Source organism: Trichomycterus rosablanca, chromosome 25 (assembly GCF_030014385.1).
Source record: "Trichomycterus rosablanca isolate fTriRos1 chromosome 25, fTriRos1.hap1, whole genome shotgun sequence".
NCBI lineage: Eukaryota > Metazoa > Chordata > Actinopteri > Siluriformes > Trichomycteridae > Trichomycterus > Trichomycterus rosablanca.
In genome coordinates, this window is record NC_086012.1 from 15,271,318 (window position 1) to 15,395,796 (window position 124,479).

Sequence of the window (124,479 nt, forward strand, 5' to 3'; positions counted from 1 at the left end):
CACTCACTCACTCACACTCACTCTCTCACTCACTCTCTCACTCACACTCACTCTCTCACTCACTCACTCTCTCACTCACTCACTCTCTCACTCACTCACTCACTCTCTCACTTACTTTCTCACTCACTCTCTCAATCTCTCTCACTCTCACTCACTCTCACTTACTCACTTACGCCTCACTCTCTCACTTACTCACTCACTCTCCTCTTTTTTGCACACCATCTCTCTCTCTCTCTCTCTCTCTCTCTCTCTCTCTCTCTCTCTCTCTCTCTCTCTCAGAATAGTAACAGATAATAAGTAGTACTGTTGTAATGAATATGTCCAAAAATACTGCACATACACACGCTTGCCTACTGTTTAGTATATGTGAGTGATAAATGTGGCATACAGATCACACTTAGAGTCTATAACTTTTCGATTATTTGGCTGAGATGCAGGTATTGGAAATTAAGGTACTAAAGTGTGCCAGTATAACTAGTTATCCCCATAATGTTACGTATTTTGTCATTTTAGTGTAGGTGAATGTACGTTTACATTATCTTAAACAACTTAATTAAGGTGACATCTTGTTCTTAAAGGCACTTTATTCGTAACATTGGTGGTATAACCACAAGCAAATGTTTAGTTTCTCCTGGATGTGTGGAATATTATGTAGTTTATGAGTCTTTTATCACAAAGGCTTAGGTGTTTTGTGTGAGGAGATTTGTATGAGCTGATTTCGTAGCCCATAGCTCTGAAAGCCAGCAGTTCACTAGCTATGCTATTATTTACATTCCTTACTGTCCAGCAACTTTTAAACTTTAAACTTGGAAATTAACAACAAACCAAGTCCATCAGAGTAATAAAGAGCTTAATATAATGTGATAATTCTGCTAAAAATAACTATGACTAACATGACTAAGCAGTGGTCCAGCATCACTGCCAAGTGGTTTCCTATGGGCATGCGCACTAGAGAGGTTGCAGATATTAGTGCTGAACATTTTGCAAACAGTAGGGATAATTACTTATGATTATTTTAATGAATGAATACAGCTGAAAATGCGAACGTAAAATCTTAACGTAAAATGTTACAATATATAAACAATAACGCATTAGGGTGTAACGAAAACTAAAGTAAAAATATTGATTTACTTAAATGAAACGATTAGATGCACTTGCTGCAATTACAGTCTAACCACAGGAAGAAACCAAGAAAAAAATAGGACATTTTGTATTGGTCACACAATGTCTGTTTATTAATTAAATGTATTTTTATTTCTGTATACAAATAAGTTAAAAACATCTTTTTAAAGAAGACTGAACATATATTAGACAAACTGGTTTTCCCACGGCACTGATATAGAGAGCATGTGATTTATTCATCTTTGTTTCAGTTCTATAGAATATATGAATAAAAGCTGATGTAAATAGACCGGCGGTAATGGGCGGTGAGAGCGCCGGGCCTGGGAAAAGGGGGCGGGGCCAGACTGAGTCGCGCACAGCGTATTCACATGCTAATGCGAAACAGCGCGCTGTTGAACTTGATGTTGACTTCTTTCTTCTTTCTTTGGGGGGCTAATGTGTGTGGTTTTTTCCCTCGGTCTCTTTTTTTTAAAGGATTTTTTTTCCAACGGGGTAAAACAGATTAAAGCAGTGCTGATGTTTTTCTAGAGCCTTTTAAATGAATAAATACATACAACATCATACATAAAACATAATACATACTAAAATAATCGACTACATGTATACCCTATGTACTTTATGTAGTGTATTTTATGACGTATATAGCATTATTTTGCATCAGCCTTATAATGAAATATCTTTTTGGTGCTCGCAAAACTGCGCCTTTATAAAACTATTATGAGTGTTATGTTTTATCCTGTTTCCCTAAAGGCCTCACACATTTACATATGTGTAAAGGAAAACACGTGATGTTGCATGTAAACCGTATTATCAGTATGTGAAAATATTAGTGCATTTATTAACACGTTCTAAAAAAAAAACGACGAGTTACCAACAAGCAAATACAAAAGCATCAAATTTAAACCCAATTACAATGTACAATTATTCTTACATTTAAGCTCATACTGGGCGAGTTAAATTTAAATCTACGACGCTGAACATGTTAAATACTGAAAATTACACAAGAGTTTCAGCACCGAGGACAGGGACAGAGACTCATTCAGCACTTCAGTACTAAACTCATCACCGTTCAGCTTTAATAATGCAACACATGAAAAAGGGAACCAACTGCTCCTTAACATTTAAAATTAATACAAACTTTTTTTTAAATAAAATGATTGGGTTGGGCTGGGTGATGTCTTAACATCCATTGATTATTATTATTCATAATAATAACAATAATAATAGTAATAATAATAATAATAATAATCAGTATTTTACCAGGAAAGTATTGGTTGAACATATGCTCCCTTTAGATTATACATGTGTGTGTTATGAATATAATAGTGATAAACTTGAAATAGGCTAAATTAACTAACTAAATAAATGAAATAACTAAATGTGCATTAAAATATATAAATAAAAAATACAGTGAAAATGGAGAAATAAAATAAAAATCTAAATAAGAAATAACATTTTATATATATATATATATATATATATATATATATATATATAAAATGTTATTTCTTATTTAGATTTTTATATATATATATATATATATATATATATATATATATATATATATATATATATATAAACACATTATTTGTTTTTTTTGTTTATTATTTAAGTTCCAATCACAGTACGTTGTCTAAAACAACGAGTACGTTGTCTAAAAATCATTTCATTTTAATTCATTTGAAAAAAAGAAAGAAATAATAATAATAATAATAATAAGTTAGATTTATATAGCATACTCAAGAAAGAAAGAAAGAAAGAAAGAAAGAAAGAAAGAAAGAAAGAAAGAAAGAAAGAAAGAAAGAAAGAAAGAAAGAAAGAAAGAAAGAAAAAAAAAAAGGGAAATATAATCGAAAACGGGATTCCCTATTTAATAAATCGTATTCTAAAAACACGGTTTAGGTTATTTTTGGAAAACATAAAACGCATTGTGGTGTTAACATGTAAATACAGCACATAAAACATGAGAAAATATGACAAAAACACGTGTACAGAGGCCTTTATGTGCTTGTTTTGATGCTTTTCAGGCCCGCTGGTTGAATCACGCTGCATTTACAGCGAAATTTTCCCTGATTTAATAATATTGTGTTTAATATAAAAGCGCGGTACAATAACAAACCTGTACACACCAGTTACTGTGGGTTTAAACGTCTATATGTCGGGAAAGTGACGGCAACAAAATACATGGCATGTACTAGCTGGTTCTGTGTGCCACCCCTGCCGTGTGTTTAATGTGGTACATCCCGTACTGTAAATCATAAGCATGAAGCCGCGGAGGAGTCCATTATGAGAGGACTGTATGCATGTGATGTGATGTGATGTGATGTGATGTAATGTGGTGTTTCTTTGTTGAGTTGTTTAATAAAAAATGAAGAAGAATAAGAGTCTTCATAGTACAACAGAATGCATAAAAGCATGTGTATGTGTATCTTCAGATAGAGTATTATTTCTAAGGTGACCAGAATTAAATGTTTTCTACCCATTCAGTATTAGTAATGCAACGAGATACAGCAAATGAATGAATTAATTGTATTTATTTATTTCTTGATAATATTTAAGGTGTTAAAAAATGTGGTAATATAATCTAAACCATAGTACTGTAGCTATAGGAATATTTAACCCATCGTTGCAGGTGTTGAGTCAACTATAGAGTTATTATTTATTTAATTATTTATTTATGGCATTTTCAGATAGCTGGTTTACTCATAGCTGGTAAAATAATGAACCCAGGAAAATTCTTATCATCCACATAGATTAGCACTGCACAGAATACCCGAAATGTGTTGTAAATAAATATGAATTTAGTTATAACATTTAGTTACTGTTTAGGTGCTACCTGACATTTTTAAATAAAAAAATTATAATTACTATGAGCAGTGCTATAATCAGCTTTGTGGAATAAAACCCAGCATCAGAGGTAGCAGATGTAAAGCCTGCATGGTGTTTTTAGGCAAGGAGAACACACCATACTATACATTAAAATATCACAAGATGTGTTGCCCTTATTTAGACACGTGAATGTTAAGGAAATAACACACTACTGATTTGGAAGTGTATCTATTCTAATATTTTTTATTTACCATTTAAAGTATGATGCATATTTGTAGGCACATTTGTTACTTAAATTTGATTTGCATTTATTAGACTGGCATGGTGTAGTTCGGACTCTTGGAACCAGTGTTAATTTATTCTAATGTGAAAAACTGTGCTTTGTTGAGTGTGTGTGTGTGTGTGTGTGTGTGTGTGTGAGTGTGTGTGTGTGAGAGAGAGAGAGAGAGAGAGAGAGAGAGAGAGAGAGAGAGAGAATGGGGCGGGGACACGGCTGCTGAGGGTTGGTGAGGGTGCACTCGCTCCAGTTACTACATTCAATCACCCGACCCTGAAGCTCTGGATGTGTATCTGTGAATGTGCACTTTTATTTAGCAGCAAACCAACTGTTTGTTTGTTCATTTTTTGTTTGTTTGGTTGCTTGGGTTTTTTTCTTAAAGACGATAATATATGTCTGGCTATATGGATCAGTGGATGTGCGCAAATGGAACTGGCGCAAAACTGCGTAAGTACTGATCAAACCGTTTGTGTTAAGATGCTGAAGTGTGAGTCATTGATGGATAAATTAAATACAAATCATCTGAACCTGCAATTTATCTTATATATAAATGTATAAATTACAGGACAATATACTCAACTTTGTCTTACTGCGTTTGTGGATTCTGCGTTTAAATATTCTGCCGAATTCGTGCCCGACCCGTGTAGTCAGTAGTTAGGTATTATTTTGAAGCATACGGCAGGGTTGTCGCCCTGTTTCCTTTAGCAAGATGACAAACCGACATTTCTTAGTTCTGCCCTCGCCATATGGTACGAGTGGCTTGGTGGTTGTTTGTGTACCTGGCAGGAACCTCGCTGTGCCCACTGCAGCCTTTATGAGTTCCTTATCAGATTCATGACTATACAATATTTACCATTTATTTATATGTAATATTAGGCCTATAGTCTTGTTGGCATATATGGCAAATATTAGCCACGTGTGTGTGTGTGTGTGTGTGTGTGTGTGTGTGTGTGTGTGTGTGTGTGTGTGTGTGTGTGTGTGTGTTATTCAGTGTGTGCCCTGCGTTTTTTATTTTTTAAAACATGTATATTTTTTTCACTTATTATTTGATTTGATTATTTTTAGAGTGATGGGGCATCAGCTTAGCACACCCACTATAGTGAAATTCACTGATGTATTAAAGCTACAAATGATCTGATTTGTTTGTAAATCAGATGTTAACAAATTAGAGATAAAGAGTGTAATAGATGCAGCTTTAGGTTCTAACTTTGCGTTGATTTTGCAAATTTTGCGTTAAAATTTCATGCTCTTGTAACCCTAATCCAAACAAATCTACAGGGTTTATTTTGAAGTGGGATTTTTTTATAGTTAGTGCTACGTTTTATTTTCGTTTTTTACATTTAAGCTTTTTTTTTCTAGGCAACTTACAATTGTGTCCGAATCCAATTTAAGACATTGAAGGTTGAGATCCTTGCTTAAGGGCCCAACGGTTGCAACTTGGTAATGGTGGGACCTTCACTTATAGTTCACTAGTTCAGTAGCTTTACCAGTTTATTCTATTATGGCAACCTGATGTGCCAACTGCACACGAGTTCTGCAACCGTTTTTGTTATACAGGCCTTTGTAGATTATTTCTTTTGTATTTCTATAATAAATTTACCTTATTAATCTGGTGTTTCTAGCAGATACGCACTCGTGTATGTATGTATGTGTGCGTATAGGATTTACTTTATTGTTCTTTACATTTAAAAATATAGATATATTAGGGCAATGTGTGCCTCTGTAGTGTACAAACTTTGCGCCCGCGCGCGCGCGCGTGTGTATGTGTGTCGTTTGGTCATGGGTTGTGTGTGTGTGTGTGTGTGTGTGTGTGTGTGTGTGTGTGTGTGTTTGTGCTCAATTCGTGCCCGAATTTTGTAGTCGGTAGCTACCAAAATTTGAGATAGTTATATATAGTACAAATATAGAGATATACAGTATTTTATCTCACATTATGTATTTTAAAAGTCTGCAAATACACACTACTGTGTTCGCGCCTGTGTTGTGCTTTAAAGTTTCTATTTTACAGCTATTGTACAACATGTATTTTTAGGTCTATATTAAAAAAATTAATAAGAATACTTTAGTGCTTTACCTTTTGCACAATAACCAAACAGTTCCCACGTTAGTTCTTAGTTCTGTTCCCGCGTTAAGGACCGAGTACCCAGAGCAAAGATCATGATGTACCTACTGCAGGCTTAAAAAAAGAGTCTCACAATCGCATCCTGTAAATTATTCTTTTATATAATGTAGGAGAATTTGTATATTTGGCACACATTCATGGACGTATCTATACACACATGGGCGTATCTATGTCTGTATGGATGGATGTGACAAATACATGTTTGCAATACTGATTGACAATAAGACGAATAAGACACAATGCATTGTGTTTATATTTTCCTAATGTATTTGGAGTAAACTTAGATAAAGTGGAACACTTTTACTCTTTACAGTTTCCTATTTAATGGATTTGCTACAATAATATATTTTATTCCTGGGAACATTACGTACCTTTGTAAATTAGTTAAATGTAGTACAACACTTTTTGGCCTTATTTGATAGGATTGACAATAAAATATAGTCTCAGTGATACTTTACATAAATTTTACAGTCTACTGTAAATGTAGTAACTCTACTGAGTTAATGTAGTAATACTGGAATAATTATCTGTAGATGTACATGCTAATGTAAATACAAACACATGTATACAAGCTTATTTATTCATTTATTAGGATTTTAACGTCATGTTTTACACACTTTGATTACATTACAAGATTCATCAGTTCACTAGTTCAATGTCAAACACAGTCATGGACAATTTTGAATCTCCAATTCACCTCACCTGCACGTCTTTAGACTGTGGGAGGAAACCGGAGCTTCCGAAGGAAACCGACAACTCGGGGGAGAACATGCAAACTCCACACAGAAAGGATTTTAGTAAACGAAATCATTGCACCCTAAAACTGTTTGAGTGTGTATGGATGAGTCTTCACACACACTCGCCTGCACCAGCAAGTGCAATGGCACCATGTGACCACGAAGGTGGGCGTCCTGGAGAGCACGGCGGCCCCTTTAAGACGCACGGGTTAGTTTCTCTCTTTGGTTATCTAGCTGTATGAGTTTATGAAATATCATAAAGCTAGAGAACCGAATGTAGCAACTAATTCCACCTACTTCGAGATCCTGGACCAGTGGACCGCCTGGGCGCACAGTATGAGGTTTCAGGGGCGCCGAAAGCCTGCGCGGTTTCCCCATGCCTGATAACGTGCTCGATAGAGAACAGGACGTTCTGCTTTTATGATATGTGTGTGTATTGTTGTTAGTATAGATGTGTTGAACATGCATGGTGTAAGGTCTGTTTAGTAAACGAGGTTGGCACAGGTTTGAGCAGGATGCTTGATTTAAACGCGGGTATGTGTGTGGGTGACTGAGGGTGCATGCTGAATGCATGGAAGATGAGGTGCGTTGGTGCATGGCTGATCATGGTCCTGTACATACAGGTTGGGTTTGATAGATTATGCTTGGTTTTTGTTTAAGAATCGATCTTTTTGTGTGGTGTTGACTCACTTACGTGGTTAGATGGTCGCATGTGCACGGGAGCACCTGATTGGTCCGAGCTTGTCAGTCACGTGGGGTTTGGAGAGCAGCGCGCAGTGTTGATATGAAGGACGAGTCGAAGCTGACAGGGAACAAAATTAGGCAAATTTACAGTTTAGTGCTGAAAGAACAGCGACCCAGAGCACAGAGTATTAAAACCCTACTGAACCCTCAGTGTGTGGTACAGTGACGCAGCTGGAAGAGTGGGTGCCGCAAGGCACCATGGATCCTGGAGACTTGGATTAGGATCTAATACACACACCTTAAAATTATGTACTTAATTATTTACTTAGTTAAGGTATTGGACTAGTAGTCAAAAGGTTGCTGGTTCAAGCCCCACCACTGCGAGGTTGCCACTGTTGGGCCCCTGAGCAAGGCCTCAAATCGCGTTCAGTCATAATTGTGAGTCACTTTGGATAAAAGTATCTGTTAAATGCTGAAAATTACTTAGAGAAAGATTTATCATAAGCACATACAATTGTGTAAGCAGTAGAGAGTTAAGGGCCCTGCTTAACGCTTCACAGAATCAGCATTTGTACAACCTTTCAAGCATGTCAACTTCTGCATCATAATATACTCATTTATAACATTTAGTAATTCTAGACATGGACATGGCTTATCTCTGAGTGCAAATTTTGACCCAAATCAACCAAAAGCACATGTGTTATCCATCTCTGGTGAATTAAAGAAGCTACACAGTAAGCTTCTGATAAAGCTGTGAGATTTGTTGGGCTTGTATTAAGTTAGAATTTGACTTCTATGCAGCCTTATTATGAAACCAAATTTATACTAAACTTATTTGTTATATATACTGTATATGACTTATGATAATGATCGTAGCTGTGATTCTCTTAGCTTTAAAACATTGACATGTAATGATTAGTTTTAATAATATAAATGATATATTTATTTGCATTATACATATTTTTTTTTATAAATCAGTAATACCTTAATCTGTCTCTGAGAAGCAGAGGAAACGTTTTAATATATAAGAAATGTTATACTAAAAACAGAAAAACCAAAATATCCAAAATATGTTGAAAGGACTTATTGCTGTTCTTATGTCATCAATAATAATGTTTTGTTTTTTTTTGTATCTTTGACTTTAGTTTTACTGGCAAGTGGAGTATGATCTTCCATCACCAGGCCCCTTGTTTGTTCATTTCTCAGCAGTAAGAACAGCCTATACAAGGTAAACATTACATCACATCCACAGATTTATATGTACAAGATGAGGTCTGTGGATAGCCTGCTGCTATGATAAACAGCAACATCAGTACACAATAACACAATATATTTTCAGTATTAAGCACATTGAGAATAAATACTGCAAAACCTAAGTTCATTACAAATAAGAAAAGAATTTAAACATGCAATAGCAATGTAGTTAGCCTGTGCTAGAGGGTGGAGAACCAAATATTCAATCAGTATTGTTTTTGTAATTCAATACACATTAAGTTCATAAATCTATTAGACATACTCAGACATTATTGCACCAAACCTGATGTATTAGAAAGCACGAATGAAAACATGTTCAAAAAACTAAACAGATTGCAATACTTTTAAAATGTTCTTTGGACAGACAAAACAAAAACAGAATCATATTTTGCAGACTAAAAGGTGCATAAATGATCCAGAAACATAATGAATACAGTGAAGTATGGAGGTGGAAGAATCATGATATAAATATGAATATGGCTATACTGGAATGAATTAAACCTTTGTAATAAATTAAAAAGTCAAATTTCAGACTTGAACTTGGAGTATTTAAGAACATGAAGATTTTTTGTAAATGAATAAAACTAAACCAAGTGGTTTGAAAAATGACAGGTACAGTTCACCATATGGGATTATACCATGACAATCATAACGGCCTTACCTATGTCCTTTTTCATATGAATAAAAAATGAGCTTATTAATTTTTATATTTATTTATTAACAAGACAATGTTATCCAACACCCATACTGCCCAGTATAAAATAGTGACAGCTTGAATGGGTTGCACCACTTTCAGCAGCAGTAACTGATACTACACGCTTTCTACTATTTTTATCAGATGCATGTACAAAACTAACTCAGACACACGGTTAGATTATCGGGCACAAACTGCTGCTCAGGTCTCATCACAACCTCCATCTACCTCCATCTCTTTTGGGTGCAAGTCAAGACTTTGACTAGGACCAGTTTAAACTTCAGTGTTTTTTCTTTATTAACCTTTCAAATGTGTAGTTGTTTAGTCCTGCTGCATGAACACAGTTATGCTTTATGGACAGATGACTGTAGATTTTAATAATGTGTATCACTTAATGAAGCAAAGCACCCCCACACAACGATCACCACATTTAACTGCTGCTATATAATAATGAAATCCTACTTTAACAGATGGTTCAGATTTAACTGACCTGTTCATACAGACTAATGACTTTCTTTTTGTGTTTAATTGGTTGTTATCTCTTGTGTGGAAACAATGTGTAAAGTTCCTCCAGTGCACATAATGACAAACAGATGACAGCAGTTATTACTGTGAGCTGAATCAGAACAGAACGAACATTTTCTCTTTCTAGCAAAACATGTTTATGAGCAAAGTGCAAAGCTTATAAGTACACACATCATTAAATCACCATGATCAGCTGTTGTACCCCAGTTTAAGTTTAGCTTGATATTATGCAATAAAGCTGTGATTTAACAAGACTGAAGGCAGTATATGTTTATATGTTTGTAGGCTTGTGATTTACAAACGGGATAAACAATACTCATAAATCTTTATTGGTTTTGAATGAATAGCTTTTAAATTGTTGTGTGTTGTGAATATTCAGAATATAAACCAATGTCCCCTTGTTGTGGTTTTATATGAGGTGTAAATATACATGTAAACCTTCATGCTTTAAGTTTAAACAGGCATTTAAATTATTCGAGTGGGTGGGACTCAGTGAGCTCAGTGACAAGCTGATTTACATTATGGTCTCAGCATTGTCTTGTACTAGGAAACAAAACTGAACTTGGTTTGAACTTGGTCTGGACACACATTACAAGATCCTACAATTCCCACAATTCATTCTGTTTATTTTTATTTCAGTGTGTGAAAAACTATCAAAGTAAAATAGGCTTCCAGAAGTCAGGTTTCAGACTTTACGAATAGTAAATGGAGCTAAATTAAAACCACAATAAAACATGGGTGTCGTGTAGAGGAAAAATAGAGGATTTGAGGTGTGGAGTTGTTTCAGGCCTAGCCGGAGAATGCTCGCCTCTTTAACATTTTTATGTAAACTAGAGCTTGAATAATGAGACGTATTTATGAAGGCTGATGAGCGAGTGAGGGGGGGCTTTTTTGAAAGGGAGCAGACTGGAGGCTGAATGAAAAGAGGGGGTGAAGGACAGGGGGGAAAGCCGGGAGATGGGGGGCCAGGGTGCATTTGGGCCTCTGCTGGTGGGGTGCAGCAAGGGAGGCAGCTGTGAAAAGAGTAGAGCCCTTTTTCCCACGCCCAGTGAGACGCGAAACAGTCGCACAGCCTGTAAGGGTCACATCACAATTCTAATATATACAGTGTATCACAAAAGTGAGTACACCCCTCACATTTCTGCAAATATTTCATTATATCTTTTCATGGGACAACACTATAGACATGAAACTTGGATATAACTTAGAGTAGTCAGTGTACAGCTTGTATAGCAGTGTAGATTTACTGTCTTCTGAAAATAACTCAACACACAGCCATTAATGTCTAAATGGCTGGCAACATAAGTGAGTACACCCCACAGTGAACATGTCCAAATTGTGCCCAAAGTGTCAATATTTTGTGTGACCACCATTATTATCACTGCCTTAACCCTCCTGGGCATGGAATTCACCAGAGCTGCACAGGTTGCTACTGGAATCCTCTTCCACTCCTCCATGATGACATCACAGAGCTGGTGGATGTTAGACACCTTGAACTCCTCCACCTTCCACTTGAGGATGCGCCACAGGTGCTCAATTGGGTTTAGTCCATCACCTTTACCTTCAGCTTCCTCAGCAAGGCAGTTGTCATCTTGGAGGTTGTGTTTGGGGTCGTTATCCTGTTGGAAAACTGCCATGAGGCCCAGTTTTCGAAGGGAGGGGATCATGCTCTGTTTCAGAATGTCACAGTTTATGTTGGAATTCATGTTTCCCTCAATGAACTGCAGCTCCCCAGTGCCAGCAACACTCATGCAGCCCAAGACCATGATGCTACCACCACCATGCTTGACTGTAGGCAAGATACAGTTGTCTTGGTACTTCTCACCAGGGCGCCGCCACACATGCTGGACACCATCTGAGCCAAACAAGTTTATCTTGGTCTCGTCAGACCACAGGACATTCCAGTAATCCATGTTCTTGGACTGCTTGTCCTCAGCAAACTGTTTGCGGGCTTTCTTGTGCGTCAGCTTCCTTCTGGGATGACGACCATGCAGACCGAGTTGATGCAGTGTGCGGCGTATGGTCTGAGCACTGACAGGCTGACCTCCCACGTCTTCAACCTCTGCAGCAATGCTGGCAGCACTCATGTGTCTATTTTTTAAAGCCAATCTCTGGATATGACGCCGAACACGTGGACTCAACTTCTTTGGTCGACCCTGGCGAAGCCTGTTCCGAGTGGAACCTGTCCTGGAAAACCGCAGTATGACCTTGGCCACCATGCTGTAGCTCAGTTTCAGGGTGTTAGCAATCTTCTTATAGCCCAGGCCATCTTTGTGGGGAGCAACAATTCTATTTCTCACATCCTCAGAGAGTTCTTTGCCAAGAGGTGCCATGTTGAATATCCAGTATCCAGTATGAGAGAATTGTACCCAAAACACCAAATTTAACAGCCCTGCTCCCCATTTACACCTGGGACCTTGACACATGACACCAGGGAGGGACAACGACACATTTGGGCACAATTTGGACATGTTCACTGTGGGGTGTACTCACTTATGTTGCCAGCTATTTAGACATTAATGGCTGTGTGTTGAGTTATTTTCAGAAGACAGTAAATCTACACTGCTATACAAGCTGTACACTGACTACTCTAAGTTATATCCAAGTTTCATGTCTATAGTGTTGTCCCATGAAAAGATATAATGAAATATTTGCAGAAATGTGAGGGGTGTACTCACTTTTGTGATACACTGTACATGGAGCCAGAAAGAATATGGAAGCAAATTAACAAGCTGTCTGAGAGTGAGACGTTCACTGACTGACACCTGCATCTCTACACCTAACATTAAGATTTTATGTGCTGCTTCCCCAGGTGTGTGTAAGTAAGTTAATATGTTTGTGTGTTGTTACCTGAAAATAATTGGGTTGTTTGTGGGTAAGGACAGGCCCATTGCAGCCCCAGTACACATTTAATCCCAAGTAAATTTCAATGTTTTAATAAATCAACATTTATAGCAGAATCACATTTACAAACATTTTGTATTATTGCAATTCCACATCTGACACTAAATCTAGTTGTTTTTGTGCCTGCAGTGCCCCTTAAACCTTTGTAAGTATATAACCCACTGCATGATTAAGACAAAGACAAGAAAGATTACCGAGACTGTTTCCTTAAAATACTTGGGGTTAGCAAGCTGGATCCATGGTGCAGTTTTATATATGTTTATTATACAACAATCACCAGAAATTTACATTTTTAGCATTTAGCAGATGCTTTTATCCTAAGCGAATTACAGTACTGTGACAGTATATTGTCTAAACAATTAAGGAGCCAACAGTGGCAACCTGGCGGTGGTGGGGCTTGAACCAGCAACCTTTTGGTTACTAGTCCAGTACCTTAACCACTAGGCTACAACTGCCCTGTGACTTGTTTAGAGTTAGGGACATGGATCCTGAGGACCTGGGTGTGATCCTTGTTTCTGGTCACTGAGATTATTCACATGTTTTCTCCATGTCCTACCAAAACATGCAGTGGCTTGACTTGATACTCAAAGGTGATTCTTGATGTGTGAGCAATTGTATGAGTGTGTGGTGCTCTGGTAGATTGGTGCCCTGTCCCGGACCTTGTGCTCAGTATTTTAGGTGGTACCTGACTCATTGTGAGTCTGACCAGGATGATTATTGTTTTAAATGTATTTTAAAATTCTACACAGTCCTTTATATTCTACATCCTAGAGTAAAAGTGATCATATGTGATGGTAATTACTTTATTTCTTCAGATCTTCAGAACTTATTGATCAAAATCACACATTGTAATTTACTTACTTTAATGATCATTTGCTAAAACTTAAGCAACAATCTTGTGTGTAAGAATGTTTTCAATCAGGCTGAACTATAGCTACACTTGGCCTTGTACATGGTCTGTGTCTCAGTCAGTCCATGTCCATCTCAATGAGTAAAAAGGGCAAAGGGCGACCTGAAAGGGGGGGGGGGGGGGGCAGTCTAAAGAACAGTTCAACTCAGTCTGACATAAAGGAGGGGGGGTCTGTTAGTAAAACACATAGCAACTTAGCTGGAATGCTTTTCTGCGGAGCAACATTCAATACGATCTGTGATCTATGTCCATCATGTGTTCCCAATAGAGGGTGTGTGAATGCTGAGGAGAGATGGGGGTTGGTTATAAGGGCTGTATTCTTAGATCTTTAAAAGTGAAAGAGATAAAGGAATATCATTAGCAAGTTAGCAGTGGGGTTAGCTTCAGACTAACAGGAATAATGAGTCCATTCAATTCTACACCAGATTCCTGCAAGTTAAAAGTGAAATATTTAGGGGCTGTATTTGTATTTTAAATATATTTAATATCTCTCTGTATTAACACACTTAACAACACTAGTTCTATTTTTTTCTTAAACTATTTTTTCCTACTACTATGTCTACTAAATTATTAGCATTATTATTACATCAGTGATGATCAGTACCAGATTATTATCTGTCTAAAGTCTTTTTGCATTAGGGATATACTGTACTGTATCCGCAGCTGTAGAAAACATCTGTAAGTTCCTCTCAGTCTTTATTTGTCACTTTTTTGCTTTGTTCTGCTGTGCTGCTGAATTACAAGTACAAACCCCAATGCTTTCTGTCATAGGTGTGTTATAAATGTGCTGGTGAAAGCGTAAAAAGCATCTCTATTCTCCCTGATTCACAACGCTTGCGTATTAGCATAATGCAGTCGTCAATAGCACTAAAGCAAGACCTGGGCCAGCACCAGCACTCTGAGCTTTTCACCATGTTTCCCCCTCTAAAACTCGCCCGCAGCCGTGTCACGCTCAATTAGCTCCCCCATGCCTTGTTTACCCTTCTTCATGTTCCTGAAAAACTCAAAGACACAAGCTTGTCCTTTGAGTTAATTCGAGCCAGCGTGGTGCGTCTGCTTCATTCTACCTCCTCTCTGCTTTTCTTACTTTTCCCATGAATTGGAATGGAAATAAAGAAATAAAGAACTGCTTCTAATTAGTTCACTGTGAGAATGTGTATTAAGAATCAGTGCGAGCTTTGTGCGAGGATGTATAGAAAGGTAGCAGCAGCGAGCGGATCGAGCGAACAGCTTCTCGTGTGAATGGCTCTTCTCTTTAGGCTTTAGAAAGAAAATGAGGTGGAGAGGGGATACTCGTAACCATTTCACAAGAGCAGGTGATTCTCGTGCTTCGGAAGCTTTTGTCTGCACGACGCTAGACAAACAACGCCGGTGGAAATAGATTTGTTTCTTTTTAAGGATTGTTCTGATACATTAGCTAAAAAAACCTGCAGTGCTATATTGAGGAGGTTTCTTTGGCTTGCTGTCTCTTAACTAACTGAATGTTTTACATAAAACATCTAAATGGACAGATTTATTTATTTAGATGTATTAGCTTTTAAAAGAGCCCTCTGAGATTAGTAGGGTTTCTGTGGATTTTATAATGTTTTTTTTGTTCAGGTGGGCCATGCTTTACTGTTAATATCAGTCAACACAAACGTGTTTCAAATACCAATACCAGATTACTTCATAATAAGTAATACATTGTGCAACCTTCACAAATGCAGAAAATGTGCTTACTCATAAAAATTAAGATGCAATAAAATAAATGCTTACAGTATGTGGATCTTTAATTGCATTAACACATGGCATGATCATAATAATAGCTACATATTAAGATTAATCATAAAGAAAAGTAGCCTAGAGCAGTGTGTACATTGCAATTTTTATTCCTATAGTGAATAGTGCAGAATAAAGCATTTTACTGTTTGTCAGAAAAAGGTCTGTATTTAAAAAGAGCCTAACAGTCAATAAATAATTCACTCAACATAGTCTAAAATGGTTTTGAATTATTGTTAATACTGTGAGACATTAACAATAGCTAAAAGAATAAGTGGTAAAATGTATGCAAAAGGTCCAAAAATTAATAAATCAACACGTAGCAGCAGTTCAGGAGTAACCCTTCCTAACAAAAGTGTTGTGGCTTGTTCCAATACCACCTAAACCTGGTCAGAAGATGCAAAAAATTGGCTTAAAAATACCAAGTGATTAAAACCAAGAGCAACTGATTCCAACCAGAAGGTCTCGCCTGGATATAATAAAAACCACCCAACCACTGCTTTAAAGGTATACAATACAAATGATAAAAATAAATATTTTCCATGTAATTAGTGTAAAATACTACACTAGGTCCCGTCAGTGTATTTGTGCTCTCAGTGTTGGAGGTCTGAGGTGTTACGCTGTGGTTCGGGTGAGTGAGGAACATTGCAGCAGCTGCTGCTGGCTCTAAACATTCAGCTGTACACAGCCTCTCCTAATCAATACTGTGTGTGGTAAAGCTCACAGTGAACCTCAGTCTACCAGCCCATTACCACAGAGAGAAGAAAAACAGAGGATTAAACAAATCTGACTAATCTGTTTACCTGTCCAGTGGCTATTTCTGATACCATTAACATGCTTCTGTTATAATGTTTGATAGCATCACGACAATGTATCATAATTAAATGGCAAATATTCAAGCAACATACAGTATATGTAGCACTCATCCTCAGCCTGCACTACATGGACATATACGTATGTGTATCTTGATGAACATCCCATTCCATAACCATGGATATATTACTTAGTCCTTCCTTATTACCATCAAATATGATTTGTGTGTATGTGTGTGTTTGGAATTCTGTGCCCATTTGGTCAAAAGAGCATTTGCTCTTGGACTGGCTCAGTGGGCTTAAGATCAGGGCTCTGCACATAGTGTAAGTGATACATTACCACTGATAGTGTAATCATAACATTGGTAGTGCACTAACAAGATGTACTGTTTAGTACAGTAGCATGTGGATTGGGATGCAGCCTGAAATTTGAATTTTTAGCCACTGCTGGTTTTTAAGCTTTGGCTTCAGGAGGCATTGGTTGGTTGGAACATTTAAACTGTGCTTGGTCCTTTGTTTCTATTCACCTTCAAACCAAAATCTATCAAAGGTTTATCCAGACTTTTAATAGTGTTAGAAATATATCTGACCACACATGACTACTTTGCACAAGACTGTACATTAAGATTAATTGACTTATGCATTTGGTTTTTCCCAAGAGATGGTGGGCTCTTGTCAAAAACACTTCCATGATGTAGCTATAACCAAAGTGATGAATAATGGAGACTCAGATAGTGGCTGGAAACTGGAAAAAGGGTTAAAAAGACTTATGTGCATATATATTTTTAATCTTTTCATGTAAAAATACAGGCCAGCAGCTGGTGGAGTTGGTGGTGTTGCATAACAGCATGGATTTCTAGAACTTAATTCCTTGCTTTTGGTCAGGGCTCGCTCAATTGACCTCAGTTACTACACTGGACACACTACCCCCTGACCAGAATGAAATATTTAGTAAAAATACAAAGATAACTACATATATTTTTTGTTTATTAGGCCAAAGCGTGTAGCCAATATGCTAATATAAATCATGCACAGACATCCATTATTTCTTTGTTTATTCATTCCTTTCGGTCTCTCTCTCTCTCTCTCTCTCTCTCACTTTTACTCTCGCTCTCCTCCTGAGGTAAGTTCCACCTCCGGCTGGGTATGAAAGATGTGGAGGAAAGGAGGGGAGGTTTCCATGGTGACAAATTGTCAGAGTTAACCATAGGGGAAACAAATAAAGAGCAGTTAGGGTGGATGGCTGTGTGTGCATGTTTGAAACAAGGAAGAGTAAATGTGAGCACTGGGACCAGGTCACCACCTCTGATGTGCCTACGTTGTTCATCTCGACTGATTCTGAAATGTTAATGCGGTCGCGGCTTCCTACATTTATAAACACAACAACGAAGGGGGCAAACGTACCTCATGCCATAAAGCATTTCTTACTTAAACTCTTGAACCTTTAGGGTTTTTAACCTTATCATTTATACCATGATCTCCCGCTACTGTGCCTCTCTCTTGTCGTCTCGCCATCTCTGTGTTTCTCACTGCATCCTGTAGATGCTATCAGAGATGGATGTCTCACACTAGTCACTCATTTCATTTTAGTTTTGGATTAAACATAGAGACAAAAGGACCAGCAGGACTCCCGTGATTCACACCTCGTCCCTTCTTCCTCGCTTCTTCTTAATTCCTTATCCTCTAATGCTGAAAACTTTGTACTACTTTGACTCTCTTGCATCTCAGGGCCTCCCAGTGTTCATCTTGCCATCCATCCTCACAAAATAAAATAACCAAACCAAGGCCTCAACTATCAGTGGGGTGAGATGTCAGTTAGGCACCATTGTTCCACAAGGACGGGGAGTTAACACCCATGTCTGAGCCCCATGAATGGAGTTATTGTATCGAAAAAACCAGAGCGGCCCCCATTTACCCCCAAACTTTTGCATTCTCCTACATACTGCATGCAAAGTACTGAGAAATAGTAAATGCATACGATATGTATGGGTGACCATAAACAATAATAGCACATTTTCCTGTACAAAAAGAATCTATTTATTTCATTGAAATTATAATTAATGTCAAGGGGCAGTTACATTCTAAATCTCAGTGGTGGTGTGCTAGCATAATAAGTTATAATCCTCTGCTCCACCCAAACTCATACTATGTTATATTGATCTAAATCATATTTATATAGAAATAGCTCAGTGTTAAGGGCTTCAGGCTATCACATGGAGGATTAGGGATTCAAATCCCAGGCCCACCAAGCAGCCACTATCAGGACCTTAAACAGGCCTTCAACTCTCTTGGCTCCAGGGGAGCTGTAGTGTGTTTGACCCCAGCATTCACAACAACAAAGCCATTTTTCTTCTAATACAGTGTACACATTATAGTTTAGCTATGATTTAATCAATATATGTTCTGTAGTCAGGACTTCTATGTCCAGTGTGTTTGCTTATAATATTATAAAACATTGTAATGAGTGGGATCTGCATATTAAAAAGTAAAGGAATTGGTGCCATTTCCGTCCCCAGGACATTATATGTATAAATGTATATGAAAATTAACCTTAACCTTGCAATGCATTTTTTTTTCGTTAGGAAAGTGTCCTGCACATTGATCTAATTGCAAATTCAGGCTATATATTTTAAAACATTCATAAAAAAAACTTTATAAGATTGAAAAAAATAGTACTTTTTCATGTCTGACACGACACTTTACAATGAAATATAAGGAGTAAAATCTTTCAGAAATGCTTTTCCCCCCTGTATGTTTGATAATATTGTAACTCTGAGAAAATTAATCTCAACATACATTCCTGTTACCTACATTTTTATTTTATTTTATTTTTTATTTAATTTAATTAAATTTTTTATTTTATTTATTTATTTTGTTTTATTTTATTTATTTTTTTAAATAAAATAAATCCCTGAATTGTGCTTAGTGTTAAACTCCATGCTGCTATATTTTATGTATCTACAAATTCTAGGTTAAAAACTCAGTGCTGTTACTCAGATACAACCATCTTCCACGGAGATTGACCAAAACACATCCTGAGTAGTTAAGTGTGTGAGTTAATAGATTCTGTGTTGAACAAAGATAAAAAATGAAGTTTAATTTCATCAAAATTAACACAAGTGGCACCCATTCGGTGGAATGGCCCATATTTAAGCTCATTACATTATTAATATGAAGAAATTAAGCTCCTCAATAACAATGAACACGGCAGTGATTATTCACCGAAGGGTCTAGTCTGTATTTCAAATATTTTGAATGCTTTAAGCACTTGTTGCATTTTATTTTGCTTGGATAGAAACATAAAGGCGGTGGGAATTATAGAAAGCAACTTTTAGGAGATTATTGTTGCTGTTTGCTTGATTGTCAAGTCAGATGTTTGTTCATCCAGCTATCATTTAGTAATTTGGTCCATCTGTCAGTTCATCTATGATTATGATGGGTTTCGGTATCATTATACAAACAGTAATACGTCCTGGACAAGGCACCAGTCCATAGCAGGACATCACACATTCACTTATTTATTCACATTCACTCATACTTAGGGACACTTGAAAGTAGCCAGTTTACCCACTGGTGTGTGTGTTTACTTTAAAAGGACAATAACTGTAGCTAGAGAGGTAAATGTGGTGACAGGTTTAGGAGACTAAAGAGGGCTCACCAAAATGTCTGTAGTTTATTTTTAAAATGGTTTAGAGTAACCTGAATATTTCTTTAGTTTATCCTGTGTATACATTCTACTTGATTGTAAATGTAGTTACACATTAGCTAATGTGCATAAAGCACTCAAAGGTGAATAAAAAAGATTTCTGTATTTATATTTTTGCTTTCTGTGTGATTATGCAGAGAAAGAATGAAAAGAGGGAGAGAGTCAGAGGTCGGCACAAAGGATGGATGAAAATGATCACAAACTCAGACAGTGATTGCCAGAGGCGCTCCTCCTTCTCTACAAGTCCATCGCTGGGAGAGGTGGTGGTGCGCGGAGGCCAGCCAGAGCGAAGCATCATGGGCTTGAGAGGAACGCAGAACTGCGCTCAGTCTACAACACCTCCAGAGGACTGAGTTCGCTGAGAAATCAATAGAGGAAAAGACAGACTGATGGTGGATCGCCCGGCCTCGCCTCGAACCTGGAGGCCGAATGACCTCACATACATAACAGCACATGAAGATGTACAGTTATTCCACGCTCACATACACGAATCCTGCTGAATCCTGACTCCCACATGTGTGTTTGTGTGTGAGCTTTACCTCAGGGGCATGTTATTCAGGAGCAGCCTGTACAGTTCAAACCATTATTTTTTTCCTGAACATCAAAGATCGTGAAATATCCTTTCCTCCTCTCGCACCACAACGGGACCTTCATCCCTGACACCTTCTACATCCAGATAGTTGCAATATGTCTGTACAATTTGGCAAGGCTTAAAAGGGAAACAGCTGGATCGTGTCTTATCAGGCACTAGAGACTCCAGATTGACGACCACCAAGAACAACAACCATCACAAAGACAGCAACGAAACAAGCTGTGATTTCTGTATATGAACTGAAGTGCAGGACTCCACAAACACTTGATAAGAAGAAAAATGACAAACGCATGGAGCAGAACACAAGAACGGAACTTCAGCACAGGTGAGTCTGTTCAGTATATCACTTTTATGTATACACTAAAATCACACACCACACGCAGTACGGCTCCATCGCTGGTAGGTGAAAAGAAGAGGCTAATATCTTTTCAGAGGGGACAGGTGCCAAGTTGTAGCCTAGCGTTTAAGGTACTGGACTAGTAATCAGAAGGTTGCTGGTTCAAGCCCCACTACTGCCAGGTTGCCACTGTTGGGCCCTTGAGCAAGGTCCTTAACCCTTAACTGCTTAGACTGTATACTGTAAGTCGCTTTGTATAAAAGCATCTGCTAAATACCAAAAATGTAAATCTATTTAGGCCAGTGTGGGGGTGGTGCATGCAGCAAGGGAAACAGAATTGGGAAATGGAAATGACTAGCTTGAGAAGAGGGAAAATTGAAACACTAAATCTAAAATATGCATGCTGTCTGAAAACCTAGTGAGATGCCTTGCTGCCTACTGCCTACCTGGGCAGCTGCCTCAGTAGAGAGGATTCTAATAAGACATTGGCTTATAAAGCAGATTATTCAGACACACTACTTAGTTTTAGCTTACTAAGCTAACACAGTTAGCCTCAGGCCATTCAGACCAATGGGCTGAGGTGGAACAACCCGCTAGCATGCCAGCTAACGTCTCCCTCCATGTACCAAAAACTGTCCCCGACGAGCCTGAATTAAAGCAATAAGCCACGAGAGGCCGTGCATTACTGTGATTTTAGCACAGGGATGACGTTCACAGGGAAAACTTCTTTCCCCGTGCTAAAATCATAGCAGTAATGCACGGTCTCGAGTGGCTTATTGCTTTTATAAAACGGCGGTCAACATAAAATATAATAAATACAACAATGTTTAATTCATAAATGTATTTATTGTGTATAAACTTACAATAAAGCATTCTTCCGCGACGCAAAATAGTTCGATTAACAGTGTTGCTAGGCAACATGAGGGCGAAAATAACATTAATTTTTTTCTATTCAGTGGCGTATTAATATGCAATGATGTGAGGTGGTCAGAGGTGTGCGTTTATCGGGGATTTTACAACGGCTTCGAACGCGGCTCAGCCAATCAGATTTTAGGACCGGAACTATCCGTTTTATAAGTGCAAATAAACAACACTTGTATAATGATACCTTTATATAAATTTAAACTTAATGAGAATTTGTTTACATTTGAAAAGAACTCTTGGTTGCTCCTTATTCGTCCACCATGTTTGTAATTTTTTGTGAGAAAAGTTGTGCCGCACTGAATGCTGGGAGCTCTAAGGAAGCATCAGACGCTCCCTCGTTATTCAGTCAGATTATCACTCAGAATCACTGAGTAAGGCACCTCAGTAGGAGCATTTTAAGGCATCTAAGAATGTAGACATGCCCTCTTCTCAGGAGCGTAGGATGGCGTAACAGACGCCGTGTGTTACATCTGTTACAGCAGCTCCTAACATGCTAACTGCTGAATATCTGATGTACTGCAAAAGCCCCTTTGTTAAATAAACACCATGTTTTCATGGCGCTTGTGCCAGTTTGCCCTGCTTGTGTCCTATTGTTGGCAGCAGAAGCATCTGGCTGGCACAGACACAGACAAAATGGCCGTCGCTAATGCCGACCTACCGTTTTCCTCCAAAAATGGCGGTGCCTTTTTACCGTTTGCCATCTGCGTGACCGTTAGCCGTATGCAAATGCGACCTAATTGCATTTGCATACCCTTCAATTCATCGCCTGGGCAGGAGAACGTTGCTAATTGTTTCAGAACATGAAGGCTAAAGATGCAAATCACTCGACGGGGGCATGTTGAGAATAGAACGCCGCCTTGGCGCCTCTGCCCTCCCTTTTTCTGCTCCCTCTTTTTGTTTCCTTTACTCGTATGCTGTGTATTAGGGGTATTTTATTGCCGTCTGTAGGACAGGGCGCAGGCCTGACGCTGCCATATGGGCTGTGCGGGTTGGCACCACGTCTCCGTTGACGACCGGCCCCTCACATGCAAATCGCTCACTGTAAAGACAAGGCAAGGGCAGACAGCCCCTAATTACCTCATCGCCATGCGCGCGGCTGGTTGGATTTGCTCAGCGAGTGTGTCGTCGGATCCATCTGTGTGAGTGGCGTGCCCATTGTGGGGAACATGTGCCATGCGGCTGAGGGTTTGTTTCGCCGCAGACCTCCTATTGTTAGGACAGATCTGTGCCATCATGTGGCCGCCATAAATTATTTATAATGCCATTGATGCCAGCAATGGCATCTGCTGTATGTAATTAATGGCGTGCAGATATACAGTGAGTGATCTGCTGCTTTTTGGGGAGTCACGCTTGGGCAATCGCCAGATTTGTTAGGGATTGCTAGCTTGGGCTTCTGTCTATCATTCTTAACATAGTTTTTAAAAATTCATCACTCAACAACACAAACAATCAAAAACAGTGCAGTAAAAGTTAAGGAAGTAAAAAAAAATACCCTTATTTATTATTATATAATTTTACTTAAAAGTACATATTTTAAAATGGATAATAAAGTTTCTCCAAAAAAAGCTGTTGCCAATTTAACTGAAATTACAATAAATAAGGTTAAATTAGGACTTTTTATAAATAAGGACTATAAACTAATTTTTGTATAAAATAATTATAATAAATAAGGACTTTTTGCAGACTGAACTGAGAGGCAAGTAGCGAGTTATGGCACATTAATTTAGTTTTCCATGTATTTTTCAGTACGGGGCAGTAATAGCTCAGTGGTTAAGTTACTGAACTGGCAATCAGAAGGTTGGTGGTTTATGCCCCACCACCGACAAGTTGCCACTGTTGGACTCCTGAGCAAGGCACTTAACCCTTCATTGCTTAAATAGTATTAGGTCATAGTTGTAAGTCACTTTGGATAAAAGCGTGCCGCAAATGTAATGTAATATTCATGGCTGGGTCATCAATTTGTGATCACATACAATTTATAGCCAAAAGTATTTGGACATCTGACCATGAGCTTGTTGGACATCCGATTTCAAAAACAAATTGCTATTAAAATAGAGTGACTTCTATGTGAAGGCTGTTTAAGGGTAAAAAAACAAATACATTTTTTTAAAGTAATGTCTTATTAAGAATACAGTGAGGTATTTCTTCAAAAGAATTTTTAAAAACAATATCACTGTTCTACATAGTCGTTTTCCGATGCATTTTTCCCAGCTTTGTACCAATGTTTTAATGCCATCAGCACAAAATAATTTTGGTTGAGCGTGTAGCCACTGATGCAGCGCTGCTTTTTACATCATCATCACATGAAAATTTTCTTCCTCTTAAAGTTTCTTTGAGCGTCCAAAAAGGTGAAAATCAGATGGAGCTAAATCTGGACTATAAGCATCTCTCAGTCTCTCAGACACGACCGATTACTACTCCTTCCGCCCTCACCGCTTATAACCACAATATAAAAGTGGTTATAAGATTCCTCGTAAGTAAAAAAAAAAAAGGTAAAATAAAAATATATATCATATATATGTCAGAGAAAGAGTCTAATTCTGTTGTACAAAAACAGAACCCATGCACATAAAGTACTCCATCCTCTATAATTCCAACATCTAACAGATTTGAGGTTGTAAATAGAATCATCTGAGCTCTTTTACTTAATTCAAGTCAACACTCGTGCTCTAGATTGCAGAATCATTTCCTCTGTGTCTAATTCTAACATGAAAGTTATATATTTAGATCAAGAGCTGTCGGAAAATCTAGGGCATCTATTTTATTTTGGCCCACCCGACATTACAGCATTAGTTCTAAATCACTAAATTGAGATGACATCTAATGTGGACATCAAACAATACATGAGATTAAAGCAAACTTTCAGACCTCCCATCACATCGTACACTCGCAGTGCTGCCTGATAATATAATGTTTTGCTTTTCTTTTTCTTTCAATAAGCAGGAGCACAAATATATCATGGTGCATTACATACATACACATTTAATCACAGTTTAAAGCAGCTAGTCCACCTTCTGCATGTTTTAGAGAAGGGAGGAAAGCAAAGTGACTGGAGGAGAACCACACAGATGCAGGGAAAACATGCTAAACTCCTAACAAGCCAAAAGACAGTTTAGTGTGAAGTGAGGTCCAAATTTGCCTCAGAATCTAAGTGTTGCTGGATTAGGACACTGCCTGTTTTACCAGTAACAGCACCAGTAACTCCAAAACGACAAACTAATGCTAATACTGGAATAAATGGCAATTATTTTGACCACAGTTTAACTCCACGCACCCTCGCATTAATTTAATATTTACACTAACAATGAAATCATAGATGCCCATACTCCTTAAAGTAACTGCCTATTTTCCATTAACTGCATGATGGATAAAAACATCACCCATGAATTGCCAAATCTTGCCGCTTGTATTATCAGTTTGTAGCTTTTACTAGGCATTTAGAATTAAGTTCACATTACAATGTTAGCTAGAACAGGACGACTTCAGAAGCATTAGACTTTGCATGCTCTCCCTGTGTCTGCATGGTTCTCCCCCGGGAGCTCCGGTTTCCTCCCACAGTCCAAACACATGCAATGTGTGTGTGTGTGTGTCTGCCCCATGATGAACTGGCAGCCTATCCGGGTGTCCTACTTTTCACCCAATGAATCAGACCCACAGCAAGAGAGTCCTAGGTTTGATTCCCAGGTGGAGCGGTCCGGGTCCTTTCTGTGTGGAGTTTGCATGTTCTCCCCGTGTCTGTGTGGGTTTCCTCTGGGAGCTCCGCAGTTTCCTCCCAAAGACGTGCAAGTGAGGTGAATTGGAGATACAAAATTGTGCAGGACTGTGTTTGAGATTGAACTTGTGAACTGGTGAATCTTGTTTTACCAGTAATTACCTGTTCTGTCATGAATGTAACCAAACTGTGTAAAACATGACGTTAAAATACTAAAAAAAACACCAGTCCTTATAAAGAAACATACCATGGCTTTGGTTTGGGAAGCTTTTTGGGTATAATTATATATTCTGGATATATCACCCACCCCAGCAAGCTTGATTTGTCTATTTTAAATAAACGATCCTCACATTCTACGACTTAAACTTAATATGTATATTTAAATATACATCATGATTTGGCCAGCCTTTCATGCGAACATCAAGTGCATTCTCACTGAACCATCTTTGTTTCGGGTAGCATGGCGGCTGTATATAGTCCAGGCAGGGTTTGTATGAGGCGAGGGGCACGGTAAAGAGGTACAGACACACAACAGTGTTAAAATGGAGCTCCCGCATCGCTCGTCTGCGCCGACTGTCTTTGTGTGTGAATATGGGGTGGGTTTGCACTTGAACACGGGGGTTTGTGGGGTACGTCGCTGGGGGATGGGGGTGCTCTGAAGGATCTGTCTGGTCGGACAGAAGGAAACCCATTAAATTGCTTAAGTCTGGGTGTGCGTTTGCGTTCAGGGTGGGGTTTAGAGGAAGAGAATGGTGTCTGGAGTGGTGTTGTGAGAACCTGATTTACATATTCAGCCTCCATATGTCACGTCGACGGCCCCCTTCCATCTCGAATAATAACGCCGCTGAATAAACTCCATCCATCATTTCACGATCAACAAGCGCCAGGGCTCAAGAAGAATGTGGGGATCCCCTCCTGGAAAGCAACATGAGGAGATGTTTCTGAGAGCTCGAATGGTAAAGGGTGGCGCTAACGTAACAAAGCCAGCGTTTCTGTTTCTGCACACCGAGCAAAGCGACGGAAGGTTTTACCCGCAGCCAATCGGTTTGGGGTAGGAACAGGAAGCCAAGCAGAGCAGCAGAGTTTACCCTTTATGCACCAGGAGTGATTCAGTGCCATGTTGGCTATGATGGAGTGGAGATTTGGAGAGGAAAATTTAGCAGCACATACAGGGTGGATAAAACGACAAGGCATGTTAGCTTGGTTGTTACACTGTATAGTGAGATCTTACAATGATTTTAAAATCATACCAGTTCAGATCCGCAGCTCAAAAATACAGTATTATTGCACTGTTAGGAGCAGGCACTGTTTAGTCATATTTATATTATATATAATAACATAAATGAGCCTGTTATTAAAATATCCAAAGTACCTTCAGTGCCTGGTTGTGTTTTATTCCCACTAGGCACCTATTCTATACTAGGCATGTTAGGGTTGGTTGTTCTCATGTATTTAGAGGTCACCACAGCATATCTGGTCTTCATACCAGACTTTTATCCAGGCTTGGGATCAGCACTATGAGCGCACTGACAAGTGCATCTTCCAATAGCTAGGCTGTTTCTCCCAAAAAACCCCGGACGTTGGCTAATAATGTCCCTGCAGATGCCCTTCTGACTGATAATGATCCTACATCCTTGTGTACAAGAATGATGTGTCAGGATATCAGGGGTGGGTTTGAGGGCATCAGAAAGATCTGTAACTTTTGCATCCGAGTCAGTGAGACTGGAGAGACACCAGGCTGTCAAAAAGTTGCTTAGAGGAACAGTTCCAAAATAAAACCTAGGTGAAGTAAAGCTACTGAAAATATCAGACAATAAGAGCACATGTTGCTGTGAAAAAAATCGCTTCAAGCATCCCATTGTTTCTGAATAAACACTCATTGTTTTTGTTAGCGGTAGTTTCTGCCTCAATCAAGCCGGAACAATGTCTGTCATTCATCTTTTTGAAAGTGCCATGACATCATGGTAAGAAAAATGGTGCAACGACGGGCACAGAACTCCACACCAGACACAAAAGACACAGGGTGTCAATCATGGAACTGCTGTGACACAGGGAGGCCCGGTAACAAATTATGCCAGCCAGTAACCATGGGAAATGTTTGGACTATACGTCTGCTTTTCTATATTGTACCACCCTGCAGTGGTGCTGGTGGAGAATCTGAGACGAGGGGTCCCTCGGCCTCTCGCTCTGTCTGGCCGAGGCTTCATAAAAGAAGTGTGAACTTAGACAAATACAGCCTGCGACTCATGATTAATCAGCTCAGCTCATTTACATTCAGTCCCAGACAGACAGGGCCTGGGCTGTCCGTATAGACGAGAACCCCCCACCCCTTGACCTTGACCCTTGGAGTCTTTCTTCACCTGCTGCAGAGGCATTCAGAGAGCTGTAGGAGGTTCATGCACTTTCGGAGGGTTCCCACAGCCCGATCAGGCCCCTCAAAAGCTCAGACGAAGAATGTTCTCATACTTAATATTTATGTCAGGAGTTTTCCAGACTGCTATTGTCTGGGTCTGTTAGTCTACCAGCCCCCAGCACCAAATTAATATGGTTAACTTAGACAAATACAATGAACTGGCAGTTTGATGGAGTGTAATTGTGCAGCAGAGGAGTAGCAAGAAGGGTCTGGGTTCAATTCCCTGCCATGTGTGGAGTTTTTATGTTGTCCACATGGGTTTCCAGGTTCATGCTACAAGTCCAAAACATGCAGCCAGGCCAACTGGAGCTACTAAATCTCACTTAAAATATCAGAATTCCCTGTGTAGTCCACTTTACATTGAACTACTGGGGTAATTGGAAGTCACCTGATGTGTTTTCTGTCTGTATGCTACAGATATTTACATTTACGTTTTCAGCATTTAGCAAACGCCTTTATCCAAAGCGACTTACAATTGAGACGCTATACACTGCAAGCAACTGAGTGTTAAGGGCTTTGCTTAGAGGCCCAACTGTGGCAACCTGGCAGAAGTGGGGCTTGAACCAGTGACATTCCAGTTACTAGTCCTGTAATATATGGGCAGATATGAAGGATAAAGATTTACATTTATATTTTCAGCATTTAGTAGATGCCTTTATCCAAAGCGACTTACAGTACTGTGACAGCACACTGCCTAAGCAACTAAGGGTTATGGACCTTGCTTGAAGACCCAACAGTGACAATGGCAGTGCTGGAGTTCGAACCAGTGACCTTTTTATTACCAATCCAGTACCTTAACCACTAGGCTAAAACTGCCCCGATCAGGCTGAACGATACCACTCGTTTCCTATAAGATCCAAATGAAGCAGCAAATAAATGAGTTCCCAGTCCAGAAATAATCCACGCTGCTGTTAATCCGTGAATGGACCCTTAACTGTAAATGCACTCGATATTAAACAGCATGGCTGCCATTACCCCTTTAAGAGGAGAGGCCATTACCTCACTCAACATGTGCTGAGGAAGGACGGGCATGAATGGGGCGAGAGGTCCGCTTGAACCCTCTGGTTTAGATTCCTTTATACCTGACACTTTAAGCTTCATTTACTCAGCAGAAAAAAAAGATTCCTCCCCCCACTAACACAGCCTGAATAGATCAGTCCGGACCTGCTCCGAACCCCCTTTCTGTGCTCCGCCCGCCCCCTCGGTAGGTTAAATCGTCTCGGCTCTGGGTGAAATCAAGCTTAGAAATGACACTTTTGTGTACCTCTCACTTTCTTCCCCTCTTTAAACTTCTCCCCCTGCGCTCCCCCCCTACTGCTTAAAACCTTATCGCCATGTCAACAAAATGTCCGCTCGGCTGGGGCGCCACGAAAGCGTGGACGGTTTAACCTCCTACCTCCTGTCAGTCATTCCATCTTCATCTCACTTCCTCTTGTTTTATAGGCTACAACTATGTTCATAAAATCTGGTTCAGTTTAATTAGGATTTAACTGGATTTAGTTGAATCCAAAAGTATGTGGACACCCTCATGATTATTTAGTTTAAGTGTTTAAATTTCATCCCCATTGAGGAACACTGATTGAGAGTCTTGTCAAACGTCAGAGACTGACCTCACTATATTACATTTTAAATAAGTACAAATAAGTACAAGTTCCCACAGATGTGATCCAAAACACTTTGGAAAAACTGGAAGCTGTTATAGCTGCAAGAATGTGACAGAACTGGTATATAGAAGCCAGACGTGGCACAGTTTTTACACAGGATGCTGGCGCGACCCAGTCCGGGCTTGGGACCAGTACTGAGAGAACCCTGACAAGTGCACCTCCCAATGGCTAGGCTGTTTCGCCCATCTCACCCCCTCATCCCAGACTTGGACAATAGCCAATCATGTCCACGCAGACGCCAGACATCCATGCAGACGCCAGAGTATTTTCCTGCACTGATGGGCAAAATATACAGAGACTAAACAATTTTCTTCTGTTTAACACAACATCTCTGTGGCTAAAGGCATCATGCCAGAATTCTTGTTTTTCTTGAATTTCCGTCCTCTACCCTACATAGACACACACCGTACTCAGCGCTCCATTGTCCCGTTCACCGTATTAGCCCTGTGGGTCTCATTTAGTGGTTTAAAAGCGGGATAATGAAAAGATGTGTGAAAACGCTCTATTAAAGCCGAGCTTCAGATCACAGAGAGCTCTCATTATAGGCGCACAGGAAAGAGGACGAGCAGAGAGTTCAAAGCGTGGCCTCTTTACATCGTCTCTGGGGCTTGGTACGGTCCTGCTCTGGATTGGTTTGCCTGCATGCTAAGATGGTCACCATCAGCAGAATCACTACAGTCTACTTTGCAGTATTTTTAGACCATGTACCACCCCTGAGCAAAAACAAAACCTCTTTGGTCCTCCCATATAAACAGTAGACTTACATATGCAGTAATCACTTTCATTCAAAAATGAGACTAAGCTATTTCACTAGCACACCGGTGCTGGGATTCTGAACACCCCGGCTCAAATCTCGGCTCTGCTACCGGTTCACTGGGCACCATCTACCAGGCACAATCGGCAATGCCTGCAGCAGACAAAATTGGCCACCGAGTCTGCTTGGGGGAAAAGGCTGAACCTTTTGGGTGGGGTTTTCAAAAACTGTGCAAAATGACGTTAGCCTCCCATGCTGGAAGTGGCATGGAGCAGGCAAATATACCCTCCTCGAACATTTATATGTTAAATCCCAGGTTTAGATAAATTGCTTTCCAGTCTTCAGTGTTACCCAATTTTTGATGCTAGCTAACTCTAGTGTGTAGTTTTGTTATTACAAATAAGAAGTGCTTTTGGTGCTCGGGTTTAGCAGTAGTAAATTATCTAACCAACTAGTCCTGGGATTCAGGGTTTGAATCCCCAGCGGTGCTATCAGCAGGTCGGGTGTTTTTTTTGTAGTAGATCTTAGTAAATAAGAAACTGTTAACTTAATTTTAAGGTAGTAGTTAAGTTATAGCCAAAGCGCAAGGGCAGCCTAAATTCTGTCTATACATTTGTCATTTATATATACACATCTGCAAACAGTGAGCCAGAATAAATGTGACTACAGCACAACCTTCTCGCCTCAAACGAGCTAAATGTGATGCTTTACACTAGTCATGCCTCAGGTTGGCTTTTTTTCAAGTGCGTCCTCAAATCCTCTGCAGCGAGTGTTAGCTTTGTTTAAGCAACGTTTCGGGAAGAAAAGATTTCTTCAATGTAACAGACAGGCGGTGACCCCTAGCCCCATCTCTCCACGGGTTCCTGGTTCCCACAGGCCTGGCCGCTGTGCCTGTCCTCCTGCACTCATTCACGGCTCAGTCACGGCCTCTTAAAGCTGCCCGCGGTCCACGGTTCAGCCGAGGCGTGATCCGATGACATGGATTTTTAATGAGAGCCTACGTCTTTGTTGGAAAGACACAATAACCGGTAGAGGAGGGGTTTGGGAATAAACCAGAACCCTCCCACACAAACACATTCAACTTTCTCTCTTACTTTGTCCTTTTTTCAAGCGATTTCCCTCTTTTTTAGCTTAGCTGTGACTAGGATGGGGGAACACGCAGAATCCAGGAATAGAAAAGGTCCTCTGTTCAGTTCTTGCACATGTGTGGTTCTCTTAGTTAGCATGATAATGTCATCAAGGAATCCGCCGCTCACAATGCTAAGATCAGAATCTACGATGCGCTCATTAGATTTAGCATTCGCTATACCACATGTGCAAACTGCTTAGTGACCGTAGCACCATTTAAATGTGATCCGCAGTCAGTCTAGACATTTCATCCAACATCCAGTCAGTTCATAATTAAACCCTGGTTCAGACAGCCATCCTCCCCCATCACCCACCCAGATTTGTTCTCACACTTGTACCCAGACTTCTCCTAAATTCATGTCACCCCCATACACACTCAGACACTCAGTAGACACCCTTCTGTCTCCCCTCTTACGTTATAGTGCTGACCAGACACCCCTTAACCACCACCACATACCCCCCCTTCCTTAATTGAGAATATATTGCAATATGGCGCCCCACTTCTGTCTGGTGTGGTCCTAAATCAACATTTAAGTACGCTTGGTTTCCCACATATAAATATCTATATAACTTAATGTTCACATCTTATTGAGGTGATATAAATGCAGAGAGAAATGAAGACAGTTCTAAAGCCCCCATGTAAGAGGCCAGGAGCACTGATCATAACTGTCTAACTGTCAAATCTGAGGGAAGGAGAATCTCTTGCTTCAAATGTTACATTGATTATTTATCATGTTTACATTTTTGGCATTTAGCAGACACTTTTATCCAAAGAGACTTACAGTACTGGGAAAGTATATTGTCTAAGCAATTGAGAGTTAAGGGTCTTGCTCAAGGGCCCAACTGTTCCATTACTAGTCCAGTACCTTAGCCACTAGGCAAATACTAAACACACATCACATCCTGAACAAAATCTGTAAGAAGCTTTTGAGATGACATGATATTTCTCTGGACATGTTAGAAACAAATATATTACAACATGTGCTATGTATATGAAACAGTGAATAAAATTTTAATAAAATCTAATACAGTGCTAGATCTTTCGTCTTTAGATAAAATTTATTCTGCTCTATTTTCATCTTTGGATACACAAAGCCAATAAAACAGAAAAATGGCACATATGTGGCTGAAGCGACCGAAGTGTGTGTGAAGGTCTGCGTCTGGTTTGATCGTCCCAGAGGCCATGTTAGTTTTCTCCCAAAGGATTTTGTCCCCAAAACACACACACCATCCGGAACAAGAGGTCACATTGCACAGCCAGACAGCATGTGTGTGTGTGTGTGTGTGTGTGTGTGTAGGGACCAGACAGTCTGAGCACTGACCTGTGTCTGACCACAGTCTCAGAGGTCACCAGTCTGCAGTGGGTGCACGTGTGTCAGTCCTGCGTGCGAGTGCAGACTCGGACCTTTATTTTGGGAGGTTCACTTCAGTTCCACAGTCCCCCTCCTGGCGTCTTAAATGCAGTTTGGTAAACAGAAGAGAGGAACTAGGGGAGACCTGGTGCATCCTGCTCAGTGTTTTAGACTCCTCAGATCATATTTATATTCCATTCATAGTAGAAATGCTAATTTTTTATATAAACTTCATATTTACAGATCATAATGAGATTGTGCAATAATTTGTAATGTGGTAGCAAAGCTCTAAAGCGTAGTGATGATCAGATGATAACTCTTCATCAACATCAGATGGATGTTTAATTAAATCCTTGACTAACAAACATGATGTAACATAAATGGAAATCATCACAACTCAAATAAACAACGTAATATTCAGAAAATATATTCTAATTTATTCTACTTATGTTTTGAATCGTATTAACACTATGCTGCAATAATAAGGTGTCTGAAGCTATCTGTAATCATTTATTTATTTTTTATTTTTTATGTAGTACTGTATAGTTTTAAACATTATTGAGCATGAGTGCAAGTGACTTGAGAATTTAATTTAACTGCAATTTTATTTTATTGTTTAAATAAAAATGATTTATTTATTTATTAGAATTTTAATGTCATGTTTTACACACCTTGGTTACATTCATGACAGAAACGTTAGTTACTCATTACACAAGATTTATCAGTTCAAGTTTAATGTCAAACACAGTCATGGACAATTTAGTGTCTCCAATTTACCTCACTTGCACGTCTTTGGACTGTGGGAGAAAACCCAGAGCTTCTGGAGGAAACCCACACAGACACGGGGAGAACATGCAAACTCCACAAAGAAAGGTCCCAAACCGCCCCACCTGGGGATTGAACCCAGGACCTTCTTACTGTGAGGCGACAGTGCTATCCACCAAGCCACGGTGCCGCCCAAAATGATTTAAAGCGGCAATATGTAAATTCAGGGCTCGCCAGTATAAGATGGATCTTCTCCAGTCACTGTAAACAGATTTTCTTTCTGTTTCCTCCGGTTACTCTGGTTTCCTCCCACCACACAAAACATGCAAATGGTGGATTGGCGGTTTTAAACAGCTCCTGTTGCTGTGTCCTTCTGTGTGAATTATTTACTGATTTGTGTCAGTTTGCAGTGGCATATAAATCTAAATATCTCACGTGAAATTTGGCCTTTGTATTTTCAAGTCCTCATGGGTGCAAAATCATAATAATAATTAAATGTAGGTAACTAATAATAATTGAATGTAGGTAACTGGGTGCTGAATTCAGTTGTTACTTTTAGATGTTAAATCCACTTCTGAATGTTTTTATTGTACTTTTAGTAACTTATGCAAATAAATGACTCCCACTGTACTGATGTTTTACCTACAGATATTTAGCTGATGTGATGTAGATGACGAAATGATGAACTGGCCCCTCTGATGAGACTGAGACCTTTTGATGAGACCGGAGATGTCCAACTGCTCTCAGTCTGCTCGAACACTGGGAGAGGAAACATCTATCAGAAATTCACCATGGGATGCTTAATTTTAGTGAAGTATAAAATAAGTTTGTGTCAAACTGACCTTTTGATTAATAACCTGAACATTAGATAATGACATTTCTGTACTGTTACACCTCTGTACCTCAGAACACTGTGGGTCATCTACAAAAGGTAAGCAGATAAAACAGGTAAGTAAGAAACAAATATATGACTTAAAATAGTTATCATAATCTTTGGCTATTAAAAATAGTATTGTTATTATTACATTACATAACCAGCCTTATAGGTGGTAAACTTGTTGATTGTTCTGATGTTATTTTTGTTGTATTCATTTTTAATAAACTTTTAATACAATTTGAACCATGTATTTGTATTTATTATTTATTTATTTATTCATTTTTTACTCAAGAATTCAACTCATTATATGACCTTTAATACCATATAGTGGTAGAGAGCATCTTCATCAGGATAAAAATTTTACTGAACAGTGAAAAGTGAACCCAAGTAAGCAGTGGTTATGCAAAATTTTGTTTAATTTACAGTAAAAAAAATGAAGTATTTACATACTACATACACTTGTACAGGATGTGTAGGTGTCATTGTATCACTGGCATTTCAATTTCAGAAACTGTTCTTTTAATCTAACGGATTAAAACATTTCATATTTCTTTACTTTGTAAAGTAAAACAGTAAATAAATGTCATTACTTTTGACATTGACTGTACCACTAGTATTTTTTTAAGTAAAAAAAAATGCCATTTTAAAATGACTGTAAATTAAACAGTGTTTTTTTATTTTTCTGAGTTGACCATTTAATGACAAACCATGTAGGCGAAATCACACAGCACATGCTGTCTTTCTTGGTTGGTTTTCAAAATATTACAACTATTAGTTTTAATGTGAACACACACACATCATAAGGACTATTATGAAACCGTTATGAAACATGAGAGAACATGCCAAACTCACAACAGACAGTGATTTTGTTACAAAAAAACAACTCTTGTGGGAATAAAGAACACACCCATCTCTTCACAGACAATTACTGAGATGGCGAATTGAACCCAGGACACCAGGGCCCAAGTTGCTCTTTAGTATAAATCATTACCAAAACAATCGCGGTGTTTATTGCTAAAACTACCCTATTAAGATGAAATTAAAGTGTATAAAGATTATTAAATAAAAAACAAGCCCTCATTTATATTTTTTAAAATTGTAGGTAATTTTCTGTTACTGTCACAAGTATTTTCTATTCTGAAGAAAAGAAACCGTGAATTGTAAATTGTTTTTGTTTCTGTCCGATAGTCCCCAAAACCTGCTGCAGGGAAATGATTTATAAAAACTACATGTTTACTAGAAAAAATCTGTGAAGAAATAACAAAAAACTAAACACTAAGTAATGCCATTTTCCAAGGATAAAATAATGATATATGTATAAATTAAGGCAGATTTCGTTGTTGGAGCAAAAATATAATTTTCCTTTTTACCTCTTGTTCTAAAAAATACGTATACGAATAATCTTAAAACACATCAGAAATAACATATTTTAAACATTATTTCTGTTAAATATTCCAACGTGCGAAGTGATTTTTTATTTTATTTTAAAGCTTCTCGACGATGTTATTTTATTTCCCTAAAACTACAACACAAGAGAAATTGAGTCAAAAGCGGCCAAATCCGAATAATAAACCACATTAACACCCAGTAAAAAAGAGAAGTGTTAATTTTTTTCATGCACTAAAATCGATTTCATGACTGCAGCAATATTAGATAGATATTAGATATTTAACAGGCTTTTAGTTTTTATTATTATTTTTATTATTATTTTTATTATTATTATTATTATTATTATTATTATTATTATTATTATAGCTTGTTTAAGTCATGTCGAGAAGCAACCTCAAAGTTCTTTTTACAATTTTAACATAAAAAATTAAACATTAAATGTGAGGTCTGATTCTAAATCTATAATAAATGCATTATATGTGTGGAGTTCTTAAAATTTTAATATTCTAACCTAAAAAACGATTTTCTCTTTTCTCGAACTCTGCAGCTCAATACAGATTGTTCACATCATTCTCATATATTTGAATAAATAATGTGTAACATATTTAACGCATTTATAATCAGATGGTCCTTAATATGAACAATATATTTATTATTATTATTATTATTATTATCGAATTATAATAAACAACAACAAAAAACACTATAAAACAGATATCTTACATTTCTACACCTACAGGTTCATTATGTGGTCTGGTTCAGTTGCCCTATATGACATCATTTCCTGTGACGGAATAAACCAATAAATAATGAGATGCAGGATAAACAGAGCAGCTGTGAGACTCAGGTGATAACCAGCCTGTTATACCTACTATCAATAATCATAAAACTTATTTATAATCAGGTAAAATCTGGAGCCCTGATTAGCCCATGCTTGCTTATATCACATTATTTTGTTAGGAAAGCTCCCCTTAGAATAAGATAATACTGGAACATTCCAGATATAAAACTGTATATTAACCAATGGGAGTTTAATCTGTAAACAGATACCAGGTGATCCGCTTAAAGCCTTTATTAGCAGAACTAGGACTGATACCAGCAACTCTGCCTTGATGATTCTGCCCTTGTGAAGGTTATACAATGTGAGCATTAGAAATGAATTATTATGACTAAATCAATTAAATGAAACAAAGTCCTGTGTGTAAACCTTTAAAATGAAACTGGTAGAATTTTAAACACATAAAATAAATTTTAAATCACTTAAAAAGCCTACAGTGCTTGTTTTTTTTACTGTTTTATATAAGAAGAAGATAGACTTTATTTTCATTGTAGTTATATTGTAGCTCTTCAGTGAGACCAGTAGCAATAATAAAATAAAAATAAGATTAAAAAATAAAATTATATATATTTTTAAAAAGTACAAAAATATATAAGCTAAAACTTGAAAAGTTAAAAAATATGAGTAGTTACATGGTGAAACAATATGGACATACAGTACACACGTGGTTGAATAGTGTATCAGAGTTATTTCAACCTGCAGATTTACACACAGTATTGACGAGATTACCTCATTAATAGCGTTAGTAGCTTATTTAACTTTAACATGGAAAGGTACATAAACAATATTTTTATTCATTAGAATAAAGGCACTAAGTTAAAGATACACTACATGTCCTACTTTTTTTTATTTAAAAGTACATATTAAAGCTCCAAAAGCATATAAGGTTACCACATCCGCGATAAAAAACAAAGTTCAACCTATGGTAACGAAGGTCTTACGCTTTACACCCAATGGTTCTGTGATTTGCTCAGGAGCCGCCGCGATCCTGACCATGAGATTAGGTTTCTAAAGACGAATGACTGCATGTGCATAGGCTTACCTTTACATGATCCCAGGGTTTCTGTGAGAGTTCACATGATGCAGGAGGAGCGTGTGTTTGTGTGTACATGTTTGTGTTTGATGCTCATAAATGATTCATTAAAATTTGAATACATGCAAATACACCAGACAACGCGCTGCGTAACCATAGTAACAGCATCCGCCTGGCTCCGCCCTCTGTGATATAAACCCCGCCCACCGCAAGCCAGCATCTTTTCTCACGCCTCCTTTGTTCACGTAAAAGAGCAGCGAGTGTAATTATCAAATATCAAAGAAATATGTTCTCTACAATAATGGAGAATTTAGCCTAAACATTGTTTATTATATAGTGATTTAGAGAAACTAGCTGCAGAACACCAAAGCACTGCAGTAACACAGTACATGCTGTTCTAACTGTACACCCATAATAGGGCCAGCGATAGCTCGGTGGTTAAGGTACTGGACTAGTAAGCTGAAGGTTCCCGGTTCAAGCCCCACCACCACCACCAAGTTGCCACTGTTGGGTCCCTAAGCAAGGCCCTTAACCCTCAATTGCTCATTGTGTAAGTCGCTTTGGATAAAAGCGTCTGCTAAATGCTGAAAATGTAAATGTAAATAATAGTGCAAATAAAATAAATACAGTCCTCATCCTGCCCAAGGACAGCAGGATCAAAAGGAGGCATTTAGAGAAATCTAACATTTCACACCAATCTATAAGAACAGCATATTAAAAGAGTACATGTATAAAAAACTAAAGATTTAAAACGATAATACACTAAAATATGTTATTTACAAAACAGTTGTATATATTATATTATATATATATTATATATTACATAAAATATAATTAAATATATCGTCAAAACGAAAACTGAAATAAAACATATTTGTAAAATGTATATCAAATACAATAAAAATAATGCAAAAATATAAACCAATCGAAATAAACAAAAAATAATCACATTCAATTAAATTTTATCAATTAAAAAAAAATCATTTTAACAATAACAAACAATAAGCTATGTTTACAAAATATACATATTTATTGTAAAACACAAAAATGTAAATAACATCATAATAATAGTCAAAATTAAATGAGCTTGGAGGTTAAAACATTACGTATTAAGGTGGGTTTAAAAAATAAACAGTTATTAATAAAAAAAAATACACAACATTATAGTTAAATATAAAACTAACCAAAAGATACATTTATAAATATTATACAAATTAAACAATTACATTTGAATTCGGTGATACAAAAACTGTGGTCTATGCTGGTAAATTTTATTATTAGATTTCATTAATATTTATAAACGTATTTAGGTTTATAGTCTTCATTTAAATAAATTGTGGCTATAAGATCAAGTTCGGATCAGAACAAAACAATACAGCGGTTCGTTTGTTCGCAGTTGTGATTTACTCTGCTGTAGCGACATCTAGTGGTTTAATAAAGAACTGATGAAGCTAAAACTACTTCAGGTCCGTCTTCATTCATGAATAATATTAAAATTAATACGGAATACGGAGTGGGTTTTAAGTAAGCAGAGGAAAGTAAAAGAAAAAAACAACAACTGCAGCTTAAGAAATTTAAAAAGTGACTTGAATGTAGTGGCGGAGTCACAATGAGATGTGGCTGCTGAGAACTCAGGACCAGCTAAACATTCAGGCATCTAGATCATATTCATTTCATTTTTAATATTAAATTAATATTGTTATAAGAACAATGTTATAAACTAGAATCGTTTTCCCAATTTTTGCTCACTGAGGTTCCAATATGCCACTTTATTTAGGACCCTGAGCCAAAACACACATGATGGTTTTAAGATGGCAAAAGGAGGCTAAAAAAATTGTTAGAAGCTTATTAATGGCTACCAAAGGTGGCTAATCAAAATAACCCGATTCACCATTCAGGAATTAGAAATATTCTGAAATGTAGAACAAATGGCTTCACAGATTAGTGTGTGTGTGTGTGTGTGTGTGTGTGTGGGTGAGTTGTAGATAATTGTAATATACAACACGCTAATTAAATACAGTATAAAAACAGTATAAAACATTTAGTGTGTGGCACAGGTACAAATGTTATCACATACCAGCTCTGAGTCACGGTTTTTAAATGTCTACTTTTGATCCAAAGGCGCCATCTAGCGGATGATACAGGAAACTAAACACTAACAGGAGCGTGTGCGGTTGCACATGTAACATTAATCCAGATTCTGTGTCAAACATTGTGCATTGTTTAGTTATCTTTTCTTGGTGGTATTGGGAGGATGGTAATACAGAGTGCTGTCTAGTGTGTTAATTTAATTGGAAAAATTAAATTCCCAAAAATTAATTGGGGCTTTTAGGCTGCTGCTGGATGGTTGTTGTAATTATTTATAGCAAAAAGCAACTTGGACACTGTGGCCCTGGGTCCAGTTCTCAATCTCAATAATTGTATGTGAGGAGATTGGTGCGTTCTCCATTTCCACAAGAGTTGTTTATTTTTTAACAAAATCACTATACGCTAGACAGTGCTGTCTAACACACTGCAAAGGTTTAAGATCTGATCATTGAAAAGGTCCTAGCTTGTAATTAAGTTTGGCTTAAAACATGCCAATAAAATGTACTTGTGATTCCTAACAAGGTCAAAACAAAACCTACACACTTGCTTTACATAAACAAAGTGTACCAAGCAGTAAATGAATAAATGATTGCTTTATCTGTATGCAACTGATCAATAACTAACACAAATCAGTTTCAATCTCATTAGTTTAATGTGGACATTCATTGGCACATTACATTAAAATTTACAAAAAGCAGCTTGGCAGTTAGAAGCCTTAATTAAGATTAGATACATTTGCATTGACTGATCACTGACACCTGAAACAGCAAATGTTATTTACATCAGCACAGACTAACAAATCAGCCGTGAAAAAAAAACACGTATGTCGTCCAGTTTCTCCTTACTTTTGTGTAGTTAATCAACCAAGATGTGGTTGGTGTCTCGTGTTTGGTTTTGCACTAATAAAAGTAGTCAAACTAAGAGAAACATCACATTTTCTGATCGTTCCAGAGAGACGGAGCCCTGTTTGTTTTTGTTCAACACTGTATTGCTGCCTTCATTACCCACCCTGCCAATGCAGTAATAAACCATCTAATGCTGGGTACAAGTGATCTTGCAAACTGGAAAATTGTGCATAAAGGCCAGTGCAGTAAAGATGGAAATTCAGGATTATGGATAAAGCACGTTTTAGTGACCTACAGTTTTAAGTCCAGCAGAAAAACTCTTATGTAGTTTAATAATAAATGGGACATTTATTACTTGAATGTTAGTATACTTAACATATTAATCTTCATTTTGTTCTCAAATTATTTGTTCTCAAAGCTATGGCATTATACATATATGACAGTTCCACCTTAAATATATTAATACAGTTTTATCTTTGCTATTGTACTATATTATTTGTTCATAGAGGAAGTTACACCATTAGTACCTAATTTAAAGTAATTAAATTAGGATTAGGACATGTATTTAAAAAGGCACAGTTACACACCAAAACATTCGTGTGATCAACTATCCACTCAAAATAAAATCTAATAATAATAATTGTACCTGCACTGTTTTAATACAAGCATAACATATTACCGACTATACTTCACAACTATGGATTCCTTTTGCATGTTAAGATTAAGAAAACTACTAGAATAGACTCGTTTTGTCAAAGTCTGTTAAGGAGCAAAGCCACTGTTCATCAGATCACTCTGAAGAGCTGAGAACGTGTGAGGATAGAAAAGTGTTTAGCTGCTGCCAATGTGTTTAAATCATTGTAAACAACGTCTGTGTGTGGCAAAGCACAGAAACCTTAAAGCTCCACGTTAGACTGTTTATGTTAGAAATCTCACGTTCGTTTTGGGTTTCTTTACATAAAAAAGGCATAAAAGAACATTTTAATTAGTTAAGCGTGACTGTTACACTTTAAGGAAATACAATTTAAGTGACACAAACTTCAATTACATGTTAACAGTCTCATAGCTGCAGTGGAAAAGTAAAATGTCATACATGTAGTTAATTACATTTAAAAAAAAATATTGATTTAATTGTATAAATTAGAATTTAGCCAAACTATTTTGCTAGCAGGGGGGTTAAAAATAAGTTTTAAAGATTGTCTACACTGCTGTACTACTTAGCTTGTAGATGTTAATATGAATCCTTGAGTACCTTCATGTTAAATAAAAGATTCACCTACTAGAAGTTGTGCTTTGGCATAAAGTGATTGTCTGTTAGTAGTAATGTTTTTATTTTAAGAACACAGACTAGATTTAGTCAATAAATCACTGTTAATTCTTTTTGTTCATATAAGGCAGTTTTAACTCTGACTTGTGCGAATGATAAAATAAAACCTATAGCTCTATTAAACTATATCAATACTCAACACCACTACAACAGAGCAAACGTCTGAATGAGACTTGAGATTTAAATGCAGATATCAACATTTCACAAGGTGTTTTCATTAAACAGATGTGATCAGTATCATTCACTTTCTTAACAAGTTACTAAACACTGTTTGCAAGTAGTACTGGGTGATATGACTGCAGTATCAGGATCATGATACCAAAAACTCAATGCATCTTAAATGCTATTGTAATATTTACTTCATTCATAAATATGGGTCCTCTGTGCTGGAGCATTTAGAGCATTACAAAGTCTGACTACCAAATTCCAGACTGCCTCTGAATACAACATTAGTAAGAGAACAGGTCAGGAACTTTATGGATTTCCTGAGTAGGGACGGCACTTAATGAGTTCTGAATTTAAATATATTTAATACTGGTAAGTTAAATAAAATATAAAGGGAAATGCAGCCTGGAGTTCCTAATGTGTCCACTGGATGGCGCCAGCTGCTTTTTGCAAGTACTAACTGTGCCTGGTTTGTCTTGGATCCATAAGGACAAACGGACTGTCATTGAGCCTTGGCATACAGTGGACACCAGAAGTCTTGAGAACACTATTAACGCTTTTAATTTAGATTTTTTCCGAATCATATACAATGTATTTCCATTAAGAATGTCACGTCATGTTTTGGCATGGCAACACCAACACTCCTGTGCACAAAGCAGCCACCATATAAAAATGGTTTGCTATGTTTGGTGTGGAAGAATAAGAGGGCTTTGCAAATCCCTGACCAGATAAGTGCCTAATGCTCTTGTGGAAACCGAAGCAAATCCCCAGACATGGTGCAAATACCAAATGGTGCAGCTGTAGCCTAGTGGTTAGGGTACTGGTCCAGTAATCAGAAGGTTGCCAGTTCAAGCCTCACCACTGCCAGGTTGCCACTGTCGGGCCCTTGAGCAAGGCCCTTAACCCTTAATTGGTTAGATTGTATACCGTCAGAACTGTAAGTCGCTTTGGATAAAAGCGTTTGCTAAATGCCTAAAATGTAAATGTAAATTTAAAAGCTTCCCAGAACGGTATATCAAAGGAGAAACCAGATATGAAACTGTCTGAGTATCAGCTATATAAATCTTTTGTCCATGTAGTGCATTTCCACCACATCACCCAGTCCTTTTGCAAAATGATTCACCAAAACAATAAATACTGATCTGCTGAAAGTTGTGCTATAACAAACCATGCAGTTACTACAATACTGTGCGCTCGGCATCACAATGACCTTTTGCCTACTGCACTTCACAACACGATCACTCTGTATTTAAAACACACAGGGTTGTTACTGCGGGGGGAAACGGTTGTTCCTTCAGTAGGCACTTAGTCATTTTACCTGAAATAATAAGTCTACATTCGCACCATGGGATACAGAGCCAACATTTAAAGCAAGTAGAGTGAAAGGCAGCAGAAACACACACATTCTCAAAAGGGCACATTCTAATACACACAGCATCAGAACTGTGGACACACACACACACACCTGCTCTCATCACTCAACCACTCAAGGGCTTCAGATATAGTACAGGCTAAAGATAGAAAAAAGCCAAGACACTTGACGCTCCTGTACACAGCACTGCCTTCTGCTCTACTACACTTTTATAAAAATCAGTTGGTGTTCAGATTACAATTACACATTCTGCTTTGGTTCATCTCTAATGTAGGTGTTAAAAGTAACACACACTAATTTAGTGAATGAGGAAAATGAGACAATGTACAATATGTGGAGAGAGCTTAGATACATTGAATGTTACAAGTAGGGATGTTATCATTCATAATATATTTAACATTATGATACTTTTCTTATTACATATTGCAACAGGGACGTTCTCATAGCTGACTGGATATTAAAATCAATATATATGCTAATTTAGTTTAATTGATTTGATAAAATATTTAATAAAAATTCAAATTAATATTGTTAATCAAGCGATGGCACTTCAAATGCCACAATCATTACATTTAATATCAGTCGCTAGTAATATCAGAGCCACAGACAGACGTCTGACAGTAACAGAAATATTTAACCATTGAGTATTTTTATGTTTTGGTGTTTTAAATGGAAGAAGTACTAAGTCTTTTTGTCACGTTTGGTTTTTTTTAATTAGTAGTTTACGAGGCAGAAGCAAAGATCCCCCTACAAGCATGAAGTCTGTTACTGCCAGACGTTATCATGATACATACATGTTTATATCATGGCAGCCTGCAAATAAAAACTAAACTTTTTATGAATTTGCTCTACTTTCAAACTATAAATAAAAAAAAACATGTAGGTTTTATTGCTTACAAATGCTATCTATTTTTTATCCTTTAAGTCCCAATCTAGTCTATTATCGTGTGGATACAGTCAATTTAAGACCAAAAATATTTAAATAGGAAGATCATAGGCCGACATTTTAAATATAAGACATTTTTATGTATGTTTACCAACTGAAATCGATCATTAAGTTTTAGATTTTACTGAATTCAAGTTCAATTCATGTGGTAAAACTGATCTGCGCACATCTATATATGCTGACTAATTCTAATTTCCGAAAATGGGCTTGTAAATGTGGCCTTAGAGCTCAAGACAAATCATGCGCATCATACATCACAAGGTGGAAAGATGACAAGGAGGCCACTTCGATAAAGAGATGTGAACAGAAATGCAGAAGCAAAAGGCGAGATTTAGGAAGTTTGAGAGGCTTTCCATGTTGTTTGTAAATGACAGATATGAGAAGCATGAAGTTACTGCAGACTCCCTTGGGAGATTAAACTCATTCTCGCTCTCTCTCTCACACACTCGCACACACACTCACACACTCACACACTCACACACTCACACTCACACTCACACACACTCACACTCACACTCACACTCACACACACACTCACACTCACACTCACACTCACACTCACACTCACACACACACACACACACACACACACACACACACACACACACACAGTGTGTACCAAGTTATTCTCCAACTCAGAAATCAAAATCACAAACTGCACATGCAACTTGTCGCAAATTATACCGTCTCCCCCATTCTCTCTATCGGCAGCATATCCACTGGTAGAAAAATCAGCAGTGTTGTATTTTAAATCCTCTATTATTAATCTCTCTCTTCTCCACACCTAAGCAGAGCTGCAGTAGCTACTCCACCTAAATCCATCTCATCCTCTTCCCGCTGGGCTATCGTGCGTTTCCACTCAGCTTACGTAGGAGGATCTGAGTCAGGTCAAAAGTCATAAAGCTGATGCCCACTGCGATGGGCCCTTTGACCCAGTTCATGCTCAGGCCCTTGTAGAGGCCTCGGATGACACCCTCCTCGGTCACAATCTCCTTTATGGTTCCCAAGATGGTGCTGTATGTGTGGCCCGTCACACCCGCCGTCTGCATGCGTCGTCGCACCACGTCTAACGGGTACGAAGCCGACTGACCGATGAGGCCAGCACAGGCACCAAAAGCTAGACGTTCATATGAGTATGGCTGAGCTTGCCCTGTTCTCTCTACAATACACAAACACAGAAAAATTTTAACCATAGAGAAAGATGAAAGGCATCCTAAATGTCTTGAACACTGGTACAGCATTTCCAAATCCAAACACCATGATCAATGCATACAAGAAAAACCTACACACACACACACACAAGGTGCAGCAGTATCATTACCTGCATGGACTTTCTTAAGAGTCTCGTAGGTAAAGAAGCTGAGGCCTGCATAAGGAATCACACCCAGCACAGTGGGAGTGAATCCTCTATAGAGAGTCTTCAGTCCTTCTTCACGTGAGATTCGCACAAACACATGCATTATATTACTGTACCTAAGAAACAAAAAAAATCATTACTATTCACTATCAACCACATGAGCAACCTATAAAAATGTGTCTCTTCTAAAAAAAAACAAAAAAACAGGGTATCTTACATCTCTTTAGGTGTGACTGCCATGCGGGCACGAACCATGTCGAGTGGGTAAGTAATCATTGCTGCAGTAGTGCCAGCTAACGAACCAGCCAGGAGTCTCGGGACAGGAGGCAGTGCTCTACAACAGAGAAAAGGCCTGCCATGAGTGCTAAGTACAAGTGGCATGGATTACAGAGTTTATGGAAAATTAAACCTGCCTATACAGATAAGACTTTTATCTATTTTAAGCATTAACGTTTGCTGTGTTATACTCTTCAGGTATATCAGGCATGCTAATACAGTATATGACCAGTTTCCTACTTATGCCATTCCATGCCATTTCTGTACTCAATAATGCCCCACACAAGTCATAAACATTAGCATAAGCAGTAACATCTGTCAGTACTATATAAATCATAAAGCCATTATGAGTTTTTAAATGACTTTTGTTGACATATCATCTAACATAGGGAGCTCGTAAACAGCCATCATTAAGCAACAAGCAAGACCAGACATTGATATGCAGATCCTGATATAGCAGCTACAGTGGGTGAAATGACTCCATTGAAATTATTAAGATGCCACCGTTATAAGGCTGCCTGTGAAGGATCAGAACTCACTTTGAACAAAAAGTAAATGTTATATGTATTTAGTCCCTCACTCATGGTTTTAAGCACATTCTATCAGGGTTTATTTGTGTAAATAGTATAAAAGTGAATGATGTTGCTGTCTCTACATACTGGTCACTACTGAGACTATACAGCCCAAGTAAATATATGCTAAAGGAACTGGTTTAACCATGTTGGTTTATATAATTAGGCTGTGATGAATCAAGGCTGTGTCTTAGTTTAGAGAAAGCATTGCTCTGCAGTGGAAGTTACTCACTTGCCCTGAAAGCCATAATATTTTCCCAGGTGCCTCTTATATTGTTCGTGGGCACAGAACTGGATGGCAGCGTACGGGATGACCCGCACCATAGTGGCCGAGTTGCCCCTCCATAAGCTCAGGAAGCCTTCCTTCAGATAAGTGCGGTAGATTAACCGATACGCCTCCTGTTAACAATATAGATATAGTGATCAGTACTGTTTTGAATAACTGTATTCATTAATAATCTAAAAAAAATATCTGCAGTACAAAATCATTTCTCCTGCCATGATTTGGAGAACCAATGTCTGGCTATTAACACTGAAAACTAGAAGCACAAACTCACCTTGGCAGAAAATCTGTTTGAAGACACTGAAATAGAAACGACACAAAACAGAATAAGGCATTTCATACATTTAGAACAAATTATTAAATCTAAATGGTTACAGAATAGCTATAAAAAGTGTTGAGTTACACAAACACAGAAACAGTGTGTTTACTATCTTGACCTTTTCCACTGTTACTGGGTTGGATGAAGGAAGCCAAGCTGCTTCCATTTTAAATGATCCAAACCCTAAAGTAATTTGGACTAATTAGGTCTGATTTATCTGATTAAGCAAAGGTTAATTTAGATTATAATCTATGTAGGAATGTAGGAATAACTTGATTTATACATCAGTAGAATTGTCTTGCCTTGGAAGATGATCTTGGTCCTGTCCAGAGGAGCTACAGCTGTTTTAGCCACAGCTCCCGCAAAGGCTCCAGAGAACAAGGAGTTCAGGACTGACTGGCCCTGTTTAAAACCCTACACACAAAGAGAAAATAGGACAAATAAACCTTTTATGATGAACAATAAAGGCACAGAGCCCAGTTTCATGGGCTTTCCTAAACAGGTCACCAACATCCTGAACAAACAAACACTATAATGACTGGTTGCAGAGCCCAGAGAAAATATAGGCTTTTGCCATTTGATATTTTAAATAAACAATAATCATCTGTTTAGGCAAGTGAAATGTTGAATATCACACAGTTGAATGCTGAAGCCCTGCGATGGATCAGTATCATTCAATGTTGAACTGGGCCGGTCGTGACCTTAACCACAATAAGGTAGTTAATGCAAATAAAAAGGTTTTTTTTAACCCTTAAAAACCCTCTTTAAGATGCTTCAATTTCATCAGCTCATAAATGTAAATTCCAGCATGTTAGCAGATGTAGCCTTGGCAGTGTGTGTGTTTGAGATAAAGTAGATTATCAAGCCAAACTTCAGCCAAGGACAAACAACTAAACAGCCCTGTGTGGGAGACTAGACCATTTAAGTAAGTAATATTTTAAGAGGCGTCTATAAATACATAAAAAGATTCACCTCATTATGCATAATTTATAAAATCTAGGTGCTAATTGTAGTGAATTATTTAGAGCAAGTCAGCATTAAGAGCATTGTAGTGCCAGGGTGGATGGAAGGATTGCACTGCTATAGATCCAAATCTGATGATTTTGCTGCCAAAATATGTCAATAGTTATTTTCTTTATGAGAGCCATTTATGATGAATAATATATTATAATGAATACATGGCAGAACAGCAGAAAACATAAGACAGGATCCGTCAGAAAGCAAATACTCAAATATTATGGGTGAAAACAAGTACCAAAAAGTATGAATTTTTAGCATTAAATAAATATACTGGAAAGACCGTTAATTAAAATTATCACCAGATCATGTCAGGTTTGCTGCAATTTGAATCTTTTTTCTACTCACACACCCGAGCTGTGGTCATGTGTGTTTCTGGCCCTTTATAGCACATTACACAGCTTAAAGCGAGAACACAAACCTGAAAAAAGCAACAGTGCTTTAGGCTGTTCTCCAAAAGTGTTTGGATGTACAGCTGTTATTGCTGTTTTGTCCACATGTGCAGACGCGCAGACAATGCGGTTAAAACTGGTATAACTGGTTGTGCAGGTTTTTCACATGTCCAGCTTGGAAGGTTTGAATTACCAAAAGAAAAGTCGTAGCCAAACACCTTCAGGCTCACTGTGCAAGTTCTGTTTAAAATACAGTTTAATGTATTTTATTGTAGTAGGTTTTGGTTTTAACACTCAGTAATACCTTGTATAAGCCAACTCATTAACCAACCAGAAAAAACAAATGCTCCCTATTTCCTTTTAGGTTTCCTTATTTAATATTAAATTTGAACCCAAACCTGGACCATGGCAAGCAGAGTTGAAAATCTATGTGCATGGTAGGCTAAAGATTCATGCTTTGTCACCTGAATGGTTAATATTAAACCTTGAAAACAGCTAGCTAGTAACAAGTTAAAAGAGAAAACAATAATAAATTTACATACAATAAAAAAAAAATTCTTACCTCTGATTGGCTAGATGAGGGCAGTGACAGAACCTCACCCTGGGTGAGCGCCCTCCGGTGTTCCTGCACTCCATTCCCCATGCCAGCCCCTTATATGCATACAAGCCAGCACTCAGGGGGGTTTGCTGGCTGCACACATACACTCGCTGACTAATTTCTAGAGAAAGCAGAAATGAAAGCATGATTAGCTAAAGCAGCGATTTAGAATGATGTACAGTGGATTCGGTGCATCTGACTGGTGTATGGTTTGTGGATTTGATTTTAAATAAATACAAAAGCCATTTATTTACGTCAATATTTCCCTAATAGTTCCAATGAATTAGAGTTTCTTCTTATATGCAGCTTGCAGAATTAACTATACTTTAGGCCTAATGAAATAATTTTTTATGTCATGTTGTCTTTATGGATGATTACGTGTAGATTGATGGGTACAAATCAAATACACTAAAGTGTGCAAAAAGTCAAGAGGTCTGAATACTTTCTGAATCCACTGCATACATAATCGTAAAGTTTTACCTGAAATTTTTATAATAGGCATGCTCACTTTTTTGCATTTAATAGATATTACTAGAGATGGGACGATCGATCGGCTACGAACCGGTATCGGCCGATTTTTAATCAAAATATGCTATCGGCGATCGGCGATATTTCCTAAAAGTAGCCGATCCGATCGTGTGATATATAAAGACCATGTTAAGTTAACAGCTCAGTGGATTGATCCAGACTTTGAGCTACGAAGCACCAACCATCACATCACCATTCATCAACAATCGTACAGAAACCATCGTGAAATTCAACCCGGTCACATCTGAGTCGATTCTATCAGCACGTTATATAAACTCCTGGTTCACTTTGGTAAATCGTAAGCGGTTCTTACTTGTGATGTAGATGAGAACAGAAGACGTTACAGAGCCAATCCGAGGCAAAAGTTTATTCATTACCAAATTCGTTAGTTCAGGATCATCTGCTGAACTTTTAGAAAACTTTTAGCTCCTTAGACGGAACGAGTCTGACTCAGTTACAGATCTGTGGTAATAACAGTTTAATTAAGCTTTTTAATTAAGCTTTTTAATGTAAGAGAGTCACACAAAAGTTCTGTAGTAGCTGGTGTTTATTTAAAACCACGACATTTAATTAATAACAGTAAACACGGAGAGATAACTGAGAAGAGAAACTTACGCTTCACATAAAAACGAATCAACTCATGAATCAATGAATCACTTATAGCGATACTGTGAACAAAGCGTCTCTTCAACACACAAAGGCACAAACACACACACACACACACACATGCGCGCGCTGCTCCGGTTTATCTTTACTGTGAGGCTCTTTTTAAGTTTATTTACTGCTAAGCACCCCACCCCGATCGGAATCGGCTATCGGCCGATGTCCCTGAAAGGAGATCGGAGATCGGAGCCAAAAACCCCGATCGGTCCATCTCTAGACATTACAATATAAATTTTACTCCCACATACTCCCGCTAACCTTTGTGTTCCTAGATGCATTGCTAGAAAAAGATTTACAAGATCTATTACAAGCATCCTATTCTCTAGCCTCATCAGTTCCTTCCAAAATGTCAACATTGTGTCGTAATTGTTGACATTTTCAGTGTTACTGGATAATATGTTAAAGATAGAATTACAATACATTCAAATATTGAATAATGACTCTTCTGTTGAAAGAGAAAACCCTTTAACTTTGACTATAAATTACAAATTAAAAGAATAAAGTGATTAATCTGCACACACATTAATATGCTGTCTCTGTGGTGATTAACTCAGGCATTAGAGAGCTGAGCTCAGATACATAATCACTAGGAAACACATTAGGTCACTGGGTCATATGAGATGGATAAACAGCAACAATCATCTAAAGGATCAAATAACATCTAAAACTCATCATGTAACAGAACATCCACAACAACATCAGACTTACTTAACCAGAGAAGAGACAGGTCTAAACAGACAGGCATGTCTGTTTAAATGTTTGTGATTTTAATGTCTTTCATCACCCTGTAATTCGATCAGTTCGATCAAAGAGCACCCATAATACACAGGCCCGTGTGCAAGGCTGCTGAGTGTTGCTGCAGGAAACCTGACTTCATGTTGTTCTTAGTCATCAAGCATTCAGATACCAGTGTGTTCCCTTCTGCCCTGCTGTCATCTAAACGGAAAGAAATTGCACTGGCAGGCATGCCAACGAAAACATGCATGGGCAACACAATGCCAAGCCCTTTCTAAACTATTGCTCTTGTGAAAAGGCCTGAAACTACAGTACAGTGCCATATAAAGTATCTCTCCCTCCTAATTTGTAATCAACACACATGGGACACATGTAGGAACTGTTTGCAACTATTAACCTAAGTTTAATTCTCTTTCATTGTTGCAGAACAGCTGTAGACTGTTAATAAATGACTTGATAAAGCATTTTGAAATAATTCTGATCCTGACTGGTATGTACTGTACTGTTCTTGTTGCTTAATAAAGAGCTAACCTTTGAGCCAGGTCTGCATGACTCAACAGGCAGGGTCAAAAGAATTGGGTCAAACTAAAAACTGGATCAAACAAACTCACAGCTGTAAAAATAAAACAGTTCTAATAATCATAAAATAAGAAGAATGAAACAAAACACATTGAGGACAACCTATTCCAAACACTGAGGCCATCGTTAATCCCATGTCAGTTGTAGCCTAGCAGTTAAGGTACTGGGTTAGTAATCAAAAGGTCACTGGTTCAAGCACCACACTACCAGGTTGCCACTGTTGGGCCCTTGAGCAAGGTCCTTAACCCTTTAATTCCTTAGACAAGTGTGTCTAGTGTTACAGTACTTAGTAAGTCGCTTTGGATAAAAGCGTCAGCTAAATGCTGAAAATGTAAATGTACTTAAGACCCGTGCTGATGTGCGGCACCCACTTTACCAGCCGTGGCACTGTGCCTCCTCTAGATTTAAACCGGTTTTATTCAGAACAAAAGCCCAAAGGCGGACCTGCTGCCTGGATGACTAAAAATTGACATCAATCCATACAGTAGCATTTTATCTACATGTTGAATAAAGATTTCATGATTGAAATACAGTGGTACCTTAAAACTCAACGTCAATTGGTTCTGGGAGTGGTGTTGAGTTTAAAAGACGTTCAGTTTCATAATGATGTATGGGAAATCTGTTAATGCGTTTCATGGTCCTTTGAAACTGCATATATTTCATTATATGAATACTATATTATATATATTAATAATACTATTATAATATTATATTCCATTGCCAACAATTTATTCCTGTGGCAAATGTTGTTTACAATCACCATACCATGCTGTTTGTCGTGCGCTTTCATTGTGCAATGATATTGAAAATTTTCTGGATTTTTTTATGCTCATTTATTTGGAGTAAAACCGACAGCATCAATGTGAACAAAGCGACAGTCGCACACACTTCGAGTCTAAGGCAAAAGTCGAGTTTGAAGGTACAAATGTCTTGACGAAGGGTGTCGAGTTTCAAATATTTCGAGTTTAGGGGAAGTCGAGTTACAAGGTACCACCCAGCTGTTGTTTTAAATACTCTTTCTGCTTCTACTCAGATAATAATCCATGAAGCTCATTTGATCTTCTAATTTTAGTGGCACAAAAAGAAGCCACTCTTTGTGTAGTGTTTTCAGTTTAACATGATAATAAATAAATTCCGTTATTGAATGTACGTAGATTGTGACTGTGTGAAGTATCTGTGTGACCTCGAGGTTTCTATATCTGTAGCCCAGGTCAGTTTGACAGAGGTTGGCTCAAAGGCATGATCTAAAGTACTTTGTCAAATGAGTTAAAAATCGAGTGTAATGTCAGTCCAGACCTGACAATATGGTAACAGTGGACGCCCAAAACCAAATAAGAAGCGACCATAAGTATGCAAATTATGGTTTGAAGTAATAATAGCGACCAAACAACTTCTATTAGTGCTCTGTTAACACCGTAAACAACAACAAACCGGGTTATTTAGAGGCTGCAGGATTAGAGAAGTAAACAAGCCGCCTACATACACCTTACATATCAATGCAAAACAGAAATAAGAGCAACATTAATATCACCTGAATACCAGAGCTAGTTAACGCACTGCTAACCTAGTACCTAATCAGCTAGCTAACCAAATGTAACCAATTTAACCCATGCACTAACATTTCTGGTAATACTTATATTCACAGCTTACCTGTATATAGATAAAAGAAGAATTTCCTCTAGGTTTTGTACCCTTTTTCTTCCAAAATTGTAAATAAAACGACTTTTAACAAACTGTTTGACAACCACTCCCCTTCAGTTTAGCTGAGGTTAGCCAGCTAACATTAACTCAACACACACGCGCACACTAGCGAACGGTTAACGGTTTAACTTTATACTTATTTCCATTAAAATATTCACATTAACTTAACAACAAAACACAGAGAAATGCAGAATTTGCTCCAATCGTCCGTACTGCACACTGCCTTGTACTGCACATGCTGTTTTGTGTATAGCTATCTAACCTTATTATCAGAAGCCCAAATGCATGAGTACTTGAGTTTAGTGTCCCTAGGTAGGTAGCATCAGTCATCATTATAGACCCTACATAGTGCACTAGTGTAGTAAACAGGAAGATGTTAAAACGGACCCTTAGACGAGAGAGTCGCGCAAGGGCAAATACAGTTGCATTTAGGGAGATGTAGTCCGCCAACAGAGAAGAGCAACTTGATAGGTCAGTTTAGGGGCGTGGTAGTAAATATAAAATATAAAACAAAACATTGTATTTATTATAATTTTAATGTCATGTTTTACACACTTGGTGACATTCATGACAGAAACTGTAGTTACACAAGATTCATCAGTTCACAAGTTTAATATCAAACACAGTCATGGACAATTTTGTATCTCCAATTCACCTCTCTTGCTCGTCTTTGGACTGTGGGAGGAAACCCACGCAGACACATGCAAGGGAGAACATGCAAACTCCACACAGAACAGACCAGGACCGCCCCACCTGAAAATCAAACCCTGGACCTTTTTGCTGTGAGGTAACAGTGCTACCCACCGAGCCACCATGCCACCCAAAACAAAACAACAAATAATAAAGGAATACAAAACAATACAGTGCAACAACACTGGAAGTCTTGTTTCTCTTCTTTACTGTCTTAAATTAATAAATATAATATAATTGTCTTAATTTTTCTATTAGATTTTAATGGTTTATTAATGTCTGTTACTTTCTTGCTTTTGTAAGGTGCCATAAATAAAATGGATTTTTTTTTTAATTATTATTAAAAGTTCCCAGAACAGGTCGTTTTAAACCAATAAAAGCAGGATCTAGAATAAACTTTTATGTCCACGAGAACAACAGAAATATATGGAACATTTACACTTGTTTTAAAATATAAATAAATGTGAATCTTTACTTGAAATTTCAATTTAGAAGTGCCTCCATGCTTCCCAGCTATCCACGTTCTGTTATTAACGTAACAGTATCCAGACCTGTCAAAATTATTTGATTTTTAACCAATTATTACCACATTTGAGACTATAAACGACTGCAATACATTAAAAAGTCACTTATTTTGAACAGCAGAATCGACTGTGCAGTCCCAAAATCTTTAAAAATATATCTACTGTTTACCTCAAAGGTATTTAACAGTATTATTGGACGAAGAAAACAAGATACAAGTACACAGAGGCAGGCTGGCTTTTTAACTTTCCCCCAATTAGTTACATCATACACGTCCTTTTTACTCTCCCACAACCTTATTTGCTCACACATGAAAAAGTGGAAGATTCCTGATTCCTGTACTGAACAGATAACATTTTATGACATAATAGTTTACCTTATAACCAATGCAGCCACAATTCCTCCTCATGCACTTTTAAGTGCAAGTCATTTGGAAGTATGAGATGACCATAATTGGTTAACAGCAAATGAATATTTTAATTTAATACACATGTATCAAGCACATCTAACAACACTGCTCCACCCAGCCCAAAAATGTGGATTAGTCATACGACTGTAGGGAATATCAGATCATTTCCATGAATGTCTCATGCACAGTTGTGTTATTATAGATTTATTACAGTAAACTCACTGTTATTATAGCGCCTGCAGAACCTGTAACACAATGTGGCAATGAGTTATTTTTTATTTCCACAAGCAACAAAACAGTAAGGCAATACAAATAGGCTGGGGAAAATAAATCTTTGAAGTTTCTAGAGAAATTCTTTAAAATGATCATGAACGCCCCACAAACATTGTCCAATAACATAGTTAGATTTACAACAGATACATGAAAAAAGGGTGAACTTGGGGGTTGGGAGGTGTTCTAAAAGCATAGTCATACAGGTTATTTAAGAATGTCGATATTCAGGCAAATCCATTTATTGTTTTATGTTCTATAGCCTTAAATAAAAACTAATTCTTGTTACTTGAACAATTTCATTTTGTGATGCCAGGACATGAGCTAAATCTAACACATATTTTCCTAGGTAGGATATGTAATCTTTCACACTTATTTGCCAGCCAGACAAGATACTCAGATACTGCCTTCTAAAGCCCTACATCAACAACATATCATTTAATAAATCATTTCTTTCGATTTTCTTAATTAACTGTAAACATTAAGAATCATAACAACTAGGAATGGGCAGGAATACTCGAGTTCTTGACCAAACTCAATAAAAAGTGGGTTTGCCAGTTCATTGAGTACATTTCACACAACGTAAGAGAAGAAGCAGAAATCCCTCTTTAACTTTTCAGTTCTGATAAAATAAAAAAAAATCAATTTGACAATTATATGGAACATTAGTAGAATACAGTGAGGAAGCTGCTAAACTGGGTACCACAAAATAAAATGGGTCCTGGTCACTGTCACTAAGGAGTTTGGCAAGTTCTTCCTATGTCTACATGGTTTTTTTTCCTGGTACTCCCACCCCAGACATGCAGACTGGCTGCTCTAAATTGCCCTTATGTGTAAGTGAGTGAATGTGTGTGTTTAATGCACACGTACTTATCAAGCACATCTAACACCAACATTGTTCCACCCAGCCCATGCCTGGGTGTTCCACCCACCCAGCCCATACTTCAGTGTTGAACTGAAGTAAGCTGGCAGCCTGTACAAAGTATATTTCTGTTTTGCATTTCATTTTTCAGCCTTTGAAGAAGTGTATTAATTACGAATGTCCATTCCAGCTCTGCCACATGCATGTAAACGGTTGTGCTTGGAGGCCTAATGTTAACAATAATTGCTTTTTATCCAGATTGGTGATGATCATAAAACTTTACCATACATGCATGCCACTTTAACTGCAGTTAGCAGAACCAGACTGAAACAGAAATGGATTCACACAGCGCACAATCACCCGACTGTTTGGGTGTCCATACATTTTAAATAAAAGTAATTTAGAAACAGCAGTCCAGCATGGGGTATGTCTAAATCTAAAACCGCTGAATGGAATAATTTTATTAGCAGTGTGAGAGTCTCTTCCACAGTGAATAATGAACGTTCTGGAAGCTTCAGGTCTTCTTTAGTTGGTCAGGCTTCCTTTCTTGCCAGTCCACAGTTCTCGAAGCTCGACCTGGCAGCCCAGGTCTCGGAGTGCGGCCCTTGCCACGTCACTACAGTCTCTGTGAGAGGCCAGGGCCTGACCAATCAGAGCCTCGGCTCCCATCTCCAAAATAGACTGGTTATAATCTCGGCTCCGAGAAACCAGGTTCCTGAGCAGCATGCACGACTGTTTCTGTAACAAAAACAATGCACATGTATTTATTTAGAAGACAGTTTTAGCTGAAGGATATCACCAAGTGGTGGGCTAAATGAATGATAGCACCCTTTAATAAATGTGATATGTGATCTGTATTTCTCTCACTAATAATGTTTTTTCTCACATGTGCTGACAGTATTTAGCCAGTAACTGTACTCTGTCTTGATAATTTGGTGATGTTTCTTCTGAACTATGGGCTGCTTTTACACATAAACCCAATTAGAATAGTACTTGGGTAAACATGCATGTGTACAAAGAGTTCTGTTAACCTGCACATTAGCTTCTGATGGATGGGTCTTCATGGCCTGCAGGGCAGCCAGCACTCCTCCGTTCTCCATGATGACTTTACAGTTATTGGGTTTGCGAAGAGCAAGTACACAGAGAGCAGCACAGCCCTGTTCACACACCTAAAACCATTAAAAGAGAAACGCACCAAGTTACATACACAGAAACTCACATTCCCATCGTGTGTTATTCTGAATTTAACATACCTGTCAGACACTAAGTCTTAAACGCTTATTTAAGTAGGTACATTAAAAAGTGTGTCTTTCAGTTGAATCCTTACTTAAATAATTTTTACCAAAATCCCTTTTTGTAACCTAGAAACAAATGCTGAAACACTTAAACACTGATTTCAGTTTGTAATTTGATCAGTTACTGAAAGATGACACACCTGTGCATTACTCATGTGACGGTTTATAGCCATGACAATAAGTTCTGTCCCTCCTGCAGCCACAACAGCATCTTTGACATCGTCGTTGCCTGCAATCGCCCGTAATGCACTCAGTACCTGCTTTACAAGGTCCTGTGAAAAAGAGCGAGTCATTAGATAGAGTTCACGAAGAACTGTGAACTCTGTTTTTAGTAATAAACCAGGGCACAATGGAATTTCTCGTAGTTTTACCTGATTAGCCATTACCAAAACCCAAAAATGACAACTGGACATGTAAATACTCTTATTTGTAAGACCATAAATCAAAAACTGGCCACCACCAGTTATCCTCTGACCATTAAACTCCTGATGATGATTTTGCTGTTGTAATAACTTGAGAAATGCCTCAAGAAATTACTAAGGAACCCAAAAATACTTAACAAAAACAGATGTGACAAGTTAAAAACTCTTACCTGACAATCCAAACTCTCTGCTAGCAGAGTCATCATAAATTTTAGTCCACCCAGATCCACGATATCCTGACAGAACTCATTTCTCACGGCCAGACGGGACAGGGTTGCACACAGCTCGCTGAGGACCGACATGTTTGCTGGATGGGCTGGAGGAGAGTAGCACAGTCTACAGTTCACCATCAAACCATCAGTTATACAGTCTTACAGTTTTTTCTATCACATTTGGTGTAAGAAGCATAAAATCTAGACCCAAGAGCAAAGGAATACTCTCAATAATCAACTCCCTACTAATTTCACAATGATTTACACCAGGGTGAAGCCAAGCACTTTTCATAACCCTCCCAATCACCAGATTTCAACAGCATTGAACCTGTATTAGAAGTTCTGGAGTGCAGACTATAAGGTAGATGACTTTCTCTTTTACCTCTGTAGGAAAATACATATTTTCTAAAGGATGCTTCTACTTGCCCGCAAGTACTTCCTAGATATTACAACAGGTTTCCATTATTACCTGTATACACACTGTTTAAATGCAGAATATATAGACAGAAAACCATTCTTGCTCTATTATCCAGCCACATTAGACATAACAATCCAGCTCACCTTTAGCAGCTTCTACAATGACCTTTAGTCCATTGTGCTCCAGTACGATCATTTTGGCATGCTCGTGCGCGTGACCAAACGGAACCCGAACATCATCATCAAAGGTCGTGACTCTAAGAGCGATACAGGCCTCTTTAACCACCTCGAGCCGTTTAATGTGTTGTATAATGGCACCAGTGAGTAACGGGAGCACACCGGCTTTTACCAGGTCCTGCCTGTTCTGCTCATGCTTCAGACAGCAGTGCCGCATGGTACGAATGCCCACACAGGTCAGTGTTGGATCTTCAGAGTGAATGCGTAAGGTGGCAATCAGAAACTCCAGACCCTCAGCATCCAGTAGATCTGGCTGACCATCTGTGAGTGCAGCGAGAGCGTCTAAAGCAGCAAAGAGCATTTCTGTATCCTCGCCGGCAGACTGGCAACAGGAGAGGATTGTGGGATAGGCCTCCTTCTGGGCTGCCAGGTGGCGCTGAGCAAAGCCAAGACAGCACTGCTTTGTGAAGAGCTTCAAACTCTCCAGCGCTGATGTGGAGGAGTCTAACGCACTTCTGATAGACTGCAGAGCCTGAAGAATGATCAGAGAACGTAACGTCATGTGTACTGTAATGCAGACTAAGTCGTTCATTTTGTTTGTGCATATTCTGTGTCAGTTAAAAAAATCCCCTACAGCAGTAATTCTCAATCTGCAGTCCCTGAGCCATTCGCAACACACAATACATCAATGTGTGGCCTGAGAGCTAATAAAAAGATTTAAACCACTATATTACAGTGTTTGTAGCCTATGAAGAATTTTTTTACATTTATGGCATTTTAGCACACATCCTTACAATTGTAGTCAATTATGGTGTAAGCAATTGAGGTTTCAGTGGCAACTTGTGGTAATGGTGGGGCTTAAACCAGCAGCCTTCCAAATACGAGTCCAGTACCAATGAGATACCACTAACCTAAAATGGACAAGAAATTGCCCACATTTTTGTCTAGTTTGTTCATTTTTAGAGAACAAGTTCAGTTAACAGTGCATGATAAGCTTTAAATATGATGGTAGAGATTGAGTGCTGGGTAATACAAAATTATAACCATAAAAATATAAGTTAATCAAACTGAAAATAGTGGTCACACAAAATAAACTACAGTTATTTACTGCTACCTCAAGGCAATGCTAACAAACCAGCATCAGCACAATTATCACTAGAATGAATCCCTAAATCACAAGTCAACCTTAGCTGAAAAAATGCCATGCCTGGCTGACTAGGTCACAATGACCACTGGCTGAAATCCTCTAGTCTCGGCCTAACCGCACCCCCTTTGCAAGTTGCCAAAATGTCAAGTTGTACCTGAAGAACTTCATGAGTTTGATCATCTGTGGCCTCTTCAGAAGCTGCCTTTGGTACTGCCTTCACAATGTTACTGAGGTCCACACCTTCACAAGAACAATCAAAACAAAAGATGGATTAAAACGTTACTGAGATTAATTAGCACAAATATTGGCATTGCTGCTTGATGCAGATTACATGAGCAACACACATTTCTATTGGACTGTATTTTGCATTTGAAAATGTGAGGATTCTGGATTCCACCAAATTCTAACTTTTTTAATATGTATATTTTTCCTATTTATATTTCAATTAAGTTATTGTCAACTCCCACCACCTAGGGTCTGCCCTAGTTGGCAGGCGACTTCAAATCTAGAAGGGTGGTGGCTAGCACATGCTTCCTCAGAGACATAAAAGTTCAGTGTACTCAAAAGAAGGTGTGAAGTGTCTTCTTTCATACATTACTTCATTCTTACAGACGCCCAAGACAGATAGTGTCGCCTGGATGACAGAGGGTACAGGTATGGTTAGTTAGTTATGCTTTCTAGGACTCAGTTAGATATGGCTACAGCACTGTTGGGACTAAATCTTTGTTGTGCCACTCAGACACCCGAAAAACTACCCAAGTGTGTTGAAGAAATGTTCCAGCATTTAACTTTTTAATACAGGCAGTTCAGTAATCCATTTTCAGTCTGTGATTAAATGATCTCCACATCTGTGGCAACAGTTTGGGGAAGGCCCTTACCTGTACCAGCATGACTCTGCATCTGTGAAAAACGTAGTGATAGTTCCAACAGGTTTAAACAAGGTAGTGACAGATAAATACAATGTAATTACCTTGTGATTCAAATTGTTCAATGGCTTCCTTAAGTGCTTCTGTCTCCTCCATATCAAAGTCCTCTATGTTCTCCCTCACCACTGCATCAAATGTCTCCTGTGTTATTCTGCGTTTAGCCATGTTGGCAGATTACAGTGGAATACCTACATAACATACGTATAAAAATATATATTACAGAATGTTTACAGAACATGAACTTATGCCAGGCATCGCTGTTAATGACAATAGCTGTTCAGCTCATGCACATAACAAGCACAACAATGAATGGACTGGTTAAGTTGCATCCGCTTGCTTATAATCAATGTCGGGGTGTTTAAATCGGCATGTCGCTTTATCTCCGTGAAGAAAAAAACCTTAATTTATTAGTTAAATTTAAAAACTTTAGATAACAGTTAAGCATCACCGATAACAACCATGTCACTTACCGCACCACCCAGCCTGCACAGCAACGATAAAGTCCCACCCTGCGTTTACGCAAACAGAGTAAAGAGAATCACACTCAGATCAACGCTGCAGTCTCTACGGCGCTGGCTGTGAATCACAAGCACTGCGCATGTCCGTTCCTTAATAAGGCTCGGGTTGAGCTGTGTATAAATGCTGTTCTCTCGTTTTCCTACAGATATTAATTCGTGATATATAGTGCGGAAAATACTATATTTAAAAGATACAGTTGGTTTCTTTGTCTCATTTTAATTCATGAAGGTAAAATTTGTCAGACAGAGACAAAGGAACCTGTGTAGAGAATTGGCTCAAAAACTTCAGAGTCGACTCTTGATTCATAAATCTCGAATCAAGGAGTCGATTCCTCTAGCGTTGACTTTAAGCGGGATTGTAATAGAAGCTGTGCAACTCAGAGTGAATCGGTACAGTGAACCGTAATTCCTTTTCACTTAACAAAATAAGTTTTAGATTTGACATTAATTTACACAAAATTATGTTTTAGTGATGACTGAAGAATTTTAAGGCGTTTATTATTCGCACCCCACTCTTCAGTGTTGTGTAATATTTAAAATATAGTCGAATCAATCAAATTTAAAGTGGAATCAGCTCTGATGATCCTCGTTTCTGTAATAAGAGTCGACTCTTTTTGAGATCGACTCCCAGCCCAAATGTACTGTATTTATATATACTGTACACCTAAATTGCAAACAAAGGCTTTGGCAAACAAAGTGGATTTTTGGCTATAAAAGATCAATCAAAATATATTGAAAATGCGCAGTCTTTTAAAAAAATTAAGCATTATGTTGTATGTATTAATGTTTTATAAATATCTGACTACTTGCTGTAGCCTAGGTATTACTAGGCTAAATAATTAACATAAACAATTAACAATAAATGAATATAAAATATATTTGAAATCTCCAAAATGGCTGTAATTCTTATATGAACACAAAATAGATATATATTTATATTTATTTAGATAAAAATATATTTTACTATAAACGTATTTACATAAGTCTTCATGCACTTGTATTGATTTCATGGCAGTCTTGGTTTGACTGACTGAAACACACTATATTTGCCCAAAATACTGACCTTAAACCCTTAAAAATAATTACGCTGGGTCAGAAATAAAGAGAGATCAACATAATAAATCGTTCCTTTGAAAGCAATGTCTTTGAAATGTATTTAAGCTAACACGTATAGTAGATCATCTCTGGTTCACATTGGTTCAGGGAAGCGGTTCCTCATCCTGCCACCAAGTGGTCCAGCAGGTTAACACACTGATCGGGGTGGAAATCATTACAACGCTGGTTCAAACCTCACCGTGAGTGTTTGCAGTAACATCAGGTCTATGAAGAGAAATCATGCACCACTCTGATGAGCTGATGTATAACCCTACCACAGTATCTGAGACCTGCACAACCCCACTGTTTTAATACTAAACTATCACCTATTCACTCGATACTCCTGAATATTCTCTAACACGCACCGGGACTTATTGCGCTGTTATCTACTCACTGGAAGAGTATTCAACCAAGTCCACTGTTCTTCATAATAGTATTCACATGTTATTCATCTAAAAATATATGTTTTAAACGAAACCAGCGGCTGTATTATTGCAAATATTTAATATTTACACACCGCCCCCTTCTGGTGGAATAATGTAATAACAGCAGAAAATAAAATCTTTTTTTACTTCCTTCAAGTCTTGACCTACTAGTTCTACTGCAAATAAAAATGATGTTATGTGGATTCTGACATCTGGAAACCATAAGAAGTATTTCTCCAGAACATCTTCATATACTTACTCTGTTTGGGTCCTTAGACTTCTTAATGGCTCGTTCATTGTTCCTCTTATTGTATCCATCCATCTTGTTGCTGGTTGTCCTCTTCCTCTTTTACCTTCAACTACCACGATAGTAATGACTGTGTGTAAAGTACACCATCAATGTAACTATTGGTATTGTTTGAGATACAGCATGTGTGAATGTAAGCACATGTAGGGAAATGTATTATTGTGAAATATTTCTATATTTTACCTTAGACTGATACATACACAAATGGATCATAAAGAATTCAAAACTGCTTATACATGACTAAGAAAAATTGCTCATGTAAAGAGAAAAGCATGCTCTAACTTAGGAGTAATCCAAAAATCAGCTCTGGTTCAGTACAAGTTTACAAGTTGGAGATGAGTCAGGACACTTCACAGATTTGTAGGTGCAGCATTTGAAAGGACAAAGTAAAAGGCATTATGGCAGGTTTTAGGATAAAATGAAAGTAACATACACCTCTTTATAGGTATGACATGAGATAAATTCTAGCAACATACCCAAAAGTTGTGATCAGAAATAAACATGAGGTCTGAAACACCCACCCACAAGCAACTAGCAAATAGGAAATGGCTGTCTGGGTAAACATAATGACAATCTCTTGAAGCACAAACACAAAATGAAACAAGATGCTTTTAGATGCAGATCAGGTTTATTTATGGTGATAACTGTAATCCAAACTCATGACCCTTATATTTATGTTCACCCTGAAAATAATAATGCATCACTGTTAAGTCTTCTTGCTCAGATCAGGTTGACTGTGACCCTACATTTACAAACAGGTCATAATAAACATGTTTTTCTCAGGTGAAATGAATAACACTTGCATAAGCATTTAATAAGCACTAATGCATTTTACACAGGTTTTACAGTTCAACGCTGTTAAGTAGAGAAGAAAACCCTGATGTTATTTGCTCCCCAATAACAAAGCAAAATACAAAAACAGTTTTGAAACATGGACCCGTCAGGCTACATTAACAGTTATTGTTTAAACAGTCTTTTACACCCATTTGTGCTGAATGGTGATTAGATACCCGTTACTTAAATGAGGAAACACATGAGCTATCAAGTGTGGATATTTTACAAATCATTTAAGATACACAAGAAAGGCTTTTTGTCTAGCAGACACAAACGGTGGCCCAGACCGCTTAGTAAAAAAAAGTCCAGTATTATCAACTTAATGTAAATAATTTAAATATTTTTGAAGCAGACAAAATCATAAGTTTACATTCATTAATAGGGGCCATATCCATCTTCAATGGTTGTAGATTTCAGTTCTGTTCATTACCTTTAGGTTTGTTATTCAGCTCTGTATTATGGCCTCCTAATTCCATGTTAGTAGTTATGATTGTGTAATGTATGTAATGTAATGATTGTAGCTGGTGAAACCTTCATAACCATACAAATAGAACTGTACTGAGTGTACCCATTACAAAGAACATTACTGGTATCATGAACACAGTGGTCACAATGATTCAATGTGTTCGCTATTAAAGACCTCACACAGCAGGCAGGACCCTAATAATTAATGTACAAAGACTTTATTGTGCATCTTAACTTATTTTCTCTTAAAGTCTTACAGTCAGACATCATTGTAACATCTGACAGTTGTTTCGAACTCATGTCTGTATGGCCTATAAAATAACTCACTGTATTTTATTGGAGGCGAGTTACAGCACAGATGAGGATTTATTACACTAGACACAACAACAACAATCATGGGAGGCCGATACTTCTCCCTTGGATGACTTCTGTGTGTAGTAGTTTACACAAGAGTCTAAAGTGATCGATAGAGTTGCATTCATGGCGTTGGCATTTATATATTTCCAAGCACGTTAGGTGGCTCTCATGGAGGTATTCTTATCTCAGTTTTGGCACATAATATAGGGGAGCCTAAAGGTGCAGAATCCCCCAGCCTTCTAAAAAAAGCTTCAGCCACAACTGGTGGAAAGAAAGCTGTGATTATACTACATGGTTTAATGCAGATCAAATAACATTAAATCCAAACCCTTCCTAGTGATGTTGAAACAGCTGATTGCTAAATCAATGTACAGACCGTTCTTCATTTAGTTTAACAGTATCTAGGTCGGTCAGCTGGTCAATTCTTCAGTCAACAGGTTCTGATATATCGATATGGACCCGCATGACTCCCCAAAAGTCCACTAAGTCTCAATTATTAAGCAGGCACATACAATGTGCAGCTTTTCAAGAGGTGCAGGTGAAGGTCTGGGAGAAATAAGAAGTGCCTTCTAAATAATTCCACTATCCACTACACCACTCACCAAACCAGTTCTTCCAGTTATAGTGTACTTAACAAATCTGGAAGTTCGTTAGTGAGCAATTTGTGACAAAGCCCAAAGGTATACTTCTAACGTTCAGATCAATTCTGTGTTATTAAGTGTAGAATATGACCTCTGGGATTTGTCCATCCTCAACGGAAGTGCCATTGTTGTTGCCGGCAGCATAGCAGAAGGTGAAGCAGGTTTTAGTGCCGGATCCTGAGGATTCATGGGTAACTTTCCGCATGCCTTTGGTGCCGTAGTGAGAGTCTGGACCCTGAAAAATCCACACAACACACACATCATTTTAAGTCCATGTATGATTAAATATGAGCATTTTAAGTAAAATTAGGTAGCAATTAAGTTTCCTTTATGAATAAGTAGGTCCTAATTTTGTTTAGTAGGCCTGAGAGTTGACCTAATATTTAATTAGATAGTATGGGTCAATTAATAACTAATTTAAAATTACAAGCCAGTGTTTATTTCAGCACACACGTTCATTTAAACAGAAATACAAGTAAGATGAGCACAATCCAAGAATTCAGCCTGTCTATATGTAATAATTAAGTCATTAGCAAATTGCTGGTAGCAGAACAGTGACTGTTGGGTCCTACCTTAAGAGTAGTGCAGGCGGTGTAATTTACATTAGGCAGAACCTCCACCGGCTCTTTAAACATCACCCTGAAAGTGCTTGCTGACCCGTCACAACTGAAACCAGTATCATTCTGTCCGAGGACTGTGTTACTGTCTGTGTGAATTATCTGAAAAACAAACAAACAAAAAACAACAAACCCTAAAATGAGCTTTAAAACTTCTCAAATGAATCACTTCTAAACACAGGAAATATACTAGACTGTACCTGTATGTTAACCTGATAGTCTGTTGGTCCATGTATTGACCCATAAAGTCCAAAACCCACAACAAATATCCTGCGATTTACTGAAAACCTACAGAACACAGAGCAAAGAGAGAGTGTGAGGAATCCGGAAATGTCTGTTTACAAACAAACTCTATTTAATCTTCAAGCAGCATGTCTGTGCAGGTCTCAGAAACTGTGGTAGCATTTTCCATCAGCACATCAGAGTGGTGCATGATGTCTCATCACAGACCAGACAAAGCTGCCAAAAAGCCAGATGATTGCCACCAGATAATGCATTTGTGATACGGTAAGTTTACATCGAAGTGAATGAGTGAGTGGGTGGGTACTGACCGGATGCGATCGCTGGTCCCGCTGTATCCCCAGCGGCTCTCCACTTGGCCAAAGCGCGTGATGCTGCACTCTTTCCCTCTCAGGCAGCAGCGTGGTCGGTCGATGAACTCCACCCGTGGTTTGGGGTTTACAGTAAAGTGCAGAAACAGACTCACCACCTCCCTATCTGTCAGAATACCTGACTGTGCAGGACCTGTACACATTAACATTCCCAATCACACCGTTAAAGCAAAACCAGTCAGTTTAAATGGTCACTTAACATCATGGTCTTTTAAGGCTGCAGTATTTTAAACATGGTCATCATGCTGTGAAATCATTACACTGCAACACCCAGAATTTTGACAGGCAACCCAATGGTTCCCATTTTTCTGACCCAGTACCCAACACTGTGGTGTGGTGTTTCTAATCCGAGTCAGATTAAATGAGAAAGCATGAATCTAGTGCAGACTGGGTGTAAGAGTGCATGCTCTGGCATACCTGCTGCAAACTCCTCTATGGTCATTAGAGGAAAGCGGATGAGGATGAGGGCTTTCCCCAGCACACGTCTCTTGTTCTCCGGTGTGGGCTGCAGCTGCTGCCGATGGGCCTCGGCCTCAGCCCAGCGCACTGCCGCCCCAAACAACCGCACCTCTCTGACTCCTAACGTGTCCCTCTCCAGCACAGCTATTAACGTATCTGAGAAACAACAGTACAATGACAGTAAAAATGAAATGCAGAATACAGCGAGTTGATTTTACTACACTTTGCTGTTTTTGTAATGGTAATTGTTTAAGTAAAGCTAGGAAATGTGCAGTAGTCTGTAGTAATATTAAACATTGTTGCTTTGTTGTTCAAGGAAACAAGCTAATTAGGACTTTTGATTTCAGGCAAATCACAGTGGGCTACATATTTCCTGTTAACACACCATCACCATGTGGCTTCTTTGGGTTGACTGTTATGATGATACATACTGCCTGATGATAAAATGTGTCTAGCCAGACAGAAAACTACATTACCATGAAAACAAATGTGATTTAGTCACTTTTAAACTGCTAAGAGGAATCAGGTTTAAAAATCAGATTAAGGAAATAAATCCTATTTGCCCTGCAGACTAAAGAAAACCTACAAGCAGCCATTTTTTGTCATTTTATATAACTGTGACATTCAGAAATTTTATGCTACAGTTTATGTAATTTCACCCAGCCCTACTGTATCAGTTCCACTATACGTACCTAGATCAATATCTGTAAAACCTTCAGCAGCCAATGCATCACCCGTGTTCTTATCAATGTTCTCAAGGCACAGACTGGCCAGCTGTGGTTCATCAAACAGCCTCGCCTAAAGAAAGAGGCAACAAAAACAAAATAATGAAACATAATTAGTAATTCATGTCTTTTAATCCAAGCAAAACTGATGAAAGATCTACATTATGGAAAGTCCTACAAATGGTAACATAACCTAGTGAGTAAATGCTAGTAAAGAGCTAGACCAGTAACACAATATTGTAACCCAAGACCTAAACCTTTTCTTTAAACTATCACCCGACTGTGTAATTACTTTGTTTTTATTGTCACATTATCACATTTTACACAGAGCAAACCTGACTAAAATGTAAACATGCACATCAATCTACAAAGCAGATCCATGCCTGTGTGAGGAGCATAAAGGCATTGTCCGCACGGAGGTTCTTTTTGAGAAACTCCACACAGTGAGCCTCCAGAGCCGGAACAGCGTATTTCTTTGCGGTGTACAGTGTGGTCATCACAGTCTCGGGTCCGATCTGAACCTCATCGGAGTAGAGAAACCTGGGGAAATGTTGCCAGTTTGTAATCCTGATGTTACACTTCAGTTGCTACTAAAACTCAAAAATATTACTAACAGTATAAATCATTGTCTTACTTTAGTAAAGCCAGAAAAGCAGCGGGTTCTACATCAGGTAATTCTATTTCTGTAGAGGTGGTGGCCATGCCTCCATTAAACATGGCATCAAATACAGCACTGCCAGCTGCCAACACAAACCTGAAAAAACAATCACATGACATCAGAAACAGGGTCTGCAATATTGTCCCTATTTTTTGTTATTTATTTATAATTAACATACCACAAAGCCAATTAAGAATATACCCAATACTACAGTATATCTAAATTTTCCTACTATTGTAAATTTAAGATGGAGTGTGTTTATCCACCCGTTTAAAACCTTATAAACACTTCAGAACTTCCCAATAAGCTTTATTGTTGTTTAAATGTAGTCACCGAGATGCAATGGAAGGGACTCGACTTAATCCTGTGGTTCAATAAATAGAAATAAAAAATATAGTGATGTTTGTGTATAATTGGCATAATTTGGCTTGGCCAAAATTACAGTTGATACAGTTATTGTCAAAACACATAACACAATAACACATACTTAAAGGAGACATGAAGGTCATGACAGTTGTTGGATTGTAATGATTTGTGCAACTTTTTGGGGGCTGAGTGATTAACATACATTCTTGTCCAAAGGGTCAAACCCTTGATTTTTTTCTACTTTATGTTATTTAATTATTATTTAACCATGTTCAATAAATAATGTTGCAACTAAAAGTAGAGTGGCATTTAACTTGTAACAACACGAAATAAATGCTTTTATTTCTGCTATTCTTTTTAATAGTTTTTATACTTAGATCACGACAGAAATGTGAAGTCCTAGATCCTAAAACTTGTAAAGTTTTCAGTTTCCTGATTGCATGTGAATCTGTCCTGTTTCTGTCTAATTTTAAGAAATTGTTCTATATTTGTTGTTCTCTCTCATAATTTAGCTAATTTTTAATGAACTGTCTTATGCTGCTCTCTTTGTTTTTATCTTAATTATTCTTGATGTTGATGTACTATTTTGATTTTGTACTATGATTTGTATGGTGTATGTATTTGTTTTGATTATTTGTCTTATGTAAAGCGTCTTTGAGTATCTTGAAAAGCGCTATATAAATAAAATGTATTATTATTATTATTATTAAAAGAGATACTGTAACTGCGGTGGTATGTTTGTCACTCTCCATTGTTTCCTTTACTTTCTTATATGGAAAATATAGGCCAGTGGATTTAAGATAAACAGCACTGTTCTGTAACTAACTTTAGCGTTTTTAAATTATAATGCTTTGTCTATACCATGGTATTAATAAAATTGCCCATAGATAATGCATCAATGGACAATATATAATGCCATATCAGTTAGCCTTACACCTCTGTAATTGCTTGTAAAGTCTTATAGAGGTGTTATGGGCATTTTTCTATGACTTTTGGGCCACTGTGCAACTATCATGTAAAATGTACAGATTTTCTTATCACAGGGATTCAGGTTGTGATAACTGATGATGCTGATGCTGTTTGTTTATGATTTTAGCCTTTAAATCTAAACTTAAATAACTTTTTTGCAACTGATGCACCTGCAAGAAAGATACATTTTGGCATCTCTTTAACTCTGTTAGTTGCCTCACATAGATTATACATAATTACATAATTATAAATAATACATGCAATAATCTAACATGAAGTGTTTAAAATTATGGTTTAGTCACTTTATAGTCATTTTTTAATGTAGTGTTTGTTACTTTGTTAATTCCCTGTACTGGATGTGAATTACCTGTGAGCTGGAATCCTCTGCACTCCCAGTCCTTTACCCACCAGAAAGTGAACATCACTCAGCACCTCATTATTGAACAGAAAGGCGAATCTCTCCTTCACTGTACTTTTAGTCGCTTGCCAATTATAAACCGGCTCTCTGTACACTAGAACAGCTGCCGCAGCTGGAGGGGCGGAGAGTGAGTGGGTAGCAGGTGCTGGTGCTAAATTTGACGCCGAACCGGTCATGTTTGCCGTCATTGATCCGCCGAGCGCCCCCGCTAACCCCGAGGCCTGAGCCGCGGCTTGCGGGACCGAGTTGCGCATGTTCGGTGCGACTCCAGCTCCAACACCGGTGCTTTCAAGACCATTAGGCCCCGGCTGGGGGTTTGGTCGTCTTGTCGCGCTCTGGGAGCCTCCGGGCCCCCCAGAAGATCCTCCGTTATTTGAGGCTAATGTGTAAGGACTGTTGCTGGGTTGACTGTTACCCAGAGGTCCGGGCGAGTTAAAGTTTAAACACGGGGCCCGGCCGCCGTTGTCCCCGGTAGCCATATTTGACTTTTTCGTTCAAGACGATGGGATGAGGTAAACAATACGTCCTTAACCTACCCGTTTTGTGACAAACACATCATTGGCGTGTAGTTTATACTGACACGCAGTCCACCAATAGAACTCTTCAATAATATGTGACGCAAAATATTAACCAATCATAGTGTGGAATGCGGAATAAGCTTACCCAATCGTAGACAGGAGGTGGGACATGACGGAAAGTAGTTGGGAAAAATACCGAAGATAAACAATTGTACAGAATACACTACTGTACAGTAGTTACTGTAGTCAAAATGTATTGTTATTTTGTATTATTACTTTTGGGTGATCATAATAATTGAGAATTATAATTATTACTTTTTCTATTGTTATTACAATGATTATTATTAAAGCAATGCAATGAAATAACTAGTGAAGATGCAACAATTGTACAGTTGCAACTGGAGATATTTAGCCTCCCCACAAAAATACTAAACATTTCAACAAAGCTCGAGTTTGCTTTAAATTTAGTTTTTATTAATGGAATGATACAGTAAATGAACAAAGAAAATGAACGATGTTGTTGTTTGCCAATTTTTTTGAACAATTATTCAACATAATATTGCTGATCCTAAAATCTACAATTTTTGGGTGGCTCACAGCAAGAGGGTCTTGGGTTCGATCCCCAGGTGAAGCGGTCTGGGTCCTGTCTGTGTGGAGTTCTCCCCGTGTCTGTGTGGGTTTCCTTCGGGTGCTCAGGTGTCCTCCCACAGTCCAAAGACGTGCAAGTGAGATACAAAATTGTCCATGACTGTGTTTGACGTTAAACTTGTGAACTGATGAATCATAAACTATAATAAACTATTACTTTTTTAACATTACCTAAAGCTGGGTTTCAGCATGATTCAATCATTGGCAACTTAATTACAACCCTTAAACTGCTTTAGCTGTGATGTGTTATATAAACACCATCCAGCTGTTTAGATTCAGTTTTTCAAGGTGTGTTGCAACCATGGTGAAACTAAGGAGATGACACAAAATCTGAGCGTTGAATCAGTGATGATGTGGTCTTGAACATGTGCCTGGCGTAATGGATTCCCAGAAATACCAAGGCTTTTTGAGGAGGCTTCTTATGCCTTCTGGTGTAAACTGAACATAGGTAATGATTTGGCTTATACACAATCGAAGCTTGCTTACTACTGGAATAACCAGGAGTGACCTTCTTACTCACCAGATTTAAGCCCCATATTAAATCTTTTTGTGGGTTTTGAAGAAAGCAGTTGCAGAATGTTCTCAGTAATGTAAACTTCATTCTCATTCACTGTGCGTTATTTCTGGTGACTCCCCTGAACGTGGTGCAGCAGCGTTTAATAAACAGTTTTAGTGCCACCTTCAGGACTGAAAGCAAACATCCGGACTGCATCACTTTCTGCAAACACTGCAGCAGCTGCCCATTGTTCACTACAGTGCATGAGGAAGAGATTAAGGTTTTTTTATATCCCTTTAGAAAAAAATGTTTGGGGTTTTAATAATCGTGTTGTATGTGTAAATTGAATAGTTGTACATGTAGTGTAAATGTAGAGAGTGTAGGCTACCTGGGTTTATTAGTGAGCTCCTAAATCGACTATATTACTCGACATATAGATAGATAGATAGATAGATAGATAGATAGATAGATAGATAGATAGATAGATAGATAGATAGATAGATAGATAGATAGATAGATAGATAGATAGATAGATAGATAGATAGATAGATAGATAGATAGATACTGTATTAAATTAAGGCTTAGTAGCAAGTTACATAGATCAAAAGTAATAATACACACTATAAAGATTCACATTATACAAACACATACCTGCATAATCACAACAACACACTACAACAACAGGGCCTGTGGGTGCACTATGGAAGTGTTAATTCGGTATACAAGGCTGGTATAGATTGTATCAAGTATAAAGTAAAAATGTGCCTGTCTGCACACCCACATACATAGATACTGTATATACATATGCATGTGCCACAATTCTTCACTTCCTCTCCGCCCACCTGCATACAGTTAAAGAGCCTAATGGCTCTGAGGACAAAGGATATACAATTTAGTCCTACCATTTTGTCAAATATCAAGGGTGTATCGTGGTGGCACTGGGTGCAATGCTGGAATACAGATTTGCATGTCGCCAGGCAATGACAGGACACTTCGCAGGTGTGACCAGTAGTACAGAATCACTGTTACTGATGGTGAATGAATAAACATGAATGAATGAATGAATGAATGAAGATGATGAATAATTAGATCTATAGGTGGATTGTATACTGGTGTAGTATGAGGGCAGTGGGTTCTCACTGTGGTGTTTCTCTCTATATTGGCATTCAGCTCATGCACATTTCTGGGAGCCCCTCCGCGTGGGCGCGTGGGAGGGAGGGTTGGGTTGGGAGCCCGTGACGTCAGAGGGGTATGAGCTGTCCCCGGTGCGCTGGTGCTGAAAACAAGATGGCTGTGCGCTGACGAGCGGAAGACCAACAGCAGGGTTTTTAACAAGAAGTCCCGATCAGAGACGCTCACACGGCCGAGAGGAGACTAAACCCGAAGCGTTAGGATTAAAGCCCAAACTCTGATCTGAAACACCCGCTCAGAGACATGAGCGAGTCCTGATCGCGGTGAGCGTGGAGACCGGACACCGGAGAATCACGGCGCGTCAGGACTGTCCCGTTCTCAAACCGGAGACCTGGTAGAGGACAACGGACACACCGAGACACCCACCGTAAGACATGTCCCTGCTGTGTGTCGGGGGTAAGTACACTGAATTATCTCGGTTATTAGATTGATTATTTATTGTTATTGTCCTGTAAAGTTTGTTAGTCCGCTCGTAAAGTTCAGTGGACTGTGCAAGGGAACACTTCCACCCCTTACTAATACAATAATAATAAATAGTCAACCCCCTAACTTATTTTATTATTATTATTTAGAATCAATGCAAAAGATGAGTTCAAAGCATTTTAATAATTTACTAGAATAAATAAAAAAAACATCAAGTAAGAAGGTTGGCATTGTGGCACAGATGGTAATGTTGGTGCCACACAGAAGCACGGGTCCTGGGTTTGGTCCTCTCCGATAATCACTGTGCGTAAAAAAAAAAACTGGAATATTTCCCAGTGAGCTTCACAGGGTACTCCAGGGTGTGTGGTTCTCAGCATTGATGTACTGATGCCCTATCCAGGGTATATCCCTGCCTTGTGTCCAGTATTTTCAGAAGGCATTAGACTCACCACACCCCTGAACCATATAAAATAGCTAATGATAATGAATAATTTAAGATAGAACAATACAAATACGTGTATCGATTCCATGCAACACGTTACATGTCTCATGATAGAGCTTAGGCATTCGGAATGGAGGTGCTCGGGTGTCAATTGGATTTTATTTTACTAGCCCATCACGACACAGATCTGAGATCTGAGAGTTCGAGTCTTAGTGGTGACGCCGGCCACGACACCACTGGCACTTGACAGCCAAAGAAGGCAGTGTATGAGAAACAAAATGCTGAATGGGGAAGACTTTCTTTCTTCTTTGACAGTGACCCCCCACTGCCTGGTCAAGGCTCTGATGTAGGAGGTATAGGAATACATAGAGCATAGCATGATCACCGGTACAATATCAGCTCTTTGTTAGAATCCGCCTCTAGCCAGTGTAGTAAAGCAACTTACAATATGTCTTAGGTTTTTGCTAACCGGTGCCCCTTCTCTGCCAGTCATGCAAGCTGCAAGGGGCACCAAATTAGACAGGCAAATTGGAATAGGAAAAAAAATCCATACCCATTAAAAACTATGACATTTATTTCCTTGTCAATTTATTTCCTTTGATGATATATAATGTATTATCTGTGTGCTCTTTTCACCTGCATCACACAATTCACTTGCATAAACAGTCCATCTCTTTGTGAGGCCTATCACTATTGTAGAGACTGTCCACAGAAGCAATCATCAGAGCTTAGTTCAGTATACCCCAAAGCAGTGGACAAAATAAGAAACTAAAAGCACACTGCCTAGGTCAGACTGTCCCTCTAAATGTAGTAAACAAATTAAAATGGCACAAACAGTAATTCACAGATGCAAAAAATCACTGATGCAAAAGTTGCAAAGGTCAGTGGCTGTGCTTGAAGGTAATATGCATGGATCCACCAGAATACACCAAGATGGCTTTATCAAAAGAGTTGGTCTGGGTTGGAGGAGATAGGATTTAGTTCACTGCAGCGTTTGTTCCTCTGCTGGTATTCATGTGGCTGAGCTGGAGTGAGGCTGAGAAAAATTGAGTCAGAGAGAGGAGGAGAGCTGCCGCACTGTTGCAGGTGAAACCCTTCTCTCTCACGAGTGCTCTTCCTAGCTGTGCTCTCTCTCTAGCTCTCGCATCAGCTTTCTTTCTCTCAGATGTGCTCTCTCTTTAGCTCTTCTGTGTGCTTTCTCTTACTTCCTTTCTCCCACATGTGCTTTCTTTCTTTTTCTTCCTCTCTCACTTTTCTCATTCTCACTCTCTCTCCATCTTTCTCCCTCACTCTATGCTCTCTCTCCTGCTTTCACATCTGTTCTTTGTTCATTTTTCTTTTCTTCCTCTCTCTTGATCGTGCTCACTACCCCTTATGCTTGTTCTTGCTTTCCGTCTCACTGTTTAATTCTCTTATTCTCACTCTCTGTTTCTCATATTCATTCATATTCTTGCACTTTAATCTTACTCTCTCACTCTCTTTCTCTCTCTCTACTGCTCGCTAGCTCTCTAAATTTTGCTCGATTTCTCATTTGCCCCCTCCTTTTCTTTTACTCTCTCTCTGGCTGCAATAGAATCCCATGGATGGCTGTGCTTGAAACCGCCATTCACGAAAACAGCATCCACTGTTCATTGATCAAGCCTTACAGCAGTGATATATATAAATCTATGTACTGTATAATATAAGATTTGATTAATCACTTAATCACAGGCCTGTGCTGGGTGTCCAAGGTGGCATTGGACACACATGGTATCAAGCACATTAATAAGTGTAGTGAATGATGAGATGCACCAATCCAATTGTATAATCATACTGTTATCAGATCTTGAGTTATTTCTATGGAAGTCAGTTACAGCTCACTTTTAGGGGGCCTGTACATCATGGCAGCTTTTGGATTTGAATTATTTCTGCAACGTTAGTGTTTCATATTCACTGATTAAAACACACCTCATTGTCCTAAAAATGATTTTCGATAGGTTAATGTATAAGTTAGGTCAGATTATATGTGTCTCTCTCCTTAGAGTAAATAATGAATAAATGCATAATGTTAAAGTCGGAGATGTAATTGATGATCCTCTACCTGTGCTGTGTATTAGTGGGAACTGTAGGCTGAGCCTCTCTGCGCTTCATTAAAGGTGCACTGTGATTGTTATGCTGCATTCTATGTTTATATCTGGATGGATGTTTTCTAATAATGCTTTTCTTCTGATGAAGCACACTGGGAATTACTGCTCCCAGTCTCACCCACTTACATTGATCTCTCCTCATACCCACAGGGAATTTTGTAGTGTTATAATTATATTGTCATATTATATAAACACAGCTTTTGTCTTTGTGTTGCAACTGTAACATCATCCACCTCTCATGTGTAATAATGTAGGAGTCTATCTACAGTATAGTTATGTAATGATACGAGCTTAAGAGCTTCGCCTGGGTGGCTTTTAGCCCACGATGGTCTTTTATCTAAACATCAGATAAATATAGAAATCTGTATACAGTCATATGTAAAGATTTGGATGCATCTGGCCAAGCACATTTTGTGAATAGTTAAACATCTTTTCTACTTTATATTCAATTCAATTTAAATGAAAAACGACAGAAGTATGTGAGGTCCATTCCAAAAGCTTTAATCTCCTAAAGTAGTTCATTGTACATTGTTTTGGCCGACCCTGCTAGTGGCACCACAGCCTATCTCTGCTTGCAAAGTCTGAGCCTTTGGTGTATTCTCCTTTTATACCCAATCATGATACCAGTTCACCCGCTTATTAAGAAAGGTTTCACATGGTTTAACTTCACTATTCTAATGCTTCACTCCTTTTTAAGTGTGATGCAGGCAAATTCAAAATATGTTTCTGTTAAAATAGACTCAGGTTGGTCAGTCAAAACTTAAACTCAACTCAAATGTCAAAAATAAAGTCAAATAAAAAAAAAATTAAAAAACAACATTAATAATAATAATAATAATAATAATAGCAATAGAAAATATACAATAAATAAAAAGTTACAGATATACATGTAAAAATGTAAGAAAAACAGTGCAATAGGTAATAATAATTTAGAAATTTAACATTGCCATGAACTACATTTAAGCAGTAATAAAAACAAAAGTGTGTTTGTGTGTGTGTGTGTGAGAGAGAGAGAGAGAGAGAGAGAGAGAGAGAGCGAGAGAGAAAGAAAGGCATGGTCACCCACTGTCCCTGGTGGCAGGTGTGTGTGTGTGTGTGTGTGTGTGTACAGTGACGTTAGTGTGCAGCTCTCTCTGTGCTCCCCCAGTAGGTGGGGCAGTTTGTCGGGGTTTGGGAGGGAGTTATGTTAATAAATTGGGAGAAGAATTGGGACAAATTGGGTATTTGGTACATTGGGTGAGGAAGTGCAGTTCCGTCAACATTTATTGTCTGTTTTACCGCTCCACCTGGGAATCAAACTCATGCCCTTCTTGCCCACCCAGCCAATAAGTCATTTATTTAACAAAACAACTCTTGCTGTTACTGCATTCTACAAAATGTCCCAACCTTTCCAGAAATATGTATACAGTACTTACTGGAAGTCTATAAAATGACCAAACAATGAATAGAGGTTAAATACACGTTTCCTCTCTCTGTATTGTCTCACTATATGTGGCACGTCCTGACCTGAATTATTTATGTGAGCAGAGATGAATGAGTTGGTGTTATTAGAAAGAACTGCTTTCCCCTCTTCTGCACTACAATCTCCTGATTGATGTGATTGATTTTTGACTTTTATTGATAAATGACACGTGGCTGCTTTTACTCAGCGCCACTGAGGTGCTGCTTGATCCAGGCTTCACTGTAATCCAACTGCATTTATACTGAGTCCTTCATTTCAGTGTATAAGCAGACGACAGAGGGATCTTAAGTGCCTTAAAATAGTTTTGGTCAGGTACTGCAGATACAGACTGTCTGTTCTACCTGGATTTGCGTCATCAGTTTTAAGTGGACTGTGAAGATTTAATAGGAACAGGACAGATGCTGGACTATTTTTAGGACACATTAAACAGAACTTTGAATCTGCTGAAGATGCAGAAACAGGATGTTGCTGGCACATTCATATTAAGTTTTCCTGAACTATACTGAGATGTACTTGTAAATAATTAGCTGAGGTAAGCAAAATTAATAGTTTCACCACTATTTGTTACTGCAGTGTGTAGACTAAAATCAGTGCCAGGAAGTGACCTCCATTTAAATAATGAAGCAATTAAACAACAAAACAAACAAGAATCTGGAATCTGGGATTCCTGACGAAAGTACAAAGAAAATATTTAGACTTAAATTATGTAAATACAAACAAATAAAAAATTTAGAACCAGGCACTCAGGTGGCACAACAGTAAAACACGCTAGCACACCAGAGCTGACATCTCGAACTTGTCGGTTTGAATCTCAGCTCTGCTACCGGCAGGCTGGGTGCCTACAGAACATCGATTGGCCCGTTTGCAGGGTGGGTGCATTTACGACCTCTGCAGGCTTATTGGTGGTGCTGCACAGAGACGAGGGATAATGCTGATCAGGGTGTGGCTATCCATACACAAAGCTGATCCGCATATGAACTCGCCTCGTGCAGGTGAAAATATTCAGTCAGTTACTGCACACGTGATGGAGGGGGTCAACATCAGTAGAGAGGAAGCGTAATGCAATCGGGTAATTGGATACGACTAGATTGGGAGGTAAAATTGGGGGAAAATGCATGGTTGTTGGTGTCTGATGTCTATCAACATAGACTGAGATTTCTCTGTATTCCTTAAATCTTTTGTCACTATCATGTACTGTAGATGGAGTACATTATATAAAATTATATTATATAAAATATTTGCATATCTTGCATTATTATACCCAGTCCTGTTACCTGACCTGATTCCCTGACCTGTTACCAAATCACCTGCTTATTGTGGAATGTTTTAAAAAAGTGGAACTTGAATAATTTGCACCTGTCCCAACTTTTTTGACATGTGTTTCATGTATCAAATACAAAATGTGTTTGTTTTTTACAATAAATGACATTTACATTGATCAACCAAAACAATACAAGTGTATGTAATGTATGTCAAGTGTAAAACCCAAATAGGAAGTATTCACCAGCGTCTTATAAAATCTAGGCAGGTACTCAGTGAGACCTGAGGGAGCCATTAAGAGAAATAATACCACTAAACAGCAGCTTGTACTCGGCTAATCTGAGTAACCCACGGTCCTCTGCGATGTCCGCTCTCCCCGGGGAAGACCTCAGACTTAAATAGAACAGGAGAAACCGCCAAATGAGCTTGGCTAAAGGCCAGTTTTCACTTAATGTGGCTCTGGAAATAAACCTGACCATTCGGCTTGGTGCTGAAATGGCTCATGGGGGCACCAAAAAGGAAAGGGTGAGGAAGAGGAATGCAGAATGGGCAAACAGGAAATGGAAATGAGGGATGGGTTTTGTGCTCCAGGCTGCAGGCTACAAATCTTGACAGTTTATATTTTTGACAGTTGGATGAGTGCATGTGTGCTGTGCACCAAGAGAATGGTACAGGTCTGAATGAATATCCCTACATTTTCATTGTGACACTGGATAAAGCAAATGCCCAACCTCTCTGAATTTTAGCCTCTAACATTGTTTAAAGATACATAAAATAAGACATATAGCTTTGCAAACTTTGTAGGTAAATGTAGGTAGTGAAATAAGTCATGAATGGGCCAAACTTAGTGACTTTCAATATAGGTCAGTCACAGGACTAGCAACTTATTAACATGTTTGTCTGTCTGGCCCTGGCACTTAATGTAATTATGAACAGAATAGACTCATCGTGTACCATGTGCACTGACTGATGTGGTGTAAAGCACACTATCACTAGACTCTTGGGCAGTGGAAATGCATTTTTCTAGTCCTACATTTGTGCCAGATCTTGCTAATGCTCGTTGTGAAATAGGGCAGTTGTAGCCTAGTGATTAAGGTACTTAAATAGTAATCAAAAGGTTGCTGGTTCAAGCCCCACCTCTGCCTGGTTGCCACTGTTGGGCCCTTGAGCAAGTCTCTTAACCCTCAGTTGCTTAGACAATATACTGTCACAGTACTGTAAGTCACTTTGAATAAAAGTGTCTGCTAAATGCTAAAAATGAAAATGAACTGAATCTCTGCAGTCATGTTCCAAAATCTATTCTTGGTTTTGAAATGTTCATCATGCTCATACAGACGTGACATCAAGGTTCAACACACAAGATCAGCCCCACTACAACCTAACCAGGATGTGCCAATCAAGTGAAAATAAACAGATACATGAATACATTAATACATTCTGATTGATCAATATGATGATTTTATATGGGATTGATGCTGCCTAGGATGATTCTGCCCCATAGACAAGGCATAAAGGATCAGGGAATGGCTTTTGCAGTCAGCACATTCTGCTGCAGTGACTCTCCTGGGCTTCATTCTATTTGTCTGAAATGAATCCTGTAGTTTCCCGTGTACTGATCCAAACACAATTCAGTTCTGTCCTGCTTTTAAAAAGGTTTGTTGTTGGATAACTGCAAATTGCAGCCGGAGCCGCGGGGAATGTGTCAGGATGAGCCTGATACTGATGATACAGCAATAATGCAGCAGGTATCAAAACACTGGAGCTGATGGATGATGCTCAGTAGGAAGTGTGGAGATAAGAAACACTTAAAAGCAGTGTAATAAGTACTGTGTGTGTATGTGTGTGTGTGTGTGTGTGTGTGTGTGTGTTGCGCAGATAGATTTCAGCTGACTCAAATTTTTTAGATATCTTAGCTTGTTTTTATTGGCTGATCCTCAGCAGAGGAGAGAAAAGAGGGAAAAAAAGGAATAAAATGAGCGGCGATAAGAGCACGACATGTTCGATATGAATATTAATGCACTTTGTATTACGTGGCACAGACAGCAGTGGGCATCAATAATGCAACGATACTGACGTAAGAACCTTGACCTTACAGAGGACTGCAGAAAGAGAGCGAGCGATTAAAACACATCAAGTACACTGCATACCCTCCCTGTCGGTGCCCTCACACATATTGGCATTCTCTTAACACATCAGCATCGTATGCGTATGAGGAATTCCCCAAGATATTCTCTTGTCAGCAACTGTCTGTAGAACATAAGATTTAGAGGACAAGTTAAGCTCTACTTTAGTACGTGATCCCTGGGGCAGAACTGCAAACTGCATTGTGTGTTCCAAATGCCAGACAAATTAAAGAGAAAAAAAAAACAAGTTATTTGCCACCACAAGATTCCTGAGGAGCTTCACTGAGCCATGGAATAAAATAGTTTCCTGGAACAGCACTACAGGGATGAAATACTAGTACACTGTTAATTCATTAATAGCTCAATGGGTAGAGTTTTGGGCAATTAATGAAAAGGTTGTGGGTTCAATAGTGAGATTCAAACCTGAATCTTATCAGAGATGGTCTAGCATGATAGGCTTATAATGACTGATGACAGATAATAATTATGAATATCAAAAAGCAAATAATTGCAATTAAAATGTATTAAACTGGTTGAGTAGACAGCCGATTAATATGTGTTAGATATCCCAGTGTTCCCAGGACAAGGGCAAGAAGGTCCTGGGTTTTATCCCCAGGTGGGGCGGTCCGGGTCCTTTCTGTTAGGAGTTTGCATGTTCTCCCCGTGTCCACATGGGTTTCCTCCGGAAGCTCCAGTTTCCTCCCACAGTCCAAAAATGTGCAAGTGAGGTGAATTGTAGATACTAAATTGTCCATGACTGTTTAATATGACTTTGTGAACTGATGAACCTTGTGTAATGAGTAACTACTGTTCCTGTCATGAATGTAACCAAAAGTGTAAAACATGACGTTAAAATCCTAATAAACAAACAAACAAACCCAGGACTGACGAGGCTTGAAATGTTTACTATAATTTAAATACATGTTTAGTATATAAATGATTAATAAAGCTTGTTTAATGTAGCCCTAAACTCAAAAAACATTTATTCTGTTTCTGTCTTACAGTGAAGAAAGCCAAGCTCGATGGACCCCAGGGTGAGTACAGCTCAACAAATGACCATAAAAAACATCAGCATTCTACATAAAGTCCTGATGACTTGAGAAACGTGTATGTGACGTGTGTGATGTCTGCTTGCTCTTTGCTCTTTGTCATTGCAGAGAAATTTAATGCGTATGTGAGTCTGAAAGTACAAAATGTTAAAAGCACGACGATTGCGGTGCGGGGAAACCAGCCGAGTTGGGAGCAAGACTTCATGTTGTGAGTCTCTTTTCACACTTTCGTCATTTTATATTTCTTATCTTTTACACCATCATGTTATTTTTTTTTCCTTCCTCTCTCAGTCTGTCTAGTTTACCTTTCCTTGCCTTCTTTTTATTCCTTCTCTTGATTTCTTTGTTCTCTGTGCCTCTTCATGCTTTATTTTGTTCTTGTTTATTGTAATACATTATTAAAAGACATGACATACAGTACGTGTCCTAACATTTAAATAAAAATATAAACTCTTTCATTCTGGTTCTGCTTAACCCTGTTTACCGCGCATCCTTCCCGCTGCTTCTACCATCGTTCCTCCTCCTGTGAATGATTCAGTCATTGATTCGTTGCTCCGCTGATTCCTGATGAAGAATGGGGAGAATGTTATGGGTGATTAATGAACAGTTTGAGGTGCTGCAAGCTGCTAAAAACATGATTTGATTACAGCAGTAAAAAAGGAGCAAGGCTAATTTTATTATATGAGAATTGTGCAGTGTGTTCACAAAGCTACAAGCAAAGGGTTAACTGGTATTAAATGTCAGACTTTTTGCACAGAGTGGTATTCAGGTCTAATTTATGAATAAGCAATTCAACTCGTAGTACTTATTGTAAATAATAATTAGAGTAATTTTGATGGATCTGATGTGCAAATTATTAGAGGCGGCGTTGCAACGTAGCTACACAGTTAACTATGATTCATTTAGTTACTATTGAATAAATCAATCAGAACATTTATTTATTTACACCAATAGTGACATCCTGGTTGGGGTTGCAGTGGGTTTGTCCATGTACAAGGGTTCTTCAAAAAGTTTCCTTTTTTAAAACTCTATTTATTAAGAATATTAAAAACAAATGACACTTTTTTTACATCGTCACCTTCTGATGCATTTTCCCATCTGCACAAAATGTTCTGCTTTTACATTATCATTACATGAAAATCTTCTTTTCCTTAAAGCTTCTTTAAGCATCCAGATAAAGGTGGAAATCAGATGGCGCTAAATCTGGACTATAAGCGTCTCTCAGACACGACAGATTACTACTCCTCCCACCCTCACCATTTATAACCAAAATATAGAAGTGAGGAAACTTTTTGAAGATCCCTTGTACTTCTTATTATGACTGTCGTCAAACAAGCCCGGTTTATATGAACACAGATGCAGCCAATTGTAATCTTAAATTTCTAAAATGATCTAAGCTACACTATTTAAGGTATGTTTTACAGTATATTCTGTGTTTGAAGAAAACACAATAAATGTTTAAAAATGATAAACTAGTCATTTTAAAACCCCCAAATATTTTACATACAGATAATGAACAGTTGCAGTCCCAAGACTGTCATGTCCCTTATACCTAAGAGACCTAAACTTCAATGTGACTTCAACAGGCCAGTTTAGCTCAGCGGCTGTGTTACTGGACTACTGGGATTATGATTTCTCAGTTTGTTTTTGCCTGACCCCAACCCGCATTCCTTTTTTTCGAGGAAAGTTGAGACTCACGGCCTTCTTGGCTACTTTTTTTGTTGTAATTACATAAAAGAAAAAATGTGCTTACTAAATCAGCACAACATGCTGCTGGCAGTATCACTGACCCAGTTCTAATGCAAATCCTTTATTAAATATCATAGGAGAAAATGAACATAGCTCGAGTCTCTCTATTTAATTAAGTGTTATATTAACACAAATAAATGCTGTAATGTAATTATTCTGATTGCTGTTTAGTGCGCTGGTTGTGATGCATAACATACATACAGTGTTAAAGAGAAGAAAAGACAAATTAAGTGAATAATGTCCCCCAAACTCAGGTGACTCAGGTGGTGTTAGTGCTGCACAGCTCTGTGGTCCTGGGAATCTGAGTTTGATCTTTGTCTTCAGATGTTCTTATCATGTTTAGTTTCCTCCAACCTTTTAAAAACTCGCCACTGTAATTTGCACCTTGCTGGGACAGAGGTTAATGGATGAGCGTGTGATGTACACAGTGTCTTCACACCTTGCTCCCATTGCTTCCAGGATAGGCTTTAGACCCATGAAGGGCTTACTGTCCCTAAAATGTCCCTGAAGAGATGAAGCACTTACTGTCACGTGGGAAGAGAAAGGACTCAAATGCGGAGTTAAATAAAATAAAAGTTTATTTATTAAATGAAAAAACACAGAACATCACACACAAGACAGAACTCAAAAACAAACATAAGGAACCCCGATGGACTTTAGCTGGGGAATGCAGGCAGCAACAAAAAGAAAAGAAGAAAACTAAAAGACGCTGGGCGCGAACCCCGGCCGCTCGGGTGAGAGCCGGGCGCGTAACCAGCGCGCTGCTGCCGCGGGGGAAAGCAGATGACTTCATGCGCTTAAGGCGCTACAATTATTTTCGGCTACAAAGCCTCGAAATCGCCTCAGGCGCAGTTCGAGGTAACAGACGGCTCCATTATCAGCCGCAGCTAGAGCCAATCTGTTAAAGCACATAAAAGGGTGCGGATTCGAACCGGGGCGGCTGGCAGGACAGCCGCGCACTTAGCGGTGTCGCCACCCAGCGGTTGCTGAATCCCAGAATACTTGTTTTACGCTACAAAGCCCCGAAATCGCCTCAGGCGCAGTTCGGGGTAACAGACAGCTCCTTCATCAGCCGCAGCTAGAGCCAATCTGTTAAAGCACACAAAACAGAGTAAAGAAAACCGGTTAACAAAGCAGTTACCCAAGCTCCTAGTGCGGATTCGAACCGGGGGTGCTGGCAGACCAACCGAGTGTCTTACCAAGACGCCACCCACCGGCTGCCGAATACCACAGCTAGAGTAGCTAGAAAGACATTAGCGGGGAGAGGACCAGCGCCGTGTCACGGGGCTGTCTTCACCCGCTAATGCTTAATGCTAACGGGTAAAATAAAAACAGTACGAGGACTGCACGACATCGCACCACGCTACTTCTAAGAAGGTAAAAGAAAAGCTAATTACCTCAACCTTGCAGTCTACACACCCTGATGGCCTAATGCCACCGGGGGTACCTCTAAAACTACAAAAGAAGCGTGGGGGAGCCGTCAGCAGTCCCCACGGACACCGCAGTGCCCAAAACAAAAGGAACAAACAAGACAAAAGGTGCGACACCTGCAGCCAGGCGGCGTACCCTTAAATAAGGGAGCCGCAGCTGCAGGTCGTCCACCCTAACGAGCTGGCCTAGTATTAAAGGCCTAGCTCTGTACTGCTCTGTAAGGCCTGTGACGTCAGGGAAGAGTGGTAAGTCCCACAAACGCCACAGAACCATTACACTTACTGAAGATGAATTTAATCTCTCTCTCTCTCTCTCTCTCTCTCTCTCTCTCTCTCTCTCTCTCTCTCTCTCTCTCTCTCTCTCTCTCTCTCTCTCTCTCTCTCTCTCTCTCTCTCTCTCTCTCTTGCTCTCACACACACACACACACTGTGTGCAGTGAGATAAACAGGCTCGATCTTGGCTTGCATGTGGAAGTCTGGAATAAAGGTCTGATATGGGACACCATGGTGGGCACCGTGTGGATTCCCCTGCAAAGCATCCGCCAGTCGAACGAGGTACGAACAGGATCGATTCCTCCTACCTACCTTTTAATTTCTTCAGGTTCTTCTAGTAAACCTGTACGATTAAACATTTGTTTAATCTGTTTCAGAGGACTGGATACCAAACTACTTTGATATCATGCACTACATGCACATCTTAAAATTGGACACTAATTCTTTCTAGGTTGCAAATGTGTTTCACTGGGGTCGTGCTTTCAATTGTGCACCTTACACCATCACTTTCACTTTCACCATCAACAAAAATCATTAATGGCCATTGAGATCTCGAGCTCTCAAATTTATATCCCAGGTAGTGCGACTGACCTGTCCTGGTTGACTGAGACTGTGCCTGAGGGAGAGGGGTCGAAAAGGTTTCACTGGCACTGTCCTATTACAACCTCTGCTGTATAGTTGAAGCACCTGCACAAGTGATGGATGATTTGCTGAGTTCCTTGCATGGCTGTCCGTACATGATACAGATCTCAGCCAGCATAAAGATGCAGCCCTTCTCAGCCAGAGTGGAGGATGGTGCAAGTGGCAAAAATAAGCATGTTGACAGGATTGCATCATGTAACTGCTGCTGATTTTTCAGCTAAACATTCATGCTGCAAATTTTATCCACTCACATCCCAAATGTGCTCAAAATAATTCAGATCTGGTAACTGGTGAGCTCATTAAAGTACCATCATTTAAAATGACTTGATTTGTATGTAGGATAATGTGCAGTTCATTAGCAAAGTGCACAAAGCCACTGTGTTCCAGCTGTGGCATGACTATTTGAGCTATTTCAGCATTCAGTCCAGCCGTTTCCTCTCGTACTCTGATACAGGAGCAGCAGCTGGAAAGAAACAGTTACGTAAGCTAACAGTGGTCTCTGAAGCGAGGCACGCCTCTTCACAGTTTGCAGCTTTTATATCCTGTTTTATACATGAACCCGAGCTTCCTACATGCACTTTTATAACTGTGTATGAATAATACACCCGTCCTCAATTATGAATCGGTGTTCCTGCCCACCACGCCTCCCCATTTCTCTGTATGTCTCTCTGATCTGTATCACAGCTGACGTGGGGAAGAAAAAGTGCTGACGTGAGATGTGATTATAGCAGTGATGATAAAGGAGGGTGATAACTGGGTGTTGGCCAATTTTTCATTTGGAGTGATTCCAGCTGGAGTAATAGTGTGAATGCTTTGCCAGTGTAATGTATCAACAATGTATTTTTTATTTTTCCAGTCGATTGTTAGTAAAGGATTTGATTGTCAGCTTTGAGTAGTTTTATGATAGATCCGTCCTGTACAACTGGTGTCTCGCCCAGAGTGTTCTTGCCCTGCGCTTGGTGTTTTTGGTGGAAACGAACCCTCTGCCCCTCTGGCACACATGCAGTCTCTAGCCAGATCTTTTCACCTGTACGAAGAGCCACACTGTACACTCCAAAAATCATCCATTAGTAGTGTGGGCACCTCGACCAGACAGCAAAGGTCGCAATTGCTCAGAGGCAATCAAATCAACCTCCATCGACCTTTCTCCCTCAGGCACAGCCAATTTCTGCTCTGTCGAAAATTGTTGAACTTGAAAGCTCAAGATCCTAAACAAATAAGATTTTACTACAGTATTAAGCTAAAATACACAGTATGAACATATTATCCATTATTGCACAATACTACGGGAATGTGAGGAGGGTCTGGGGTCCGGTTTTGATATAGTTTCTGATATAGTTTTGCGTGTGTTCTCATAGGAGGGTCCAGGCGAGTGGTTAACTCTGGACTCCCAGGTGATCATGGCAGATAATGAGATCTGTGGTACAAAGGATCCAACTTTCCACCGGGTGCTACTCGACACACGCTTCGAACTGCCACTGGGTAAGATCTTCAAATCAGTTCAGATAACCACAAAACAGAACATACCAAAAGTATGTAGACACTGTGGGGGTGGGCATTGAGGGTGGGCAAAGGTATAAATGCTTATAATAAAAAAACTCATGCTCAAACTGTGTAAAAATTAATATCTGATTGGAAACACGTTACCTGGGTGTTCACTGAAAGAGGTAGACACACTTTTCAAAGAAGAATACCAAGCACAGGGTGTTTATCCACTTACTTGGGACCTTGTTTTGGCTAGAAACCTGTTCTGACATAAGGTCACAGCGGGTGAAAAGGCGTTTTCCGTTGTTCATAAGCAAATGCAGCACCACTGTGTTTATGTGGGAGTTTGTATGTGTGTGTGTGTGCTACAGAGAGAGAAAACATACATTTAATCATATAACATGTTTGTCATTTTCCTTATTAATATGAATAAAATGTGCAGTTGTAGTCATTAGCAAAAACAAATACATGTTTACACAAAATATATTGGGAACAAGTATTCAGACACCACCAACTACTAACATAAAGGCTTTGTTGCAAAGCTGTTGTTGACGAATACAACTGTGAGACATGTGGATGGATGGATGGATGGATGGATGGATGGATGGATGGATGGATGGATGGATGGATAGATCACTTTATTAATCCCATAAGGAAAGTTAGTTATTACAGCAGCTCAAGATACATTAAAGCAAAAAGTATTAAAGTTGTACAACACTATGTAATTAAATAAACAGAATAGAGAAATGTAGTATGCAATTTAAAAAAATATATTTGTAAGGTGCCATTGCAGTAAACATTATCAGATAAGATATGTAATATGTAATAATATGTAATATATTATGTAATAAAATGTAATGTACTAAACTGTACTGTAAGAAATAATTAGCTGTTTGCATCACTGTGTTTTAATTTTGTCCCAATCCTTTTGTCAGTTATCTACAAACCACCAAGGTTACGATAGTCCCACTGATAGACCTGCAATTTTGAAATACTTCAGACATTGTCAGTGAAATTCATGTCAGGAGAGATGATTGGCTAAGACATTAGACTCATTCTTGTTATTAGTCTAAGTTGTTCTTGTTTATTGTGCTCATCTATACCGCAACAACTTACCTTTTCACATGCAGATTACCAGACCGATAGTGTTGGTCTGTTTGTGTGAGTGTGTATTTGGGGGATTGCTGATCACCTGAGCATTGTGGATGTGGTCTTTGGTGCAGATATCCCTGAGGAGGAGGCTCAGTACTGGGCTAAGAAACTGGAGCAGCTCAATGCCATGAGGGACCAGGATGTAAGTTCAACCTTAATGTGTTGCTTCTTCTCATTTTGATTTCCTCAGCACTGAAACCAAGCACCATGAAATTGGTTCTGTCTCAGGAATGTGCTTTAAGCTCCATCATTTTATTTTACATGTTGCAGCCTTGTTACTCTAGGAACTTTCTTTTGCTGTTCTTAAGAAGAATGACATGATTTTATTCATAATATCCTTGTTCTTAGGAGGGCACGGTGGTGCATTAGATAGTCTTGTAAATATGGGTTTAATCCTTACATCCAGTCTGTCTGTCCTCGTGGCTTCTCTTTGGGGAGTTTGATTTGCTACCATTATTAAAATATGCAGATGTTGGTTGCATACTATAAAATTGGCCCTAGGTGTTATAGTATGTACACTAATGTCTAAGTGTTTGTTGCCCTGTGATGGATTGCCATCCTGTTTACCTGGGATTTCTGCCTTATGCTGAGGGAATTGGGAGTTTTCGGAATTGGGAATTGCAAAAATCTTGGGTATAATGTCATTAAAAGCTTTAAATAATCTGAAAAAAACAATGCAATTCTACACAACTTGCACATCTGTGAGTGCATATTTAACTATTTTTGTATGAAGGCCCGTACACCAACACATCTAAAGACTTGGATAATGGCAGAAAGTAAAATAAAAGTTCATAAGGGTTGGAATGAAGCCAAAATGGTTGATTGTCTGGTTCATTTTGGTCAGCTTTACTTCTCTGTGTATGCCAGTATACCAAATACTGTGAATTTAAATATTTTGATAGGATAGGTTTGACTAGTGTTAAATAATTTACTGACAGTATTATAATAAATGGGACAGATTCGGGCGTTCATGTCTACTGTAGGTATAAACTTTAGCTAGATGGCTAATTTCAGGTGGACAGGAGAACGTAGATCATTTGTTATTTGCATGTTCATTTATATGCATGTTTTGGTATTTTTATTTAGATTAAATATGCATTAACATTCTACATAATTTTTAATGGTGTCAAACGATCTATTCAGGAGCACTTTAATATAAACGGTTGTTATTTTTAGCCAAGCTGTTCAATATTAATGTGTTTTATGTTAGTATTCATACCAGGAGGAGCAGGAGAGGCCTCTTCCTGTACCCGGGAGCCAGTGCTGTAAGTGATGCTTTCTCAGATCAATACTAGACCATCAAAACAGGAGGGGTCAGGTTATCATGTCATTGTCTGGAGTTTCCCCACATCCTTAAACGCATCCTCTCAGAGATTTAAGATTAGGTTGTTATAGGTTGTCATTTTATATCAACCGGACATTGTTTATTTAATTTCCAGCTCATCTGATCAAATTATTTCACATTATTTTAATAACACATCACATGGCTGTTAGTTCTTATTTCAAAATAGAAATATTCTATTAAACAAATTCATTCAAATCCATTATCCATTATGCAGTGACCAATTATTTTTAACAGAAATTTGGAGACCTGGCAACCATTCCCTAAAACATTGCTTTAGATTTTTGATACCTGGTTTTGGGAGGCAGGAGAAATTGACCATTATCCTCATACTCCTCAGAAGCACAAACATTACTGGTTCAAACTAATTTGTAAAAAATTTTTTGTTGTGATAATTATGATATTTACAACAAGGTTTTAGTAACATGACACAAATAACGTGACCCTTCTTTGCACAGAACTGCATTTAAAATGAGTGCAAAAAGTCTAATATATAAAAGTCCAGAGTATGTGCTAGAATTGTGAATGACATTTGGATCTCTATGACCTGAGAGTATAAAAAAGCTTGAATGGGACTGAGTAGTTCAGTCAGTGTAAGCCGTGCTGATTCAGCTCACTATGTGGTGGAACAGAGGTGCGCTGTCATTGGCTCTGGCTTGGCCGGGATTGTCGCTGGCAAGCCGCCACAATCACGCTGTGTTAATCATGAGCCAGTAAGGCATCACCGCTGCCTTTTAATAAAGACTGTAAAGATTTTACCCACTGACCTTAGTGAGAATAGGAGAGATTACAGACAGCCTGAGTTCTCTCTGTACTAATTATATAAAACATAGATCCTCATTGGCTTTTTCAGGAGGGAAAAGCACCAGTGTTATTAAATTAGTAGTACTATTACAGTATTAGTTGATTGTCACTCTTTTTTATATTCTAATTCACTGTTCTTGTTCTCAGTTGATTTTTTAATAACAGAATAATTTATTGTAGCTAAATAGTAATAATAATAATAGTCATCATCATCATTATCATAATTATTGTGCAGGCCACTGCAGATCTTGGTTGATTATGATCAGTCATCCTTTATAATTGGAGTATTTTATGCACACTTAAAAAATGTGGGGCGCTTGGGTGGCACAGAGCTAAATTATGCTAGCTAACTATTTCTGGAATCCAGGGTTAGAATCCCCAGTGCTATCGTCTGGTCAGGCATCTACATACAGACATCATTGGCTCTTTCTGGGGGAAGTGGGATGGGAAGCCAAGGTGTGTCTGTCAGTATTTTGCTGTTCACTATTACTAAATAACTTTTGATTAATGTAAGTGCATGGCATTTAAGCAACCGGTGTAGGCCACTAGCCCTGCATTTCTTAAATGTAAACATGGCAGACTCTCATGCTAAAAATCTTTTTTTTTTTTGTGTTTCACAGTGGAACTACTTTAATTCTACTCAATGCACCTAAACATAACAACAAAGCTCTTTGTCTCTCTGTGTTCTTACAGGTAACTGGAATTTATGGGGAGACCAACAGAGTAAGTAATTGTTCATTGTTATTACATTGCATGATATGAAGCACTTGTCTGAAGGTGAAGAATATGCTGTATATTGTTTTATTATATTGTCACTGTTAGGTGTTACTACTGTATTTAAAATCTACTACTATAAATGAACAGTGAAGATGGATGATTATTTATCTAGCAAAGATTGTAAGAGCAGAAATATTGTATGTACGTTCTTCCAGATTGTCCAGTATGTTTAAATTGTATTCGATTTTCCCATTGAACATTACTCCAAAAGGTTTGGGGCTCATCCATATTGGGGCTTTCTTTTTAAAATAATGTCCGATTGGTTCTTCTTTCTCAGCCTCTCTAGATTTTTTTTACATTGTGGCATAGTTTACCTGTCGAAATTTTAAGGTGATGACTTGATTTCAGTGGAAATGTTTAAGGCAAGTGAGATGCAGATTCTACAGGGCTTGCTGAAATAAAGCCTGACTGTACAGTTAGCTAATCTGTCTTACAAATGAACCCTAGTTTTGTTTAATGACAATGTGAAATTTAAAATGGAAATTACATTTTTATTTCACTGTGCATATGTACAAAGTAGGTATACCCAGTAAACTGGCCACTTAAACTAAACAAATAGCCTTCACAACTCTGACGATTGCTATTTTAACCACTAAATACATTTCTATTATATTAGTGACTGACCACATTATTATAAAAAAATGAAAAATGATAAATCATTAAACAAAAGTGACCTGATGAGCACATGCTTTAATTATGACTGCTTTCTATCAGCTTTTAAAATGAAACCCAGTGCACCAGTAGAGCAGTAATGGATCACCCACTCACTGTGACACACACATACCTACTCTTACTGATGCGTGGATTACTAGATGGGCTTGTTGGCGGGAGTCCATTTGGCCCGTCGGCTCATTTGTCACACCACCCCTCTGGCTCACCTCGGTCCTGGTCTCCTACGTACTGTATAATGCTAATTAAAGGTTTGATTCTGACAGGAATCAGGCACTATGAGTCAGGGACTTCCTGGACTCTATTCCAGCCCCCATCCCCTTCACCCCTTGCCAGCTTTATTTTCTAATCAAAGTCCTTTTAAAAGCTAGCTGCTGTAAGAGAAGTGCCTGATCTCGCGGGGTTGTATCATTTAGGGTGTGAGTTTATTGTTCTTTTAATGTCACTGGTGTTTTCCACTGCAAATGACTGGTAAAAAGAAGTGGCAGGTGTGAAATAATTACATTTAACATTCCTTTCACGTGATTAGATGAAGACCCTGACAGCGCAGTGGATGACCGGGACAGTGATTATCGCAGTGAGACGAGTAACAGCATCCCTCCACAGTACTACACCACCTCACAGCCCAACGCCTCCGTTCACCAGTACCCCATGGGTCAGCAGCACCGCACCAACCGAGCCATGTACAACCACTCGCACCACGGCTGTGACATCACTGACTACGACCACCAGAGAGCAATCAGGTAAATAAACTGTGATGTTAAAGCAATTACTGAGGATGAATGCGTGTATGATTACAGGTTTAGCTGTGCTGTACGGATGGTGTGTCTACCTAACCACCCTAACAACCCCAAGGTAGCTGGGATTTGCAACCTTTCAGTTGATAGCCCAAGGCTCTACCCACTAGGCTACCGCTGTCCCAAAGCGGTCATTTCAATTCAGCAAAGCTGTCCTATATCATAATGCACCCTTCACCACGCTTCAAAGTTCAGACAAGCCTTTTTTAGCTTCATAAAGCTTTACAAGTAGTTTCTTCTGTGTAATTTGTTTAGATTGGTACATGGTTAACAGTAACAGCTTTTTATTAAAGAGCAGCACACACCTTTAATCTCTTGCCATCAATCAAAACTTTGACATGTCATTAGCCCAGACAGTTGGGTTGTAAAAAATTAGAAGCGGGGGGGTGTAGTTAACCATCTGTCCAGTGTGTCTCCATTTACATTTGCTGCATTTATCAGACACTTTTATCCAAAGCAACTTACAATCATGACTACACACAGTTTGGGCAATTGAAAATTAAGAACCCTGATTAGGGGCACAACAGTGCCTACTTTGGCAGTGGTGGGGCTTGAACCGACAACCTTCTGATTGCTTGTCCAGTACTTTAACCACTGAGCTATCGCCTGTAGCCTTGGTACCCTGTGTCTTTAATCCTAGTCTACATGGTTGGTCTACCACCTATTTAACAGCTTAGCATGGGAGGTAGGTGTCAGTGAACCCTGGGTCCAGTGTTTACCCTTGGTACCCTGTGTATTAAATTGCCCAATCCTAGTCCACATGTTTGGCCTACTACCTACTTAACAGCTCAGCTGTAATGAGGCAAAAGGTATCTATTGTTTGGGCCGTTTTTAGCAGGCAGGTAGCATCTGTGGACTGGGTTTAAACAGAGCAGGTGCTGACAGCATTGTCTGCTCTCGTGCAGGATGTGAGTGGGTGTGTGCTTTACGCCGCTGCCCAGTGGAATAAAAGAAGAGCCGTTTTTCTTTCTATCTTTTGTTGTTTCATGCATTATTCAGTTCACTGTCAACAGCACATGAGAATGAGAATGTGTGTTTTAGCAACTGAGCTCATGTACGTGTGTTAACTCGGCCTGTTTAAGCTCACAGATATGGCTATTAGAGACGGCAAGTGTGTGTGTGTGTGTGTGTGTGTGTGTGTTTAATAGGTTTTTAATAATTTTTCATCTCTGACTTTGCATAGTGTCCTTGCAGGAGATGTTTGGCATGTTTTTTCCATGTCTGAGAGGGTTTACTCCTATTTCTTTTTACCTCCTAGACGTGCAGTCAGGTGGATTGGCGGCTCTACATCCATCCTAGATGTGCTTGAGCGAGTAATGTTGGCTGTGTAATGATGGAATGAGATGGATCCACTCTGATTATGATCAGTATAACCATGATGAATTAATGAGTTGTGTGTGTGTGTGTGTGTGTGTGTGTGTATGTGAGAATGCTTTCATTGTCTTCACTACAAAAAAAGCTGCTTTAAAAAGATGAAAGACGGTGATGTTCCGGGTCTAATCATCATGATGTAACATCCCAGAATGCTCAGTGCTTGTCCACACATTTCTCTCTCTCAATGTGTTGATGCATTAGCGTCCGGTATCAGAGCGAGGACGTACACAGACTGAAGTGTGTGTAGGTTTGTTTTATGAGTCAGCCTGAACCTTCTTGACATTTTCCCACTTCAATCATCCCACAGCTTTTAGAGGAACTCCGTCTTTTTGACGGACGGATTGTTGTCTCCACAGTTTGTTTACTGTGCTGTGATATTAAATATAATATCAGATCCGTCTTCAGCCTCGTTTTTTTTTCCTTTTTTTTTTTTTGCTTATATGCGCTCTTGTTTTTTTCTGTTTGTATTGAAAAACACCATCATAGTCTAAGAAAACAGCACGAAATATAAACACCAGTATGATCTTACCATTACATGAAAGCACATGTTCTGACAGAGGGGTAAATTACTTATAGACGGGTAACATCAGTGACGGAGGAGTAATGTAAAAGTAATGTAGGAGTAATGTTAAAGAGGGGTAAGTTACTGATGTAGGGGTGAGTTACTGATAGAAACTGGTCATTTGCAACATGGCTGAGCATTTATTAATCCCTCTTTCTCTTTCCTGATGTGACTTAGTCCTGCAGGAAGTTACGCTTCATCGGCAGAGCTGAGCCACTGCAGCTCACAGCTAAGTGAAGAGGAGTACGGCGAGCGAGAGCTGTACGACGAAAACGACTCCTATCACTCGTGTCACTCGTCTGTCTCCTACAGCAAGGGCTCTCCTGACTGGGAGCCAGATGAGACACAAGGTGTCTACAGTGACGAAGGTGCCTACTGCAAAGATGGCGGTGAAGAAGGTGCCCTCTATGAGGGGGACGACGGAGACCTGTATGCCGAAGACTTATACAAAGGCGAAGAGGGAGACTACAGCTACAATGACGAAGATCGCTGCCCTGGGGATGATGTTCTTAGCGAGGACCAGGAACCTCCATACACCCTGACTCCGACCAGCACTGCACCCAAAATCCCTACATCATCCAATTCCAGGCCTCCGTTGGAGAAACAGGCATCTGTGCACCAGCAACCACCAGCACAGCAGACCCCACAGGGCCAGAATGCCAATCAGATATCCAACCAGGCTCCTAAACAACAACCAAACCAGGCTTCTACTCAACCACAACCACCTAGTCAGGTTCCACCCAAACCCAACCAAACCCAGCAGTCAGCACGGCCACCTCTTCAACAACAACAATCTACTGGCCCTCTTCCATCCGTCCAGTCATTCTTTGCCATGGCTAAACCTCTAACTGCTGTGTTTGGCCTGGGTGGATCTTCTTCTACACCTCCGCAGCCTCCTGCACCTGCACCTCAACCACAGCGACCCCAACCCCAATCCCAACCCGCAGCCCCTCATTCCCAACCTACTACGGTCCAACCGGCTGTTCCCGGAACCCAGCAAACAAGTCCAACCCAACCAAAACCAGCAGAATCCCCAACCCAGGCTCTTACAATCAACTCTCAGCTCTCAGTAGGTTCAGTCAAGCCACCTACACCAACAGAAGAGACACAGGTGATAGAGGAACCAGCAGTGGAGGAGCAGCCTGCTCCGAAAGACGAGGAGCTTTCTGTAAAAGGATCTCCACTGGAGGAGATGGAGAAAGAGATTACTCCTACATCTCCACCACCAGAGCAGAAGGAAGCAGAGTTAGAGCAAGAGAGGTCATTTTCAAATTTATATATTTATTCGATATGTTAAATTAATAACTATCATGTGTCAGCCCAAAGCTAGTGTGTATTTGCTGTATTTACATGCAGAACACCAGAGGTGGAAGAGGTTAAGGAACCTGTGGACCCAGCAGTACGGGCTAAAGAGAACTGGCTACGGATCTTCAACAAGGTTCGACAACAAATACAAGAGGTAGGCTTTTTAAATTCTTAACGTTTCTAAACATAAGAGGCCAAACTGAACATTTTTCATCAATCCTGAATCTGGAATTGATGTTATGCTAAATCCGAGGGGGCTTTACATGAATGCCAAAGTAATGCATGCTCTGCAAAGCAATCACGAAGGATCTTCAAAAAGTTTCCTCACTTTTATATTTTGGTTGAAAGCAGTGAGGGTGGAGGAGTAGTAATCGGTCGTGTCTGAGAGACTGAGAGACGCTTATAGTCCGGATTTAGCGCCATCAAAGAAGCTTTAGGGGAAGAAGATTTTCATGTGATGATGATGTGAAAGCAGAAGTGCATTTTGTGCTGATGAAATTAAAAAGTTGGTATGACGCTGGGAAAAATGCATCTAAAGTTGACTTTGTAGAAAAGTGATGTCATTTGGTCTTAAAATTCTTAATAAACAGAGTTTTAAAAATTTTGGAAACTTTTTGAAGAACCCTCATATTTCTAAATGCTTGTGTTGGATGCACCTACAAATTTGGAATTAGCATTAGCACAGTTGTCATTGCAGTTCATTAAGATTTACTGTCGAGTTTATTTGAACATGCCTGCATTTGCTACTTATTTTTATGCCAATGCTTGCTAATAATGTAACCACTGCAGATATCTGCTGCTATGCAATAACATCACTGCTTCTCCTTTTGTTTTCTCCCTTATTCTTGGCTGTTCTCTCGTTTGTCTGTACCCCACGTTTTTTTTTTCTCCCCAGCCTCTTTTGGTTGCTTTAGCGATTTGCATGTTCACTCAGATGGGCCTTGCTTGGACAAAAGTCAGGTGGGTCTGGTATGGTGGTGTGAACGTTGTGTGGTGGTTTTGTGAAGGTCTGCGCAGGTCTTGAGTGTTTGTGTGCACACCAATTTTATTTTACAAGTTAAGTATTAATGAGCAGGTAGGGTAAATCCTGAATGACTTTGTATTAGCTACATGGTGAACAGTGTAGTGTACAGAAACCAGTGTGGTCCCTATTTGGGTGAAAGTAGCAGGTCAGAAATAATTTAGGATTTTGCTCACTCAACTCAGTCGGCAACTGCTCACGTGTCAGAGGGGGAGTGTGTTAGTCACGGCTCTTCTCAGTCAGGAGTGGATTCAACATCAGAGGAAGCGTAATGCAATCGGGTAATTGGATACAACTAGATTGGGAGGAAAATTCAAATATATATATATATATAGCCCGCTAATTGGCACACAGCCCAAGTCTCTGTTCCTTGGTTTTCACTTGGTTTAAGAAGGTCAGGTAAAAAGCGTTCGTGTGAATGAGTGTGTTTGCATCTTGTCATTATTCTGCCTTAACCAAAACAACAGAGAACAACATTGTTGAAGACTTCAAGGAATTAAATGAACATGTTCATTCTCATTTGTAGGTCAAGATTAATCAGAGTTTGAGGAGTGCTCTCAGAATAAATCTCTCCCTCTCTTTTTAACAGTCTATCATTCTCTGTATCTCTCTTTTTCTTTTAGGAACGAGGAGAGACAGATTCCCAGTCTCTGTGGTTTGGAAAGGGAGGGTAAGTCAACGGTCAAAGTCAAATACTCTGATAATGTTAAATAAACCAGTGGCAAAGAAGATGTTAGTATTTATGAGAGTATTTTATTTTTTATTTTGAGATCATGTTAATGTGCGGCACCGTGGCTCGATGGGTAGCACTGTCGCCTCACAGCAAAAAGGTCCTGGGTTTGATTCCCAGGCAGGGCGGTCCGGGTCCTTTCTGTGTGGAGTTTGCATGTTCTCCCTGTGTCTGCGTGGGTTTCCTCCGGGAGCTCAGGTTTCCTCCCACAGTCCAAAAACATGCAGTCAGTTTAATTTGAGACACTGACACTTGGAGACACTTGCCCTACAAGTGAATGGGTGTGTGTGTGTGTGTGTGTGTGTGTGTGTGTCTGCCCTGCGATGGACTGGCGCCCCGTCCAGGGTGTTACTGTGTGCCTTGTGCCCATTGAAAAGCTGGGATAGGCTCCAGCACCCCCCACAATCCTAACTGGATAAGCGGTTAAGAAAGTAAGTGAGATCATGTTAGTTTTGTGTGTTTTGTTGATTGATCTAGGATGGGAGGAGCTCTGTACAGTATAGACAGCATGCCTGACCTACGCAAAAGAAAAGCCATCCCATTGGTTAGAGACCTGGTGAGTGATCAAGATCTTCTCCATTGAAGAATAAGGGCCAGAATGTCTCAGTACATGCATTTATAATGAAAATGTTTTGTTTTTATTTTTTATTTTCCCTTTGCTACCTTTGCTTTCACACAGGCTATGGTAAGTACTAATCATCTAGTACATCTCATATACTGTACACTTCAGGTCAAATATGGAAAACAAAGAGTGAATTTTACATTTTTTATCTTCTTCTATCTACAAATTAAATTTGCCAGGAGGCAACACCAATGTTGTAATAATAATTTCTTCTGATTTTTCCTCTCTCTGCATGTTTAAATGCAGTCTTTGGTGCAGAACTCACGTAAAGCTGGAATCACGTCTGCTATGGCAAGTAGCACACTAAACAATGAGGAACTGGTAAGTGTGCTTATAAATCTATGAGAAGACTGATGGATAATTCACACAATTTTATACAAACACACTGTCTGATAATGCATTGCAACCTCTCTTATTAACTACCTGCAGAAGAGTCACGTGTATAAGAAGACCCTACAGGCTTTGATCTACCCCATATCCTGCACCACCCCTCATAACTTTGAGGTTTGGACTGCCACCACACCCACATACTGCTATGAATGCGAGGGGCTGCTGTGGGGCATCGCTCGGCAAGGCATGCGCTGCTCTGAGTGCGGGGTCAAATGCCACGAAAAGTGCCAGGACCTGCTGAACGCTGACTGCCTACAAAGTGAGACACTAGATTTTAAACCATATAATGGTGAATGATCATAGCTAGTGACTTCTCTGTGCACATATAAACAGGTACATGTTACAATTGTTTTTTACTGAGCAGAGATTTGTCCGAGTGGTCACATGTAGTCCAAACACCACCAAAAAACACAGCTGCCATAAATCAGACACAGCTAGGACACAGAGACAATGTCCCAAGTCAAGCAATCTTTACACTCACATGGCTTTATAAGCTGCCATGCAAAAAGATGCCACTGCTTCTGCTTTTTTATCATTTGATCAGTTGAGCTTTGAAGTGATGATTTTGGAGCAGAATCTTTTTTTCTGCACTGCAGACTCTATGCTCATGGTGATGTAAAGCTGGCGTGACTGTGGACAGCAGCTTTTAATATACTATTATTATGTTTGTACAATGTTGCAGGAGCTGCTGAGAAGAGCTCAAAGCACGGTGCAGAGGACCGAACTCAGAACATTATTATGGTCCTTAAGGACCGCATGAAGATCCGCGAGCGCAACAAGCCAGAAATCTTTGAGCAGATCCAGGAGGTGTTCGCTGTGGTCAAAGCGACCCACGCAACCCATATGAAGCAGATCAAACAGAGTGTGCTCGATGGGACGTCCAAGTGGTCGGCCAAGATCAGCATTACAGGTCAGACTCTCTTACTTAGTATTAAGTAATAAAATACTTGTGATTTTAATGTCTGCAACATTCTTTTCCTGTCACTAAATGAGTGCAAGTTCCTCCTTTGTCCAAAATAAAACAAACTGTATCCTAGAAAATCCACGTTGTATTTTTCTTTTGCATGATGAGCTACAGCTTTTGTGAACTGGATGCTAATGCCAGGATGAATATAGACCCAGACACCACTCACAGATACACACTGTGCCCTGTCACCTTGGTACATCTGGCCCTATATCAAGTATGTGTCTTTTCTTTTAGTTTGCTGCGCCCAGGGCCTACAGGCAAAGGATAAGACGGGTTCCAGCGACCCCTACGTCACTGTCCAGGTGGGCAAGACCAAGAAAAGGACCAAGACCATCTATGGCAACCTTAACCCAGTCTGGGACGAGAGTTTTCACTTGTAAGCACTTTCTGTTTCTCCTAATCATATTAGTGCTGCTTTTTGTTGTTTGTTGTTTCCATAATAGGACCTCTTTCATGTAGTTGGTAGTTGGATTTTTATTACTTCAGTGTAGTTTAGGGAACCTTTTCAGATTCAAGTCTAAATGTATAAATAAATGTCAATAAAATCATTTCTGCAGGTACACACAGAAAAAAAAAATTTATGTTCATCTAATGTTCCAACATGATCGTGCTCCATTGCATGAATCAAAGTCCATATTAACATAGTCTGATGTTTGATGTGGAGTTTAATGTGGACAAACTGACCTTAACCCCAATGAACATCACTGGGATGAATTGGAACACTGATTTCAAGCCACAAATAGGCGCAAATCCCTGCAAACACACTCCAAAATATCATGGACAGCCTTCCCAGAACAGTGGAGGCGGTTTTGGTTTCATAGTCAGGTGTCTACATACTTCTGGCTGTGTGTTGTACATTTAATTTAACAAATAACTCTGAGCTTGTGTCCATGTTGGCAGCGAGTGCCACAACTCCTCAGACCGTATAAAAGTGCGTGTATGGGATGAGGACGATGACATCAAATCCCGAGTGAAGCAGAGGTTCAAACGAGAGTCTGATGATTTCCTGGGCCAGACCATCATCGAGGTCCGAACTCTGAGTGGAGAAATGGACGTGTGGTATAACCTGGGTGAGCAGTACTTTGTGTGTGTGTGTGTGTGTGAGTCTGACAGGGAGTTTAATGATGCTGATCAATACTAATGACTGTGGAAAGAAGGCAGATCTAAGAATAGAGAAACGCTGAATTCATTTATGATCTGTCTCTCTCTGGTTCTAATTTCCTTTTTTTACTGTTACCCACCCAGACAAGCGTACAGATAAATCAGCCGTGTCTGGAGCCATACGCATGCACATCAGCGTAGAAATTAAAGGAGAGGAGACGGTGGCGCCATACCATGTCCAGTACACCTGCTTACATGAGGTCAGTCCGAGGCACACTTTCATCACACTGTCTGTAAAACGTCTCCAACAATCAGTCACAATTTTACAGCTCAAACTCAAACCCTCATTTATCTACATCATTATTATTACTGATAAAAATAACACAGTTCCTTTTATGTAAGGAATTAGGTCCTCCAAAACCATTATAACCACTGTCAAAAAATATTTTACCTCTTACACAACCAGATTTTATTATGAACCATCAAAGTTAATCAGTTACACTAACTTTCTACGAAAAACACTCGACCAAGATCTGAGAAAAGTCAAACGGTGGTTTGATTACTTGATTTCTGATCTCTTGATGCAGTGGACTGGCTATTTTGATTGGCGGGGTCTTGGTTATTAAAATAGCAGTGACACTGATCTGTTTAAAACCCCAGTAATGTTGTTGTGCCTGCTACATTACATAGTCAATTGCTACTTAGAAAATGTAGATGATGATTGCCAGTAGTCATCTTCCAATATTCCAAGAATACTGGTACAATAGAATGTTACTTGATGTGTACAATTGCATTGTATGACGTCCAAAAGCCAGTTCTAACTGATTTACATTAGTTCCTGTAACAGAGAAATCTCTGTTAACGGTGAAATCTTCCACTGTCCTGCAAGGACACTGACTGGAGTATAAGTATAAGGGTGTTTATTTTTTCCTGTATTACCACATTCACAGAGTCTCTGTGTGTGAGAGACAAGATTAAAACTTTTTTCTACTCAAAATCCAGTCTCTGAGCTATTTTATTAAGGGTTCTGGAGTGGGATGGTCTGTTGATGGGCAGTTCTGCAGGGTAGATGGGGCTGACAAAGATATGGTCAGTTAGATTTTTCCATATGATTAAGGTCTGTCTGCCTCTCAGTGAGTGATCCCACGTGTCTTCCTCAAGTGTCTCATTGACAGTGTTTATGTCTGCAGCACCTTTTCCACTACACCACTGAGGAGCAGAACAGCGGCGTGGTTAAGATCCCAGACGCCAAAGGAGACGACGCCTGGAAAGTGTACTTCGAGGAGACGGCACAGGAAATTGTGGACGAGTTTGCTATGAGATACGGAGTGGAGTCCATCTACCAGGCCATGACGTAAGATGAGCGATTGAAGCGTTTGAAAGGGGGTTTATTACAGATGCATATTGCCTTTTTTAATACTAGCATGAGACATGTAGAGTACAATGACTTTAGTTTCATTCATATTTGTAATGTTTATGTTTTAGTGGGTTTGAGGGGTTTTTTAATCTCCTGGCTTTGATATATACACACAGTCAGTTGGATTATTGATTTTTTGGTGTAGAAAGTACTTTAGTGTTGTTTGACTTTGGGACGTTCTTGTCACAGGGTCACTGCCCTCTCTTGATCAGCCAGTGATGTGCCATTATAACTGGTTAGTTAAAAAAACCACATTGGGATGGCAGGGATAACTTGTGGTACCTTGGCCTCTCCTAACAGAGATTAGTCTGCTTTTATCTTTCATTCTTACAACATTTTTATTTCTAGTCTAAAAAAAAAACTTTCTGTCAAGAGAAAATGACTTGTTTTACATAATTACTGAAAAAATAAGGCAGAATATTAGGATAATTTGCCTGAATTAAGTAATAACACATGCCATTTTGGACTTCCATGGCATTTCCATTATTTAATTTAGAGATAAATCGTGTTAGAGCCGCTCTAACAGGCTGTAAGGCATTCGTTTTCCGTAAACCATTACAGTAAACTCAATTATGAAATCATACAGGAAAAACATTTTCAAAGAGCTAGAAAACTATAAAACACCTTGTTAAGATGTGATCCAGACTCCACAGAGCTTTCAGGTATTAAAAGTGTAGTTCAGTCTTCATTTACATGTACAGAATTCCTTCTGTCTACAGATATAATCATGTACCATCACACTGTTTACACACCGAGAACTAAATGTACTAAGCTCAGGAGAAAACGCAGTACAGGTACAGATACTGTATTAGAAACACTTGCTCATTCATTCATGTACTTATTTAATCAAACAGACTCACCTCAAAAAGTTCATTCATTGTTCAAACATCATTATGAAAAAGGTGGAGTGTTTCACAGCATGTTTGGGTGCATATTGTGTGATTAGCTACAGCTTTAGTAAACTGAACCGATATTCTTAAACCAATGCAAGAGCATTGCTTGTTAGTTACATTTTTTCTTAAATTATTTAAATTAAAGCATAATCTGTGGTCATGTTTGGTCTGTATTACATTCTTAATTTAAAGACTGAGCACTGTGTGTGTGTTTGTTTTTTTTTGCAGGCATTTTGCATGCTTGTCGTCTAAGTACATGTGCCCAGGTGTGCCAGCTGTGATGAGCACCCTCTTGGCGAACATCAATGCCTACTACGCCCACACCACGCAGTCCTCGAACAACGTTTCCGCCTCGGACCGCTTCGCCGCCTCCAACTTTGGGGTCTGTTCACCTCAGTGATTTTATATTAAATGTGAATTTGTGATGAATTATTTGTGTGAATGTTTGCTTTACATTAGCTGGTTTCTATATTTTCATTAAATGGTGTGTGTGTGTGTGTGTGTGTGTGCGTGCGTCCTACAGAAAGAGAGATTTGTGAAGCTACTTGATCAGCTCCACAACTCTTTGAGGATCGACCTTTCCATGTACAGGGTATCGACACACAGTACACACATACACTCGTATACTAGCAGTGTGAAATATATCAAAACTTCCATAGAATCTCACTAATGTTTTAGATGCTAAAACAACTAATCACTTTATGTCTTGCAATATCTAATATTTATTTAATTTATTCATAACGGCTTTGTTGTCCACCCCATGTACTACATGTTGTGTAACTATACTATCAGTAGAGCAATAATTAGACATATATAGTATGATGTGTGGTTTCAATGCAGCCAATTCAACTGAGCAAGACTTTGGTCCCCTCTCACCATTAGACTAAAATTCTTTACACAGTTAATAATGATCAATTAAAAAAACACCAGTCTAGGCTGTAAAACACTGTATAAATATCACAGTGGCTTTGTGTCTGTGTGTGTGTGTTTTGCAGAATAATTTCCCTGCCAGTAGTCCTGAGAGGCTGCAGGATCTGAAGTCGACCGTGGATCTTCTCACTAGTATCACTTTCTTCAGAATGAAGGTTGGAATCAGATTTTCATATAAGTTCAACATATAGAGTAGATTCAACAATATAAATGAAACAATCATCAATAAGTGTATGCAAACGGACCTCGTTTTTTAAAAATCACAGATTTCATGGATTTTTAAAGAAAAGTGCCACATTTCACATTAAATTACACTCAAAAATTGAATGACAGAATAATGGACACTGCAATACACAGCACATCTACCTTAATGGTTAAATGTAAACCTTGAACACCCAGTGGCACGCCCCCCTCTGTGTCCACAGAATTGGTTGGAAATTTTTCCAAACTCAGTTACCCGAGTCGTGTTTTTAGCTGCTTTAGACTTCAACATCTTGGACATTTTAACTAACTGATTACTAACTGAATTGCCAGAGGATTGCTAGGACCGCCTCATAGTGAAGATTTTACCAGTAAACATGAGACAGTAATAAGAAATGTAGGTAAAGTGGTGAGTTTCTGGACATTTTGTCCAATAAGGACGCAGTCACTGCATTTTCTCATAATATTTAGCAGTCCAGCAGTGTTACACTGTGTTCAAGCTCTTTGCCAGAACTCATTTGCTATATGGTGAGCCATGTTGGAGCCCATGGCACTGTGTTGAGAAGTATTGCATAAGACAACAAATGACTGGAGCCTCCTGCAGTTTAATTGCGAGCCTGTACTGAAACAGTCGTTCTCCTGCTGACACACCAAATGAGATGCTGAAGAGAATCATTAATGCTGTTGTTTGATCCTGACTGTTGGTGCTATATGAACGAGTGTATGTGTGTTGTGTATATGAATGCAGGTCCAGGAGTTGCAGAGTCCACCGAGAGCGAGTCAGGTGGTCAAGGACTGTGTGAAAGCCTGCCTGAACTCCACATACGAGTACATTTTTAACAACTGCCATGAACTGTACAATCGAGAGTACCAGACAGATGCGGTACGTTTATGACGTGTGTGTTCAAAACATATCAAAGTAATCACTGTTAAACCCTGAATCAACATTTCTTTGTTGTTAATGGGACATTTGGTTCAACCATTCACTGCTGGATTGGCATCCTGTCCTGGGTGTGTTACAGCACTGCACTCAGTTATTCCAGGGAAACTCACAGTAAACCAGACCAAAAATTATAGTAAAACATAAAAAAAAATGAAATGAGGCACCCAGGTGGCACAACGGGATATTCTGTTAACACACCAAGCGCTGAGATCCTGAACACCCCGGTTAAAATCTCGGCTCTACCGGTCAGATAAGATAAGATAAGATAATCCTTTATTAGTCCCACAGTGGGTTAATTCACAGTGTTATAGCAGTGAAGGGGATAGCAAGGCAAGACAGCTGGGCGCCATTCAGTGGCCACAATTGCCAGTGCCTGCAGCAGACAGAATGGGCCATAGAGTCTGCTGTGTGGGAAAAGACCGGACTAATAAGTGGGTGGGGTCTTCAAATGTTGTGCATAGACCCTGGCTAGCAGACCTAACTGGCTACACTAAATCAAAAGAAAAAGGGAGAAAATGCATGACATGACATGACTGGTTCATTACATTTAGAACATGTGGATGTGGTATAAATGTGATTTTCCCTTTACACACATCAGAACCAAGAATAGAAAGTGTGTGTGCACTTTGGTAAAAGTCCCTGGAACAAAGTCATTTCTCACCGGCTTCACGCTCGACATGTCACGGTGATTCTGCCCCGGGTGTCTCTTTTTATTAAGGAGCAGAAATCAGTGAATAGTGCTCACCTTCCTAATGGACTTTTTATATAATAAAATATTGATCACGGCGGATGTGAATTCTTCCTCAGTTCTCTTCTCTGCCTTTATTTCTACTTGAATGAATGATGAACATGTTCATAGTTTTGACATTTCGTGACCTAATGGAGACCTAACCTGTGTGTGTTTCATGTTATTCACAGTCTAAGAGCGTCCTTCCAGATGAGCAGGGTCCCAGTGTTAAGAACCTTGACTTTTGGTCCAAATTTATTACCCTTATCGTCTCCATTATAGAGGAGGACAAGAACTCATACACTCCATGCCTTAACCAGTAAGTCCATGTCAGAATTAATCATTACATTTGGTTCTTAGTGTCATGCTGCTTTTAAGTGCTCCTCTGAAGTGTTGGAAGTACAACTTTATGTGTGTTCGGATAGTTTTGTTAGAAAGAATATGCATGACATGGGAAATTTCCCATGTGCCATTTAGCAAAATACATTGTAAGTGGAATGGTGACATGATGGCTCAGTGGGTAGCAAGAAGGTCCTAGGTTCAATTCCCTGTGTGGAATTTGCATGTTTGCCCTGTGTCCATGTGGATTTCCTCTGGGAGCTCTGTTTATTCCCACAGTCCAAAAACATGCAGTCAGGTTAATTGAAGATACTACAATTGCCCTTAGATGTGTGTGTGTGATAAGGTGTGAATGTGTTTGTGTGTCTGCCCTGCGATGGACTGGCGCCCTGTCCAGGGTGTTTCTTTGTGCCCAATAAAAGCTGGGATAGGCTCCAGCAACCTGTCTGACCCTGATTAGGATAAATGGCTTACAAAGTGAATGACTGACTGAGTGAGTGAGTGTAAGTGCAACATCCAAGCTGGTGCTCACAATGTGTATAAACTCTAATATCACATTAGGTAGCATTAAATAAAGCATAACCAGTGGATGTTTGTATGCAGTAGCTGTGAAGAAACTACATTACCCATGATACTTTGTGTTCAGGTTTCCTCAGGAGCTGAACGTAGGAAAGATCAGCGCTGAGGTCATGTGGAACATGTTTGCTCAGGATATGAGATACGCCATGGAAGGTAAGGACTGTCATAATACACTTTATTAACATCCATTGTAGAAATAAAAAGTTTACATACACTTATAAGAGACACGTATGTCACGACTACCATGGGATGTGACATATCAGTGACCTTTCTAAATATATGATGGGTCAAAACTATAAATACAGCAGCTAGTGTCATAGGCTCCTAATTGTTTAATTATTGAATACAGCTGGTGATTTGTATGTGTCTGTATTAAAAGGACTAGTTTGACTGTTAAGAAGTATACTAAACAGTGGTCTCTTGCCAAGATAAAAATGGTAAACGATTTGTCCAGTTGGTCTGATAATCCAATAACCAACTAAAAAAAAGCAACAGTACAAAATCTAAGTAAAGCTGATTCTTCTTTATGTGTTCTCTTTATCTCAGACGTCTGTTTTGAACTTGATCTGATTTGTCCCATGTTGTCTGTTTCTCAGAACATGAGAAGCACCGGCTGTGTAAGAGTGCAGATTACATGAACCTTCACTTCAAAGTCAAGTGGCTCTACAATGAATACTGCAAAGAGCTTCCGTGCTTTAAAGAGCGTGTGCCCGAGTACCCTGCGTAAGTGTGACGAATACAGCTAAATAATGAAGTAGTGTGAATTCTAGATTGAATAGAGTTGAGCGTGTTAGTGCAGTGGTCTAATGTGCTAGCCCACTACCACAGAGGACCAGGTTTAGGTTAGTTTTATGACATTTAACCACACTAGGCTGGTTTTTGAAGTCTGTTTTGGGTTGAAAGAAAAATTGTGTTTTTAAACAGAACAGTACAACAGGATATATGGATGCTAACCAGTGTTTGTAGGATGGCAGTGATTTTGGAGCACTTACAGTTTGCAGACTGACTTTGCCAATGTGCCATAACCCCCCACACACACGCCAAACGAAGCAGCTTTAGTGCAAACTATCAGAGCTACAATATTATTGTCCCTTTAGAACAATTCCAGATTTATAATGGTAGTGTGAACACAGTTTATTAAATAACTCCTCAATAAATTTGGATCAAATTATAAAGACATGCAGTGTCTATCCAAGAAATACTCAAATCAGGCACATAGCACCTGCCAAAAGGTTTATATCCAATTAAACCTGCATCCAGGACAGTCCAGCACTTTATGTATCCAGGTGTTTCTTGGATATATTTTTTATACAAGGTTGTGTGTTGTTTATATGTTTTATTTTAGTAAGTACTGCTATTCTTTAGAATTGGATCTTACTAGAGTGAGCTGGTATGGGACATGTCTGTCTGTTCCTTTCATGGTATGAAATGATTGACACTTCTTTTGTCTCTGTAGGTGGTTTGAACCATTTGTGATCCTCTGGTTGGATGAAAATGAAGAAGTATCAAAGGACTTCCTAAATGGTGCCCTGGCGAGAGATGCAAAGGATGGGGTAAAAATCACATTATGTGTTATTAACAGCTATTAATGCATTACATTTTAAGTATTTGATGTTTGTGGTGCTTAAATCAATGACTGGTTAAAAATAATGATTTAGGAAATGAATATGATTTGGCTTAAATGTGCTAAAGGTGCCAAGACAGGGTAATCAATAATGCATGCTAGCCCTGGAACGCTTACTGACTGCACTCTAATTGTGCTGAGATTAAAACGTGTGTGAACATCTAGCAATAATAAACCACAGAGCATCAAAGAGATGAATATATTAGTATATAAAGTTACGCTTGTGTCAGTTCTAGTAATGTGTACAAGAATGGTGGCACACACAAGACAGAAATATGCTTTTATTTCATTTTAGTTTGACCAATCTATTCGTATAAGGTTTTTTTACAAGCAAGTGTAAAGAACTATTTAAGATGTTGTTCTTTTATTTAACTGATTGAACATTTTCTGTACCAACATAGTCTGTGTTTTCCTCTCTCACTATACCCTACAGTTTCAGCAGACGTCGGAGCATGCTCTGTTTTCCTGCTCGGTGGTGGACGTTTTCTCTCAGCTGAATCAGAGCTTCGAGATCATCCGCAAGCTGGAGTGTCCTGACCCTCAGATCGTTGGCAACTATATGAAGAGATTTGCCAAGGTGCTATTTTAAACAAAACGTTGTCTAAATCTCCTGGATTTTACTGGTTTAACTACACTATTTGCTTTCATCTTAGTGGACTAGTAATTCAAAAGGTCGCAATTCAAACCTGCCACTGCCAGGTTGCCACTGTTGGGCCCTTGAGCAAGACCCTTACCCCCAATTGCTTAGACGATATACTGTCACAGTGCTGTAAGTTGCTTTGTATCAAAGCCTCTGCTAAGTGCTAAAAATGTAAATGCAAATCTTAATGGCATTGGTTTTTCTTTCCTGAACAAAAAGTGGAAAAAGCATACTGGTCTGCACAGACCCCTGACCTCAACCTTATCCAAGATCTTATTACCCAATACCAGCGTTCGACCTCAGTAATAATGTTCAAAAATGTTCAGCCATACCAAGTTAAGAATAGTGTAGCAACCAGTGAAGACCAACTCCATAAACATTCATCAGTGTTGATTTTCCAGTGTTCATATACTTTTGGCAATATAGTGCATGTCCTCATTCAGCATAAGTGATTGTCTCGCTGTTCTTTTTCCAATAGCAGCAGCCTGGAGAAATTATATTTACCTAAATCACGTCTAGTTGATTAATGGCCATTTGTTTGCAAGACTAATTTTAATTAAACCTGGATCAATAACTCTCTGTTCCTGTCTCCTCTCAGACCATTGGGACTGTACTGCTTTCTTACGCTGATATAATTGCCAAGGATTTCCCCTCCCACTGTAATAAGGAGAAAGTGGTATGTTTTCCTGTTGTATGTGTTTGTATTTGTGTAGTGCTTGTTTAAAAAAAAAATAAAAAATGTTTGTGTGCAGTGTTTATGAGAGTAGCTGTGAAGAAACTACAATACATCAAAAATATCAAAAATGAATCCCTGGATGTGTGGTCTGGACTCTTATCTGCATCTATATGTTTAATTGAATGGGGATGAAGTAATTAGATAAATGCAGTTTGCTGGGACTGAGACGAATGGTCCCAGTAGACACCCAGCACTAGTCAGCTCATACAGCCAACAGAGAAACGGATTGTCTTTGTCTGTCACGATTGGCTATGTCTGGGATGGATTGGCACTATGTCTAGGGTATTCCTGTCTGCTAGTGTTCTCCCAGACCCACTCCAACCCTGAACAGGATTGAATTGAATTCCCACTCTGATGGGAATGTGTTTTTTAGTCTGTGTGGATTCAATTAGAAGACAAAATATATAGTTTAGCACTATCTGTGTATTGTAATTTCTCTAATGTGATCTATAATGTTTATGTCCTCATTAATATAATCTGTTGTCTCTTCAAAACAGCCTTGCATAATTATTAACAACATCCAGCAGCTAAGAGTGCAGTTGGAGAAGATGTTCGAGGCCATGGGAGGTAAAGATGTAAGTGTGCATCCAGTTATACTGGATAGTTATCATATAGTTATCACAAAACGATCTCAGCTCCAGTATTGTTTCCATAGTCTTTAACAATGCTAAACTCAATGAGAGTTACACGTAGGCCAGTGGAACTCATCTGGGCCTCAGTGGGTTCCTGCAAGGCTTTAAGATGATGCTAAATACAGTCCATCAGTGGTGTGAAAAAGTATCTGCTGTCTTTCTGATTGCCTCTGATTTTGCATATTTCTCACACTGAACGATTAAACAAAGTTTAAAAGAGTAATCACACTTCTATAAAGGATTATTTTAAACTGCACCACATATTGTCCCATAACTGTTCTACCTTGTGGTAGTATTTGCCCTCTAACCTAGTAAGTGGTTGTACCACCATTTTTAGAGTCTTAGATTGAGACGTAGTGTTTATGTAACCAACTTCAGGGTGGCTGCTTGGCGTTAATGATATGTTTATGATCAGTGAGATTCTACAGGACTGGCTATAAAAAACCCAGCTGTGTTCAAATAGCTAGTCTGGCTTTTCAGTAAAAATGGATTAGTTAAATATTTTTTCAGTGTGAAAAAATAAGCAGTATTACTTTTGTTGTACAGCCGTTAGTCCTCCTGGATGAATTAGTTTTCCCTGAAAATGCCTCATACCCGTGTTTACTGGCACTCAGAGTTCACACTGCATCTCCCACTAGGTTAAGATTTATTTATTTTACGCTCACTTCAATTTCCTGGTCATGACTTCAGTCCTCTTGTCATTAATCAAGCTCGCTGGCGTTCCTTCTCATCAGTCCGGTGCTCTTTTCTGACTCACCCTTCAGTAAAAACTCCCACTCTGGGTTTCTCTTCCAAAAGCTCTTAGTCATTCCCTCCTCTGCAGCCAGACCCTTTGTCCACCTGGTACCCAGTCACATTCACTGCATAGTCATTACTGCATGACACACCAATCACAGCTCAGTCCCCCTGTACTGGACACAACATTTATACAATATATACATATTTACTGGTTATTACACTGTCAAAACGACAGAACCAAAAAGTATGTGGCCATGGTTTGTATCTGGTCCAATAGCTCTAGTGAAGGGAAATTAAATGCTACATCGTGCAGTAACATTATAGAAAGTTGTGCTTTCCACTTTGAGGCAACAGTTCAGGGAATTAAGCAAAACTATATTAAACAGACCAAAGATATTGGAAACATTAATGCTTACTTGTCACACATAGCATTGGAATTTAGTTATTAAAAGGATATTAACAATTTATACAGAATAAGGACAAACTCTTTTACTAAGAATGAGGTTAAAATGATTTTATTTTGATGTACTTTTAATGTTTTGACACAAAAAATGAAAAGCGTCCTCATGTTTTCTGCAGCTAAACGTAGAGGCCAGTGACTTCCTAAAGGAGCTTCAAGTTAAACTCAACAACGTAATGGATGACCTCAGCAGGATCTTCGCCGTCAGGTAGGTCAGTCATGTCAGAATAGGCAGATCTTACCTGCAGGTTTGGGCTACTAATGTTCTGAGAAATAAAATACATGTTTTTTGTAGTAAATCAATTGATCCTTTTATTTCTAAGCATTGATAAATTAATTGAAGTCAGTGACTGATATGTTCTAGTGATTAAATCATCATTGTTAATTAGATAAATAATTTCACAAAATAACTGTGAAAGTGTTACATCATTTTGGTCCAAAGAAAATGACAACAGCCATAACACTTTTTGTACATGTAGTCTGTAACTAAATGCATTTACAATTAAACCATGGATATGATGCTGAAATTATATTTTTGAAACCCAGATTACTTGCAAATGCTTTTGACCATAATAGAGCAACAGAATTGTAATTATAACTGTACTACATGTGCATTTTGCAACAGTTAAATTATAAAATCAAAAACAAAGTGTACAGGTCTAAACACCCTCACACATCAAGTGCACAATTTACTTCTCTCTGAGTCCTAGTAAACACCCTAGTAAACAGCTCATCATCACCGTGCTTCTGTGTCTGTGTTACAGTTTCCAGCCTCAGATTGTGGAGAACTTGAAGCAGATGGGTGACATCCTGAGCCAGGTGAAAGGTGCCAACGTTCCTGCCAACGGCAACGGCAGCCTCACACAGGACGCCGACAATGTGCTGCAACCCATCATGGACTTCCTAGACAGCAAGTGAGATCTGAGATCTGATGTTCTTAAAATGTGGCCTAAAAAAACATAACATCATTTACTTTTTACCTTCTTCTCATCCTCCTCTATACTTCTTTCCTCTCTCTCACTGCTTCAGTCTGTCGTTATTTGCTAAGATTTGTGAGAAGACAGTGCTGAAGAGGGTTCTAAAAGAACTTTGGAAACTGGTGATGAACACCATGGAGAAAACCATTGTTCTTCCACCGCTTACTGACCAAACGGTGAGAATTTCTACCAGATACACACATAATATTGCTTTATATATGAGGAGGTCTGAATCAGAGTAGCATTACAGAGTAGAACAGTATTTAGTAATAATTGTAAGCTGCTTTGGAAAAAAGCATCTGCTAAATGTAAATGTTTGGGTGCACAGTAACTCACTAATGCCAACCCTCGTCCGAAAACAGGCTGTCTCACTAAATACATTACCTTACAATCACTGACTGACCTGGCTGCTCTGTGCTAAAGAAGCTCAGCCATAAAGAAGCTCCTTCCTGTTCAGCCGAGGGATCGTATTGCACTACTGCGAGAGCAGAAACACAAATGTAATTCGGTGGGCAGAGACCGGAAAAAGCTTCTCGATGCCTCCTCTATTTAAGGAGGATGTGGCTTGCTGGTCTAATGTAATCTAGAATTAATGGTGGAGAAGCTGTGTGGGAGGTGAGAGAGCGGGCTGTGGAAGTGAATAAATGTGTGAAAGAGTAAAAGTTGGGATGTAATGAGAGTGACGCTTGACAGCGAGTCTGCTCATATTTTTGTTCTCTTTATTGTGTTATTGTTTCATTATTCTGTCATTTTTGTACATATAATACGCTGGTTGTGTATTTTCAGGGCACACAGCTCATCTTTAATGCTGCTAAAGAGTTGGGCCAGCTCTCCAAACTAAAGGTACACAGCCATGTTTTGCCTCATGCTACCCAAACTGCTGAATTCTGGTTGCTTGGTTGTTTCTGACATTAAATTCACCACTTTATGCCTGTCTACACAAGCACACTATATATAGCCAAATGTATTTGGACACCATCCTAGTTATTGTGTGTTTTAAGTATAGCTATTGCGAAATGTATAAAATAAATAAAATGCTTCCAACTTTGGGGCAACAGGAGCACATGGTGAGAGAGGAGGCGAAAGCACTAACACCCAAACAGTGTGCGGTAATAGAGCTGGCACTGGATACCATAAAGGTAAACACATACACATATCATCAACACAAAACTGTCTACACTTCTGTTTAAACTATTCACACAACTTTCAAACACAACATGTTTTTTATTCCATGTGTGTGTGTGTGTGTGTGTGTGTGTAACAGCAATACTTTCACGCTGGTGGAGTGGGTCTAAAAAAGACGTTTTTGGAGAAGAGCCCGGACCTGCAGTCTCTGCGCTACGCTCTGTCACTGTACACACAGGCCACGGACAAGCTCATCAGGAAATTCATCCAGACACAGCACAGTCAGGGTACACACAAACACACACACACACACACACATGTGAGTTCTATCTTACATTCATGACAGAATTTGTTTTAGGCTCCACATTTTTTATTTTTTGTATTGACCTGGATATAGTGATTGTAAAATTCTATAGTACAAGTGGTTAACTGTATGGAACACCTGAGTCTGGATCTTTGCCTGCACCAGACTGTCAGCATCTTTTCTGTTCTGATGTCAATACTGTCTAATTTAAATGCTAATGTGTGTCCAGTTGTTTCTTGTACTAAATGTCCTTGTCTCATTCTGTCTGTTTTCATTCCTTCCTCAAGTTCATGGAGGTAAAGGGGTGAGGTGCACCCCTAACGAGGATGTGTACCCAGAAAAAGGTAGGTCTCTCCAGGCTTCTGGGTGCAGAGAGCTCCACCTTGCATGGGCATGATCACAAATAAACCTAATCAGAGTCACATATACCATCATTATTATTTGCATTTACATGTTTGCATGTTAGGTGCTTCTGTGCTAAGAATTGCCTTGTAGTAGAAGTGCTACTTTAGATAAAGCAGCCTGGACAACAAGTACTATGTTTTGACAAGGTATATGGGTCTCTAATAAGTGTGCAGCTGCTTCAGTTGCTTACGATTTGATAAAGTCCTGGGTTTGATTCCCAGGTGGAGCGTCCTTGTCCTTTCTGTGTGGAGTTTGCATTTTCTCCTCATGTCTGTGTGGGTTTCCTCCAGGAGCTCCGGTTTCCTCCCACAGTCCAAAAACGTGCAAGTGAAGTGAATTGAAGATACAAAATTGTCCATGACTGTGTTTCATATTAAACTTAAACTGATGAGTCTTGTGTAACGAGTAACTACCTGTCTTGTCAATGTAACCAAGGTGTGTAAAACATGACGTTAAAATCTTAATAAATAAAAAATAAACATGAAGAAGGTGGATTAGATGCTCTAAGTTGTTCATTGGTGTGATTACAAACTTTTAATGGGCAACTAATATCAAAATACAAGTCCTGTCTAACATTACCATTTCCCCAATATGTAAAACTGCAAATAAACAGTAACTGTGCATTAAAATGTGCAGATGAAACATGGAATAATAAAGTGGAATTTGATCATGTATGTGGATAAGATGGTAGGTTAATAAATGTATATTTATAAAGATAAAGAAGAAACAGAATACTTCTTTAGGACTGGAACACAGCCTGTCTGTTCACTCTTCTATTCCATTAACTCAGTGAAATCTTGTTGATTTGGTACATTTCACTGCATCACTGTTCTGTTTTACTGCTGTGCTTCTTTTAGTGAATTACTTCACTGCAATTATGCGATTCATTACAGCAGTTTAATTTACTGATGGACTGAAGATTTAGCTTTACTGTCCAATACAGATCAGAAGGTTTTTGCACACATAATCGTACCAGTATCCAAGAAACTGCAAGAATATCCTGCAGTCATAAAATTACAGCACCATCTAGTGGGTCAAACCACATGCTTTATTTCTATAAAGTACTTTAAAATATCAGAAAAACTAATCGATTTGTCTTGAGTTAAAAGTTTAATTTATTACTGTGCATAATCCAGATCTGCAGAGTTTAAATCCTAACTTAATAAACACATATAAAATGCATGCTTGTGCATGGATGCATGGCTGAAGGTTTCAAAATTAAACAGTAGCACACTTGAACAACTGAACATGTACCAAGCTACATCATATGAGAAACATCTCATCTGTATGTATGAAAATATTGACTGTAAAACTGTTTTATGACCCTTTAGCTTCTGGTGTGGATGATGCAGTGGGAGAGGTGTGCATGACTGTGGAGATCCTCAGCGACCCCAACTCTAGTGGACACAAAGTCAACATTAAAGGTTAAATTCTCACTCTCTTTTATCACTAATGTAGATGTTTTAGGACATACCTGTCTGATCTACGAAATTAGAACACACACTGCTGTGTTATACTGCTTTTCTTTTTAACAATAGTTCATATTATTTGGAAAGACACTAATTGATCCAGTTGTGCAAGTCTTCAGCTGTACGATTATGTGAAGGCCTTTATTGTTTGTGCATTATAATGTTATTAGTAGATAGATGTGGACTGCAGACAGGCCAGTCTAGCACCCACACTTAATTATGCGGTCATGCTATTGTAATAGAATGTGACTTACCATAAATATATTTAAAATGAGCATGTTAAATGAGCTATAATTAGCTAAATTAGGTATTAGATATAATAGTTATATTATAGTTAAAATTAGCATGAAAAAGATCCATCCACAAGGAACTTTGTTGCTCTAAAATGTGCAGGTTTGTGTCAGTATTATTATTGACTCATTTGTGACACCTTACTGTATGTAATTTTCATTATTTGACAGTGGTTTCAGCTAACGACCTGCGCTGGCAGACCCAGGGAATTTTCCGGCCCTTCATTGAGGTCTACATTATTGGGCCTCACCTCAGTGACAAGAAGAGGAAATTTGCCACCAAGTCCAAGAACAATAGCTGGTCCCCCAAATTCCTCGAGTCCTACCAATAGTAGGTCTTTTTACTTAGAATAATTTTATATATGTTTTAATATATACAGCTGTGGAATTTTTTTCAGTGCTGTATATATTACGAAAGGTCGTATTTTTGGCTCCTGTAAAGTAATGGCGGACATTAATCTGACATTAACCTGAATGATGGTCAGTACACTACGAGTTAAATGTTTAGCGCCACCTGGTGGTGGAGCAGTTTACATGCATGTTCTTCAAATGGACTTTGAGAAACCTGGATTCCTCGTGATCGTTTGTGTATTTATGGAAACCAAATGCAATCACTAGGCAAAGTACATTTAGAGATTACCACAGAAATCTAATTTTTAATATGTATTTGAAATGTTTTTATTAACTGTGACGGGGCGAATCTAAAATTACTTCAAACTGGCTGTATTATGAAATTCCTATTGTGTGGTATGTAAACTAATGTGGGTAGTAGGGAGAAATTTGGGATTCAGCCTTTCCTTTGTATTCTCTACCATTAAAACAAACGTAATAGCCACCAGAAAATATTTGCCTGATCTCAAAGATGGCATTAAAATGTCTTGTATCTTTGTTTTGATCTCTGAGATAGGCCAGTCAAAAATGACACATGATGTAAGCTGTCCTACAAACATCATCAGCTCGTAAAAGGCTAGTATTTTGCTCTTGGTCCTGATCTTTTACTCTAGTAAAAACCTTCTGTTCTTCTCCTCTTCTGCAGTGTCTTGGGTAGCGAGTTGGGACCCGAGGGCTACGAGCTGCACGTGTGTGTGAAGGACTACTGCTTTGCACGGGAGGACCGGACAGTGGGCATTGCTTTACTGCAGCTCAATGACATAGCGTCACGGGGCGGCGGTGCTTTCTGGCTGCCTCTGAGTAAGCGTGTACACATGGACGAGACAGGCCTGACCGTACTGCGCATCCTCTCTCAGCGCAACAACGACGACGTGGCCAAAGAGTTCGTCAAACTGAAGTCGGACCAGCGCTCGGCCGAGGAGGGCCGTGGAAGCTAGGAGCCCGTGTTCACAACGTCCACCTGCACATAGTACACACAGTCAGTCCAGTAAACACAGACTTGTATAAAGGAATACTGTTGTGCCACTCGGTGACATCGGTAGTGGCATAACAAAAATAAGCACTAAAGCAATCAAACCTGATTCAAGCAAATAATGATGTCAGAGGTGCCACTCTTTCATCTTTGCCTTTTTTTGTAAAGATCCAGCTGTGATAAAAAATGCAACAGTATAGACACTTACACGCTTATTTACAGCCACTGAATTGATTCCAGTCTAAGTTTTGCACTGAAAAGAGATTTGTGCATGCCACAAAGCCTATACAAACCAACGATACAGTGTTACACTACATCTTTATTATTATTTTTTTTATGTTTCTTTAAACCTCGTCCTTTTTTTGAATGTTTAAAAAAAAATAGACATTATTAAATACTTGCCATGTGCATTGAGCACCCGAGCTTTAGGTTATGGTACATTCACACTGCAGCAACCAAAAGTAATTTTCAGTCCTGCTCCAATATTTTGTCGCAAGTCGCAGATGTTGCTCTGGGTTTGTCTCTTTTGGACGTGTAGTGAGCTGTTACTGTCTAGCTTCAGTAAGAAATAATAGAATACAAACCACTTATAGTCTGAATTACTTCAGCAGTCCTTGTCATGAGTGTAACTCACAAATTCAACAAGAATTTGGGACAGTAGTATGTAGTTTGAGGCACAAACACTTTATGGCCAAAGATATATAAACTCCTGTACATAAACTTATTAGGCATACCATTCCAAACCCAAGTAGCCCCAACTCCACTTTTCTGAGAAAGCTTTGCTCAAGATTTTAGTGTCTATGGGAATTTGTGCCTATTCTGTAAAAAGAGCATTTGGACTCCAAAGTTGTTCAGTGAGGTTGAGGTCTGGGCTCTGTCCAGGACACTGGAGTTTCTCCACACCAAACTCATCAAGGGAACAAAAAAAGACCTTCCCTAAACTGTTTTTACATAATTGGGAGCATATTGTTTATTTTACATAATGGATTTTATTAATTTTTTTAGCACTGTGACTGAAACACTTAAAATAGTAGTTTGAAGGGGCAGCAAAGAACCAGATATGTCCCAAACACGGCTTTGATTACAGCAGCATAAATCAAAATCACATTTTTCTGTCCTGGTATATTAAAATAAAATATGTTAACATAATAAATGCATATTTTTATCATTCATTAAAACATATCAAGCACGAAAGATAAACAAAAACACCCAAAAGCTGAAATATAGCAGGCGTGTTTTACCTTGTATTTTGTTAGAACACAGAACAACCCTAAAACTTTAATGCTTTTTATTCTTTAGTGCTAAACAAGCTCACATCACGCGACGTGCTACCAGATCTGCCCTGCTGTGGATGCAAATGCTTTTACTTTGCTGAAATGTGAATGTACTATTAGTGATTCTTGCATTGCTTAAGTGCTCTGCTCTGTATTCTACTCCTACAAGGACCATCATGTTGTGGCTGCCACGTTACCCACAATGCTTTGCACAGCGCTTCTCTGTCTACAGGAGCTGCATACATATCCCATAATCCTCCTATCATTTATAACCAGTTGAGTAAATTGTAAAACTGTAATAGGTCTTTTATTAATGGAAATACTTTGCACTTTGCCTTCTTTGCATGTTCTGTGGTCTGACTCCAATCTGTTCGTCCGTCTGTCTGATTCGGTCAGAACTCGACTCTGCAGTCCTGTGTCACGTCGTGCATGATGTAGTCAAGCCACTTTAACACTGTGACTCTCTCCATGTGATTGTCTCAGCTGCTCTGATCTATAGGGCTTTTGGTTTGTTTCATTGTGTTTGTCAGTGGTAGCTGAAGATTCAAACTGAACTCGGTGTGGTAGGTGAGGTAATGGTGACCAATGAATGAGCACAGCTTTATGATATTATAGACTGGACCAGTTAAACAGAACTGTCATAGATGGAGGCTAAAATACTTTATCAGTGGAAATGTCAGGATTGGCAACAGATGTGGTGCATTTCATTCTACAGGCTGTTATAATGAATCAATCGGAGGATTGTCGGTTCAAATCCAGGCTCTGCTATGCAGCCACTGTTGAGTCCTTGAGCAAGGTCCTAAAGTGTCTGCTGACCCTGCACTCTGACCCCAGCTTCCAAACAAGCTGGGCTATGCGGATAAAGAATGTCATTGTACAGTACACGTGTATATGTACATATGACAAATAAAGTCTTTATTATTAATGCAAAACAACACATTTCAGAGCAAAATCATGTGATTCTAAATATTGCAGAGACTGATTGAATTTAAATGAATCAAACAATCACAAATTCCTGGAATCGGTGGTTTATTGAAAAATAGAAGACCAAAGATTAATATGTGACGTCTCTGAACTGCTTTCTAACAGTTTTATTAGCAGTGTTAAGTGTGGCTGGATGTTTCTGCCATATTAGAAACAATCTTAATAACTTAAACACAACCACATGTCCTGTTTAATCTTGTAACGGTCAAATATGTGATATTATAGATTGTGCGTCTGTGTCCAGCATCACAGCTGTGCTTTTTCCTGTCATACGTAATGTTATATGTTTTAATTCTACAGCAATACAAAATACAAAGAGTAAATCAGAACACAAACATGCCAAATAGTCTCTTGATCAGAGGTCCATCCAGGGAGCTGAAAAAGCCTGTACGATCTAGAATAAACATTTATGTCATCCTAAATGTAAAACTACATGTGATGTGAGTCAAGAATTTATGGATTAGTGGAAGCACAGAACACTTTTAGCTTCAGGTCTGAAACGCTGAAGTCTTTAATAGACAGAAGTGGCTTATTTTAAAGATGTTACGAATGGTCTACCTGTACTTTATATTTAATCAACGATCAATTTTAACATACACTAACATAACATGGCCAAAAGTTCAGAACATGTCTAAGTGCTTGTTAGGCATCATTTTGTTGCTTTAGCTGCTTTACTTTTTTTTTTAATTGAAAAAGATGCAAGTAGAACAGTGCTATAATTCATTTTCATTCCACTGCCATAGCATTCACGAGGCAATAAACAGAAAACAGGCAATCAGGCCTCATTTACAGTCAGTGTTTTGATGCATGTCAAAGCTTTGTCCAGACAAGTCAAGTCAACTGCACCACTATACTGAAATAAATGGGCATTTCCATTGGCATAAAGTTGGAAGCACACTGCTCTTTACAGTGTCTGTGTGATGTCACGTAACCAAATCAATTTTGTTGGAAAGCAAGGGTCCAAAGATGGGGTTCACATGCTATTGTTCCTCCTCCAAAATTCCTGTAAGCTTGTATGGCCCATCTAGGTATAACTGCTGTTGTTGCTGCTGGACATTTGGACTGCTGTTTGAGAACTTACATCCTAAAGAATTGAGAAGTGTGATGTAAGAGATCCACAAACCTTTCAGTGTTTGTCTTTGGTGATGGCATGACTGCATTTTTAAAGCAGTTCCTGTAATTAAAATTGACATTCAGACATTTTGGCCATGTAATGTCTGTATAAACGTACTCGAGGGCTGTTTATGGTTTTCCTAAACCATAGTGCAATTACCCACAGGCATTGTGGTTAGTTTAGGTTAGTGGTTAGTAGAGCTATGAATATAAAACGTTTACAATGCAGAATGTATCAGCACAAAATTTGCTTGTTTGTTTATATAATTATTATTTAGAAGCTTCTAGGTTTTGTTGCAACTATTAAAGTGTAAGCCTGGAGACATGACACACATATGCAAACGCTCCCAGCTACAAGTTCTATTGTACATTGTGGCGTTCCCAAATGTGACAGAAAAAATCACACAGAACCAGACCAACTTTAGCAGTTCATGCTAATTTATGATGCTTGATGTACATTTATTTTGACAAGGAAAGTAAATATATAACTTGTCTGGGAGTGCTGTTAAAGAAAATGCCATGTGCTTGTGCTTGCACTACGTTGGTCTGGCATGTTTGGTTTGTATTAGTGTATCTGAATTGAGTCTTTCTAGCCTGTTCTGTGCGTTAAGTGGAAATACATCTCTTAAGAGGGCTTCAAACATCATGCTGGGCTTTGCAGTACGTAATTCCAACCCAGCTTTGAATGTCCATCAGACTGGCTGTTTGAATAGAACTGGTTAAAGGTGGACAATGTTACAATCCTTTGCTTACGACATATTTAGTCAGTTGAGATATTCTCAGTGTGCAGAGCATGCTTGGTTAGTTTTGCACTTTAGCTTCCTTGCTAATGCTTCTAAGCAGTTAGTTTAGTAGTTAGTTTACAGCTACCAGATTAGAAGCATCCAAAATGCATTTCCAAAGATGTGGTCACAACAGACAGTTTTTGTGTTGTTTTGTGTTTGGGAAATACTTGTGACTACGTTAGAACTGGGGTATTGGTCAAAAATAATACCTAACTGTGGTACAGTTAGCAATTCCGCTGTGACTTTGTCAGTTCCTAGTAAAAAAGAATGAGCAGAATTATGTACCATGGTAAATTTAAGTTATCAAATAATTATAAGTGACATTACAATATAGTACTTTTGTTGAAATGTGGTAGACAATTTGTGACATATTTTAACTGTTGTTAAACTCTGCACCCATAAAAACTAAAACACACAAGATTTAGACACTTACACCTTCTACTTCAGTACCAACCGTGAATGTTGCCTTTTTTTAATAGTAATTTTGGATGGTTGGCGAGTTATTAATACAATCTCGTGCTTTAAAACAGAGTTCAATCTAGCATTTTATAGCATTAAAATGATTTCCTTGTGACCTTAAGTTGATTTATTTGGTTCTGATGATAAAAGTCATAATAGTGGTAAGTTCACAGCTGTAACCTACATTCCAACTTTATACTGCATATTGTACTAATATTTTTCTCACTATAAACCAGACCAGTACAGTTTTACAACAGAGATTTATGTAGCCAGTGTGGTTGCTAATTTCAAACTGTTTTTGTACAATGCTAATCTGGTAGCTGTATGAATATAGTGCAAAACTAAAGCAGCCGGTTCCAACACAAACATGCCTTCAGTAAGCAGAGATCTGTGTAAATGTCATTTTTATTTGAACTTTTTCTCAGCAGTACTAGAGAAGCCATCGATCATGAGGACTCTCCACTCACGCTTTAACACATTCATACATGCAAACTTGCACACTCATCGACCCACTCAAGCACAAATGGGCATGAAAAATCATTGATATGCATGTGTGCATGCCCGCTAATGTGCGGTCCATCCAGTGCCCACTTTGTGAGAAACCAAGTGCATGAAAGAGAACTGAACGTTAATTGTGCCAGCACGTGTCTTCTTTTAATGTTAACCTGCCAATTACTGACGTGTATCTGTACATTTGCTTTACTTTTTATTTGGATCTTTTTTAAATGTATTTATTTTTAAAACAAAAAGCTTGTGAATACGTAAACGTGTCTTTAACAATGAATGTAGCGTGTACAAGCATGAGAGGATGTTTTTATACCGGGGATGTTTCTAATTTTCATTTTTGATTATGATGGTTTCTAATGAGGACCGTGGTGGAATAATTCTGCATTGCTTCCTATTAAATATGATCATTTAATCCGAGTTTGTGGATTTTTTCATGTTTACAGTAAACACACTAAAGAGTCAGATGAGAATTATTACTGTTTGGTTTCCCTGATTTTCTGTTATCACTAGTGACAAAAGCAGCTCATTCATTTATGTTCGTTGGATTTAGATGTTTGGAAATTCTTTGTTAAAAAGTTTTTAGACTCGTTAGATCTGTATTAATCACAATTTTTAATAAGATGTCTGGGAAATTTCATGAAAGAACTAAGCTATGGTTTAAATTGACTTATGGCCTTATTTCTATAACCCAACCCAAAACTTATATAAATAGCAGCTTTATTCTGTTAGAATCCTGTGTAAGAATTTCTTCTAATGCTACCTCACAGTCTGCACTAAACTTCTTATTAGGATTTAACGTCGTTTTACACTTTGGTTACATTCATGACAGGAGCGATGGACCTTCTTGCTGTGAGGCGACAGTGCTACCCACCTTGCCATCCCCACTAACCTTCTTAAGCACACATCAGTGTGATGATGCTATTAGAAGTGCATAAATTAGACACCA

At 38.8% G+C, this 124,479-nt stretch overlaps 4 protein-coding genes and 2 long non-coding RNA genes across 6 annotated transcripts; 2 read left to right on the top strand and 4 right to left on the bottom strand.

Moving 5' to 3' along the window:
- The first annotated feature begins 4,617 nt into the window (after positions 1–4,617).
- On the top strand, positions 4,618–34,709 carry LOC134302705 (uncharacterized). Its single transcript, XR_010007568.1, has 4 exons — positions 4,618–4,675; positions 8,917–8,999; positions 20,472–21,251; positions 34,624–34,709. It is a non-coding gene; the product is annotated as an uncharacterized LOC134302705 (long non-coding RNA).
- Positions 17,684–34,879, bottom strand: LOC134302706 (uncharacterized). Its single transcript, XR_010007569.1, has 3 exons — positions 34,818–34,879; positions 34,622–34,734; positions 17,684–17,768 (listed from the first exon to the last, which is right to left on the bottom strand). It is a non-coding gene; the product is annotated as an uncharacterized LOC134302706 (long non-coding RNA).
- A 5,954-nt stretch (positions 34,880–40,833) lies between these two features.
- slc25a42 (solute carrier family 25 member 42) lies at positions 40,834–54,020 on the bottom strand. The gene is made up of 8 exons (XM_062987777.1): positions 53,825–54,020; positions 49,634–49,790; positions 47,965–48,076; positions 47,618–47,643; positions 47,293–47,459; positions 46,430–46,546; positions 46,177–46,328; positions 40,834–46,014 (listed from the first exon to the last, which is right to left on the bottom strand). Exons 2-8 carry the CDS (start codon positions 49,712–49,714, stop codon positions 45,698–45,700), a joined length of 972 nt encoding a protein of 323 aa, XP_062843847.1. The 5' UTR covers positions 49,715–49,790; positions 53,825–54,020; the 3' UTR covers positions 40,834–45,697.
- A 1,524-nt stretch (positions 54,021–55,544) lies between these two features.
- armc6 (armadillo repeat containing 6) lies at positions 55,545–63,071 on the bottom strand. Its single transcript, XM_062987614.1, has 8 exons — positions 63,037–63,071; positions 61,269–61,412; positions 60,453–60,538; positions 59,119–59,683; positions 58,516–58,661; positions 58,064–58,195; positions 57,660–57,797; positions 55,545–57,366 (listed from the first exon to the last, which is right to left on the bottom strand). The coding sequence occupies exons 2-8, from the start codon at positions 61,387–61,389 to the stop codon at positions 57,154–57,156; spliced, it is 1,401 nt and encodes a 466-aa protein (XP_062843684.1). The 5' UTR covers positions 61,390–61,412; positions 63,037–63,071; the 3' UTR covers positions 55,545–57,153.
- Positions 63,072–64,178: 1,107 nt separating this feature from the next.
- Positions 64,179–71,187, bottom strand: LOC134302678 (BTB/POZ domain-containing protein 2). The gene is made up of 9 exons (XM_062987856.1): positions 70,639–71,187; positions 68,913–69,032; positions 68,662–68,818; positions 68,246–68,351; positions 67,512–67,709; positions 67,035–67,227; positions 66,684–66,771; positions 66,439–66,585; positions 64,179–66,101 (listed from the first exon to the last, which is right to left on the bottom strand). The coding sequence occupies exons 1-9, from the start codon at positions 71,166–71,168 to the stop codon at positions 65,940–65,942; spliced, it is 1,701 nt and encodes a 566-aa protein (XP_062843926.1). The 5' UTR covers positions 71,169–71,187; the 3' UTR covers positions 64,179–65,939.
- A 2,563-nt stretch (positions 71,188–73,750) lies between these two features.
- Positions 73,751–118,586, top strand: LOC134302926 (protein unc-13 homolog A). Its single transcript, XM_062988185.1, has 40 exons — positions 73,751–73,938; positions 82,383–82,412; positions 82,536–82,635; positions 86,044–86,161; positions 87,880–88,003; positions 89,230–89,300; positions 90,369–90,423; positions 91,998–92,027; positions 93,280–93,493; positions 95,661–96,743; positions 96,840–96,942; positions 98,433–98,479; positions 99,017–99,095; positions 99,408–99,482; positions 99,591–99,810; positions 100,234–100,461; positions 100,753–100,894; positions 101,419–101,588; positions 101,764–101,879; positions 102,810–102,973; positions 104,158–104,311; positions 104,453–104,521; positions 104,925–105,014; positions 105,809–105,943; positions 106,922–107,049; positions 107,716–107,801; positions 108,245–108,371; positions 109,105–109,201; positions 109,706–109,849; positions 110,511–110,588; positions 111,146–111,223; positions 112,598–112,686; positions 113,243–113,392; positions 113,508–113,631; positions 114,242–114,298; positions 114,514–114,594; positions 114,720–114,867; positions 116,621–116,713; positions 117,220–117,379; positions 118,085–118,586. Exons 1-40 carry the CDS (start codon positions 73,917–73,919, stop codon positions 118,374–118,376), a joined length of 5,571 nt encoding a protein of 1,856 aa, XP_062844255.1. The 5' UTR covers positions 73,751–73,916; the 3' UTR covers positions 118,377–118,586.
- The last annotated feature ends 5,893 nt before the right edge of the window (positions 118,587–124,479 follow it).

Coding starts and splice junctions, on each gene's coding strand:
- LOC134302926 (XM_062988185.1), top strand. CDS start 73,917: ATGTCCCTGCTGTGTGTCGGGG. Junction 73,939..82,382: donor GTCCCTGCTGTGTGTCGGGG/GTAAGTACACTG, acceptor TCTGTCTTACAG/TGAAGAAAGCCAAGCTCGAT. Junction 113,393..113,507: donor ATGGACTTCCTAGACAGCAA/GTGAGATCTGAG, acceptor TCACTGCTTCAG/TCTGTCGTTATTTGCTAAGA.
- armc6 (XM_062987614.1), bottom strand. CDS start 61,389: ATGGCTAAACGCAGAATAACACAGGAGACATTTGATGCAGTGGTGAGG. Junction 60,539..61,268: donor TGAACAATTTGAATCACAAG/GTAATTACATTG, acceptor GTTCTTGTGAAG/GTGTGGACCTCAGTAACATT. Junction 58,662..59,118: donor CATTGTAGAAGCTGCTAAAG/GTGAGCTGGATT, acceptor ACTCTCCTCCAG/CCCATCCAGCAAACATGTCG.
- slc25a42 (XM_062987777.1), bottom strand. CDS start 49,714: ATGGGGAATGGAGTGCAGGAACACCGGAGGGCGCTCACCCAGGGTGAG. Junction 48,077..49,633: donor CCTCATCTAGCCAATCAGAG/GTAAGAATTTTT, acceptor CTTTGTGTGTAG/GGTTTTAAACAGGGCCAGTC. Junction 47,460..47,617: donor CAAACAGATTTTCTGCCAAG/GTGAGTTTGTGC, acceptor TATTGTTAACAG/GAGGCGTATCGGTTAATCTA.
- LOC134302678 (XM_062987856.1), bottom strand. CDS start 71,168: ATGGCTACCGGGGACAACGGCGGCCGGGCCCCGTGTTTAAACTTTAAC. Junction 68,819..68,912: donor GCTTTTCTGGCTTTACTAAA/GTAAGACAATGA, acceptor ACATTTCCCCAG/GTTTCTCTACTCCGATGAGG. Junction 66,102..66,438: donor CCGCCTGCACTACTCTTAAG/GTAGGACCCAAC, acceptor TGGATTTTTCAG/GGTCCAGACTCTCACTACGG.